Genomic DNA, 114,937 nt, shown 5'->3' with positions numbered 1-114,937 from the left:
GAGCCACCGAGGCTCTTTTGAAGCATTGGGATGAGATGCCCAAGGCTTTCCCGAGCAGGATCATGCGAGTACAGGCAGAAGATGTGACCCCGAGGGCTCTGCACAAAGGAAAGACACGCACCTCGGCCGTGCTTTGCACCCTGACCTTCATGACACAGGAAGGCTTGGACATTCTTGCCAAACAAGCCGTGGACTGCTGTGGCCCTCCTGAGCTGTGGCAGGGCTGGAAGAAGGTCATGCTGAGGGCCATGGCCGCTGGGGCCCCCTGGAGCTGTGTCTGGGCGCAGCCCAGGGCTCGGACACAGAGTCATAGAATCACAGAATTGTTTCATCTGGAAGATACCTCTGAGTTAGATCATTGAGTCCAGCCTTTGTCACAGCCCTGTTCACCACTAGACCATTTTCCTAAGTGCAACATCCAAGCTGGAACAGGGCCGGAGCTGCCCTGGCTGCAGGGGAAACCAGACCTTCAGAGGACACGGGCTGCAGAGAGCACTCTCCTGACTTGACCGTCACGCCAGAAGGCTGACACATAGCCCATCCAAAGCTCGAGTGTGAGTCCCCGTGGGCAGGGAGAGGCTGTCCCAGGCCGTTTGCCTACTACAGGCATTCCCTGGCTGTCGTGGGATACGTCCCAGCTGCACGTCCATGTGTGCAGGGCAGGCAAGTGCGTCACCTCCTTGGAGTACTGTGTGAGCTGGTTTGGAGCCAGGGCCTTTCTGAGCACACCCCCTCCCTGAGCAGCCTCAGGCACATGGCACAGCAGGGCCCTGCCAGCCCCCATGTAGTGGGGAGCCGGGGGGAGTTTCTTGGCCTGTGCTGCAGCGATGGGTTTTTCTGCAGTCTGCGGATGCCTTTAGGGCGTTGGAAACGAGACCCACCAACCCTAATGCTAAAACCAGCCGTATTCCCTGGGACCGGGGGTGAGCCCCTGCCTGAAAAATGGTGAGGCCTCTCATGCCAGCACATGAAAGGAGCCTGCATTGCAGAGCAAGCGTGGCACAAACGAGGAAATGAAATGGCAGCAGTGATGGAAACCACAAAACAACCTGAGCCATTAGGACGGGCATTTTGCTCTGGAGGTGACTCTGCTGGATAATTACTGCCCGTGTGCAGTGGCCGTGGGCCTGGGGCAGCGCAGGAGCAGTATAAAAGTGAGCCCTTCTGCTCACTCTCTCATCTACTCCTTTCACCTCCATCTCCTTGTGAGCAAGGTAGGTCTGAAGGTCTTTATGCTCCTTCTTCTGTGTCTCCTCCTGTGGGATTTCTCAGCACACGGCTGCACCACGGTCCTACGCTTGTGTTTGGGGCTGCTTGTGTCAGGAGAGACAAGGAGGTAGAATGCGTGACCTGGAGGTGTCTCCTTAGCTGTGGGTCAGGAGGAATCTCCCTGGGCTTTGTTACTCTCTGCAGGGCTCTTTTGGAAGGAGGGGAAGCAGAAGCCAGTGTGCTTCCCTACAGCACCTACCGCTCTTATCACCGTCTCGTGGCTTTTCTCCATTCTGATGGGCTGCAGAAGTGCTCGGTACTGACCCTTTGGTCTCTGCTTCCCCCTGCCTTGTTTCCCAGGTCACCTCCGTCCCGCAGCCATGTCCTGCTACAGCTCGTGCCAGCCCTGCGGCCCGACCCCGCTGGCCAACAGCTGCAATGAGCCCTGTTTCAGGCAGTGCCAGGACTCCAACGTGGTCATCCAGCCCTCCGCTGTGGTGGTGACCCTGCCCGGCCCCATCCTCAGCTCCTTCCCTCAGAACACCGTTGTGGGCTCCTCCACCTCCGCCGCCGCTGGCAGCATCCTCAGCAGCCAGGGAGTGCCCATCTCCTCCGGGGGCTTTGGCCTCTCCGCCTTTGGCAGCGGCCTCTGCGGCAGGAGGAGCCTCCCCTGCTAAAGCTGCTCCTGCACTGGGGCCTCCACTCACAGAAACCTCCTTCCCTTCCTCTCCTTTGGCTCATTAAAGTTTTGCTGCATCCCAGTCCCTGTCTCGGCGTCATCCTTTCTCCTGCCGGTGCTCTCCGCAGCTGCCCAGGCGGAGAGATGTTGCTCAGGGATGCTTTAGAGTGGGGATTGTTCCGGATGGTTGTGCAGCGAGCGGGAGCAGGGTTGTAATCAGTCTGCCTGGTTGGGCGGGGGTAGGTCTCACTGTATTAGCCCTCGTACTGCTTCGTTCTGGTGGTAGCTAGGCTGGTGTTGAGAATACATTCACGTTCTGGGTTTTGCCTGGCAGTGCCTGTGCAGCAGCCCAACTGGGGACACGGCCTGGATGGCTGACCCAGACTGACCAAAAGCTTCTTACATACAGTATGACATCAGGATCAGCAGGAGTTGCTCCGGGAAAGGAGGAGGAGGGGGCCTGTGGGGCATTCCTTATGGAGCCGTTTGTCGTGCAAAGGACCTGTAACAGGTCCTGTGACTCTGCTTCCCAGGAGGGGACAGTCATGGGCTGCTGGTGGGAAGCAGAGAAGAAATCTGTGCGCTTTGCTTCAGCATGCTTTGCTTTCTTGTCCTCATTACACTGTTTACCACTGTTGAGCCACGAGGCTGTCAGCTTCTTTCTTCTCCTCTTTCACGCTGAGGAGGGGTAGTGGCAGAGTGTCCGGGTGGGCCCCTGGCAGGCAGCAAACGTCAGCCCAGCTCAGCCTTTGCGGTGTTGTCCGAGTGCTGAGCTGCTGACCCAGCGTGCAGCTCGCGCAGGGTCACCCTCTCAGCAGAGACGTCGCTGACGGATTCAGGTTGGCGCCGTCCGGAGTGCTCGGTGGTAGCTGCACAACTCAAACACACCTGACACGGGTTTCCGCGCCGTGTTTCCACACAGGTCGTACGCTGCCATGGCTAATGATTGGTTAGTAATTTGCCTGCTGTCCTTGTGCTGCTGTGTCACTGCAAATGTCTGCGGTGCGTGCTGTCAGAGGGTCTTTGGTGGCTGCTGGTGGGCCCGCATGCGTCGGTGCTCCCCCTTTCCCCTGCTGCAGTTACCTGCAGCTGACTTCTCCATCGTTTGGCAGAGCCGGGCGCTTGGTCGCAGGCTCTTGCCTCTGCTTCCCGTTAGTGCTGCCCAGGTTTCTGCCTCTGACGTGCCTGTGCGACAGGGGGTTGTTTGGAGTGTAATCGTTCTTCCTGTGCTCCTAACAAAGTTGTCCTCGTTCTCGTGAGCTATTGATATGCGTGGGGCTGGAGACATGGGCGGTTTTGAAGTGAGCACGCAGGGGCTGTAGCAGTTATTTGCTAGCAGGTGTCTGTGCAGGTCAGGGGCTCTGTTTGCTGAACTGCTTCTCTCTGTGTCTGCTCTTGTGAAGGTGTTAATGGAAACAATGGCTCCACGCTTAGGCCTGGCGTTGCCGTCTGTACTGCGCTGTGGGGGCTGTCTCGTGGAGGGGATCCGGGAACACACCTTCCTCTTCCCGACTGGGACTCTGGTGTGATGCTGGCCTGCGAGGAGGTGGCTTTGGGTGCTGTGACAGTGAGGCATGGCCTGAGGTGGCCAGAGCCTGGGTGGCAGGTGCTTGCAAATCATGCTTGGTCAGGGCTGGTTCTGGGGGGTGCTGCAGGGGAAGGTTTTTCGAGTTGCCCAGAGAGTGGTGGGATGCCCCATCATTGCAACTGCTAAAGATGAGATTTGCCAGCGGTTTGAGCACCGTGATCTGGTGACTGATAGCCCTGCCTCTGGCAGGAGGGTTGGATGAGATGATCCTTAAAGGTCTCTGCCGACCCAAAGCATTGCAGGAGTGTGTGATAACAGTGTTCTGTGCTGAGGCAGCCGATTGCACTGGCTGTGTCCCGAGAATGCTGTGGTTGGGATGGGTTGTCCTGGCCTCTCCTTGGAAGCAAGTGCCTGTGTCTTGTTCATAACACATTTGGTCCCCCTACTGCCCTTGTTCAAATGTTGAGCTTACTGAGAAGAAAGCGAAGGTTTCCACAGCCAAGGAGCTGGCAGTCACTGACCTGTGTCGGGTGACTCGGAACCGACCCAACCAGGCAGCAAATGAGAGAAACTAGAGGATCACTGGGTGCACAACTGAGCTTGTTCAGTGCAAGCGTGTGCTGACAGTCACGACACGAACGTTCTCGAGAACCCCCTCCCAAAGCAGCCCTGAGCAGCATGTCTTTGTGTGGGCAGCTGGGGAGAGCGTGTTGAAAGAGACAGGAGTACACAGAGGCATTGGGTGCAACGCAGCAGAACTTTAATGAGCTGAAGGAGAGGAAGGGAAGGAGGTTTCTGTGAGCGGAGGCCCCAGTGCAGGAGCAGCTTTAGCAGGGGAGGCTCCTCCTGCCGCAGAGGCCGCTGCCAAAGGCGGAGAGGCCAAAGCCCCCGGAGGAGATGGGCACTCCCTGGCTGCTGAGGATGCTGCCAGCGGCGGCGGAGGTGGAGGAGCCCACAACGGTGTTCTGAGGGAAGGAGCTGAGGATGGGGCCGGGCAGGGTCACCACCACAGCGGAGGGCTGGATGACCACGTTGGAGTCCTGGCACTGCCTGAAACAGGGCTCATTGCAGCTGTTGGCCAGCGGGGTCGGGCCGCAGGGCTGGCACGAGCTGTAGCAGGACATGGCTGCGGGATGGAGGTGACCTGGGAGAGAACGGGGCGGGGGGAAAAGAAAGCACGTGGGGTGGTTAAGAGAAGCGTGTCAGCCTCCTTAAGGAAGACCCATTCCCACAGCTCGAAAGAGCGTGGCCGAGACCAGCCATGGCCACAGAGCTCCCAGCCCAGTCCCATAGTTCAGCAGACAGCTCAGACCAGCCAAAACCTCTCCATGCTGCACGTTCCCTCTGCCGTGGCCAGCAGCCTCAGACCCGACAGAGGGGGAAAAGGCAGTTGTGTGCTGGGAAGTGCCAGAGGAGGCAGGACAGGCAGGAGGAGGAAGACAGGCAAGGGGATCACACTCACCTTGTTCCCAAGGAGAAGGAGGCAAGAGGAGTGGATGAGAGAGTGAGCAGAAGGGCCCACTTTTATACTGCTGCAGACGCCCCAGGCCCACAGTGACTGCACACGGGCGGTAATTATCCAGCAGAGTCACCTCCAGAGCAAAATGCCCTTCCTAATGGCTCAGCTTGTGTTTTGGTTTCCCTCAATGCTGCCATTTCATTTCCTCGTTTGTGCCGGGACCGTGGAGCCACCGAGGCTCTTTTGAAGCATTGGGATGAGATGCCCAAGGCTTTCCCGAGCAGGATCATGCGAGTACAGGCAGAAGATGTGACCCCGAGGGCTCTGCACAAAGGAAAGACACGCACCTCGGCCGTGCTTTGCACCCTGACCTTCATGACACAGGAAGGCTTGGACATTCTTGCCAAACAAGCCGTGGACTGCTGTGGCCCTCCTGAGCTGTGGCAGGGCTGGAAGAAGGTCATGCTGAGGGCCATGGCCGCTGGGGCCCCCTGGAGCTGTGTCTGGGCGCAGCCCAGGGCTCGGACACAGAGTCATAGAATCACAGAATTGTTTCATCTGGAAGATACCTCTGAGTTAGATCATTGAGTCCAGCCTTTGTCACAGCCCTGTTCACCACTAGACCATTTTCCTAAGTGCAACATCCAAGCTGGAACAGGGCCGGAGCTGCCCTGGCTGCAGGGGAAACCAGACCTTCAGAGGACACGGGCTGCAGAGAGCACTCTCCTGACTTGACCGTCACGCCAGAAGGCTGACACATAGCCCATCCAAAGCTCGAGTGTGAGTCCCCGTGGGCAGGGAGAGGCTGTCCCAGGCCGTTTGCCTACTACAGGCATTCCCTGGCTGTCGTGGGATACGTCCCAGCTGCACGTCCATGTGTGCAGGGCAGGCAAGTGCGTCACCTCCTTGGAGTACTGTGTGAGCTGGTTTGGAGCCAGGGCCTTTCTGAGCACACCCCCTCCCTGAGCAGCCTCAGGCACATGGCACAGCAGGGCCCTGCCAGCCCCCATGTAGTGGGGAGCCGGGGGGAGTTTCTTGGCCTGTGCTGCAGCGATGGGTTTTTCTGCAGTCTGCGGATGCCTTTAGGGCGTTGGAAACGAGACCCACCAACCCTAATGCTAAAACCAGCCGTATTCCCTGGGACCGGGGGTGAGCCCCTGCCTGAAAAATGGTGAGGCCTCTCATGCCAGCACATGAAAGGAGCCTGCATTGCAGAGCAAGCGTGGCACAAACGAGGAAATGAAATGGCAGCAGTGATGGAAACCACAAAACAACCTGAGCCATTAGGACGGGCATTTTGCTCTGGAGGTGACTCTGCTGGATAATTACTGCCCGTGTGCAGTGGCCGTGGGCCTGGGGCAGCGCAGGAGCAGTATAAAAGTGAGCCCTTCTGCTCACTCTCTCATCTACTCCTTTCACCTCCATCTCCTTGTGAGCAAGGTAGGTCTGAAGGTCTTTATGCTCCTTCTTCTGTGTCTCCTCCTGTGGGATTTCTCAGCACACGGCTGCACCACGGTCCTACGCTTGTGTTTGGGGCTGCTTGTGTCAGGAGAGACAAGGAGGTAGAATGCGTGACCTGGAGGTGTCTCCTTAGCTGTGGGTCAGGAGGAATCTCCCTGGGCTTTGTTACTCTCTGCAGGGCTCTTTTGGAAGGAGGGGAAGCAGAAGCCAGTGTGCTTCCCTACAGCACCTACCGCTCTTATCACCGTCTCGTGGCTTTTCTCCATTCTGATGGGCTGCAGAAGTGCTCGGTACTGACCCTTTGGTCTCTGCTTCCCCCTGCCTTGTTTCCCAGGTCACCTCCGTCCCGCAGCCATGTCCTGCTACAGCTCGTGCCAGCCCTGCGGCCCGACCCCGCTGGCCAACAGCTGCAATGAGCCCTGTTTCAGGCAGTGCCAGGACTCCAACGTGGTCATCCAGCCCTCCGCTGTGGTGGTGACCCTGCCCGGCCCCATCCTCAGCTCCTTCCCTCAGAACACCGTTGTGGGCTCCTCCACCTCCGCCGCCGCTGGCAGCATCCTCAGCAGCCAGGGAGTGCCCATCTCCTCCGGGGGCTTTGGCCTCTCCGCCTTTGGCAGCGGCCTCTGTGGCAGGAGGAGCCTCCCCTGCTAAAGCTGCTGCCGATGTCCCCGGTAAAGGCCTCAGGGAGCCGCTGGATGGTCCCTGCTTGGGATGTAGCAACCTCTTGTTTCTTATAGCATTGCTTAGCCACCCCAGCAGCCCTTGCTAAAGGACGGGGCCAGCCTGGGCTCTCACAGAGCACGGCCTGTGCCTGCCTTTACCTTCATCCCTGCTCTTCTTTCCATCCCGTGCCTTTGTTCTCTTCTGCCACCCTGTTCTGTAAGCCCCACAAAGCCAGTCTAGGGAAGGGCTGCTGGTGCTGCTCTCTATCTGGGGTAGCCAGAGTGACACTGGCTGGGATCTCTGCCACGGCAGTGGGGGACAGACTCCTGTCTGTCACTGGTTGTTCCCTGCAGTGGGACCCTAACGCATAGCAACCTCATTTCTCTTTTTGACTCATTAAAGTTCTGCTGCAATCCAGCCTATGCTCATGTGTCAGTCTTTTGCATGCAGATTCTCTCCCAGTATGTCCAGGGAGAGAGATGTTGCTCAAGGCTGGTTATGGGAGGAGGTGTTGGGGATGATTGTGCTGTGAATGTCAACATAGACTGTCATAGGTTGTGCTTAGTCATGCATTATGATACTCTCTGCCTTATAAATTTCTCTGCACTTTCCAAAACCAACAAGCTGACAATATTACAGCTGCAAAAGGTATTTTATTAGGAATCATCAACTCTTAAACCCATTATCTCTTGTAGTATGGCCTGACAGTGGAGCTGTGATGTGCTCCTGCTCCAGATTCCTGCTCTGCCACTCGGGGAACTCTCTGTAGTCATAAAATCATTGAATCATAGAATGGTAGGGTTGGAAGGGACCTTTAGAGATCATCCAGTCCAACTCCTCCTGCTAAAGCAAGTCCACCTAGATCAGGTCACACTGGAACGTGTCCAGGTGGGTTTCGAAGGCCTCCAGAGCAGGAGCCTCCACACCCTCCCTGGGCAGCCTGGGCCAGGGCTCCCTCACTGAAACAGGGAAAGAGTTTTTCCTTATGGTTAAATGGAAATTTTTACGTTCCAACTTTTTTTCATCACCCGTTTTCCTGTCACTGGATACAACACAAAAAGTGATGCCCCAGCCTCCTGACACCCACCATATCCAGATATTTGTAAGTATGAATGAGCTTCCCCCTCAGTCTCCTCCTCTCCAGACTAAACAGCCCCAGGCCCTGCAGCCTTTCCTTATCAGGAAGATGCTCCAGTGCTCTGATCATCTTGGTGTCCCTGCACTGGCCTCTATCCAGCAGTTCCCTGTCCCTCTGGAGCTGGTGAGCCCAGAACTGGACACAGGACTCTAGATGAGGCCTCAACAGGGCAGAGCAGAGGGAGAGCAGAACCTCCCTTGACTTGCTGGCCACACTCTTCTTGAGTCCTATCCTATGGGTGGAATCGCGTCCCCTGGACCAAAGCATATCTCTTTTGCCCCCTTAGTTGGAGAGGTCACCATTCTGTTTAACACCATAGTACACGTGTTCACAAGATGCACGTAGCCCAGTGTGGTGGCTGTGCTGCCCCAGAGAGCAGCTTCCCCTCAGAAGGGGTTGGCCAGTCTGATGCTTCCCCAGGCTGCTTCTCTCGAGTGCTTCGCCTTGGATGGGGTTAGAGAGTGTCACCCAATGCCATCCTGGCTTGCAGCAGATATAGCGTGACCAGGTGGCCCAGTGCAGTGATTGTCCCCCTGTGCTGGGCCCTGGGGAGGCTGCAGCTCCAGGGCTGTGTTCAGTGCTGGGCCCCTCACTCACTACCAGAGGGACACTGAGGGGCTGCAGCGTGGCCAGAGCTGGGCACAGAGCTGGGGAAGGGGCTGGAGCACAAGGGGCTGGGGAGGGGCTGAGGGAATGGGGATGTTGAGCCTGGAGAAGAGGAGGCTGAGGGGAGACAGCAGCACTCTGCAGCTCCCTGACAGGGAGTTACAGTGAGCTGAGGGTTGATCTCTCCAGTAATGAATGAGATAGGACATGAGGAAATGAGTTCAAGTTGCCCCAGAGGAGATTTAGGTTGGAGATTAGGAAGAACTTTCACCAAGGGGTTGTTCAGCACTGGAATGGGCTGCCCGGGTAGGTGGTGGAGTCCCCATCCCTGGAGACATTTAAAACATGCACAGATGAGGTGCTGAGGGACATGCCTTAGTTTGGTGATGGGCTCGGTAGCATTGTTAGTGTTTGGATTTGCTCTTAAAGGTCTTGTCCAACCAAAATGATTCCATGATTTTATGACCAGGACAGCCCATGATGCACACTGTCCATAAAGAAACTGTTGAACTTTGCAAGTTTCACAAGAAGTAATTACACAAATGCTGCCAGTTGTAGGGAAGCAAAGTCACCTTACCAGAGCCTTGGTGAAATTCGGCTGTAGAAATGAGGCAGATGCAGCTGACAAGTGTTGGAATCTTTTGTGTTATCTGTGTGGAAGCTGGGGGTGGTGGGACCCTGCCCAGCCCAGCTTGCTGTGAGGATCTCTGTTTCTCAGTGCCATCAACTCAGCTCCAACGATCTGTAAAGTGTGAAGTCGTGGCTCAAATGATCACAATCCTGCACCTATTCCAGTACGCAGATTTCTTGGGATCCCAAGGGACCACAAAGTGCAGCTCATAAGGTTCCTGGGTGGCCACCTAGAGTATTAGCACTGGGTAGTCGTGGGTTTGGTTTGGAATTATTGGTGCAGCCAGAGAAATGACTTTGAATGGCCAAGTTCAAACTCAGGGAATATTGTCTAATATTGTCTCTGGTCTTTCCCATGAATTGCCAGGAAGTAGTTTGGGCAACACTGGGATTCAGCTTGTGGTTTCTGGAAGAGTGTGTGGCTTTGTGATTGTGTCTGGAGAGACTATTCGCAGTACTGACTGCACACTCCATGACATTTGGAAGGACTCTCTGCTCCCTCCTGCCAAGGTTCTACCTGTCCTGTTGTTTTTCAGTAGGACAAGACTCCAAATCTCTAGTGGAAAGCTCAAGCTGGGAATGTACCAACAGGCAGATGTAGGGAGCTGCTCATCAGAAGGAGAATCCTAGCAAAGGATGTCACATAACTGCAGACTTAACCTCTGCTCTGAAGGCTTAGGATGGGCTGAGGTCTCTGGCTGAGCTTAGCAAACAGCAAATTGCTTGTTGTGGGAAAGTATTTTCCAAAGCTGTAGATCTGGCCTGCAGCATCTTCCATCTGGCACTTTTCATTGACAGAATGTGTAGCACATGTAAGACCCAGTGACAGTGAGAGCACAGTGCGGAGGCCAGAGCCACCTGCCAGGGAGCGCTGATGGAGCTGTGGGCGCAGCAGCAGTTCCCAGGGCCACCCCCAGCACAGATAGGAAGCTGACACCTCACTCTCCAGTGCTTCTCTCCTCATGTTGAAACCCATTTTCCCTGCTGCCTGCCTGATATGATCACTGCTGTTTCTTTTTTCTTGCCTAGGGTTACAAAACACTTTGTTCCTAATCATCCAGAGTCTTAACTCCAATCTTACCTCTCACATGTTTACAGATGCTGTCTTTACCAGTGCAACGTCCCCCCTTTGAGCCTTCCTAAATTCGGTTTCTGGGAGTCTCACTTCAACTGGGTAATGTTGATCATAGTTTTCACTTCCAGGTTTCAAGATACAAAAGTCACAGTCAGTGAGACGACTCCCATAAAGAGTTGTCTGACCCATGACAAGTTTGGGTTAAGGCCAGTAAGTTAGCCAGGACCAGTGAGGTCCCTCCTCTCTTTTAACATTTTTGTGGCCAAATGATGTAGCTGGCTGATTTTAACACATTCCTTTGAATTCTTCACACCCATGTTAGTTTATTCTTTGACTTTGGTTGCATTTGAACCCTTACAAGAGCCAGAGAAAGGGCCTCTGGCCACTTTAAAGATGTTTCTTGACATCTCTTCCTGATTTGTCGTTTTAGAGTTTGATTCACTCTTTCTACTGCTCCACTGGATTGTGGCCTCCATGGGGGTGTGTAAATCTTATTCAGTACCCAGGACTTTCCTTAGTTGTTGGATTATATCTGCAACAACATGCGGGCCCCGGTCTGATGACATTCCTATTGGCATCCCAAATCTTGGTAGTATCTCTTTGGTCATCTCCTTAAGTTTGGTCTTCTCCATGGGGCTCTTTCAGTTTAGAGAGCCTCTCTGTCTGCTTTGTAAGCACTGGAAGAATGTGATAAGCCCCCCTCTCTGAGCATTCTGTTCTAACAAGAGAAAAGACCAAACTGACCAAACTCCTTCAGTCTGTTCAGCAGCAGACACACCTGGGTGAAGCTGACAACAAACCCAACGCTCCCAGCCTGGCTGGAGCCAGTGGAAGCCTTTGTCCATGTGATAAAAAGACTGGAAAAGCAGTGGCAGAAGGAAGGAGGACTTGGAGGCCCAGGCTTGGATGCAGCACGACTTTAATGGGTCCAAAGATGAGAAGGGGGTGTCTCAGAGAGAGCACCAGAGGCAGCCAGCAAGAGCTGGCCTTGGGAGAAGGGGAAAGTCAACAGCAAAGGAAAGAGAGAGAGGAGAGCAGAGCCCTGAAGCTCAGTCTCGTGCCCGGCACCATGTTGCGAGGCCTTGAAGGTTCTTGGCCAAGGAGGGTGCCGACAGCTTTAGCAGGGGCATCTGCTGCCACAGTAGCGGCTGGTGATGCAGGAGAGGTCAAAGCCCCCGGAGGAGATGGGCACTCCCTGGCTGCTGAGGATGCTGCCAGCGGCGGCGGAGGTGGAGGAGCCCACAACGGTGTTCTGAGGGAAGGAGCTGAGGATGGGGCCGGGCAGGGTCACCACCACAGCGGAGGGCTGGATGATGATGTTGGAGTCCTGGCACTGCCTGCAGCAGGGCTCAGTGCAGCTGTTGGCCAGTGGGGTCGGGCCGCAGGGCTGGCAGGGGCTGCAGCAGGACATGGCTTCGGGATGGAGGTGACCTGGGAGAGAACGGGGCGGGGGGAAGCAGAGGCCGGGGCCACGTGAGAAGCAGCACTGCACCCAGCCACAGTGGAGACAAGGCACCTCCTGGCCCAGCACACGCTGCCCAGCTCAGAGCCCCTCTGAGCAGCCACCTCAACTGAGTCCCAGCCTGTGTCTGCAGAAGCCCCTCTGTCCCCTTCCCTCCCTGCTGAGAAGCGGCTGCCAGCCCCAGGCTCGCACAGCCCCTCTCACAGCAGCCGTGCCCGAGGAAAGCCCTGATGGTGGAGGAGGAGGACAAGAGGCTTCACACTCACCTGGATCCCAAGGAGCAGGAGGCGAGAGAAGTGGATGAGAGAGCAGAGAGCTGGGCTGCCTTTTATAGCAGCCCGGCCCTGCCTCGGGCCCAGAGGCACGCTTTCCGGAGCAGTAATTTCCTGACAAGCTCATGAGCAACGCAAACCATCTCCGCTAATGGCCTGGGCAGCGTCCTGGTTTCCTGCACTGCTGCCTTTTCATTTCCTGGCTTGTGCCACGTGCTTCCCATCGGAAGGCTTCTGTCAGTGCCGGGAGGAGAGGCCCGAGGATTGCCGAGGCACACGGACGTCAGTGCGGCACAAGACTCAGCCCAGGCACTGAAGGCTCAGTGTGGAGGCAGCACCTCGGCCGTTCCTGTAGACTCGTTTGTGGCAGAGCTGTCGGGCCGTGGCACCGCTCTCACGTTTCTGCTCTGCGTGCCCAAGGAATGACACCTGAGAGGACATCCCACGTCCTTTGCTCTTGCTCCCGGCTTCTGTCTGTGCACTCGCCGTGGTGAGCAGTGTGACCTGTCACGCATTCCCCTCTGCTGCCTTGCGGGGAGGAGGCAGAAAACCAGCAAGAAGCAGGAGGTGGGGGCAGGCGTTTTGAGTTTTGGGTTTTTTTTCACAATACCTGACTCTGTTCTGATCGCTGGGAGTTCTCCCAAACTCATTCTGCCCAAGCTAGTCTGCTTTGCCCAAGATGGCAATTGCTGAGCCATCTACTTGGTCCTTCTCTAACCCCACGAGCATTTCGTCGTGTTTGTCTCTCCCCTTCCCTGTTCAGGAGGGGCAGCAACAGAGAGGCTTTGGTGGGCACCTGGTACCCAGCCAGGGCCGAACCTCCACACGCCCAGAGGTTGCTCTGCTGTCAGATGTTGGAGTGAGGCAACTCCGTGGAGCTGAGTCTTGTGCCGCACTGACGTCCGTGTGCCTCGGCAATCCTCGGGCCTCTCCTCCCGGCACTGACAGAAGCCTTCCGATGGGAAGCACGTGGCACAAGCCAGGAAATGAAAAGGCAGCAGTGCAGGAAACCAGGACGCTGCCCAGGCCATTAGCGGAGATGGTTTGCGTTGCTCATGAGCTTGTCAGGAAATTACTGCTCCGGAAAGCGTGCCTCTGGGCCCGAGGCAGGGCCGGGCTGCTATAAAAGGCAGCCCAGCTCTCTGCTCTCTCATCCACTTCTCTCGCCTCCTGCTCCTTGGGATCCAGGTGAGCGTGAAGCCTCTTGTCCTCCTCCTCCACCATCAGGGCTTTCCTCGGGCACGGCTGCTGTGAGAGGGGCTGTGCGAGCCTGGGGCTGGCAGCCGCTTCTCAGCAGGGAGGGAAGGGGACAGAGGGGCTTCTGCAGACACAGGCTGGGACTCAGTTGAGGTGGCTGCTCAGAGGGGCTCTGAGCTGGGCAGCGTGTGCTGGGCCAGGAGGTGCCTTGTCTCCACTGTGGCTGGGTGCAGTGCTGCTTCTCACGTGGCCCCGGCCTCTGCTTCCCCCCGCCCCATTCTCTCCCAGGTCACCTCCATCCCAAAGCCATGTCCTGCTGCAGCCCCTGCCAGCCCTGCGGCCCGACCCCGCTGGCCAACAGCTGCACTGAGCCCTGCTGCAGGCAGTGCCAGGACTCCAACATCATCATCCAGCCCTCCGCTGTGGTGGTGACCCTGCCCGGCCCCATCCTCAGCTCCTTCCCTCAGAACACCGTTGTGGGCTCCTCCACCTCCGCCGCCGCTGGCAGCATCCTCAGCAGCCAGGGAGTGCCCATCTCCTCCGGGGGCTTTGACCTCTCCTGCATCACCAGCCGCTACTGTGGCAGCAGATGCCCCTGCTAAAGCTGCCGGCACCCTCCTTGGCCAAGAACCTTCAAGGCCTCGCAACATGGTGCCGGGCACGAGACTGAGCTTCAGGGCTCTGCTCTCCTCTCTCTCTTTCCTTTGCTGTTGACTTTCCCCTTCTCCCAAGGCCAGCTCTTGCTGGCTGCCTCTGGTGCTCTCTCTGAGACACCCCCTTCTCTTCTTTGGACCCATTAAAGTCGTGCTGCATCCAAGCCTGGGCCTCCGAGTCCTCTTTCCTTACAAGGTGGTTCTTCCACTCTGCTCAGCGAAAAGCTCTAGGAGGGGGAGCATGGGAAGCCTTGCACTGGTTTTTGCTTGGTGTCCTTTCCCTTGGAGGTGACAAAGCCCTCCCACAGCCCAGGTTCATCGGTGGGCACGTGGCTCCAAGGGCTGGCAGGTGTGGGGATGCGAAACAACGGTGTCTGGGGACAGCCCCCAGCCTCAGCTCCACCTTCTCCCCTGCATTACCTGCTCAAGGGTCCATGGCCAGCACACATGGGCACAGGTCGTAAAGGTACCTCAAGCAGTCCTTCAGTGCCTGGCTGGGCCCAGCTGCTGTCCACACATGCAGGGCTGAGGGAATTCACATGTTAGGACTTGTATAAGTCACCAAACAGAGTCCCCACTCACTCTGAACCCAACAGCCCACTGTTGGGTTCAGCCCACTGTTGGGTCCCAGTGAGGCCCCAGGAGAGTATCCAGTGCTCAAAACCCATGGCTGCTCTGTGACACTTTGTCCTCCAAGCTTGGGCAGCTTTTATGGGCCTCTAAGGCTGCACCACGACCACAGCCTGTCTTTGCCCTGGAAAGGCTCTGTGCAAGAGCAGCCAGCCCTCCATCACCCATGGGCCACTTTGATAACGTACTGAGGAAGGGGAGCTGCTGACCTCCTTGCAGGAGGTTGGTTGGCATGCTGACTTGCACCCACCCAAAGCCTGCTCAGGGATCCCAGCAGCAGGGACTAAACCTTTCCCTTAGCTCAGCACACCTTCCAACCCCTCACAAGCAAAGACAGAGACAGGAGAAAGGAAAACCTGCTGAGAGGGAAGGAAATGTGTTAGGACAGAACCAAAAGGACATGCTCCTTGTGCAGACAAAAAGTGTCCACCTGCTAATTAGCATGTTGACTAGAGCGTGTTTGCCAGTAACCGATGCTGGAAGGAAGTTCATCAGCTCAGCTTCCCTTCTTCTTCCTCACCTCGGCATTTACAGCTTGCGTTGAGCTTGTCCCAGCGTCACAGCCCAGTGCTGTGCATGACTCCCTGCACAGGAGCTCTGGCTGGCTCCACAGCCCCCCTTTTCCATAAGCAGTGTACAGGCACCAGGGAGATGCAAGGTTTCACGTGTTCATTTCTTTGTCGCTGTATTTGTAGTGAGCACCCAAGTTTGTCAAGCCGGCTCGTTCCACCTGTCATGTTTTTCCTCACGTGTAGATAGGGGCAGGCGGAATGCGTTGAACTGACCTGTGAGCTTCAACTCCAAAGCAGTCTTTTTCTTTCCTTTAGGAGGGAACAAGCCCCTAAACCTGTCAAAACACCTTAGTCAAGAGCAGCCAGGCAGGGCTCTTTTCACTTTGTAACAGTGGGGATTTGGGAAGGGAAGGGAAGGGAAGGGAAGGGAAGGGAAGGGAAGGGAAGGGAAGGGAAGGGAAGGGAAGGGAAGGGAAGGGAAAGCAGTAAGAGACAAGGCAATAAGAAGCAAGGCCAGGCAAGGGAAAAAACCTGAATGCCAAGCCAGATGGAGGGCACGGGAAGGTGTAGAGCTCTTTGGTGAATGGTGCTCTTGGATTGTTCTCCACACACAAGCATCACTTTGCTTTTCTTTACACAGTGCCCATAGGTAATGACTATGGGTGCAATTCCTCTGCCATCAAAGCGCTACAGAAACAACAGCTTGCAGTGGGAGTCACAGAGGGAAGTGCACAAGTAACAGCCCCACTCCCTTCCTCGGCTGAGGGACCAGGTCTGGTGTCCAGAGGAGCACCTGGGAGAGATGTCAGGGAGGAGCACAGCGGGTGTGAGCAGCGACCTCTCATCCACCCGCCACCGCTCCCACGACAGGGACAGGGACAGGTACCCTTCTGAGGCCAGAGCCGCCTGCCAGGGAGGGCTGATGGAGCACTGGGCCGCAGCAGCAGCTGCCAGGGCCACCGCCAGCGCAGATGGGCAGCCGGCACCTCGCTCTGCTGCCCGGCACCTGCGGGGCTGCTGGAAGGCTGAGCTGGGCGTCTGCGTGCAGGGGGCAGCCGCGCAGGCCCTGACGGCTGCTGAGGGACATCTTGCTGAGCTGCAAGGGACGGTGTCTCGGCAGCAGCACACTGCCCGTGTCTCGCCCTGCCCTGCCCTTGCTGCAGGAGTGCCCACAGCTCTGCTGTGGCATGCGAGGTCTCCGTGGGGGGACACCTTTCCCGCTGGCAGCCGGGCAGAGCGTCCGCAGGGAGAAGGAGCACGCAGAGGCCCAGACTGCGATGCAGCAGAACTTTAATGAGTTGCAAGAGAGAAAGGAGGCCCTCTGAGTGGGGCCTGCAGTGCGGGAAACAGAAGGCATAGCTAGGAGTCTTTGCCCCTGGGCCGGGTGATGGGCATCGGCTCGCCTGCCGCTGAGAGGCCCTTAGCAGGCGATCACAGCCCAGGGGAGCAGAAGACAAGAGAGAAAAGAGAGAGAAGGAGGAGAAACAGGCAAGTTAGACAGGGGCCATGTTCCCAGAGAGCCCAGGCGCTCCTCTTCTGCCTTCCTTTGCAGGTGGAGCCACGGATGCTCAGTCCCTCTGAAAGCCATGGCCAGGATCTCCGTGTTCCGTTCAGTACCGTCTTTGGAGTTCAGGGAGTCCGTGTGTGGGGCCACCAGCATCGGTTTTAGCAGGGGCATCTGCTGCCACAGTAGCGGCTGGTGATGCAGGAGAGGTCAAAGCCCCCGGAGGAGATGGGCACTCCCTGGCAGCTGAGGATGCTGCCAGCAGCAGCAGAGGTGGAGGAGCCCACAACAGTGTTCTGAGAGAAGGAGCTGAGGATGGGGCCGGGCAGGGTCAGCACCACAGCAGAGGGCTGGATGATGATGTTGGAGTCCTGGCACTGCCTGCAGCAGGGCTCAGTGCAGCTGTTGGCCAGCGGGGTCGGGCCGCAGGGCTGGCAGGACTGGCACTGGTCACAGCAGGACATGGCTGGGGCTGGAGGTGCAGCTGGGAGAGAATGGGGCAGAGAGGAGCACGGAGCTGTGTGAGGAGCAGCCTGTCCGCCCAGCACAAGGCAGACAAGGCATGTGCTGGCTGGGCATTGGCAAATGTGCAAGGAGGCCCACGTGCCTCTTTGCCTGTCCGTCTGGGCAGCGAGCACAGAGAGACAGACTCTGAAATGCTCTTTCCTAGCCACGAGCCCAAGAGTCCCCCCAGCCCAGTCCCAGCCCCTCTCCACGCCAAACCTCCCCCACGCTTCCCGGCAGCTCCAAGCCCCTGGACAGGACGGAGCGTGCAACTCACTTGCTTCCAAAGGAGAGGAAGGAGACTGAAGTGGCTGAGAGAGGAAAGACCTACGATGGCTTTTATCCTGCTCCAGCACTGCCCCAGGTCCAGAGGAAACCTTTTGGGAAGCAATAATTTCCTGAGCAGCTCCTCAGCAATGCAAAGCATCCCAGATAATGATATGGCCTGTGATTTTGGTTCATTTTTTTTCTCTTATCTTGCCTTCTTTTTTTTTTTTTGCCTTACAGGCCAGGAAGATCTCTGTGCAGACCTGCTGGTAGAGCAAGAGCCAGGCTACAGAGCTGCGAGTGCAGCTTCTCTTCTGTACAGATTTGATGTCGGTGCCATCTTGAGAACCACAACCCACAGGTTCCAATCACCAGCGCCCAGAATCCCAGATTCGGTGAGGTTGGCAGCTGCCTCTGGAGATGGTCCAGTCCAACTGTCCTGCTCGGAGCAGAGTCAACCAGAGCTGGTTGATGATGAAGGAAATGAAAAGGCAGCAGTGCAGGAAACCAGGACGCTGCCCAGGCCATTAGCAGAGATGGTTTGCGTTGCTCATGAGCTTGTCAGGAAATTACTGCTCCGGAAAGCGTGCCTCTGGGCCCGAGGCAGGGCCGGGCTGCTATAAAAGGCAGCCCAGCTCTCTGCTTTCTCATCCACTTCTCTCGCCTCCTGCTCCTTGGGATCCAGGTGAGTGTGAAGCCTCTTGTCCTCCTCCTCCACCATCAGGGCTTTCCTCGGGCACGGCTGCTGTGAGAGGGGCTGTGCGAGCCTGGGGCTGGCAGCCGCTTCTCAGCAGGGAGGGAAGGGGACAGAGGGGCTTCTGCAGACACAGGCTGGGACTCAGTTGAGGTGGCTGCTCAGAGGGGCTCTGAGCTGGGCAGCGTGTGCTGGGCCAGGAGGTGCCTTGTCTCCACTGTGGCTGGGTGCAGTGCTGCTTCTCACGTGGCCCCGGCCTCTGCTTCCCCCCGCCCCGTTCTCTCCCAGGTCACCTCCATCCCAAAGCCATGTCCTGCTGCAGCCCCTGCCAGCCCTGCGGCCCGACCCCACTGGCCAACAGCTGCACTGAGCCCTGCTGCAGGCAGTGCCAGGACTCCAACATCATCATCCAGCCCTCCGCTGTGGTGGTGACCCTGCCCGGCCCCATCCTCAGCTCCTTCCCTCAGAACACCGTTGTGGGCTCCTCCACCTCCGCCGCCGCTGGCAGCATCCTCAGCAGCCAGGGAGTGCCCATCTCCTCCGGGGGCTTTGACCTCTCCTGCATCACCAGCCGCTACTGTGGCAGCAGATGCCCCTGCTAAAGCTGCCGGCACCCTCCTTGGCCAAGAACCTTCAAGGCCTCGCAACATGGTGCCGGGCACGAGACTGAGCTTCAGGGCTCTGCTCTCCTCTCTCTCTTTCCTTTGCTGTTGACTTTCCCCTTCTCCCAAGGCCAGCTCTTGCTGGCTGCCTCTGGTGCTCTCTCTGAGACACCCCCTTCTCATCTTTGGACCCATTAAAGTCGTGCTGCATCCAAGCCTGGGCCTCCAAGTCCTCCTTCCTTCTGCCACTGCTTTTCCAGTCTTTTTATCACATGGACAAAGGCTTCCACTGGCTCCAGCCAGGCTGGGAGCGTTGGGTTTGTTGTCAGCTTCACCCAGGTGTGTCTGCTGCTGAACAGACTGAAGGAGTTTGGTCAGTTTGGTCTTTTCTCTTGTTAGAACAGAATGCTCAGAGAGGGGGGCTCATCACATTCTTCCAGTGCTTACAAAGCAGACAGAGAGGCTCTCTAAACTGAAAGAGCCCCATGGAGAAGACCAAACTTAAGGAGATGACCAAAGAGATACTACCAAGATTTGGGATGCCAATAGGAATGTCATCAGACCGGGGCCCGCATGTTGTTGCAGATATAATCCAACAACTAAGGAAAGTCCTGGGTACTGAGTAAGATTTACACACCCCCATGGAGGCCACAATCCAGTGGAGCAGTAGAAAGAGTGAATCAAACTCTAAAACGACAAATCAGGAAGAGATGTCAAGAAACATCTTTAAAGTGGCCAGAGGCCCTTTCTCTGGCTCTTGTAAGGGTTCAAATGCAACCAAAGTCAAAGAATAAACTAACATGGGTGTGAAGAATTCAAAGGAATGTGTTAAAATCAGCCAGCTACATCATTTGGCCACAAAAATGTTAAAAGAGAGGAGGGACCTCACTGGTCCTGGCTAACTTACTGGCCTTAACCCAAACTTGTCATGGGTCAGACAACTCTTTATGGGAGTCGTCTCACTGACTGTGACTTTTGTATCTTGAAACCTGGAAGTGAAAACTATGATCAACATTACCCAGTTGAAGTGAGACTCCCAGAAACCGAATTTAGGAAGGCTCAAAGGGGGGACGTTGCACTGGTAAAGACAGCATCTGTAAACATGTGAGAGGTAAGATTGGAGTTAAGACTCTGGATGATTAGGAACAAAGTGTTTTGTAACCCTAGGCAAGAAAAAAGAAACAGCAGTGACCATATCAGGCAGGCAGCAGGGAAAATGGGTTTCAACATGAGGAGAGAAGCAGTGGAGTTGAACAGCCATGTTGCCCTCTATAGAAGGCAGAAAACTTTAACGTTCACCAAGAGATCAACTGAGAAGCGAGCACCAAGGGTCTTTGGAGACCACCAGGACCACTGACCCAATAAAGCGAGCGTGTGTAAAGCGGCCGATCCCGGTGGTAAGTTCCAGGAAACAGAACCAATGTGTAAACCATTCCAGAAGTGTGTTGCAGGTGTGTGTCACAGGTAACCCAAACTGATCTGACAGAGCAGCCAGCACGCACGCCGGCTGGAGTGCTGCCCCATGCAGGAACGCTGCTTCTCATTGCCACGGCGGCAGTAATGACTGTATCCCCAGTTTTGGTGACACTGTTGAAACAGGCTTTGCTTAAAAGTTTGTCCCTAACTCTCTTAAGGCTCCCTTCAAGTACTGAAAAAGCCTGCAATAAGGTGTCCCTGGAGCCTTCTCTTCTACAGGCTGAACAGCCCCAAGTCTCTTTCCATATAGGAGAAGTGCTCCATCCCTGTGATCCTTTGGACCCAGTCCAACAGGTAAGTTTATTTTCTCTTTTGAGGATTCCAGGGCTGGATGCAGTACTCTAGGGTTGCTCTTACCAGAGCAGAATAGAGGGGCTCTTGAGCTGCTGGTCATAATTCTTTTCATACAGCCAAGGATACGCTTCACTTTATGTAATGTGAGTGGACATTCACAGCTCAAAACCAGCTCATCGTGCACCAGTAACCTCCAGTCCTTCCCTGCAAGGCTGGTCTCAATCCCTTCATCCTCCAGCCTGTATTGATATTGGAGGTTCCCCCAGCCCAGGTGCTGGACTTTGCACTTGACCTTGTTAACAGTGAACCTTGTGAGGTTCACATGGGCCCACTTCTCTGGGTTGTCCAGCTCCCTCTGGATGGTATCCTGTCCCTCAGGTGTGTCAATCGCAACACTCAGCTTGGTGTCATCTGCAAACTTGCTGAAGGTGCACTGAGTCCCAATATGTTGTTCATGAAGATATGAAACAGTACTGGTCTGAATACACAGCCCTGAGAGAAACCACTTGTAACTGGTCTCCATCTGGCTATTGACACATTGACCACTATTCTCTGATCATCGGAGTAATTCCTTATCCACTAAACAGTCCACCCATCAAATCCATCTCTCTCCAGTTTAAAGAGAAGGATGTTATGAGGGAGAGTTTCAAAGACCTGGTGCCAAACTGCAAGGCCTGATTTCCACTGACTCAGGAGGAGCAGAGAATGTCTTCCTCAGCTCAAAAACGCACTGACTGGAAGGGACCCACTGCCCTGTGTCCCATCTTCCCTTTCCTCTACGAATCATGATAGGTCTGCTTATACCCCCCCCTTACTCCTGCCACGCAAGACACTCTTCCTTCCTTGACAGCTCAACAAAAAGGACTAAGTGGAGGCAGAGGCTAGAATAGAAAACTGTAATGCTGCTAAAGAAGGAAACGAGAACAATTATAGAGGAGGGAAATGAGAACAGGGAGAGCAGCAGCAGCTGCAGAAAGTCTGTGCTCATCACCCACCTGGGATCCCTCATCCTCACTGACGGAGCTGTCAGCGGCGGCCGCGCAGGGCCGTGCCGTGCCGTGCCGTGCCGGGAGGGGAGGGGAGGGGAGGGGAGGGGAGAGAAGGGGGCGTTGTGGAGGAGGCGGCGGGGCCGGAGCCCAGGGCCGGGGCTGGCTGGGCACAGCGAGGCGCGGGCGGCGGAGCGGCGGGATGCGGCGGGGCCGGGGCGCGGGGCTGGCCGGGCTGGCCGCGCTGCTGCTGGGTGCGCGGGGCTGCGGGGGGCCGGGGCTGAGCCTGGGGGTCCCCGCGGCTCCCTCGGCGCTTCCTCACCGACCTCTATCCCGAAGCGGCCTCCCGTCTTTCCCTCCCTCTGCTGCAGCCCCCACAGAACCCAGCGCTCGCTTCTGTGTCCGGCGCTCGCTCTTTCCTGCCTTTCCCCGGGCTCCTGCCGGATCGCCCATCAGTCGTTGCTTCCCGCTCGCCGCGTCCTCCCTCTTTTGCCTTTGCTTCCCTTTCCTTCCTCAACACGTCCAGCCTTCCCCCGGCGTTCTCGCACTCGGCTCTCCCACAGCAATTAAGGGCCACTTCCATCGGGGCACCTGCTGACAGCCTGTGCAAACTCCTCTCCTCATCACGTCGGGACGCTGCTGGCGGCGGCTGCGGGCTTAGTGCGGGCAGCAGCAGGCAGAGCTGGGCAGAGCAGCTTTGGAGCGCTTTTCCTTCTTTTCTCTCGGCAGTGGCTGCGGGCAGAGCCCAGGTGCAGCAGGAGCCGCGGGCAGAGACCAGCGAGGAGATCGGCATCACCATCAATTGCTCTCACCCCAACATCAAGTTAAACGAGTTCATCAACTGGTACCGTCAGTTCCCGGGCCGAGGTCCCGAATTCCTCGTGCGAGGCCTTCGAGCGTCCCAGGAGCTGCGGTCGCCGCCGGGGCGGCTGTCGGTGTCGGCAGACCGGCGGTCCAGCGGGCTGCGGCTCTCCCGGCCCCGGCGCGGGGACGCGGCCGTGTACTGGTGCGCCGTGGGAGACACGGGGAGAGGAGCCGGGGCTGCGGCCGGGCACGAACCGCCGCGGGCGGCACGGCGGGGCCGACAGGGGGCGCTGCCGCCCGCCGCTCCGGCAGCACCGGGACAGCGACAGCGGCACCGACACAGAGACACAGGCGTAGGGATACGGACACAGGGACACGGACACACAGACACAGACACACGGACACAGGCACATGGACACACAGACACAGGACACAGGCGTAGAGATTCGGACACACGGACACACAGGGACACGGACACACAGACACAGGACACAGGCGTAGAGATACGGACACAGGGACACGGACACACAGACACAGAACACAGGCGTAGAGATACGGACACACGGACACACAGACACAGACACACGGACACACAGGGACACGGACACACAGACACAGGACACAGGCGTAGAGAGATACGGACACAGGGACAGGGACACACAGACACAGGACACAGGCGTAGAGATAAGGACACAGGGACACACTGACACAGGGACACAGACACAGACACACGGACACAGAGACTTAGAGATACGGGCTCAGAGACATAGGGACACGGATGTGGGGACATGGACACGGGAACAGTGACACCCTCCAGCTACAGGGTTTCACGGGGCTTTCCAAATGTTCCCGAGAGTGTTATAAAGTCACGCCACATCCACAGCCAGAGGAGAAGGGGATGTGGAGGTCACAGGCACTGCCACTCGCTCACTACAGCTGCCCGGGGTTGTCAGAACCAGCTTGTTTGTTTGGACTCGGCACCTTTGGAGTTGAGGCCCGGGAGACAGGCAAAAGCTCTGGGCTGGACACCCTGACCATAACCTCAGGAGTTGCCAGGTTCCTACTCCGTGAGTGAGTCCAACACGGATTTGCTGAGTTGCCCCAAGGGGCTGGGGGTCTGAGGTGAGTGAGAGCTGTCAGGAGGCCTCTGGCAAGAGACTGTGGGCTCCAGTCAGTCCCCAGCCAGTGGCTCAAGGAGCTGACAGAGCTGTTCAAGACCCCTGGTCACACGCTTCTGAGGCACAGAGTGAAGGATCACCCTGCACTCTGTCCCGTCTGGACTTGATAACTGTGTTTCCAGGGAACAACTGACACAGGGGCAAACAAGGCAGAGCAACTGCCTTGGCCAGGCAAGCACATGGATCAGCCCCATGCTCACATGTGGTCTGCCCCTCTGCTTCCTCTCTCCACTTGTCTCCCAGCATCTGTTTCTGATGTCCAGCAGCTCCTGACTTGAAGGGATGGCAGAAGCCCAGCAGTAGCCTGACTGCCCAGAGAAGAGCCCTCCCAGTGCTAAACAACCTCTCCTTGGCCCTTGCACACCTGATACACAGGGAAGGTTGAAGTCTGGGGGTTTTCCCTTGTGCTGAGCATTTCACCAACAGTAATTTCACCCCTACAGAGCTTCCTCATAGCAGAGGTGTGCAGTCCCAAGCACCGCAGACTCAGAAGTCTCTCCTTTTCCTTCCCTCCCATTACACCCATTCCAAGCTGCCCCTCCAGCCTTCTCTTCCCCAGGCTGAACACCAACAGCCCTCGCAGCCCATCCTCCCAGGAAAGATGCTCCGGTCCCTGCCCCGTCTTGCTGGCCTCGCTGCATTAACCATCATGAAGAAGGAGGATCGGGTGCCTTGTGCTGCTGGCCATGCTCTTCCCACTGCAGCCCAGGGTGCTCTTGGCCTTCCTTGCCACGAGGGTTCATTGCCCCAGCAGGCTCGGGAACAGCCACGAGCCGCCAAAACGGAGCGGGACACAGCAGCGAGCGCTCAGGAGAAGTGTCCCCACTGCCTGTGCAGCTCGGACTCTTCCCTCAGCACTCACCAGCCGCCGCTGTTGGAGGAGGGGGCTCTTGTTATGCTGAGTCTGTATTGCACAGCCCCTTTTGGCCCTGCTCAGGGGAAGCTGTGTGGGAAGCTGTCGGCAGCAGCCACGCTGGCAGCCGGCAGGGACTGATGTCAGCTCAGGAGCCACGGTAGCAACTGAGGGCCCCGAGGCCTTCAGGGGTGCCAAAGAAAACTCAGGCTGTGTTCCTGTCCAACCGTGTCTCTGTGAGGTACTGGAAGGGGCTGAGAAGCCCCTTGGGCACCCAAATGGGTAAGCAAGCTGTGGATTGGATCCCCCCCCCCCAGCAGGGCTGTTCAGCTGTGTGCTCATCCTCAGCTGCACTCCACCAGCTCTGAGGCTGCATTCAGGATCTGGCAGGGAATAATGCAGGACACCTGGGAGGGCCAAGACTGCCAAGTGATATCTGCAGCTCAGCAGCAGCCAGGCCCCAGCTCCTGTATGGGAGAGAGATGTTGGTTCCCAGGGGACTGAGGAAAGAAACAGGAGATGAGGGAAACAGAAGAGCCTCCTGTTCCCAGAAGATCCCAGAATCTGAGGCCTCCTGAGGGAAGGTGGGTACCCTGGGTGGGCAGAAAGCCTCTGAGCTGCCCCTTGTCCCAGCAGTGGCTGTGCAGCAGAGCAGGCGCCTGGAGCTGGGGAGGTGAGGGCTGCCCTGTGAGCTGAGCAGGAACAGCCCCTTCCCAGCACCGGCATCCCTGGGGTCCTCCCTGGGGAGATGCTGATGCTGCCTTTGGCTGAGGCAGCCACAGGGCTGGCTGCTGCAGGAGGGAAAAGCCCAGAAGGAGCCTTGCAGGCACAGCAAGGACAGAGCTCTGCTCTTCTTCCTTTGCTCCCCCAGCAGAGTGGTTTCCTGCAGCTCTGTCATCTCGGGGCTGGGAGCTGCTTTGCGCACTCTCTCACACAGCAAACAGGCAGCTTGGTCTCAGCATGCACCTGGGATCCCTCGTCCTCACTGTCCTTCTGGGGACACTGCTGGGTAAGTCCTGCCTTTTTTTCCTCAGCACCTACTTCTTCTTCTGGCAAAACCCTCAGCAGCTTCATCAGACCATATGGGGAAATACTCTTGAAAGCCAGGAAAGCTGTGATAAATGTCAGCTGGCATTTGTGGCTCTGCCCTGCTTCTCTCAAGGTGCTCTTGCTGTTGGTAGGCAGAAAGCAGAGATACTTCAGAAACCTTCTCTGTCTCCTAGGGGGGGAGAGGCCCTTTGAACCCTCTCTCTGCCTCTCTCTTCTGATCCATCTGCTCTGTGCTTTCTTCCAGGCACCATGGGGCAGGTCACCGTCACCCAGCCACAAAGAGAAGTCACACTGCAGCAGGGGGACTCCTTCAAAACTACCTGCACATACCAGAGTTCTGGCTTCTATGGCTTGTTCTGGTACCAGCAGAAGAAAGGCCAAGCTCCCCAGCTGCTCTCGTATCAAGCAAGATCTGACCAGAAGGTCACTGGCCGTTTCAGGACTGTGCTGAACACCACAGGGAAATACAGCCTCCTGCAGCTGGAGGAAGTCGAGGTCTCTGACAGTGCCTTGTACCTCTGTGCTGTGCAAGACACCGCGGTGCAGGGAGCTTCCTTGGCTGTGCAACAACCCAGGGCAGGGAGGGGATGTTCTTGCTCAGCTGCTGGAGACAGTGGCTGCAAGGGCCCCACTGCCCCATGTGGCAGCTCCTCATTGCTCTGGCACTGATCGAAGCCCAGCTTGTGCCCCCACCTTGTCCCTGCCACCCAAGGCCCTGCCTTTGCTCCTTGGCAACACGAGGCAGTGCCCACCAGGAAAAGGATTATTCAGAGGCAGAGGCTGGGATGCAGAAAACTTTAATGACTCTGAGGTGGGAAATCTCTAGAGGAGGCTCCCAGAGCAGGAAGAGCAGCAGCAGCAGCAGCTGCAGAAAGTCTGTGCCCATCACCCACAGGGGAGATCCCACAGGGCATCCAGCTGCCTGCCCCACGCAGGGATGGGGGCCAGCTGATGCCCCAGCTTGGCTCGGGGGCTCCCACAGCCCAGCAGAACAGGAGACAGGAGATGGGAGAGGGAATAAGGCAGGGAAGCGAGACGTTGGCTCTGGTTTCAGAGAGCCCCAGGTGCCCTCCTGTGCAAGGGCAGCCCTGGCTGCTCAGCCTCTGCCAAAGCGATGGCCGTGAGCTGTGTCCTCAGTCCAGCATCTCGGCTGGATTCCTGGAGGTCCTCGTCCGGGCTGGCAGCAGCGGCTTTAGCAGGGGGAGGATCTCCTGCCACAGTAGCGGCTGGTGATGCTGGAGAGGTCAAAGCCCCCGGAGGAGATGGGCACTCCCTGGCTGCTGAGGATGCTGCCAGCGGCGGCGGAGGTGGAGGAGCCCACAACGGTGTTCTGAGGGAAAGAGCTGAGGATGGGGCCGGGCAGGGTCAGCACCACAGCAGGAGGCTCGATGACCACGTTGGAGCTCTGGCACTGCCTGACACAGGGCTCAGTGCAGCTGTTGGCCAGCGGGGTCGGGCCGCAGGGCTGGCACGAGCTGTAGCAGGACATGGCTGGCGCTGGCGTTTCACCTGGGACACAACAAGGAGGGAGCAGAGCACACGCTGGCTGAGGAGCAGCCTGGGGACACTGGCACGAGGCGGCCACGGGCACGACCGAGTGGGGAGCTGGAAGCTGTGCCAGCAGCCACACGCTCTGCATCGCTCTCCACAGAGCAGCCTGCACGTGGGAAGCTCCCTCCAAGTTCCCAAACCGAGTCAGACCTCTCCCTTCTTTCCATTGGCACGAGAAGAAGAACCAGAGCCCAGGACAGGACGGAGCACTCTCAGCAGAGAGGTTTCTGGAGGAGAGATCCCTCTTTGGAAGGGGAAGAGAAGGGGCTTCAGACTCACCTGTTCCCGAGGAGGAGAAGGAGGCAGGAGAAGCGGATGAGAGAGCAGGGACTTGGGCTGCCTTTTATAGCTGCCCTTCGTGGCTGCAGGACCTGAGGCAGCCTTTGCAGAGGTAACAATTTGCTGACGCACTCGCCTGAAATGCAAACCGTGGCAGCTAATGATATGGGCTGTGCTTTCATTTCCAACGCTGCTGCCTTTTCATTTCCAGCTCTGGGCCATGCCCACTCCCCAGTGAAGGCTGCTTCTGAGCTCTGGGATGAAAGGCCCCAGCGTTTCCAAGGCAGGAATGCAGCAGTGCGGGCAGCAGACTCAGCTCAAGTGCTGGAGGGGTCCAGCGCAGGCAGTTGGTGTCAGCCTGGGCCACTCCGGAGGGGCCGTCGGAAGCGTCATTCTCAGGAGGAGGATGCAGCCCTCCTCAGCTGGCTGTCCCAGAGCTGCCAAGCTTGAGCATGGGCCATGTCCAGCTCTTTCCCTCCTTCAGAGGCTCAGCCTGAGGGGCACTCGTTGTTGCCTCCATAGCTGTTGTGGGGTGTCTCGTTGGCTTTGCCCCCCTCCTCCCTAACATGGACCTCAGGAAAAGCATCTGGCCTGTTTTCCCTCGTCTCTTTTGTGTGCTGCCTGAGAGCTCACAAAGAACGGCGTGGGCATGGCTGGGGCTTTTCTCTGCCCAGAATGCCTGAGCCCTGATGCAGTTGTCCCCGTCTGCCCTCAGCAGAGTCCACACTCTGCTCTGGTCCTTGTGTGTGTTTTTGAGCAGCTGCGTTTGTGTGAACGTCGGGGGTTTGTGTCTGGGGTAGAAGTAAGACCTTGCAGCCAGACGTGCTGGGGAGTCCCTGTGTGGGAAGCAGATGCCCAGAGAAGGATGTTGGGGTTGAGGAGACAGTGAGGTGAGCATAAGCAAGAGACGTTCCCCTGCAGCAAAGAGCAAGGGCATGGTGAGCTGTGCTGGAACAAGCGCTGTCAGCAGGGGCAGGAAAGTGTCCGTGACTGTGTGTCCCCTGTGGGACCACGTCTGGAGTTCTGCGTCCAGACTGGAGCTCCCTGGGCCAGGGAGGACGCGGACGTCCTGAGCAGGGTCCCACCAAGGCCTCGCAGGGTGCGGGGGCCCTGTCACAGCTGAGCTGGGCTGGGAGTGCAGAGAGGCAGCTGAAGGGAGGCTGTCGGCAGAGCCCCGGAGCCGTGTGAGGCCGGGCGAGGGGCCGCTGGGGGCTGAGCCCCGGGGCGGAGCTGTCAGCGGCGGCCGCGCAGGGCCGGGCCGGGCCGGGCCGGGAGGGGAGGGGAGGGGAGGGGAGAGAAGGGGGCGTTGTGGAGGAGGCGGCGGGGCCGGAGCCCAGGGCCGGGGCTGGCTGGGCACAGCGAGGCGCGGGCGGCGGAGCGGCGGGATGCGGCGGGGCCGGGGCGCGGGGCTGGCCGGGCTGGCCGCGCTGCTGCTGGGTGCGCGGGGCTGCGGGGGGCCGGGGCTGAGCCTGGGGGTCCCCGCAGCTCCCTCGGCGCTTCCTCACCGACCTCTATCCCGAAGCGGCCTCCCGTCTTTCCCTCCCTCTGCTGCAGCCCCCACAGAACCCAGCGCTCGCTTCTGTGTCCGGCGCTCGCTCTTTCCTGCCTTTCCCCGGGCTCCTGCCGGATCGCCCATCAGTCGTTGCTTCCCGCTCGCCGCGTCCTCCCTCTTTTGCCTTTGCTTCCCTTTCCTTCCTCAACACGTCCAGCCTTCCCCCGGCGTTCTCGCACTCGGCTCTCCCACAGCAATTAAGGGCCACTTCCATCGGGGCACCTGCTGACAGCCTGTGCAAACTCTTCTCCTCATCACGTCGGGACGCTGCTGGCGGCGGCTGCGGGGTTAGTGCGGGCAGCAGCAGGCAGAGCTGGGCAGAGCAGCTTTGGAGCGCTTTTCCTTCTTTTCTCTCGGCAGTGGCTGCGGGCAGAGCCCAGGTGCAGCAGGAGCCGCGGGCAGAGACCAGCGAGGAGATCGGCATCACCATCAATTGCTCTCACCCCAGCATCAACTCCTATGACTATATCCACTGGTACCGTCAGTTCCCGGGCCGAGGTCCCGAGTGGCTCGTGAGCGCTCTCCGAGGGTCCCAGGAGCTGCGGTCGCCGCCGGGGCGGCTGTCGGTGTCGGCAGACCGGCGGTCCAGCGGGCTGCGGCTCTCCCGGCCCCGGCGCGGGGACGCGGCCGTGTACTGGTGCGCCGTGGGAGACACGGGGAGAGGAGCCGGGGCTGCGGCCGGGCACGAACCGCCGCGGGCGGCACGGCGGGGCCGACAGGGGGCGCTGCCGCCCGCCGCTCCGGCAGCACCGGGACAGCGACAGCGGCACCGACACAGAGACACAGGCGTAGGGATACGGACACAGGGACACGGACACACAGACACAGGACACAGGCGTAGAGATACGGACACAGGGACACGGACACACAGACACAGGACACAGAGACACAGGCGTAGAGATACGGACACAGGGACACGGACACACAGACACAGGACACAGGCGTAGAGATACGGACACAGGGACACGGACACACAGACACAGGGACACGGACACAGAGACTTAGAGATACGGGCTCAGAGACATAGGGACACGGATGTGGGGACATGGACACGGGAACCGTGACACCCTCCAGCTACAGGGTTTCACGGGGCTTTCCAAATGTTCCCGAGAGTGTTATAAAGTCACGCCACATCCACAGCCAGAGGAGAAGGGGATGTGGAGGTCACAGGCACTGGCCACTCGCTCACTACAGCTGCCCGGGGTTGTCAGAACCAGCTTGTTTGTTTGGACTCGGCACCTTTGGAGTTGAGGCCCGGGAGACAGGCAAAAGCTCTGGGCTGGACACCCTGACCATAACCTCAGGAGTTGCCAGGTTCCTACTCCGTGAGTGAGTCCAACACGGATTTGCTGAGTTGCCCCAAGGGGCTGGGGGTCTGAGGTGAGTGAGAGCTGTCAGGAGGCCTCTGGCAAGAGACTGTGGGCTCCAGTCAGTCCCCAGCCAGTGGCTCAAGGAGCTGACAGAGCTGTTCAAGACCCCTGGTCACACGCTTCTGAGGCACAGAGTGAAGGATCACCCTGCACTCTGTCCCGTCTGGACTTGATAACTGTGTTTCCAGGGAACAACTGACACAGGGGCAAACAAGGCAGAGCAACTGCCTTGGCCAGGCAAGCACATGGATCAGCCCCATGCTCACATGTGGTCTGCCCCTCTGCTTCCTCTCTCCACTTGTCTCCCAGCATCTGTTTCTGATGTCCAGCAGCTCCTGACTTGAAGGGATGGCAGAAGCCCAGCAGTAGCCTGACTGCCCAGAGAAGAGCCCTCCCAGTGCTAAACAACCTCTCCTTGGCCCTTGCACACCTGATACACAGGGAAGGTTGAAGTCTGGGGGTTTTCCCTTGTGCTGAGCATTTCACCAACAGTAATTTCACCCCTACAGAGCTTCCTCATAGCAGAGGTGTGCAGTCCCAAGCACAGCAGACTCAGAAGTCTCTCCTTTTCCTTCCCTCCCATTACACCCATTCCAAGCTGCCCCTCCAGCCTTCTCTTCCCCAGGCTGAACACCAACAGCCCTCGCAGCCCATCCTCCCAGGAAAGATGCTCCGGTCCCTGCCCCGTCTTGCTGGCCTCGCTGCATTAACCATCATGAGGAAGGAGGATCGGGTGCCTTGTGCTGCTGGCCATGCTCTTCCCACTGCAGCCCAGGGTGCTCTTGGCCTTCCTTGCCACGAGGGTTCATTGCCCCAGCAGGCTCGGGAACAGCCACGAGCCGCCAAAACGGAGCGGGACAGAGCAGCGAGCGCTCAGGAGAAGTGTCCCCACTGCCTGTGCAGCTCGGACTCTTCCCTCAGCACTCACCAGCCGCCGCTGTTGGAGGAGGGGGCTCTTGTTATGCTGAGTCTGTATTGCACAGCCCCTTTTGGCCCTGCTCAGGGGAAGCTGTGTGGGAAGCTGTCGGCAGCAGCCACGCTGGCAGCCGGCAGGGACTGATGTCAGCTCAGGAGCCACGGTAGCAACTGAGGGCCCCGAGGCCTTCAGGGGTGCCAAAGAAAACTCAGGCTGTGTTCCTGTCCAACCGTGTCTCTGTGAGGTACTGGAAGGGGCTGAGAAGCCCCTTGGGCACCCAAATGGGTAAGCAAGCTGTGGATTGGATCCCCCCCCCCCAGCAGGGCTGTTCAGCTGTGTGCTCATCCTCAGCTGCACTCCACCAGCTCTGAGGCTGCATTCAGGATCTGGCAGGGAATAATGCAGGACACCTGGGAGGGCCAAGACTGCCAAGTGATATCTGCAGCTCAGCAGCAGCCAGGCCCCAGCTCCTGTATGGGAGAGAGATGTTGGTTCCCAGGGGACTGAGGAAAGAAACAGGAGATGAGGGAAACAGAAGAGCCTCCTGTTCCCAGAAGATCCCAGAATCTGAGGCCTCCTGAGGGAAGGTGGGTACCCTGGGTGGGCAGAAAGCCTCTGAGCTGCCCCTTGTCCCAGCAGTGGCTGTGCAGCAGAGCAGGCGCCTGGAGCTGGGGAGGTGAGGGCTGCCCTGTGAGCTGAGCAGGAACAGCCCCTTCCCAGCACCGGCATCCCTGGGGTCCTCCCTGGGGAGATGCTGATGCTGCCTTTGGCTGAGGCAGCCACAGGGCTGGCTGCTGCAGGAGGGAAAAGCCCAGAAGGAGCCTTGCAGGCACAGCAAGGACAGAGCTCTGCTCTTCTTCCTTTGCTCCCCCAGCAGAGTGGTTTCCTGCAGCTCTGTCATCTCGGGGCTGGGAGCTGCTTTGCGCACTCTCTCACACAGCAAACAGGCAGCTTGGTCTCAGCATGCACCTGGGATCCCTCGTCCTCACTGTCCTTCTGGGGACACTGCTGGGTAAGTCCTGCCTTTTTTTCCTCAGCACCTACTTCTTCTTCTGGCAAAACCCTCAGCAGCTTCATCAGACCATGTGGGGAAATACTCTTGAAAGCCAGGAAAGCTGTGATAAATGTCAGCTGGCATTTGTGGCTCTGCCCTGCTTCTCTCAAGGTGCTCTTGCTGTTGGTAGGCAGAAAGCAGAGATACTTCAGAAACCTTCTCTGTCTCCTAGGGGGGGAGAGGCCCTTTGAACCCTCTCTCTGCCTCTCTCTTCTGATCCATCTGCTCTGTGCTTTCTTCCAGGCACCATGGGGCAGGTCACCGTCACCCAGCCACAAAGAGAAGTCACACTGCAGCAGGGGGACTCCTTCAAAACTACCTGCACATACCAGAGTTCTGGCTTCTATGGCTTGTTCTGGTACCAGCAGAAGAAAGGCCAAGCTCCCCAGCTGCTCTCGTATCAAGCAAGATCTGACCAGAAGGTCACTGGCCGTTTCAGGACTGTGCTGAACACCACAGGGAAATACAGCCTCCTGCAGCTGGAGGAAGTCGAGGTCTCTGACAGTGCCTTGTACCTCTGTGCTGTGCAAGACACCGCGGTGCAGGGAGCTTCCTTGGCTGTGCAACAACCCAGGGCAGGGAGGGGATGTTCTTGCTCAGCTGCTGGAGACAGTGGCTGCAAGGGCCCCACTGCCCCATGTGGCAGCTCCTCATTGCTCTGGCACTGATCGAAGCCCAGCTTGTGCCCCCACCTTGTCCCTGCCACCCAAGGCCCTGCCTTTGCTCCTTGGCAACACGAGGCAGTGCCCACCAGGAAAAGGATTATTCAGAGGCAGAGGCTGGGATGCAGAAAACTTTAATGACTCTGAGGTGGGAAATCTCTAGAGGAGGCTCCCAGAGCAGGAAGAGCAGCAGCAGCAGCAGCTGCAGAAAGTCTGTGCCCATCACCCACAGGGGAGATCCCACAGGGCATCCAGCTGCCTGCCCCACGCAGGGATGGGGGCCAGCTGATGCCCCAGCTTGGCTCGGGGGCTCCCACAGCCCAGCAGAACAGGAGACAGGAGATGGGAGAGGGAATAAGGCAGGGAAGCGAGACGTTGGCTCTGGTTTCAGAGAGCCCCAGGTGCCCTCCTGTGCAAGGGCAGCCCTGGCTGCTCAGCCTCTGCCAAAGCGATGGCCGTGAGCTGTGTCCTCAGTCCAGCATCTCGGCTGGATTCCTGGAGGTCCTCGTCCGGGCTGGCAGCAGCGGCTTTAGCAGGGGGAGGATCTCCTGCCACAGTAGCGGCTGGTGATGCTGGAGAGGTCAAAGCCCCCGGAGGAGATGGGCACTCCCTGGCTGCTGAGGATGCTGCCAGCGGCGGCGGAGGTGGAGGAGCCCACAACGGTGTTCTGAGGGAAAGAGCTGAGGATGGGGCCGGGCAGGGTCAGCACCACAGCAGGAGGCTCGATGACCACGTTGGAGCTCTGGCACTGCCTGACACAGGGCTCAGTGCAGCTGTTGGCCAGCGGGGTCGGGCCGCAGGGCTGGCACGAGCTGTAGCAGGACATGGCTGGCGCTGGCGTTTCACCTGGGACACAACAAGGAGGGAGCAGAGCACACGCTGGCTGAGGAGCAGCCTGGGGACACTGGCACGAGGCGGCCACGGGCACGACCGAGTGGGGAGCTGGAAGCTGTGCCAGCAGCCACACGCTCTGCATCGCTCTCCACAGAGCAGCCTGCACGTGGGAAGCTCCCTCCAAGTTCCCAAACCGAGTCAGACCTCTCCCTTCTTTCCATTGGCACGAGAAGAAGAACCAGAGCCCAGGACAGGACGGAGCACTCTCAGCAGAGAGGTTTCTGGAGGAGAGATCCCTCTTTGGAAGGGGAAGAGAAGGGGCTTCAGACTCACCTGTTCCCGAGGAGGAGAAGGAGGCAGGAGAAGCGGATGAGAGAGCAGGGACTTGGGCTGCCTTTTATAGCTGCCCTTCGTGGCTGCAGGACCTGAGGCAGCCTTTGCAGAGGTAACAATTTGCTGACGCACTCGCCTGAAATGCAAACCGTGGCAGCTAATGATATGGGCTGTGCTTTCATTTCCAGCGCTGCTGCCTTTTCATTTCCAGCTCTGGGCCATGCCCACTCCCCAGTGAAGGCTGCTTCTGAGCTCTGGGATGAAAGGCCCCAGCGTTTCCAAGGCAGGAATGCAGCAGTGCGGGCAGCAGACTCAGCTCAAGTGCTGGAGGGGTCCAGCGCAGGCAGTTGGTGTCAGCCTGGGCCACTCCGGAGGGGCCGTCGGAAGCGTCATTCTCAGGAGGAGGATGCAGCCCTCCTCAGCTGGCTGTCCCAGAGCTGCCAAGCTTGAGCATGGGCCATGTCCAGCTCTTTCCCTCCTTCAGAGGCTCAGCCTGAGGGGCACTCGTTGTTGCCTCCATAGCTGTTGTGGGGTGTCTCGTTGGCTTTGCCCCCCTCCTCCCTAACATGGACCTCAGGAAAAGCATCTGGCCTGTTTTCCCTCGTCTCTTTTGTGTGCTGCCTGAGAGCTCACAAAGAACGGCGTGGGCATGGCTGGGGCTTTTCTCTGCCCAGAATGCCTGAGCCCTGATGCAGTTGTCCCCGTCTGCCCTCAGCAGAGTCCACACTCTGCTCTGGTCCTTGTGTGTGTTTTTGAGCAGCTGCGTTTGTGTGAACGTCGGGGGTTTGTGTCTGGGGTAGAAGTAAGACCTTGCAGCCAGACGTGCTGGGGAGTCCCTGTGTGGGAAGCAGATGCCCAGAGAAGGATGTTGGGGTTGAGGAGACAGTGAGGTGAGCATAAGCAAGAGACGTTCCCCTGCAGCAAAGAGCAAGGGCATGGTGAGCTGTGCTGGAACAAGCGCTGTCAGCAGGGGCAGGAAAGTGTCCGTGACTGTGTGTCCCCTGTGGGACCACGTCTGGAGTTCTGCGTCCAGACTGGAGCTCCCTGGGCCAGGGAGGACGCGGACGTCCTGAGCAGGGTCCCACCAAGGCCTCGCAGGGTGCGGGGGCCCTGTCACAGCTGAGCTGGGCTGGGAGTGCAGAGAGGCAGCTGAAGGGAGGCTGTCGGCAGAGCCCCGGAGCCGTGTGAGGCCGGGCGAGGGGCCGCTGGGGGCTGAGCCCCGGGGCGGAGCTGTCAGCGGCGGCCGCGCAGGGCCGTGCCGTGCCGGGAGGGGAGGGGAGGGGAGGGGAGGGGAGGGGAGGGGAGGGGAGAGAAGGGGGCGTTGTGGAGGAGGCGGCGGGGCCGGAGCCCAGGGCCGGGGCTGGCTGGGCACAGCGAGGCGCGAGCGGCGGGATGCGGCGGGGCCGGGGCGCGGGGCTGGCCGGGCTGGCCGCGCTGCTGCTGGGTGCGCGGGGCTGCGGGGGGCCGGGGCTGAGCCTGGGGGTCCCCGCGGCTCCCTCGGCGCTTCCTCACCGACCTCTATCCCGAAGCGGCCTCCCGTCTTTCCCTCCCTCTGCTGCAGCCCCCACAGAACCCAGCGCTCGCTTCTGTGTCCGGCGCTCGCTCTTTCCTGCCTTTCCCCGGGCTCCTGCCGGATCGCCCATCAGTCGTTGCTTCCCGCTCGCCGCGTCCTCCCTCTTTTGCCTTTGCTTCCCTTTCCTTCCTCAACACGTCCAGCCTTCCCCCGGCGTTCTCGCACTCGGCTCTCCCACAGCAATTAAGGGCCACTTCCATCGGGGCACCTGCTGACAGCCTGTGCAAACTCCTCTCCTCATCACGTCGGGACGCTGCTGGCGGCGGCTGCGGGGTTAGTGCGGGCAGCAGCAGGCAGAGCTGGGCAGAGCAGCTTTGGAGCGCTTTTCCTTCTTTTCTCTCGGCAGTGGCTGCGGGCAGAGCCCAGGTGCAGCAGGAGCCGCGGGCAGAGACCAGCGAGGAGATCGGCATCACCATCAATTGCTCTCACCCCAACATCAAGTTAAACGAGTTCATCCACTGGTACCGTCAGTTCCCGGGCCGAGGTCCCGAGTGGCTCGTGAGCGCTCTCCGAGGGTCCCAGGAGCTGCGGTCGCCGTCGGGGCGGCTGTCGGTGTCGGCAGACCGGCGGTCCAGCGGGCTGCGGCTCTCCCGGCCCCGGCGCGGGGACGCGGCCGTGTACTGGTGCGCCGTGGGAGACACGGGGAGAGGAGCCGGGGCTGCGGCCGGGCACGAACCGCCGCGGGCGGCACGGCGGGGCCGACAGGGGGCGCTGCCGCCCGCCGCTCCGGCAGCACCGGGACAGCGACAGCGGCACCGACACAGAGACACAGGCGTAGGGATACGGACACAGGGACACGGACACACAGACACAGACACACGGACACAGGCACATGGACACACAGACACAGGACACAGGCGTAGAGATTCGGACACACGGACACACAGACACAGGGACACGGACACACAGGGACACGGACACAGAGACTTAGAGATACGGGCTCAGAGACATAGGGACACGGATGTGGGGACATGGACACGGGAACAGTGACACCCTCCAGCTACAGGGTTTCACGGGGCTTTCCAAATGTTCCCGAGAGTGTTATAAAGTCACGCCACATCCACAGCCAGAGGAGAAGGGGATGTGGAGGTCACAGGCACTGCCACTCGCTCACTACAGCTGCCCGGGGTTGTCAGAACCAGCTTGTTTGTTTGGACTCGGCACCTTTGGAGTTGAGGCCCGGGAGACAGGCAAAAGCTCTGGGCTGGACACCCTGACCATAACCTCAGGAGTTGCCAGGTTCCTACTCCGTGAGTGAGTCCAACACGGATTTGCTGAGTTGCCCCAAGGGGCTGGGGGTCTGAGGTGAGTGAGAGCTGTCAGGAGGCCTCTGGCAAGAGACTGTGGGCTCCAGTCAGTCCCCAGCCAGTGGCTCAAGGAGCTGACAGAGCTGTTCAAGACCCCTGGTCACACGCTTCTGAGGCACAGAGTGAAGGATCACCCTGCACTCTGTCCCGTCTGGACTTGATAACTGTGTTTCCAGGGAACAACTGACACAGGGGCAAACAAGGCAGAGCAACTGCCTTGGCCAGGCAAGCACATGGATCAGCCCCATGCTCACATGTGGTCTGCCCCTCTGCTTCCTCTCTCCACTTGTCTCCCAGCATCTGTTTCTGATGTCCAGCAGCTCCTGACTTGAAGGGATGGCAGAAGCCCAGCAGTAGCCTGACTGCCCAGAGAAGAGCCCTCCCAGTGCTAAACAACCTCTCCTTGGCCCTTGCACACCTGATACACAGGGAAGGTTGAAGTCTGGGGGTTTTCCCTTGTGCTGAGCATTTCACCAACAGTAATTTCACCCCTACAGAGCTTCCTCATAGCAGAGGTGTGCAGTCCCAAGCACCGCAGACTCAGAAGTCTCTCCTTTTCCTTCCCTCCCATTACACCCATTCCAAGCTGCCCCTCCAGCCTTCTCTTCCCCAGGCTGAACACCAACAGCCCTCGCAGCCCATCCTCCCAGGAAAGATGCTCCGGTCCCTGCCCCGTCTTGCTGGCCTCGCTGCATTAACCATCATGAAGAAGGAGGATCGGGTGCCTTGTGCTGCTGGCCATGCTCTTCCCACTGCAGCCCAGGGTGCTCTTGGCCTTCCTTGCCACGAGGGTTCATTGCCCCAGCAGGCTCGGGAACAGCCACGAGCCGCCAAAACGGAGCGGGACACAGCAGCGAGCGCTCAGGAGAAGTGTCCCCACTGCCTGTGCAGCTCGGACTCTTCCCTCAGCACTCACCAGCCGCCGCTGTTGGAGGAGGGGGCTCTTGTTATGCTGAGTCTGTATTGCACAGCCCCTTTTGGCCCTGCTCAGGGGAAGCTGTGTGGGAAGCTGTCGGCAGCAGCCACGCTGGCAGCCGGCAGGGACTGATGTCAGCTCAGGAGCCACGGTAGCAACTGAGGGCCCCGAGGCCTTCAGGGGTGCCAAAGAAAACTCAGGCTGTGTTCCTGTCCAACCGTGTCTCTGTGAGGTACTGGAAGGGGCTGAGAAGCCCCTTGGGCACCCAAATGGGTAAGCAAGCTGTGGATTGGATCCCCCCCCCCCAGCAGGGCTGTTCAGCTGTGTGCTCATCCTCAGCTGCACTCCACCAGCTCTGAGGCTGCATTCAGGATCTGGCAGGGAATAATGCAGGACACCTGGGAGGGCCAAGACTGCCAAGTGATATCTGCAGCTCAGCAGCAGCCAGGCCCCAGCTCCTGTATGGGAGAGAGATGTTGGTTCCCAGGGGACTGAGGAAAGAAACAGGAGATGAGGGAAACAGAAGAGCCTCCTGTTCCCAGAAGATCCCAGAATCTGAGGCCTCCTGAGGGAAGGTGGGTACCCTGGGTGGGCAGAAAGCCTCTGAGCTGCCCCTTGTCCCAGCAGTGGCTGTGCAGCAGAGCAGGCGCCTGGAGCTGGGGAGGTGAGGGCTGCCCTGTGAGCTGAGCAGGAACAGCCCCTTCCCAGCACCGGCATCCCTGGGGTCCTCCCTGGGGAGATGCTGATGCTGCCTTTGGCTGAGGCAGCCACAGGGCTGGCTGCTGCAGGAGGGAAAAGCCCAGAAGGAGCCTTGCAGGCACAGCAAGGACAGAGCTCTGCTCTTCTTCCTTTGCTCCCCCAGCAGAGTGGTTTCCTGCAGCTCTGTCATCTCGGGGCTGGGAGCTGCTTTGCGCACTCTCTCACACAGCAAACAGGCAGCTTGGTCTCAGCATGCACCTGGGATCCCTCGTCCTCACTGTCCTTCTGGGGACACTGCTGGGTAAGTCCTGCCTTTTTTTCCTCAGCACCTACTTCTTCTTCTTCTGGCAAAACCCTCAGCAGCTTCATCAGACCATGTGGGGAAATACTCTTGAAAGCCAGGAAAGCTGTGATAAATGTCAGCTGGCATTTGTGGCTCTGCCCTGCTTCTCTCAAGGTGCTCTTGCTGTTGGTAGGCAGAAAGCAGAGATACTTCAGAAACCTTCTCTGTCTCCTAGGGGGGGAGAGGCCCTTTGAACCCTCTCTCTGCCTCTCTCTTCTGATCCATCTGCTCTGTGCTTTCTTCCAGGCACCATGGGGCAGGTCACCGTCACCCAGCCACAAAGAGAAGTCACACTGCAGCAGGGGGACTCCTTCAAAACTACCTGCACATACCAGAGCTCTGGCTTCGATGTCTTGCTCTGGTACCAGCAGAAGAAAGGCCAAGCTCCCCAGCTGCTCTCGTATCAAGCAAGATCTGACCAGAAGGTCACTGGCCGTTTCAGGACTGTGCTGAACACCACGGGGAAATACAGCCTCCTGCAGCTGGAGGAAGTCGAGGTCTCTGACAGTGCCTTGTACCTCTGTGCTGTGCAAGACACCGCGGTGCAGGGAGCTTCCTTGGCTGTGCAACAACCCAGGGCAGGGAGGGGATGTTCTTGCTCAGCTGCTGGAGACAGTGGCTGCAAGGGCCCCACTGCCCCATGTGGCAGCTCCTCATTGCTCTGGCACTGATCGAAGCCCAGCTTGTGCCCCCACCTTGTCCCTGCCACCCAAGGCCCTGCCTTTGCTCCTTGGCAACACGAGGCAGTGCCCACCAGGAAAAGGATTATTCAGAGGCAGAGGCTGGGATGCAGAAAACTTTAATGACTCTGAGGTGGGAAATCTCTAGAGGAGGCTCCCAGAGCAGGAAGAGCAGCAGCAGCAGCAACTGCAGAAAGTCTGTGCCCATCACCCACAGGGGAGATCCCACAGGGCATCCAGCTGCCTGCACCACGCAGGGACGGGGGCCAGCTGATGCCCCAGCTTGGCTCGGGGGCTCCCACAGCCCAGCAGAACAGGAGACAGGAGATGGGAGAGAGAATAAGGCAGGGAAGCGAGACGTTGGCCCTGGTTTCAGAGAGCCCCAGGTGCCCTCCTGTGCAAGGGCAGCCCTGGCTGCTCAGCCTCTGCCAAAGCGATGGCCGTGAGCTGTGTCCTCAGTCCAGCATCTCGGCTGGATTCCTGGAGGTCCTCGTCCGGGCTGGCAGCAGCGGCTTTAGCAGGGGGAGGATCTCCTGCCACAGTAGCGGCTGGTGATGCTGGAGAGGTCAAAGCCCCCGGAGGAGATGGGCACTCCCTGGCTGCTGAGGATGCTGCCAGCGGCGGCGGAGGTGGAGGAGCCCACAACGGTGTTCTGAGGGAAAGAGCTGAGGATGGGGCCGGGCAGGGTCAGCACCACAGCAGGAGGCTCGATGACCACGTTGGAGCTCTGGCACTGCCTGACACAGGGCTCAGTGCAGCTGTTGGCCAGCGGGGTCGGGCCGCAGGGCTGGCACGAGCTGTAGCAGGACATGGCTGGCGCTGGCGTTTCACCTGGGACACAACAAGGAGGGAGCAGAGCACACGCTGGCTGAGGAGCAGCCTGGGGACACTGGCACGAGGCGGCCACGGGCACGACCGAGTGGGGAGCTGGAAGCTGTGCCAGCAGCCACACGCTCTGCATCGCTCTCCACAGAGCAGCCTGCACGTGGGAAGCTCCCTCCAAGTTCCCAAACCGAGTCAGACCTCTCCCTTCTTTCCATTGGCACGAGAAGAAGAACCAGAGCCCAGGACAGGACGGAGCACTCTCAGCAGAGAGGTTTCTGGAGGAGAGATCCCTCTTTGGAAGGGGAAGAGAAGGGGCTTCAGACTCACCTGTTCCCGAGGAGGAGAAGGAGGCAGGAGAAGCGGATGAGAGAGCAGGGACTTGGGCTGCCTTTTATAGCTGCCCTTCGTGGCTGCAGGACCTGAGGCAGCCTTTGCAGAGGTAACAATTTGCTGACGCACTCGCCTGAAATGCAAACCGTGGCAGCTAATGATATGGGCTGTGCTTTCATTTCCAACGCTGCTGCCTTTTCATTTCCAGCTCTGGGCCATGCCCACTCCCCAGTGAAGGCTGCTTCTGAGCTCTGGGATGAAAGGCCCCAGCGTTTCCAAGGCAGGAATGCAGCAGTGCGGGCAGCAGACTCAGCTCAAGTGCTGGAGGGGTCCAGCGCAGGCAGTTGGTGTCAGCCTGGGCCACTCCGGAGGGGCCGTCGGAAGCGTCATTCTCAGGAGGAGGATGCAGCCCTCCTCAGCTGGCTGTCCCAGAGCTGCCAAGCTTGAGCATGGGCCATGTCCAGCTCTTTCCCTCCTTCAGAGGCTCAGCCTGAGGGGCACTCGTTGTTGCCTCCATAGCTGTTGTGGGGTGTCTCGTTGGCTTTGCCCCCCTCCTCCCTAACATGGACCTCAGGAAAAGCATCTGGCCTGTTTTCCCTCGTCTCTTTTGTGTGCTGCCTGAGAGCTCACAAAGAACGGCGTGGGCATGGCTGGGGCTTTTCTCTGCCCAGAATGCCTGAGCCCTGATGCAGTTGTCCCCGTCTGCCCTCAGCAGAGTCCACACTCTGCTCTGGTCCTTGTGTGTGTTTTTGAGCAGCTGCGTTTGTGTGAACGTCGGGGGTTTGTGTCTGGGGTAGAAGTAAGACCTTGCAGCCAGACGTGCTGGGGAGTCCCTGTGTGGGAAGCAGATGCCCAGAGAAGGATGTTGGGGTTGAGGAGACAGTGAGGTGAGCATAAGCAAGAGACGTTCCCCTGCAGCAAAGAGCAAGGGCATGGTGAGCTGTGCTGGAACAAGCGCTGTCAGCAGGGGCAGGAAAGTGTCCGTGACTGTGTGTCCCCTGTGGGACCACGTCTGGAGTTCTGCGTCCAGACTGGAGCTCCCTGGGCCAGGGAGGACGCGGACGTCCTGAGCAGGGTCCCACCAAGGCCTCGCAGGGTGCGGGGGCCCTGTCACAGCTGAGCTGGGCTGGGAGTGCAGAGAGGCAGCTGAAGGGAGGCTGTCGGCAGAGCCCCGGAGCCGTGTGAGGCCGGGCGAGGGGCCGCTGGGGGCTGAGCCCCGGGGCGGAGCTGTCAGCGGCGGCCGCGCAGGGCCGGGCCGGGCCGGGCCGGGAGGGGAGGGGAGGGGAGGGGAGGGGAGGGGAGGGGAGGGGAGGGGAGAGAAGGGGGCGTTGTGGAGGAGGCGGCGGGGCCGGAGCCCAGGGCCGGGGCTGGCTGGGCACAGCGAGGCGCGGGCGGCGGAGCGGCGGGATGCGGCGGGGCCGGGGCGCGGGGCTGGCCGGGCTGGCCGCGCTGCTGCTGGGTGCGCGGGGCTGCGGGGGGCCGGGGCTGAGCCTGGGGGTCCCCGCGGCTCCCTCGGCGCTTCCTCACCGACCTCTATCCCGAAGCGGCCTCCCGTCTTTCCCTCCCTCTGCTGCAGCCCCCACAGAACCCAGCGCTCGCTTCTGTGTCCGGCGCTCGCTCTTTCCTGCCTTTCCCCGGGCTCCTGCCGGATCGCCCATCAGTCGTTGCTTCCCGCTCGCCGCGTCCTCCCTCTTTTGCCTTTGCTTCCCTTTCCTTCCTCAACACGTCCAGCCTTCCCCCGGCGTTCTCGCACTCGGCTCTCCCACAGCAATTAAGGGCCACTTCCATCGGGGCACCTGCTGACAGCCTGTGCAAACTCCTCTCCTCATCACGTCGGGACGCTGCTGGCGGCGGCTGCGGGGTTAGTGCGGGCAGCAGCAGGCAGAGCTGGGCAGAGCAGCTTTGGAGCGCTTTTCCTTCTTTTCTCTCGGCAGTGGCTGCGGGCAGAGCCCAGGTGCAGCAGGAGCCGCGGGCAGAGACCAGCGAGGAGATCGGCATCACCATCAATTGCTCTCACCCCAACATCAAGTTAAACGAGTTCATCCACTGGTACCGTCAGTTCCCGGGCCGAGGTCCCGAGTGGCTCGTGAGCGCTCTCCGAGGGTCCCAGGAGCTGCGGTCGCCGTCGGGGCGGCTGTCGGTGTCGGCAGACCGGCGGTCCAGCGGGCTGCGGCTCTCCCGGCCCCGGCGCGGGGACGCGGCCGTGTACTGGTGCGCCGTGGGAGACACGGGGAGAGGAGCCGGGGCTGCGGCCGGGCACGAACCGCCGCGGGCGGCACGGCGGGGCCGACAGGGGGCGCTGCCGCCCGCCGCTCCGGCAGCACCGGGACAGCGACAGCGGCACCGACACAGAGACACAGGCGTAGGGATACGGACACAGGGACACGGAAACACAGACACAGGACACAGGCGTAGAGATTCGGACACACGGACACACAGACACAGGGACACGGACACACAGGGACACGGACACAGAGACTTAGAGATACGGGCTCAGAGACATAGGGACACGGATGTGGGGACATGGACACGGGAACAGTGACACCCTCCAGCTACAGGGTTTCACGGGGCTTTCCAAATGTTCCCGAGAGTGTTATAAAGTCACGCCACATCCACAGCCAGAGGAGAAGGGGATGTGGAGGTCACAGGCACTGCCACTCGCTCACTACAGCTGCCCGGGGTTGTCAGAACCAGCTTGTTTGTTTGGACTCGGCACCTTTGGAGTTGAGGCCCGGGAGACAGGCAAAAGCTCTGGGCTGGACACCCTGACCATAACCTCAGGAGTTGCCAGGTTCCTACTCCGTGAGTGAGTCCAACACGGATTTGCTGAGTTGCCCCAAGGGGCTGGGGGTCTGAGGTGAGTGAGAGCTGTCAGGAGGCCTCTGGCAAGAGACTGTGGGCTCCAGTCAGTCCCCAGCCAGTGGCTCAAGGAGCTGACAGAGCTGTTCAAGACCCCTGGTCACACGCTTCTGAGGCACAGAGTGAAGGATCACCCTGCACTCTGTCCCGTCTGGACTTGATAACTGTGTTTCCAGGGAACAACTGACACAGGGGCAAACAAGGCAGAGCAACTGCCTTGGCCAGGCAAGCACATGGATCAGCCCCATGCTCACATGTGGTCTGCCCCTCTGCTTCCTCTCTCCACTTGTCTCCCAGCATCTGTTTCTGATGTCCAGCAGCTCCTGACTTGAAGGGATGGCAGAAGCCCAGCAGTAGCCTGACTGCCCAGAGAAGAGCCCTCCCAGTGCTAAACAACCTCTCCTTGGCCCTTGCACACCTGATACACAGGGAAGGTTGAAGTCTGGGGGTTTTCCCTTGTGCTGAGCATTTCACCAACAGTAATTTCACCCCTACAGAGCTTCCTCATAGCAGAGGTGTGCAGTCCCAAGCACAGCAGACTCAGAAGTCTCTCCTTTTCCTTCCCTCCCATTACACCCATTCCAAGCTGCCCCTCCAGCCTTCTCTTCCCCAGGCTGAACACCAACAGCCCTCGCAGCCCATCCTCCCAGGAAAGATGCTCCGGTCCCTGCCCCGTCTTGCTGGCCTCGCTGCATTAACCATCATGAGGAAGGAGGATCGGGTGCCTTGTGCTGCTGGCCATGCTCTTCCCACTGCAGCCCAGGGTGCTCTTGGCCTTCCTTGCCACGAGGGTTCATTGCCCCAGCAGGCTCGGGAACAGCCACGAGCCGCCAAAACGGAGCGGGACACAGCAGCGAGCGCTCAGGAGAAGTGTCCCCACTGCCTGTGCAGCTCGGACTCTTCCCTCAGCACTCACCAGCCGCCGCTGTTGGAGGAGGGGGCTCTTGTTATGCTGAGTCTGTATTGCACAGCCCCTTTTGGCCCTGCTCAGGGGAAGCTGTGTGGGAAGCTGTCGGCAGCAGCCACGCTGGCAGCCGGCAGGGACTGATGTCAGCTCAGGAGCCACGGTAGCAACTGAGGGCCCCGAGGCCTTCAGGGGTGCCAAAGAAAACTCAGGCTGTGTTCCTGTCCAACCGTGTCTCTGTGAGGTACTGGAAGGGGCTGAGAAGCCCCTTGGGCACCCAAATGGGTAAGCAAGCTGTGGATTGGATCCTCCCCCCCCTCCCCCCCCAGCAGGGCAGTTCAGCTGTGTGCTCATCCTCAGCTGCACTCCACCAGCTCTGAGGGGGCATTCAGGATCTGGCAGGGAATGCAGGACACCTGGGAGGGCCAAGACTGCCAAGTGATATCTGCAGCTCAGCAGCAGCCAGGCCCCAGCTCCTGTATGGGAGAGAGATGTTGGTTCCCAGGGGACTGAGGAAAGAAACAGGAGATGAGGGAAACAGAAGAGCCTCCTGTTCCCAGAAGATCCCAGAATCTGAGGCCTCCTGAGGGAAGGTGGGTACCCTGGGTGGGCAGAAAGCCTCTGAGCTGCCCCTTGTCCCAGCAGTGGCTGTGCAGCAGAGCAGGCGCCTGGAGCTGGGGAGGTGAGGGCTGCCCTGTGAGCTGAGCAGGAACAGCCCCTTCCCAGCACCGGCATCCCTGGGGTCCTCCCTGGGGAGATGCTGATGCTGCCTTTGGCTGAGGCAGCCACAGGGCTGGCTGCTGCAGGAGGGAAAAGCCCAGAAGGAGCCTTGCAGGCACAGCAAGGACAGAGCTCTGCTCTTCTTCCTTTGCTCCCCCAGCAGAGTGGTTTCCTGCAGCTCTGTCATCTCGGGGCTGGGAGCTGCTTTGCGCACTCTCTCACACAGCAAACAGGCAGCTTGGTCTCAGCATGCACCTGGGATCCCTCGTCCTCACTGTCCTTCTGGGGACACTGCTGGGTAAGTCCTGCCTTTTTTTCCTCAGCACCTACTTCTTCTTCTGGCAAAACCCTCAGCAGCTTCATCAGACCATGTGGGGAAATACTCTTGAAAGCCAGGAAAGCTGTGATAAATGTCAGCTGGCATTTGTGGCTCTGCCCTGCTTCTCTCAAGGTGCTCTTGCTGTTGGTAGGCAGAAAGCAGAGATACTTCAGAAACCTTCTCTGTCTCCTAGGGGGGGAGAGGCCCTTTGAACCCTCTCTCTGCCTCTCTCTTCTGATCCATCTGCTCTGTGCTTTCTTCCAGGCACCATGGGGCAGGTCACCGTCACCCAGCCACAAAGAGAAGTCACACTGCAGCAGGGGGACTCCTTCAAAACTACCTGCACATACCAGAGCTCTGGCTTCGATGTCTTGCTCTGGTACCAGCAGAAGAAAGGCCAAGCTCCCCAGCTGCTCTCGTATCAAGCAAGATCTGACCAGAAGGTCACTGGCCGTTTCAGGACTGTGCTGAACACCACGGGGAAATACAGCCTCCTGCAGCTGGAGGAAGTCGAGGTCTCTGACAGTGCCTTGTACCTCTGTGCTGTGCAAGACACCGCGGTGCAGGGAGCTTCCTTGGCTGTGCAACAACCCAGGGCAGGGAGGGGATGTTCTTGCTCAGCTGCTGGAGACAGTGGCTGCAAGGGCCCCACTGCCCCATGTGGCAGCTCCTCATTGCTCTGGCACTGATCGAAGCCCAGCTTGTGCCCCCACCTTGTCCCTGCCACCCAAGGCCCTGCCTTTGCTCCTTGGCAACACGAGGCAGTGCCCACCAGGAAAAGGATTATTCAGAGGCAGAGGCTGGGATGCAGAAAACTTTAATGACTCTGAGGTGGGAAATCTCTAGAGGAGGCTCCCAGAGCAGGAAGAGCAGCAGCAGCAGCAACTGCAGAAAGTCTGTGCCCATCACCCACAGGGGAGATCCCACAGGGCATCCAGCTGCCTGCACCACGCAGGGACGGGGGCCAGCTGATGCCCCAGCTTGGCTCGGGGGCTCCCACAGCCCAGCAGAACAGGAGACAGGAGATGGGAGAGAGAATAAGGCAGGGAAGCGAGACGTTGGCCCTGGTTTCAGAGAGCCCCAGGTGCCCTCCTGTGCAAGGGCAGCCCTGGCTGCTCAGCCTCTGCCAAAGCGATGGCCGTGAGCTGTGTCCTCAGTCCAGCATCTCGGCTGGATTCCTGGAGGTCCTCGTCCGGGCTGGCAGCAGCGGCTTTAGCAGGGGGAGGATCTCCTGCCACAGTAGCGGCTGGTGATGCTGGAGAGGTCAAAGCCCCCGGAGGAGATGGGCACTCCCTGGCTGCTGAGGATGCTGCCAGCGGCGGCGGAGGTGGAGGAGCCCACAACGGTGTTCTGAGGGAAAGAGCTGAGGATGGGGCCGGGCAGGGTCAGCACCACAGCAGGAGGCTCGATGACCACGTTGGAGCTCTGGCACTGCCTGACACAGGGCTCAGTGCAGCTGTTGGCCAGCGGGGTCGGGCCGCAGGGCTGGCACGAGCTGTAGCAGGACATGGCTGGCGCTGGCGTTTCACCTGGGACACAACAAGGAGGGAGCAGAGCACACGCTGGCTGAGGAGCAGCCTGGGGACACTGGCACGAGGCGGCCACGGGCACGACCGAGTGGGGAGCTGGAAGCTGTGCCAGCAGCCACACGCTCTGCATCGCTCTCCACAGAGCAGCCTGCACGTGGGAAGCTCCCTCCAAGTTCCCAAACCGAGTCAGACCTCTCCCTTCTTTCCATTGGCACGAGAAGAAGAACCAGAGCCCAGGACAGGACGGAGCACTCTCAGCAGAGAGGTTTCTGGAGGAGAGATCCCTCTTTGGAAGGGGAAGAGAAGGGGCTTCAGACTCACCTGTTCCCGAGGAGGAGAAGGAGGCAGGAGAAGCGGATGAGAGAGCAGGGACTTGGGCTGCCTTTTATAGCTGCCCTTCGTGGCTGCAGGACCTGAGGCAGCCTTTGCAGAGGTAACAATTTGCTGACGCACTCGCCTGAAATGCAAACCGTGGCAGCTAATGATATGGGCTGTGCTTTCATTTCCAACGCTGCTGCCTTTTCATTTCCAGCTCTGGGCCATGCCCACTCCCCAGTGAAGGCTGCTTCTGAGCTCTGGGATGAAAGGCCCCAGCGTTTCCAAGGCAGGAATGCAGCAGTGCGGGCAGCAGACTCAGCTCAAGTGCTGGAGGGGTCCAGCGCAGGCAGTTGGTGTCAGCCTGGGCCACTCCGGAGGGGCCGTCGGAAGCGTCATTCTCAGGAGGAGGATGCAGCCCTCCTCAGCTGGCTGTCCCAGAGCTGCCAAGCTTGAGCATGGGCCATGTCCAGCTCTTTCCCTCCTTCAGAGGCTCAGCCTGAGGGGCACTCGTTGTTGCCTCCATAGCTGTTGTGGGGTGTCTTGTTGGCTTTGCCCCCCTCCTCCCTAACATGGACCTCAGGAAAAGCATCTGGCCTGTTTTCCCTCGTCTCTTTTGTGTGCTGCCTGAGAGCTCACAAAGAACGGCGTGGGCATGGCTGGGGCTTTTCTCTGCCCAGAATGCCTGAGCCCTGATGCAGTTGTCCCCGTCTGCCCTCAGCAGAGTCCACACTCTGCTCTGGTCCTTGTGTGTGTTTTTGAGCAGCTGCGTTTGTGTGAACGTCGGGGGTTTGTGTCTGGGGTAGAAGTAAGACCTTGCAGCCAGACGTGCTGGGGAGTCCCTGTGTGGGAAGCAGATGCCCAGAGAAGGATGTTGGGGTTGAGGAGACAGTGAGGTGAGCATAAGCAAGAGACGTTCCCCTGCAGCAAAGAGCAAGGGCATGGTGAGCTGTGCTGGAACAAGCGCTGTCAGCAGGGGCAGGAAAGTGTCCGTGACTGTGTGTCCCCTGTGGGACCACGTCTGGAGTTCTGCGTCCAGACTGGAGCTCCCTGGGCCAGGGAGGACGCGGACGTCCTGAGCAGGGTCCCACCAAGGCCTCGCAGGGTGCGGGGGCCCTGTCACAGCTGAGCTGGGCTGGGAGTGCAGAGAGGCAGCTGAAGGGAGGCTGTCGGCAGAGCCCCGGAGCCGTGTGAGGCCGGGCGAGGGGCCGCTGGGGGCTGAGCCCCGGGGCGGAGCTGTCAGCGGCGGCCGCGCAGGGCCGGGCCGGGCCGGGCCGGGAGGGGAGGGGAGGGGAGGGGAGGGGAGGGGAGGGGAGAGAAGGGGGCGTTGTGGAGGAGGCGGCGGGGCCGGAGCCCAGGGCCGGGGCTGGCTGGGCACAGCGAGGCGCGGGCGGCGGAGCGGCGGGATGCGGCGGGGCCGGGGCGCGGGGCTGGCCGGGCTGGCCGCGCTGCTGCTGGGTGCGCGGGGCTGCGGGGGGCCGGGGCTGAGCCTGGGGGTCCCCGCGGCTCCCTCGGCGCTTCCTCACCGACCTCTATCCCGAAGCGGCCTCCCGTCTTTCCCTCCCTCTGCTGCAGCCCCCACAGAACCCAGCGCTCGCTTCTGTGTCCGGCGCTCGCTCTTTCCTGCCTTTCCCCGGGCTCCTGCCGGATCGCCCATCAGTCGTTGCTTCCCGCTCGCCGCGTCCTCCCTCTTTTGCCTTTGCTTCCCTTTCCTTCCTCAACACGTCCAGCCTTCCCCCGGCGTTCTCGCACTCGGCTCTCCCACAGCAATTAAGGGCCACTTCCATCGGGGCACCTGCTGACAGCCTGTGCAAACTCTTCTCCTCATCACGTCGGGACGCTGCTGGCGGCGGCTGCGGGGTTAGTGCGGGCAGCAGCAGGCAGAGCTGGGCAGAGCAGCTTTGGAGCGCTTTTCCTTCTTTTCTCTCGGCAGTGGCTGCGGGCAGAGCCCAGGTGCAGCAGGAGCCGCGGGCAGAGACCAGCGAGGAGATCGGCATCACCATCAATTGCTCTCACCCCAGCATCAACTCCTATGACTATATCCACTGGTACCGTCAGTTCCCGGGCCGAGGTCCCGAGTGGCTCGTGAGCGCTCTCCGAGGGTCCCAGGAGCTGCGGTCGCCGTCGGGGCGGCTGTCGGTGTCGGCAGACCGGCGGTCCAGCGGGCTGCGGCTCTCCCGGCCCCGGCGCGGGGACGCGGCCGTGTACTGGTGCGCCGTGGGAGACACGGGGAGAGGAGCCGGGGCTGCGGCCGGGCACGAACCGCCGCGGGCGGCACGGCGGGGCCGACAGGGGGCGCTGCCGCCCGCCGCTCCGGGTCCTGCCGGCCGCGTTCTGTCCCGCTGCGCCGGAGTCGCGGCGCTCTGTGGGAGGCGGGAGCCGAGCGGGGTTCCGTCTGGGTGCCTTCCGCGCGGCTCGGAGCGCTCTGGATCCCATTGCACTCCTTGGCCATCCCTACGTCCTGGCAGCACTGGCTCCGTCGTGCGTGGTGGAGGGCAGAGATGTTCAGCCAGCCCGTGCCATGCTGCGTCTTGTCCCTCTCCTTTTGCCAAGGATGCTCAGCTTTTGTTGCCCTTTACAAAGTTTATAGCCCTGCGTCCTTTACATGACGATTTTCAGAGGGATTTCGTGGTATTGTGAACAAACGTCCCAAATGACCCAGGGTGATGCTCAGCTCAGTGGGTGTCCCTTTGCAGCTTCACTCACTGCTGGTACCAAACTAGGAAGTTCTATGGAGTCTCCTGTGGGACAAGGAGCTCTACAGGGGATAGGTTGGATCACTGGGCAATGATCTCTAAAGGTCCCTTCCAACCCCCACCATTCTGTGATTCTATGGTTCTGTTTCTGAGCAGAATTACAGAGGGCAAGGACTGATGGCCGCTGCCTGTCAAGTGACCTGGGATGTCTTCCTCAGTTCCAGGAGGTCTGAAAATGAATCAATGCCGTGTGTCCCACTCTCCAAGGCTTCTGCCAGTGGTGAAGGGCTCCTTTGCGCTCTCACCTCCCACAAAGCAATGCTCTTCTCCCTCAGCATTCAGGATGTGGATGAAAGACAATCTCAGGGACACATACATGGTTGCAGCATTTTATTAATGTCTAAAGAGGGAAACAAGGTCACGCCAAGCGGAGATCTCCAGAGCCAGGGGGAGCAGGAACAGACAGGAATCTGTGCCCCTTTACCCATCAGCCTGCCCCAGCATAGAAGACAGGCTGGCAGGATACTGGCTGGAATCCTCCCAGCAGACTTTTGGGGGAGCACAAGACAACAGCAAAGAAAAGAGAGAAAAGGGTGAGTGAAGACAGGAGAGAGACATTGGTGGTGTTTTCACAGAGCCCAGGCTGATACCTTCCAATCTTGCCCTTGCAGGACACACCAGAGATGACCAGCTAGTCAGAAAATAGCAGCATGAACTCCAATCCTCTGTATAGCATCATGTTCTGAGTTCCTGGGAGTCCTTGTCTGAGGCTGTTGGTGGCAGCTTTAGCAGGGACATCTGCTGCCACAGTAGCGGCTGGTGATGCAGGAGAGGTCAAAGCCCCCGGAGGAGATGGGCACTCCCTGGCTGCTGAGGATGCTGCCAGCAGCAGCAGAGGTGGAGGAGCCCACAACGGTGTTCTGAGGGAAGGAGCTGAGGATGGGGCCGGGCAGGGTCACCACCACAGCAGAGGGCTGGATGATGATGTTGGAGTCCTGGCACTGCCTGCAGCAGGGCTCAGTGCAGCTGTTGGCCAGCGGGGTCGGGCCGCAGGGCTGGCAGGACTGGCACTGGTCACAGCAGGACATGGCTGAGGCTGGAGGTGACCTAGGAGACAGAGCAGGGAGGAAGCAGAGCATGAATGAGAAGCAGCCTGTCACCACATCATGAGAGAGGCAAAGAACATGCAGAGTTTGGATGTGGAGGCTGTGCTAAGACATATGAAGGCTTCTTGGCCTCATCCTACCATGGCCCAGAAAGAGCCACCAGCAGTTAGTGCTGAGTCCAGAGGCTACCTCGGTACAGTTCCACCTTCCCTCCATCTCCAGCCCTCTCCCCAGTTCCCTTTGCCGTGACATGCAGCCCTCACATGTAGTGCAGAAGACAGGTGGTGACAGCTGAGAGGTCTACCGAAGTGAGACCTCCTTTTTGAGAAAGCAGAGAAGGAGAAGGGTCTTGAGACTCACCTGACTCCTGAGGAAAAGGAGGCAAGAGAAGTGGATGAAGGAGCGAGGAGCTGGGCTGGCTTTTATCGTGGACCTTCCCTGCCCCAGGCTGCCAAAGGCTTCCTTTGCAGAGGTGATGATTTTCTGACAAGGTCATCCTGAATGCAAAGCATCCCAGGTGATGCTATGGGCTATGTTTTGGCTGCCTGAATTACTATCTTGGCATTTCCTGCTTTCTGCCAGGCACATTCCCCAGTGGAGGTATCTTTCGCCTGACAGGATGAGAGACCTGATCATTTCTGGTGCAAAACACATCAGTGTGGGCAGTAACTCAATTAATATGCTGCAGGAGTTCAGTAAATTGTATCAGCCTGGGTCACACCTTTGAGTCTCTGTCTCTATCCCTCTTGGTAAGTGACCTGTCTGTACTAGGTTGGACCCAATTCTACTTAAGAGTGCTCTCAGAGAAATTCTTCTGGCCCTTTTTGCCTCTTCCTGTTTTACAGCAGGGAGGGAGGCTTTGGGAGAGAAGTGTTATGAGCTCCTCTCCAGATCTCAGAAAGGCAGACCTGACAACAAATGTGTGACAAAATGTCTGGTTTTAAGATCCTGATCATTGATAAAGATGCCAATCAGAACAGACCCTACCACTGAGCCCTGGGGAACACCACAGGTGACTGGCATCCAGTGGGACCTCACTGCATTCCCACCTCTCTCAGAGCCTGGCCATCCAGAGAGTTCTCTCTCCATTTCTCCATTTAGTGGCTCCAAACACCACAGTTTTGCCTGTCCCACCCTGTCACAGTCTCAGTCCCCTTCGTCTCCACTGTGCCAGCAGCATGTGGGGAGCCCCAAGCCCTGTCCATATGCCTTGCACAGGTGTAGAGCTGTGCTGGGGGTGGGGCTGCAGGCCCCTCCATTCCTGCTCTGCCCCAGCCAGCACTGAACCAATCCATCAGTTTTAGGTTGCCATCCCCCTATCCTAGGAATTCATATGTTCACACATTAAAATATTTTTCTTTATCTTTTATCAACTTTCTCCCCCTCTCCAAGTCGTTATGCATGGAGATATGCTGAACAGCTGCTTCCAAAATGATGGGCTAAACTAAGAGATACCTGAAACTTAGACCTGTGTTTCCCTGAGCCCTGAACATTATGAGAAGCTGTTGTGCTTTCAAAAGCCCTCGCACCAACAAAGAGCACACAAAAGCAGATACACTCTACAGTGGGGGAGGGATGTTCCCTTATAGAGAACAGCTTACAAAGGGAGAGGAAACCCACAAAAAAGTGCAGAAAGCCACTGAGACTGTTGCTCTCTGCTGTGAAGACAAGTAAAGGGTGAACGGCCTTGTTTTTGCCCTCCTCACCCCAGAGGTGTGACTGTCACACATGCTCTGGCACCCTGTGCAGCCTCTTCATTGTGCTGCTGAGAGTCTCCCCAGGAACCGGCATTTTGGAGCCAGGAAAAATGACCTTCACCATGACTGTGCCAGTGTGTGTCCTGCTAATCCAGTCAGGTTGGTATATTTGTGCATTTCCTATTGTCTCTCACAGTTTCTAGTAGGCTACACAGAGGTCTGGGCTGACAAGGTGGAGAAGGGGCAAGGGAGAAATGCAAGAGGGGTCATGGAGGCAGATACTTGAACTTTACTTTCCTTTGGAAAGACAGAAAGGTTTGAGGCAAACACGGCCTAAAAGACAGATAAAGTGAGAGAAGGAAGCAAGCTGCTCTGCAGACATTTCTGCCTGTGTTGCAGGTCTTGTTGGAGGTGATCCCCCAAAGCAATTCTCCTCTGAGGTGTCAGCCACAGTTAGGCAGTGCGTGGTTCTGCCCTGCCAGTCCTGCAGCGAGGACAGGGACAGCAATTTGAATGTCTTCTGGTGCCAGCAGCTCGCATGGCAAACACTGACATTTATCCTGCAGGCATTCAGATCTCAAGGGAATGACAAGTTCCATGGGGGCCAGTTCTCCATGGTGGTCTATGAAAACAAAACATCCCCTTAGAAATACTGATTCTGTCCATTGGGGGCACTGGGGTTTAGCACTGTGCTCTGAAACACCACGTTAAGATGAGCCCCATTTCCACTCGTGCAAAATCTGCATTGCCAAGAACGTCACAGGAAGGGTGAGGAACAGGAAGGTGAAGACAAAAGCAAAGATGAAGATGATGATGAAGTTACCCTGTGGTTGTGATTATTGTTTGATGGCACTGAGAACCCAAAGGTAATTTGGTTTGGACAGCCCAAGGACTCAGCTTGGCTTGTTCTATGGGGAAAACAGAGAGCCTCCTGCAGCCATGTCATGTCTTATGCAAGACATTTTCCCACCAGCACCATATGAACTGCAGTGCACAGGGCATCACCACACTGGATCGGGACAGCTGCTTGTGTCCTGGCAGGAATGACAGGAAAAGATACTCAAGGGTGCCCTGGCAATTCCAACGACTTTCTCTTTACCACCTCAGCTTTTGGGTTGGCCCAGGCCAAGGAGCAACAGGAGTGTACGCACTGTGCCTCGGTCCCCGCGGGCAGGGGATGGGAGCTGGTCAGGGCGAGGTGTGGCTGCGGGGCACGGGGAGAGACCCGCGAGGGGCCGCTGCGGGCCGGCAGCCCGTCCCTTGAGCGGGGCCGTTCGGGGCGACCAGCGGGCACGGCGCCGGGCGCCGCGCTCGTGCTGTGCCGCCGGCCTGGCCCCGTGTCCCGCCCCGCGCCGCCCCTGCCTCTGCGCCCGGGGGACCGGGCGGCGCCGGCGCGGCCGCGGCGAGGGGCCGGGGCGACGGGGCGGGCGGCAGCGCGCCCGAGCGCGGCTCCGCTCGGCTCGTGTGCGGCCCCGCCGGGCCCTTGGTTCACTGATGGCGGCCGGGCTGGGGCCGTGGCTGCTGGCCTTGGCCTTGGCCGCGGGGCCGGCAGGTGAGAGGCGGCGGGCGGGGCGGGCAGCGAGCCCGGGGCGGGGGCAGCCGCAACGGGAGGGGGAGGAGAGGGAGAGGGATGGGTAGAGAGAAGCCGGGAGAGGTCGAGGGAGAGGAAGAACGAGAGGGCGAGGGAAGCTTTCGGTGCCTGGCTTGCCCTTGCTCTGTCTCTAAGTGCCCTGCGGCCACAGGACTCTGCCGGCCACTTCTGTGCAACGCGCACGGGGACAGAAAATCCATCTGAGCTCTAACAGAAACCTGCCAGCGTCACAGCACAAGGTGCAGGAGGTTTGGAGATGGTGAATGCTCAGGTGGCTTGACACTCTTCCAAAGGAGAGGGAGAGAGGAGCCATCACTGCACACCACAGGTGGTTTTGGCTGTTTTACAAGAGCTTCTTTACTGGTACTGCCAATTTCCAGGCAGGCACCAACCTGCCACTCATCTGGTGCTGTGCACTGGGGCTGGACACTGCTCGTGGGGCACTGCAGCCCATCTTGAAAGAACAGGTTTAGCAACGGCAGGGTAGGGGGCAAGTCCCATGTGCTTGTGAGAGGTCCTTGTCCCTGCTGTGCTTATTCAGAGCCATTCTAGGGACAGGAGAGTGAATCCTTCACCATTCCTGGTGGGGAAAGACAAAGGGCTTTGTCCTCCAGATGCAAAATATTCCCTCTCTGAACAGGAAAATCAGGAAAAGCTCTTTGTCTGACTGAGAAAAGGAGGGAGGGGACCATGGTGTCTCCTTCCTTGTAAGCCCTGATTTCCTGGTGCCAGCTCTACTTCTCAGCCCATAGTTGTCAGCTGGGCTCAAAGAGGATTTAGTCCTGCTCCTGATGCAGTGCCACTGCAGTGTCCCCCCTAGCATCGCTCTGACCTTTGCTGAACGTTGCAATGACCATGGCTTGTTGTTTCTTACTGTAGCTGTCACTGGCCAGGTGGTCTTGAAGCAAGACATGAGGAGCCTGGCTGTGCAAGAGGGAGAAGCTGCCACCTTCCGCTGCAGCATGAGTGGGGACAGTATGAGCAGTTACTTCACGTTCTGCTACTGGCAGGAGCCACATGGCACCCTGGACTGGATTTACAAAGACGGTAATGCCTATGGAGAAGGTTTCCAGTATGGCTTTAATGTCTCAGTGGTGAGCTCTGAGAACAGATGCACCCTGCAGATCCAGGCAGCAAAGCAATGGGATGAAGCAGTGTATTACTGTGGTGCTAGTCTCACCCTGGTGTAGCTCTGCAGCAGCATGGACCAAAAACTGACTGCCACAGGAGACAGACTGCTCAGCATTTCTTTCCAGCAGCTGCCAAGCAGAGGATGGTGTCACACAATGGCAGGTGCAGGAAGCAGATTTTCGGCTTGCTTGTAGTGAAAAGTGGTGAGCAGAGATGTGGGTGAAGATCTGAGACCGTTTATGATGCGGGAAGATGTATTCTAGGAACTTGAGAGGCTGAATGGTGAAGTGCAAGTTAGTGCACTCTGTCTTTACCCTCAGCCATATATAATCCCTACAAAACCTAACAGTTTGTGTACATTGTCTCTTGTCTTGTGACTGAGCTCTACATAAAAGAGCTCAGGCCTGTTTCCCTGCACCCTCCCTTCATACATTTCTGTATATCATTGAGATTTCCCCCTAAGCTTTCTCTTCTCCAGGGGAAAGAGTCCCAGCTCTCTCAGCCTTGCTTCATGTCAGAGGTGGTCCAGTCCCATTATCAGTTCCTTGGCCTTTACTGGTCTCTCTCCTGTATGCCCAAGCGTCTCCTGTCCTGGGGAGCCATGAAGTGGACCAGGGACTCCAGGAGTAACCTCACCAGTGCTGAGCACACACAGACACTGAATCCCAGAATGGTGGGGGTTGGAAGGGCCCTCCAGATCTCACACAGCCCAGCCTCCTGCTAAAGCAGGTTCCCCTCGCTCAGGGGGCACAGGAATGTGTCCAGGTGGGTTTGGAAACCTCCTGAGAAGGAGCCTCCACACCCTCCCTGGGCAGCCTGGGCCAGGGCTCCCTCACCTCAGCACCAAAGGAGTTTCTCTCCTGTGCCAGGGGTACTGCCTGTGTTCCAGCCTGTGCCCGTTGCCCCTTGTCCTCACATTGGCCACCACACAACAAATACTGGCACCATTCTCTGAACACCTGACCTTTGGGTATTTAGAAGTGTTGATAAGGCTGATGGGAAGCATCATGTCAGATTGATTAATGTTGACTAACCAGGTGGGCTTTGCTAAATGTGTATCCCAGTGTTTGAAGGTCCCACCCCCATTGCTCCCAGTGTGGTCTTTAACAGTATTGTTTGATTTTCCTGCATGCTGGTGCATGGCAGGTGATGTGACAGACCTACTCAGTGCTGTGCTCTTTGACCCAGGTATCCATGAAGTTGTTCCAGAAATCAGCTCTGTGGTTTGACTCAGTCTTTTCTGGGGTGCCGTGTCTCCATAAGGCTTGTTTTTCAAGGCCCAGGATAGTGTTCTGGGCAATGGACATGGCATGGGATATCTTTCCAGCCATTGGGCTATTACCTCAACCATTGTAAGCATATAGAATTGTAGAATCATTTTGGTTAGAGAACACTTTTAAGATCTGACCCAACCACTAAACTGACAGGAGTTTAGGACCATTAAACCATGACCCTAAGCACTTAATCTACACATCTTTTAAACACCTCCAAGGATAGTGATTCCACCACATCCTTGGGCAGCCTGTTCAAAAGCTTGACAGTCCTTTCAATGAAGAATTTGTTCCAATGTTTAATCTAAACCTCTATTGGTGCAACCTGAGGCCATTTCCTCTTGTCATGTCACTTATTACTTAGGAGAAGAGACCATCTCCCACCTGGCTACAACTTCCTGTCAAGCAGTTGCAGAGAATGAGAAGGTTCCTTCTCACCCTTCTTCAGGCTAAGCAGCCCCAGCCCCTCCCCAGCACCCTTGTGCTCCAGCCCCTTCCCCAGCTCCGCTGGCTGGCTCTGGCCATGCTGCAGCCCCTCAGCGTCCCTCTGGCAGTGACACTCAACACAGCCCTGGAGCTGCAGCCTCACCAGTGCCCAGTATAGGAGGACAAACACTGCAGTGGTTCTGCTAGCCACACTCTTTCTGATACAAGCCTGGATGCTATTGTTGCTTTTGGCCACTTGGGCACACTGCTGGCTCCTGTTCAGCTGCTGTCAATTAACACCCTCATGTCTTTTCCCTCTGGGCAGCTTTCCAGCCTCTTTGCCCCTGTCTGTAGCACTGCCTGGGGTGAGTGTAGTGACTGAGGCTCAAGGAGAGAAGATGTAGGCAGAGCTGGTCTGTAAGTAGAGAGAAACTGCAGAGAGGTGAGAGCAAGTGGCTCTGGCCCTGTGGGCTGCTCTGTCCGTGGCATTGTTCCCCGTCACAGGTAAGTGAAAGGAAGGGGTGATGCCTCCTGGAACCTGAGCTTGCTGCTGTGCTCTGCAGGGCTCTGTGGAGCTATGCTGGCTGCTGCTCTTCTTTGTGGGAGGGATGAGGGAATAAGGAGGAAAAAACTCTTTGACACAATAAAGGAAACAGCAGATGAACATGCTGATGTTAACAATGGGAAATACAGCAGCAATGGTACTAAAAACAGTAGTTAAAAATGAGAAATACACCTTTGTACTTGGTAACAAGAGTAATGCAAATGAACTCATTGAGTAACACCGTGGAACCATGCAGATTTGTGAGTAGGATGAAATAATGCTCTTTCCTTTTGTGTCTAAGAACTCAATTTGAGGATGCAGAACCCACTCCATGAACAAAGTAAGAAGCCAACTTTAGTCAGTCATAACTAGATATTCCCTCTCTCCAAACCCAGCCAGAGGCGTAAATAATCAAAAGCCCAAAGGATAGCTGACATTGTGGTCAAAAGCAAAGAAACTGCGGGGGGGAGAAAGGTGCATATAATCAGGAAAAGAATTTCAAAACCCTTATAAAAATAAACAAGAAGCAATAAGAGTCAAATACCTGAGTACATAAGCAACTTTAGCCCATCCAGGCAGAATCCCTTAAACCTCTATCAGCTAATCCAAAAGAACCTTAACAATTCATAAATGTTTTTTTTTCTTTATTTAACATGAAAACAGATTTTGAGAACATAAATACTTGAAGGCCAGGAAGAATTAGGAAATTTAGAATGAAGCTAAATAGAAGATGTGTAAGATTGGGGCAGCTGGTCTGCAGATAATTTTAAATTCTTTAAAATATTTCACCCTAACTCTCTGGAAGTTTGTTATGTCTCTGCAGCGCTAACCACTCAAAAGGAATAATATTCTTTTTTTGATAAGTATGGGCAATGTTTCAGTGAGAGTTTGATACTGCCATATTTGCCAAAAAAAAGAGCAATGCTGATAGTGTTATTTTTAGGGTATAGCAACCTCTCTGGAGCAGTATTAGAGTAGCAGAAGTACCAGAAGTAGAATAAATGTAGAGGAAGACAAAAATAGCATCCAGCTCTTCAAAGGACATGAAAGAGGAGACATCAGCTGGCACTGAAAAAAGTGTTTTTGTAGAACTGCCTGTGTAGACTACAAACCACAGTGACTGCAAATGACTGAAACACTGCACACAAATTGTCTCACTCACTGACTTGACTTCAAGGCAGAAATGTGGTGCCCTGTGTAGCCTTCTTTTCCTCAGACAGCTGTGCACATACGCAAATTTAGTTCCCAGATTAACTAGAACAGCAGGAAGACCTTTCTATGCCAGTGCAGTTTCTTCATTCCACATTATATATTGGATCTCACAAGCATAATACTTGTACAGCAGCTCAAGTTGAGCAAAGGGGAAATATTCTACTGTATTTAAATGTTTCCATTTAAGCTTAGAGTTATGTTCTTCTCTGTCTTAAAGCACAGACGAGGTAAGATATACTCTCTCTTTTTTGACAAGATCCTTTTAGCTTTGTATCCAACAGTAGCCAATAGCAGATGTATAAATAATAAGAACTGGAGACGGGAAAGGACACTTCCCACCAGTGATCTCTCAGCTACTACACATCAGAAAGAGGATTTTTGAGTCACAAACTGTTCCCTTTGCCGTTTATTAGTTTATTCGTTATCATTTTTGCGTTCTGCCACCTTTTCTTCGCTTACTGCATTGTAAAGATGAAACATTCTTGAGCTTGGAGGAGTTAATCTCTGAAAATCAAGCAGCTCTAGAACCCTCTTCTGTCCAAGGCCATAACCTATGGGATTCTTTCAAGCTGGAGAGCCCAAATTCTACCCTCCTGAAGACCAGGGTTCCAGACCTGCTTTTTTTGCATTACTTTCTCCTCTCTGGATCCTGAACTCAAACACTGCACAGTCAGTCTTTGTGTATGAACAATCATTTTACCTACTTCCTCATCTTAAAACAGAATAAAGACTTTCTAAGGCACCAAAGGACCCTCAGACAACTACTCTTAGAGCGTAAGTAAGGCACATTCCTCACGCTCCTGAGAACTGAAACCAGATTTGAGGTGAAGCAGATTGACATAAATGCTTTGAGATAGCACTAGTAGTACCGATTTTTCGTGTTTCTTCACTGTTTACTGGTGTCATGTTTTTTTTATGTGGTGTGCACAGTCAGAAACCGCTCAAGAAGTCACGTGACTCTCTTATCCAAATTCTACTTAGTGAAGAAGCAGGAACAGACTGTTTTTACAACGAAATATCTCACTGTGAGGGCCAATGTAGCACAGTGGTATAAACAGCATAGGGTCCTGTACAAAAACCTGGAGGAAGAAAAAAGGCAACATATTTTGGTGAAAAAAAAAGATGGGTGGGTGAAATGATTAAGGAGACAAATGCAACATTCTTTTAATATTTCAATTTATCCTGGGGATTTAGAGCTCAAAGGGTTTCTAAAAGATGGAAGAAAGGGAGAACTTGGAATTTCTGTACTCACTTTGAAATCGTTGAACTATTTACTTATTGTTTTTCCCTTTCCAGTTTTGGAAGAAAACTTGGCTCTGGAAAGCCTCCTGGGGTTGCGCCTGTGGATGATTAGGACATGTATCAGGCTTTTCAACTTCCGTTTTTACAACATTTTTGCATACCACAAGGAGAGAGTGATTTATTGCAATGAGTACTACCCGTGTGAGACAAGCTGATCTTTGGAAACAGGACGACTCTCACGGTTGAACCAAGTAAGTGTCATTATGTTATTTGTAAATATTTTGTTAGTGTGGGGGAGGAATCTAATGGTTTGGGTTCACTGTAAGATTTTTCTGCTGCAATAATCTCTCTGTTTAGGAAGGCTGCCTCTATATATTGTTACTGCTCCATCATCCCCAGGCACTGGATGTGCAATACTTAATGTGTTGTATCTTATATCCCAGTCTGGATAGGACTCTGGCCCAAATTTACTGTGAAGGGTCTTATACCCCAGTGGGTTTTCACTGCCTCATTTTGAGCATGGTATTGCCATTTCAGACCTTCACAGAAATGATGGTGTGATGCTCTTGTTTCTCATGTAGAGTCCTGTATGTACATAAATCCCTTCCAAACACAAGGGGTTGTAGGAATTTGTGTATGCATTTTCAGATAATGCAAAATAGTGGGGCTCAGTTGAGGCTTCTGGGGTCTGATAAAGAAATAATTCTCTTTATCAACCACAGTTGCACTGTGTACATTTACTCCTGCTGAAGATGTTTCCCAGTGCATTATGCTAGAGGAGCAGCTTGCTAGTATATTGACTGTTTAAAAATACTGGAGAACAGAAACCACAAAAGGCCCCTTCTCAGATAACAAAGAAAGCACAGGACTAGCAGACTCTGGCAGAACCATGTTACAGCACCTGGAAAGGAAAGGTATGTGGGGGGGAATTGCAAGATGAGCCTTTTTTGATGTATGTGTTTAAACTGTGTATTATGACTCCACTTGTTTTTGGGAGCAGGACTGAACTGACCGTGGAGCCAAGTAGGTATTCTTTATGTATTAACCTTGTCTCAGTTGTTCTTGTTTGGATTTTTACTTTTATTCCTTTTCTTCCTCCTTAAGCTCAGCCAGTGACTCCCTAATGCTTTAAAGTAGCTACTTGGACTTTAGGCTATTTTTGTGTGAGGTTAGATGATTTAAGTATTAAAAAAGTAATGCTTGGGTGGAAATAACGTTTCTGTGTAGGCTGACATTTAAGTTCTTAAGAATGTCTATTATGTCAGAATTAGAAAGACAGCACTGAGACGAGAGAAGAATGATGTGCAATAGCATTGAATGGAATCTTATGGACGTTTCTGTACTAGTTTAATCTTACTAAATAATTCAGAGTTGGGGTTAAACAGAATGGGTCAAATGAATTCAGTGAATGTTTGATTCCTGTTTGGTATCTGCTTGCTGTAGGTGAAGCTGTGTCAGAGTACCACTTGGCTTTCACCTCAGTTCCTCAGTATTGGGATATGGGTGGCAAAGAGAGTAAAATCAGAACCCCTTGATGAAACCTTGAAAAAGCACCCGTATTCAGCAAAATGTTAGCCTTGAAGGATCTCTTGACCAGACTGCAAAGCAGATGCCATGCAAAATTTGAAGCCTAATGCACCTCTTTTTAGCAAAGAGATCCATCGGCATGCTCCTGACAAACTGGTCATGTAAATCTTTTCTTGTGTGTCTAATGAGCTTTCATAAGCTGAGCTCTTTTTTGCAAGGAAGCATGCTGGGTTATTCCCTTTAGTTTCTTGGTTTTATTAAAATTCATGTTGCTAATCTTTTCCTGATATTTGTATGTGGAACCACCTTGGATTCTCCATCTATGATCTGAGGACAAAGATATTTTATTTTTCAATAAATCATAATGATTTGTTGACTATTAAATTGTTTTGTGGCTGCCTGTTTCCTTGAAAGACATCCATTTCAAGTTTAAGAAATCATGTTTCATTACTTCTATGTCATAAGAAATTCCCAGAGAAGCCTGCTGCTGTATAGTTGAAATTAAAGCATTTGCAGTTGTGAAACCTTTATCATTCATGTATGTTGCTTGGAATTGAACTCTAAAATCCTTTCAAAAGTCAAAAAAATACGTATCTAAAAGTTTCAGAGTAACTGTCTGGAAAGATGCATGAGAGAACAAGGACTTCAAATACTCTGAAAGTTTGGAAGCATCTTTCAGATTCTTTCAAAATTCCAGTGCTAGGGCATGTTTGTCATGCCTTGGAGTTTGTTGGTATCTTAACCTTCAGAGGTAATCCTTTAGTGTTATTACACTAATCTAAGGACTCTGGTAAGAAGATTCATTGTCCGTGGACATCAAAAGTTCATTGGCCTCAGGTTGCTCTTCCCTTCGAATCAGCTTATTATACAAATTCTGCATTATACTCCTAACTGGCCCTGCAGCTGTGGGACAAGCAGTATGTCACAGCAGATGGATGAGAAAGGTCACACTTTTTGGAACAGTCACAAGAATTTTTGTTGAACCAGGTACTAGTATTAGTCTTTTTTTCATTGCCTCCTGAATGTGTTGGAATAAGTCACAGCACGTGCAATGTCTAATGAGGAAAACTTTCCCCACAACTGAAAGTTCTTGACCTTTTCAGAAACTCCTGGAGAAGGGGAGATACACAATTCACAGACTTCTGATTGCTTCTCTCCTACTTCCCCATCTTAGAGACAAAAATCCTTCTTGCATCTGAGCATTTGTTATTGAAAAGATCAACCTTGTCCCCAGTCCAGCAGCAGCACTTCATTTCTGCAAATAATGTCACTCGTTGGCGTAACCTTGCACAACAGTGAAGCAACAAACTGACTTATCTTTGTCCTATTACTCTTACTGTGGTTAAACCTTTTAGCCACATCAGAAGAAGATTTGGGGGAGGGGATGGAGAGTTAAGGAAAAACAGTTATTCTCTTGTGTCTCATGAATTTGCAAGACAGTCCTTGATCAAAATGGTATTTTAGGAGTTAAATTGTTGAGAAGGCAATGTGTATTGACTCTTGGAGTGTCATGCATAAAAGTTCTCATTTGCAAGTCCTTATAAAGTATTCACATGTAGGAATGAGCTTCGGAAAAAGGAGGCTGAGAATCCTGTGAAATTAAAGCTCCCATAAAACCCCCTACTCTCTGTCCTTGATCTGATCTTTTAGAAGCAGCAGCAAGAAATAATAAGGGAAAAAAAAGGCAGTTAGTCATTGATAATGTCAGGAACTAGCCACAGATGGAGTATATTTGAACTTTAAATGACAGCACTCAGACAAGTTGGCAATCAAAACAAATCATGCCCAAACAATGCTTTCTCTTTACAGACAGTGTAAGCCGTTCTGACCCACAAGTCATTGTGATGAAGTTAAAGAAACTGGAAGAAGATGGCAACACTGGGAAAGCAGCTTGTTTGGCCAGGAAGTTCTATACAAAGAATGTCACCTTGGAGGTGTCCTCTAATGAAGTCATATATGAGCTAAATACACCCCTTTTGACATCAGAAGGTTTGTACAATACTGTTAAGGTGGTCAAGGTGACAAAAGGCACAGAGTTGTCCTGCACAGCCAAATACGAAGGCAGAGATATTGCAGCCAAGGAAACATTGTCAGGTATTAGTTTTGTGGTATAGCTGCAACTTATCTCTGGAGGCAGCATCTTCTGATGCTTGCTGTTTCTCCTGCTAGTAAGCACTGTGCTGGGTAACCAATAGAAACGGGGACGACATGTAGTACTTAAGCAAGTAGAGATGAAAGATATTTAAAAGGATAAATGGTCTGAACTGTTTAACAACCTGGGGCTACTTTTCTGGGGAGTGGTCGTCTGAGCCTCAGACTGTACTGCCCATGCGTTCCTGTGGAAAGGGGCATATGAACATTGCTTAATCCTTTTAAAAATCTGAATATCGTTTGTAACACTTTTTCATTATCGTGCTACAGAAAAGCAGGCTGAAGAATCAGCAACACAGAACATTTGCAACACCACAGACACCTCTGCACAAGGTTAGTTGCCTAAGTAGATTGTGAAGTTACATTGGTTGGGGGTGAGTGCATGCGACTATATTTTTACAGGGGTAGGGGAATCAAAATACAACATATTCATCAAACACAACCTGCTTTTCCAAGGCAGCTGGTTTAGCAGCAGACAAGCAACATAAAGCAAAACCCAGTGTAGACAGACATCCTCATCCCATGTTGTTGCCACATGTCTCTCTCATCTTTTGATGACATTTCTTTCCCTGAATCTGTGGGGGTTTTTTTTCCCACTTTCTGATGATGTCACAATATCCAAATCTAGACCATGATCTCTCTCGTCTTTTCTCTATCACTGAGCAGATGCTGAAGGAGAGAAAACAAACGTGCTGTCTATGGCTGTGTTGGGCTTGAGAGTCCTACTGGCAAAAAGTATTGCCTTCAGTACACTCATGAGTATCAAGCTGTTCTTTTTCTGAGGTAAGGAAGCAAGTAGCTTGATCTGTAGAAATACTGGAAGCTCATTCCAGGAACGACCCCTTGACTTTTTGTACCTCTCATCATTATACCTCTTCACCTGCTACCTTTAAATAACTCCTGTAGGTTTCTCGAGAAAAGAACAACAATGCTTAATTAAACCTCATCCCCAACAACAAACAAAAAACCCATCTGAAAATCCTCCCATTGTCACTCCCAAACCACAATGAAAACAGCCCCTTTCGTATCCAAAGCTCAGTTCTTGCTCTCTGGTTCCCCAGATTTTCTTTGCGGCAAACTTTCTTTGCCAGAACAGCTCGAGTATTATCGGAAGTGCCTAAGAGAGATCTCATTAGCTATTTCAAGTGGTAGAGCACAAAGCCTGGAGAGAAATGAAGACAAATAAGGGGCTAAAAACAAGGCTCTGAAAACACTAACATGTGAAGCAGTGGGAGAAAAGAGGGGAGGGGGAAGGATTTTTAAATTAAGGTATCCAAAGAGGCACAAAAGATAGTCCAGGCTAAGTTTTGTGTCTATCTGTTTGATCTCACTATCAGACAATGGCATGTAGCCCCCAATATCATTAAATGTAGTTTAAATGCCACTTTTCCGGCTGGTGGGGAAGCAAGGCAGCAGCACTCTGAAGAGCAACTGGAGAGAGCAGGTCCCAGCAGCACAATGGGTCAAACAGCCAATGTCAAATCTGCTGACAACAACCATCCAGAACACAACACAGCACCCTCCCCTTCAGATATTCTATATTGCTGAGTCCTGTCCAGCTAGTGTATTTGATTTTAAGACTTGTAGCTGTTTTTGCCATTTCTTTTTCCTCTGTGAACTGAGGAGACCGCATTTTTCCCTATCCCCCTGCTAAGTAGAAATTGATTACCCCACTGTTCTAGCCTCTGCATAGAAGCATCGAGCTTGCTTCAATAGCTCTGAAAAATATCATGTCCTCACAACCCTTTTAAAACAACATTTGCAGGCATGTTGCATTACTGATGTATTACTGCTGAGAGAATTCAGGCAGAGTAGATGCTATTTATAGCTTCAATTTTTTTTCAGATGGCTTTAACACCAACAATTTTGTAATGTAGATGAGAAGACCTGTGTTGGAACTGAAGTGATACAGTTCAGTCAGATAATGTTCAGTCTTGGAAGCATTTATTTATTAAACCCGCATTTCTTCTGCAAAATGTGTGGCAAATAGCATTTTAGGTTACAGAAGTAGTGACCAAAATAAAGTTTTACTAAGCCTACATGCTGTGGTTTGTTCTGTGCTTTTTCTTATGAACTTGGGATGGAGATTGCTGAAACACAACTGTCCTGATGACCAGTCAGAATAGACATTCAAATGAGATCTAGTCTTTCAGATGCATCTTTCTTTTGCATTGTGAGACACATGTCTAAGGAGCAACCAATTAAAAGTTTGAGATGAGGGTGAGGAAGGAAAATGCACATTTCAGAAAAAGCATGCTGTTTTTTTACACTCATTGGTACTAGGAACAGGCCAAGAAGAATTAATGAAAGGTGGTGTGATGGAAAGATATTTTACATAGCAACTTGGTTATTATTCAAAAAGGCCCCAACACACACATCCCCCAACACCTCTTTCTCTCACAGGCAACAGACAGGATGCTGTGGTCAACATTATGACTAAGTTACAACACACGAGCCTAGATCCCCCTTGTTTTGAAAGACAAGTTAACCACATCCTGAAGGGGAAATAAGGCTTTTCATATATTGACTGATCTACTATTGATGGCTTTGAGGCAGCTTCTACAGAATGCCTAAGTAAGGTCGGTTTAATTAAGCTTTGTCAGGTTAGTCAGTCCCTGCACACACCTAGATGACTCTCACTATATGAAGATGATGAGTGAAATTTGCATGGCAAATACAAAACCAGCATAATACTTTAGTGCATTCTACAATCATAATGTGTATCAGGGGAAGCCATTCACTAGCTAGTTTTTTGATCATGGTTTTCTGATGTCTCCCTGAATCTTTTTGTCTTGCACTCCACACTTCTTTGCAATCTCTCAGGGAAGACTCAGACTGGGAGTGCCATTTCTGCGTCTCTGTGCAAACTATGGAATGACATTTTGCTGGATATTCCTCAGAACTCCAAACAAGATGTGGAGAGATGATAGAGCAGGTGAGTCACAGCATCTCTGGGAAACTGGGCTTTTAGCTTTACAGCTGCTGTTGCAGGACTGCCATCAATGTCAAATGACAAAGACATGTAGGGCCTATATCATGTTTGGCATCTTGGAGGAGGATTCCTTCTGTGTACATTGTTGATCCTAGATATTTATCTATAAGACATGAAAAGGAGAGACAAGCTTAGGATGTCCAGAAATCTGTTGCAGCGGGGCAGATGAAGTTCCTGGTAGCTTCTAAGTTCAAGATCCTTGCATCCTCAGGGAGTTCAGTGTCAGAATTAGTGCAAAAACTTTTGAGAATACTTGGCGCAATCTGTACAGAAATTCACCTCTTTAAAGCATTCCAGTGTCAGTCAAGCTGTTCGAGACAGAGAGAGCACATTATACACCTTTCCCTACTAAGTATGTGGAAGAAAATATGGCTATTTTTAGTAACACAAAGTGTCATTGCTTTAGTTTTTCTGAGTATTTCTGTGTCTTTGTACATCTACTGCAATAAAATTGCATTTTGAAGAGAGAGCTTAAGGCACCAATTTCACCATCAGCACTTTTACACAAAATGGCAATATTTACAATCCTTAATCAAATTGTGACATGTGACAGCTTTCTGCAAGGTCAAGTAATTTTGTTGCAGGCTTCAAATAGTGTAGTAGACTTGGATTTTATTCTTTATTATGTCTGAAAGACATCTAAATATCATTATTCATTTTCATCTAAATATCATCATGGTCATTTATCTGCTAGATTTAATTTAACTGTACAGTAACTTCTGTAGCCAAGCTGCTCAGAAAGTTACTTTGCTTTCCTGTGGAAGGGTCCATTATAATGATGATATCTAGATTTCAAGTAAAAATCTAAACTACTTTGCTAACTCCTGAATAATCTTCATTTGGGCAATGCACAAAGAGAACATCATATTTTAGGTAAGTCGAGCTGTTTTACGTTCCTCTCAATAGCATTTCAAGTACTGTTCAATTTTGTCAACATCAGGAAATTTTTAAGTTGTGTTTCTGCTTATTGCAATTTTATGGCTGTTCTGCTCTTCTCTATTTTAATTACCTTTTTTGGCATTGTTTTCTAATTTTAACTTATTAAGATATGTATGGTGTACTTAGCCATTTTTTTTTTTACCCATTGGTGGTCACATCCCGGGTCGGGAAGGCTTCAGACCTTTTTGAGCTGGATGAAGCATTAAATCCTTATCACTGACAATGTCTTCTCATGGTTGAAGTGTGCATTTGTTTTCTGAATGCTACTGAGCCTCATGGACATTTTCTGCCAAAAGTTTACAGCTCGTTGTATCAAAATGTTCTTGTTACTACTCTAAGCAATGCCAAACTGCATGAGGATCATAACGAATAAACAGCTTTCTGTACAGCTGAATCCTTCTGTTTCCTCGTGCAGCATAAAAAAATGTAATATGATAAAGATACTCCTGCATTCTACTGGGCATAATATGAGCTGCCTGTTGTGTTTCCCCAAAATACAGAAAAGTTCCTGGTAAAATTAGATACATTGATTTGAACTGAGTTTCCTGGTCTCTCCTGCTGCCTAGTGGTCAAAGTGTTTATTGTTCTCAGAACATTTTCAGTTTGATGAAATCCAGTAAATAGGTCAAATGGGGAAAAAAAAAAAAAACCTACAAAACCAACCAAAAACCAAACCCCCAAACCTCATAATAAGTGTTGTCGCTGCACCTGCCACAAATGAAACTGCGCACTTCATTTGCATTCTTGCCTTGTCAGCTGGTGCAGATGAAAACCCTTGCTATGCAATGTAAAAGCTTTAGAACACCCAGTGCCAGAAACGCATAAGTGAAAGAAGATGAACAGCAGAACTGAGATCCAAAGAAGCTTTATTCCAAGATACCAGCTAAACCAGTTCTAGAGGTGTGACTTGTAACAGAAGAAATGGAGTAGAAGATGGGAAACACCTGCAGCACTGCTCCTGAAATTTATTAGTGTTTCTGAGAGAGCTCAAAGCTGTAAGCCATTGAAGAAACTCGGTGCCAGAATGCACTTAGGATGGAGAAAAGATGTCTTGCTGGATTAAGGGATATGTTTGTGCCCTGAAAAGCTGTTACATCTGAAGCAGGATAGAGTTTTCTAAGGGCAGGGATGGAGGATGCCTGAAATGGGAAGGAATGCAGTCCAAACTTCCTCCTTGCAGGCTTCAGGCAGTGAAGAGGCTGATATGGAGATAGATGGATTCAAGTGCCAAAGTGTCTGATGCCCTGTGGTAAAGAAGTTATAGGGCAAGCTGATGCATTTAGGAAGGCTACAGAGGAGATGTGCTCTTCGGGTGAGGCTCTCTGCTCCTTCGAACTTCGAGGGTTTCTGCAGATACTTCTGACTGTGGAAGGACCAGTCCACGTTAGTTCTGTCCATGGACTTGGCTGTTTCTGGAAACAGGTAAGTCTGTTTTCTGATGGCTGGGAATTTTGCATGCCACACACCTGTGTATATAATGCTGCTTTAATGTCATCAAACTGGAAATTCAGATGTGCTGCAGTCACAATAGTGGTTATACTGAGGGCTGTGCTTTTGAGCAGATGTAACCAGGTGTAGTGGGATGATCAAAGGGTGGGCAGATGTTAAAGGATTGGCCTTAGAGATGGTCACTTGCTGTAGGACTCTGGTAAAAAGAATATGTCCAATATGTGTGAAACAAGAGAGAGAAATTAAATTCCTTGAAACCTCTAATGCAGAGGTCTGACTGACTTAGAAATACAGAATGGGTCTGTTCTTGCTTTGAATTCTGTTCCATTTATATGTTTGATAGTAGCATCAGGGAGAGAGTTTCTGTTTGGGAACAAGTTAGTGTATCTGGAGCTCTGGGTGAGGTGTTTAAAACTGTTCAATGATTTAATCTGCTGCTTCTCACCCTGTGATGAACTGGGCAGTTTTTCCTCCTCACATCTCTGCCAGGATTTAGTTGAAAACCTCTGACTTCTCATAGGGATTGCACACACAGAGCAGCTTGGAAAGCTGATGATTTTATATATAAATCATTTTTTGCATGGATGGAATCAAAAGTTTCCCACAACTAAACTGAAAATTTGAACAGCAATAATCACTCCCTTCTTTACTTCTTTGCCTCCATCCTTTCCTCTTCCTTCACTGTGTTGTGCAATATCTCTGAAACCTGTGAAAGGCAATAGAAGTAAAATTCCAAATAACACTGTGGCTGACACAGATAACGTTGATCTGCATGTGGTAACAAGGGATATTTGAGTTTGGTTTATTTTAGTGAGGTGGTGTTACACAGTGATGCCAGGAACTGGAAGGGAACTGCTGTACAGAAACCACATACACTCTTTAATTCAGCCACTATAACTCAGAGTGAAAAATAATCCTTGCTGTGTTTCTACCCAAGTGAAAATCTGATGAGCTGCTGGTTCTACTATTTTTATTCTTTCCTTTTCTGTGAGTAAATTTGCTTGAGACTGTTTGACTGAAGTGGAACTGGTTGGCTAGGCTATACTGGAATATAACATTCTTTAAATAGAGGCCCAGGTATTTTTTTCAGCTGAGTCTGAATATCCATTAAAAATGTTTTTCTTCTCTATGGAGCATGACACAGAAAGAAAGATTGTGTTAATGATAAAAGTAAAACCTTTAGAATAAATATTCCTTTTATTCTAAAGAATATCTGCACATGTTTTAGAAGAGTTACAGCAAAATTGTTTATTTCATCACAATTATGTCAGTTACCTTTTCTCAGTGGTTAAAAATGTGGCTGCTTTTTGAGGTGCTGTTCATTTTAATGTTTGGGTTTTTTCATGACTTTGAATATTTAATCCCTGTCAGGTTGACTTAAAATTAAAATTACCAATATTTCTATGTGACAGTTAAAATCCATAAGGTGTGATAAAAACACCTAAAATTTCAGGAGGAGAGGGAAGTCGTATTTTTGTAAAGGGCAGAGCTGCTGTGAGCCTAAACAGTGATTTGTGGGTGGAATATATCTAAGAGTGCATTCAGGTAAGGTGCTTGTTTTCAACTAGAGAAATATGAGGAAAGAATCTCCAAGTGCCTTGCTCCCATTTAAAATTCCCAATCATAAAAAAAAAAAAAAACAGACAGAAGCACAAATTACTTCACTGCCAACTATAGAAGCCAATTTTGTGAAGTAAAAGGAAGATAATCAGTAAAATCCTGCTTGCAGTAGGTTCTTTGAAAGCTATTATCTAATATAGTGATAAGGCAACTTCCCAGAGGCAACATTCAAAACAGAAAGTGCAGCCAGATATGAAAGATGGGTGGGAAAAAACACAGCAATAATTATGTCACTGTTCAGTGAATGGGGAAGCTTAAAACAAAAGCAAACAAAAAGCCCCCAAACAAGAAACCTGAGGTGAAGAAATGTCATTGTTGTGTTTAGGCTGTACTGGATGATGATTTTTAGACAAATTTGAGGTGAGGGGCCTCAGTCTTACAGACTGGTGTAAACTGGGATAACATAAGCACTAAATAAGGTGGATGGAGGAAGTGCTCCTGTCGTGCTTTTTCTTACCCATCTTTATGGTTACATTTAATTATTCTGGCTCCTATACTTGCTGTTAGCATAGAAGGATGTGACTACAGTCCCTCCTGTGATAGGTATGAGATGGGCTGGTGAGGTAGGATCTCACAGCAGTGGTATTCACCATAGCAAAATGTAATGCGAATTTTTCCTAGAGTTTTGATCTAGGGAGCCTGATAAGAAACATCCTGGGAGATCCATGAAAGTTAAAATTAAAAATTTTAAAAACTTCTTTACAAAAAAAAAAAAAAAAAAAGTTTAAAGAACTCAGAGAGAAGTTCAAAGTTAAAAAATTCTTTTGAGTTCAAGCTTTTTGGTAAAGGTCTTTATCACGATAAAGCTCCATAGATGCCTACTGAAAGCTGGCTTCTGTAAAGGGGACAAGGCTGTCTGCTCATCCAGGTGAGTGTCAGAAATAAGCACCTCAAAAACTGAATTTCATGATGCTGTCAGGAGCTTTAGCATTTAGGGATTTACAGGTAATTTCTTACCCTAGTGAGAAACTTTCCACTGTCTGTGTTTCCACAGTTAGTGGCTGTGCCATATTTTGCATAAAGAGTAAGAGAATGTTCATCTTGAAATTGTCAGACTTGTGAGCCCAGGCTTACTCCCTTTGACACAAAGCATTCAAGGTGAAATCTGCTAGCCCAAGGTGGCTTTGCTTCTGTCTCTCTCACTGTTTTTTGAAGGTTTTTTTCTAGATTTAAGAGCTTCAAGATGAGAATTGTGCTTGAAAATTGCTTGTGCTTTTCTACTGATTATAGAGGGAACTAGGACATCTGTACTAAGTTTCGGTAGCTCACATGTTTAGGATATGTTTCTGTACTGTCTTGAGACATCTAATTCCCTTGAACATGTAGCGCACCCAGAGTGTCAATTTCTTTGCACCATGTGAAGGGAAAAAAACAAAAGATTTTTGTCTCAGCAGACAATCAGACCTCTGATAGGAGCAGGGAAGAATTTAGTGTTTTCCAGAAGAAACCGCTTTCATATATTTCCAGATGACTTCTAAAAGTCAGACAAAAAGCAGGTTTCATTTGACTCATAGGAGCTCAATATTTTGTATTAGACTCTTCCTGCCTGTATGATTGGATATGACACAATCTTTAAACAGGAGTGGAAGCAACTTGCTGCAGCCTGTTCTGTTTTGGCAATGTTCACAGGAAGCAGTTATCTCTGCATTTTAAGCCAGAACTGACCATGTGTTTGCCAGAAAATAAAGTATCAGTAGAAACTAAGTTCACTAAAGTTTTTGTTACTGCCTATACCATTGCTCTGAGTTCTCTGCAACTGGTTATTCACCTTCAGGAACGGAAATAAACTCATGGTACAATCAGTTGTTTTGAGGACTTTTTCCCCCTAGTGGTGAATTGCCTTTCAAACATTTTTACAATTGAAAGTAGATGTGTAGGTGATGTGTAGTGATGTTTACTCCTTGGTAAAATAAATGAGTTTCGAATTTAAAGTGGAAAGAAAGGAAGAGGCACATACAATTACATCTTAGCAGGTTAAGGGTGAAGTTTTCAGTTATGAATCTCCTTCAGTAATAAACGATGGATATAATAATTTAATACTCACGACTGTGTGTAGTTAACTTCTCAACTAGGAGAGGAGGAGTTACAAAGACAAACGCATTTCTGTATGTGATTTTTGTAAAGCACTTGCTGGCTGTGTCAATGCAGGAAATGTTGGGAGATTAACATTTGGTCAAGGAACAAGAATTGTTATAAATCCAAGTAAGTGAGAAGTGAAGAATTTCATGACCTTCTGCTTCCAAAGTTCAGGTTCTCATATCAACCCCGTTTTACTAATGATACTTTTGTGTGCTTTTCTTTTTCTTTTTCTTTTTTTTTAAATAAGTGTATTTAATTTGCTTGAAAGTTTAGGAAATCTTGTCTCTGTTCTGGTGAGGATCCATAAGACTGAAAAACCTTTCAATATTGATTTTATTTTCTTTTTATGCCAACTCTCCATCCTCCCAAATATTCTGTGTTACAAGGCCAGTGGTGTGGAATGATCAAAGCTTGTTTATTCTTTTAAAACGAGTGTGTTGGCATAATAATGGTTTCAGAGAAGTGTTGTGATGATGAATACTATCCTCTTTTTGTATCCATGCTTCATCAGCTTAAATGGAAGAAAAGCCCTAGTGAAATGTAAAACCTGTGTGCTTTTACAGACGGGGAAATATGTACTAACAAGGACAGGAAAGTGTTACTTGTTGCCATTTGTGATAAGATTTGGTTTAGCAAACATTTAACCAACATAAGTAAATTTCTGTGGGTACAGTCATCAGGACAGAAAGACATTTTGCTTTATACTGGCTCCTAAAGGTTTTGGAAAGGTGTAATCCAGCGGTGATGTGGAATCTGTTACATTCTTCCTGTCATGATTTACGTAAAGCCCCTTGTCACAGTGTGGCTGCTGGTTATGGAAAGTTCACTTTTGGTGGAGGAACTTGCCTGTTTGTGCTTCCCAGTAAGTCTTCCAGTAAAAGCTGTGGTCTCAGACCATAGTGTGCACATCTTGAATCCAGTGAGAGTCCATTCAGTGCAAGCCCTTTGTCCTCAGCAGAGTTGCATGTAGAAGTGTGCTTTGGTCACAGAGGTGTTCTCCCAGAGCATGTACACACTCATCAGATGAATTTGGATTCATTCTAGAAGTGTGCAACAGGATAAATCAGACAAGCTAACTTCAAAGATCAGTTAAATTCTGTTCTGCCCTTGCAATTTCAGTGAGGTATTTTATAATGGAGATAGTTTTGTATTCAAACCGTTCAGAGTTTTAATTTCTGGGCATTGGAATAAAGTGCATAGACTTTTCCAGGGGCTGTGAGACAAGCAGCTACTTATTTCTGATCTACTTTGAGACAATAGCAGTGCCAGATCAAAACTGCTGCATTGTCTGTGCAAGATGAGCAATTAACAAGTAATTGGAAGTTTAATGGGCTTCATTTTTAGGCTTAGATACTCAAGCTACTTAAGATATTATCTTGTTCTATTAGACTAATTTACATGATTTTCTACTGCATGCCTGTGATAAAATGATTGTTTGTGATGCTGTCGAGAGCCGAGAGAGGAACAGAAATTAGTGAAGTAAAATGAACTTTCTTTTCACTCGGTAGTGAAATGACATTTTGGTTTGCAGTTTTACTTTAAAGGAAATATCTGAGGAGAGAAGGAAGAAAAACAGTTCAGACAACATTTCCCATAATATATTTTTTCTGTATTTGACTGTTTGGGTTTTTTTTTTGTTTTTTCCCCAATTTTATACTATCAAAAGCACAACAGATAATGAGACACTGGGATGCTTCAAGGTTGATTTTTGTACCAGGAGGTAAAAAGCAGTTATTTGCACTGAGGAGAGACAGTTAGTTGTAACACCAAATAAGTGTAGTCTGGTTAACTCAGCTTTTTAAACTATTTGTCTTCATGCTGTCGAAGATGTGAGGTTCTGTCTGGATTTGAAGATCAAGTGTGTGTGTGTGAGAGAGAGAGAGAAATTGCAGAATACTTCAGGAGCTTTTATTTCTTTTTCTAGAAGCTAGTTGATGGCCAGAGGACCTGGATTCAGTGGGGCAGGTGATAAAATTTACTGAAGCATATGAAAACACAGTTTGAAGGGCCAGTTTAATTTCCTCTGACTTGAAGCAAAAGGTATCTGAAGTTCTTTCAAAGCTGTTTTGGAAATATACCCAGATCAAGTTATTGGTCCATAATGGCAATCTGTACAGTGCCATTCTTCTTCTGCTGTGACGATGTCAAGTACTGCAGGAATCTTACACTCAATTTTCCTACCCGTGTTATGTAGAGGTCAGACTAAATAATCTTAGTAAGTTGTGATTTGTGACAAGAAAGGTATTTCTGTCAGATTCATAGAGGCGGAAAAATGTGGTTCTACTGAATTCTCTGGCAAGTATTTCCGTTTTCCAAAGGACAGCAAATACTTTGGGAGTGAGGAGACAGGAAAATGAGAAAATTGGTAATGAAAAGTGGTATGTAGGAAATGATGGGAGTAAACCCAAAGTTTTCTAAGTTGACACCATAATGTGTAGGTTAGTTCAGCCACAAACTTGACTTGTTCGGGATCCCATTCAAAATGTAGTGAATGATTCATACCCTGGTGAGGTGCAAAAAGGAGGACTGCATGGGGATGAATTAATGATGTCTTCATTATTGCATTTCTAAAAACCTAACATAAACAAGTCATTGCCTAAATATGCGTGGGGCTGCACAGTGTATGCAGTGAACAGCTGAAATATGCATATCTGTCACAGAAGTTCATTAGGAGTATGGTTAGTTATTTGACCTCAAGGGCAGGTTTTCTTTCTCTCCCTTACATTTTAGTCTGCATATAAGATCTGAACTTCCAGTGAGGAAAAAAGCCTTCTAGTTAGGGTGCAAAAATTTTCCTGTCCAAGTAGATTACAGGATGGGAAAGTTTTGACGAGATTTCATGTATATGCCTAGATTGTCTTTTCTGTTGAGTAAGTCTGGGATGGGATCATCTGGGTTCATTCCTGTTCAGAAATCACCACAGATCAGATGTTTGCCTGATTTGTTTTTGCAAAGGAGTTAAATGATGTGTGGCTTCAGGAAGCAGTTACAATAAGTGGCAGTTTGGCAAAGGAACAAGGCTCAGTGTTAAACCAAGTAAGTACATCACAGCACAAAAATATCTTGAGAAATGTTGTAGAACCTGGTGCTGGTAACTGGTAGTACATAATAGTCTTGGGAATGGAATATCCTTCCATTTCTACTGTGCTGGGGGAGGGAGGGATGTTAATACTGCATTTACACAAAACATGTAGTACCAATTGTTATTCCATGTAGCAGTCTCTGGCAAGTGAATGAATAGGCAATCATTGCCCTCTGCCAGGGCAGTGGGTTCCATCCTTGTCTGTCATGCATTATTCATTACACCATAAATCTGTTGCTAATGATCATTCTACCTGAGGCTTGTTTGACTCTGGAGGTGGTTTTTAAGGTGGTTCAGTTAATGACCTTATTTCTCTCTGCCAAGTTGGCCCATTCTTTCTAACTTCAAAGTATCTGCCATCTGGAGCTAATACAGATTACTTCGTGTCTATCTGCTCTGATCTTTTTATCTAGTACAAAATAAGTAGGGACTAGATTTCCAGCAAAAACAGTGTAAATCAGTATGGAGTGCCAGAGAACTGTGCCAAATCTTTCCCCAGACTACTTAATTGTCTCATTTCTCAAGCTGCTTTGAGCTTCATGTTGTTCCTTGGTAGAAAGAGCCATTGCAGATAGTATAAAAGGATGGACTTGTGCTTTTTACAGTTATTTGTTTTGAAGAGTACTTCAGGGGCTACCCATGTGTGGAATTACATAAGCAAGAAACAGAGAGAGAAGAGGATGTCTCTTCAGAGACTCTGGAAGTACTCATCCTGTTAAAAATAAGATATTTAGATTTAATACACATTAACAGAGTCAGAGGGGCCTGGGTGAGTTCTGTTGCTATTAAATAGTGTACCAGATGTCCTAGCCATATATTCTGACTAGTCAGTTACATCTTCCTCTGCAAAAGTGTTCAGGACCAGGGAGTGAAGTTCTTCTGGTGATGTTTCTCTCTCTTTACCAAGACACAGCTTTGAAAAGAAATATTAAACATGATTTCTGTAGAGAGGTTCTTAAAATACTCCTGGCTATGCAAAAGCAGCTCATGTTCAGGGCACTTCATCTTTCTTGACCTGTGAGATATATTGATATGAAGCCTGCTAGGAGACAGAGAAGAGAGAAACCAGCCTCCATTTTATGGGGATATTTTATAGGCATTTGCACACACAGTTTTATTTCAATGACATGAGTCCTCTGCCACGGAAACTGAAATGTACAGAATGACACAGGAGTTTTTGTAAGAGAGCTTTGGGCTGTGTGTATTCAGGAAATACAGGCAGACTCATCTTTGGAAGAGGAACCACGCTGCTGATTAAACCCAGTAGGTATCTCTTTACCAATATGATTAGGAAAGACAGAGTATTTTAGGTCTTTTTTCAAGTCTCTTTTAAAATACAGAGGGAAGAATTTCTAGAACTTCTGTAAAATAAGAAGGAAAGAGAGCCTGGGGAAGAAGGGCACATTCTGAGCAATTTGCTTCTAACTTCTCTGTCTTGTTGATGTGAGTGGAACAGATCAGGAATTGCTATTGTTTTGCTAAAGTCAATGAATGACCTTTGTGTTGTGCAGGCACTTTGAAAGTCAGGATGAATCATACAGGGCAATATATTTGAGATTAGAGCTCATGAGTAACCTTTGCTTGTTAAAAGGTTAGCTGATTACTTCCTCTTTTGGGACTTAGATTTTGATCTCTTACTGAGTTCATTGTCAACTGAAAACGTTGTCAACAAGAAAAATTGGAGCCTTAAATTGGTTTTCTCTGGGAGTTCCCTTCTGTTTATGTTTTCTTTGCCTCTTTATCTTATGGATCTGGCTCCTTGCTTAGCTTCTGAGACCGACTGTCTGATCTGTCTGAACTCTTTCTTTAGACCATAAGAAATTTTAGAAACAAACATGTTAATGTTTAAAATACTGGTGGAAATTTCATCCCACTTTGATATGTCTAACAGTGTCTTCTGTCTTTTAAAGGCTGAGCATTCTCTTCTTTACAAGTTCTATATAGAGGCTTATTAGTGTGAGACAACCGAGCCTTCCTGGAAACTCAGCTTTGAGAGAGGCACAAAACTGATTATGAAATCCGGGATATCTTAAAACAGATAGTTGTTTTACATTATCAATTCAAAGCTGAGGTTCTTCTGTCCTCCTAAATATGGCAAAAAGTGTTCTGCCTAAAACTGTCCAGAAAGCTTCAAATGAGTTGTGCTAACAGGGTAATGGGCTTGATTTTCTACTTCAAGAATTTCAAAACTCTTTCTGTTTGCATTTCTGTTGAAAGATCAGAGGCGTGCAACTAGCAAGGTGTTCTAATTTGAAGTCAAGGGTGGCATCTGTTTTTCTTCTTGATCTCTTTTGAAAATGCATATACTTGTCTGCATCAAAAGTTTAGTGTAGTTTTTGTTAGTGGATATGTCACTGTGTGAATCATCATCCAACTGGAAATACACCTTTGGAAGTGGGACACAACTGATAGTGAAAGCAGGTAGGTGGAAATCCTGAAGGAGTAAGACTTGTAAAGCCTAATTCCCCTTTTTCTACAACACCTATGAAAGTTCCATTGTAGTTCTCCTTCCACATGAGGCAAAGCTACCCAGTGGGCTTTCCACCAATTCTCCTTCTGGGCTAGCAGCTCTGCAGCTGTGGGATTACATGCAGCTTATTCCCTCCAAGACAGGTAACAGTCTTCCCAAATAGAATTAGTATCCATAGGTCTAGCAGTGTTCCTGAAGCCACAGACAGATCACAGGGGTCTTCCCTTCAGCATACAGCTGACTGTGAATAATAACTAGCAATGTCTGGTCAGGATTGGGGAGCTCTGCCAATAATCTGGAAAGGTTTTTGTTAAGAGAGAAAATGCTGTGTGAACACAGGAAATGCTGTATATGCACCTGTCTTTGGCTCTGGAACAAGACTCACTGTCAGTCCACGTAAGTCCAACCCAGCTCCTGTGCTTTCTGCGTGATTTGGGGTCTTTCCTGGGGTGCTGGAGAGCAGCAGCGTGGCTGGATGTTTGGTCATTTCTGTGTGACCATATGTGGTGATGGGCTTTGCTTTAAGGGAATGTGCCAACTTGATCCAAACCAGCCTTTATTGCTCTTATTTTGACTGGGATGGACAGAGTGGCCACACATCTTGTCCCAAAAGTCCCAGCTTCCCTGTAGGAGGCTGTCCTATGGCAGAGGATGCCAGCAGGGTTTGTTCTGCAGTGGGAAGCACTGTCAGTGTTGTGGTGTCCCTCCAAGCCAGGACGTGGCTAGTCAAAGTCTTGGGGAGAGGTGCTGCTTCTGAAGGGGCTTGCTGGGCTTTTTGTTATGGAAGGAAATGCTGTGTGATTATGGTTTTGCCAATGACAAGTTGACGTTTGGCTCTGGGACCAGACTGTCCATCCAGCCCAGTGAGTGTGCGGCTTTCTTGTGTGTCCTTTGTCAAAAATCCTTGAGCATCCACCAGACTGGTATGTAAATGTACTTGTTATATCCATGTCACCTTTCATAGGGAAAGGAGATTATAGGTGCCACCTCAAGGTGCACTCATGCTTAAAAGTGTTTCCTGGTGGAGGATTTCTGCTGTTTAGAGACATACTCTGAACATTGTGATCTGGATAAAGGCTGGACAGTGAAATGAGGAACCTAGAAATGGAAGTACCGGGAAAATGTGAATCAAATGAAATTGCCCATCACTGACCTGCTCTGCAGAAGTGCTGCAGGTTTCAGTTCAGAGCGAGCATCCTGCTTGCCCAGATGTAGGTGACGAGGCTGCCAGAATAACCCAGCTGGTGGTGTAGCCTGCTAGGAGCTAATCCTCTGGGGTTCTGTCAAGTGCTCTGCTGATGTGACAGTAGCCTCAAAGTCACCTTTGGCTCAGGGACTAAAGTCACAGTCCAGCCAAGTAAACAAGTTAGTGTCTGTGTGTTGTAATTTCACCCAGCAATTTCTCAAAAGCTGTGCAGAAGCACACAGGAGAGGAAAAGTCAACAGAGCTCTCAGAAGAAGATTATGCTGCTGCTAAACTAGAAAACTGAAGGACAAATGTGCTTTTTTCTGTTTTCAACAAGAAGCCAAGACAAAGCTATTTTGTTGCTCTGTCCTGCAAAGTCTCAGTGCCAATGAATGACTGGTATTCTCCAAGCAGCCTGAGAAAGCCATCCCTGAGGTGCTGTCTTTCCTCCTTTCAGTATTGCAATTCCCAAGGGAAAGATCATCTCTGGTCCATAGAATTCATTTGTTTCCTCTCTAAAGGAGACCACAGGAGGTAGCAGAGCAGACTAAGCCTGGAGTTCTTGTTAGGGTGTGTAGCACTGTGTGAATGTCAACACAGGAAAACTCCAGTTTGGGCCAGGGACGAAGCTAAATGTCCTGCCAAGTATGTTTTCTTCCCCTGCTTCTCCTCTTCATGCTGTCTCCTGTGACATTCCTACTTTTAGCCAGATAAAACCAAAAAGAGAAGTCAGAGGCTTAGGAGAAACACAGAGAATTTGTGTTTCCTGAGCCTTGTCACTGCTGGGCAGAGGTTTGGGGAGAGGTGCTGCTTCTGAAGAGGCTTGCTGGACTTTTTGTTGTGGAAGGAAATGCTGTGTGAATACGACTACAAGCTGATATTTGGCTCTGGGACCAGACTGTCTGTCCAGCCCAGTGAGTGTGCAGCTTGCCTTTGGTCTTCTGCATGTTTTTCTTGCAATAGGAGTGTTTTTATGTTCAGCCTTTAATTTTGCCTTTGCACACCTGAGATGCCTTCTTTCCCGTCACAGGCCTTCACTGTGGTCTTTAGTGAGGCTGTGGTCAGACAGAGGACATCTCAACTTGAGGTCTGCGTGACTTTTTGAACAGTGTCCCCTGTGCCTTGCTGGAAAGGGCCACTTTTTAGGGCTGAGTGAGGAGCTGTGATCATAATCGTGCTTCTTTTTTCTGCATGAAACAAGGAGGCACTCGGGTCATCTCTGTCAGAGCTGAAAGGGGTGACCAGATGCAGCTTCTGTAACTGAAGTGCCAGCCAGCAGTGCCCAACTTTGGGAGGAAGAAGCCAGTGCAAGGAAGATGTGAATGACAGGGTTTTTGTAGTGAAGGCAAACACTGTGTGACTAATTATGGCAACCAACTCATTTTTGGAGGTGGAACTCAGCTCAGGATACATCCCAGTAAGTTTTAAAGCCTTTTTCTGCTGCACTTGGTGGGGCAGGTTTGTGGTCATGAGGAGCATATCTGGAGTTGGACTGGTTCAGTCTGTGGGGCTCTGTGCTCTCCTTGCTCTGGTAGCAGTAGTGCCGTTGATTCAACAAGGCTGTGAAGTTGTCTCTTCCACTTGCTCCAGCCAGCTTCTGCACTCCACCTGTCACATAAGCAGCACACGCTCCTGAACCCTCTTGCTCAGGAACAGCTCCTTTGTGCCATGGCCATCCATGGTGCCTGTGAACACTGGGGTGAGTTACTGTTGGCTGTGTCCAGCAGAGCCTTGGGCAGCTGTTCTTTGCTCTGCTCAAGGAAGATCAGGTTAATAATATTCTTGCTTGCACTAGAATCCTAGCTGTCATCTCTCCTGTAGAAGAGATCCTCAGATTCCTTATTGAGGCTACAGTCACTCCAGCTTCAATTGCCTGGTGTTGGTGGGGAGGAGCAGATCTCTTGCAGATGAGTTGTGTAACTGGGAAGAGAGCTGATGGTTTTTGACAGGGTGTGTAGGACTGTGTGAACACAGGGAACTACCAACTGACAATGGGGACAGGGACACGGCTGTCTGTGAAGCCCAGTGAGTACAACTACTGCCTTGCTTGGGGGTATTTCTTGCTACTCCAAACCTCCCTTTCCACCCCCCGAGCACCTGCCTTTATCTGGTGGGATCAGGGGGCTCCCAGCCCAGAGGGCAGTGGGCTTTCCTGCATCTCTCCTCTGGGTACTGTGGCTCCTGAGCCATGGGGTTACGTGCTGCCTGCTTTCCTATGGGACAGGAGAAGTGTCCTTCTTCTCCTCTTGCTTCTCCTCTTGCTCAGGAGAAGCCCTGGTCCTCAGAAATGGATGTGGCACTCATAGGTCTAAAGATGAGAGTGCCAGGTTGATCCAGTGACCTGTATTGCTCTCAGTCAGCCTGGGATGGACAAAGTGCCCCCACAGCTGCCCCCAGGTGTCCTAACTGCCCTGTGGGGAGACTGTCCTATGGCACTGGATCCCATTGGCTTTGTGCTGTTGTGGGAAGCACAATCACCCTTCTGCTGCCCTTCCTAGCCTTGTCATGACTGGGCAGAGGCTTGGGGAGAGGTGCTGCTTCTGAAGGGGCTTGCTGGGCTTTTTGTTATGGAAGGAAATGCTGTGTGATTATAGCACAAGCTATGGCAAGCCGACATTTGGCTCCGGGACCAGACTGTCTGTCCAGCCCAGTGAGTGTGCAGCTTTCCTGTCTCTTGTTTTTCAAAAGCCCACATTAACTGGAGCTCCCTGTACATGTTCTTGTTTTGTGGCTCATGTTACAGATGGGAAGGGGATCACAGGCACTATTTCACGATGCTCTTGTACCTGGAAGTGTTTTCAGGTGGAAGACTTTTGCTATTTAGAGAAACCTGCTATGGACAGAGTGCCCTGGGGTGCTGTTAGTCCAGGAGTGAGCCGGACGAGAGATGTTGTTTTGTGCAATGGTTTGTACACAAAATGTTTTTTTACAATGGTTTGTACAAGGGGCTGCCAGTACAGCCCAGCTGGTGGTGTAGCCTGCTGGGAGCTAAACCTCTGGGTTTCTGTCAAGTGCTCTGCTGATGTGACAGTAGCCTCAAAGTCACCTTTGGCTCAGGGACTAAAGTCACAGTCCAGCCAAGTAAACAAGTTAGTGTCTGTGTGTTGTAATCTCACCCAGCAATTTCTCAAAAGCTGTGCTCCAGCAAGGGCTCAGGAGAAGCACACAGGAGAGGAAAAGTAAACAGAGCTCTCAGAGAAAGTTTATGCTGTTGCTAAATAAGAAAACCGAATGAGAACTGAGGAGAAACATAGCACAGACTGTTCAGAATAAATTAGAAAACTGATGGCCAGAGTGTGCTTTTCCTGTTTTGCATAAGAAGCCAAGACAAAGCTATTTTGTTGCTCTGTCCTGCAGAGTCTCAGTGCTAGTGAGTGGCTGGTATTCTCCAAGCAGCCTGAGAAAGCCATCCCTGAGATGCTGTCTTTGCTCCTCTCAGTGTTGCAGTTCACAAGGCAAATTCTGTCTCCTGTCCATGGGATTCATCCCCCTCCTGACAAAAGGAGACTGGAGAGGATGACCCAGGGCTGAGCCTGAGGTTCTTGTAGTAGTATATGGCACTGTGTGACTGTTTACACAGGAAATCTCCAGTTTGGCTCAGGGACGAAGCTACGTGTTCTGCCAAGTACGTTTTATCCTGCTTCTCCACTTTATGCTGTCTCCTCCTGCTGCATTTCTACTTTTAGGTAGATAAAAACCAAAAGGAAAGATCAGAGGCTCAGGACAAAGACCCAGAGGATTTGTGTTTCCTGAGCCTTGTCATGGCTGGGCAGAGGTTTGGGGAGAGGTGCTGCTTCTGAAGGGGCTTGCTGGGCTTTTTGTTATGGGAGGAAACGCTGTGTGACACTGGTGCTGGCTATGGCAAGCTGACGTTTGGCTCCGGGACCAGACTGTCCATCCAGCCCAGTGAGTGTGCAACTTTCTTGTGTGTCCTTTGTCAAAAGTCCTTAAGTGTCCACCCTTGTGCCCTGTTAGAGATTTTGTATCTGGGTCATGTTACAGATAGGAATGGAAGACAAAAGCTTTTTCATTCAGTGCAGACAATGTGATGCGTCAGGGGAGTTTCTGAGATGGTGAACATGCAGAAAGTCTACTTGGGTGAGAAGCTCTATCTGAAACAGTTTCAGGGACAGATTTCCCCACATCCTGGGCAGCAGCACTGCCTTTGAGCCTGTTGCACCAGAGAGCTTTGCCTAAGTGTGTTTCACAAGGCCATTGGCAGGGCTGAGTGGGACATTTTTGTCATTACATGTGTCAGAATGTGTATGAGGTGAAGAAGGTCACTTTTGGAAAGGGAACTGTGCATTCAGTTGGCAGCCTGTAAGTAGCCAATTGCCCTGGAAACTGGGACTGCTTCACTTTTCTCTTCTTCCTTACTGTTTAGCTCGGAAATCTTGGAACTGAACAGTCAAACACAGACATTCCTTGTTTTCTTCCAGGCAACTCCATGTCAAGACTCCAGTTATTCCTGTCTTTAATCAGTGGCTGGTCTGGCATTGAGGTGTGATGGTCTCACATCAGCCTTTGAAACCCACAGACACCCACACCTGATGAACTTCCACGGGTTCTGTGCACGTCAGCAGGCTTTTCAGATGCATAGTCTTCCTGATTCTGGACAAGCGTTACCGTGGGTGGGAGTTGTCACTCGTGGGTCTTAAAAATCAGGAAAGGCACAGGGAAACACTTCTCTGAAACGTGCAGGTGTGCTGGACACTCTTTAGCTTGGTGACCAGACTTTCCATCCAGCCCAGTGAGTGTGCAGTTTTCCTACGTCCTTTGCCAAAAGTCCCTGAGTGTCCAGCACCACTTTGTAGATGTTCTTACCATATCCAGGTCACCTTTCATAGGGGAGGGAGAATGTGGGCACTGTGTCATTCAAGGCAGATGATGAAGGGGAGCCTCTGAGACGTTGAAGTGACATGAAATCCCCTCTGGTGTGACCCAGGGCAGAGGCTACAGTCCTTCAACATAGGGTTTGTACCCATAGGTCCAACAGAATCCCACAGACAGATCATGGGGGGGTCTTCCCTTCAGCATACAGCTGACTGTGAGTGACAGTCAATAATATCTGGTTGGGATGTGGATGTCCATCTTTGCTGAGGGTTTGGGAAGGTTTTTGTTAAAAGAGAAAATGCTGTGTGAATGTAGGAGCCAGTGCATATGCACCTGTCTTTGGCTCTGGAACAAGACTCACTGTCAGTCCATGTAAGTCCAACCCAGCTCCTGTGCTTTCTGCGTGATTTGGGGTCTTTCCTGGGGTGCTGGAGAGCAGCAGCGTGGCTGGGTGTTTGGTCATTTCTGTGTGACCATATGTGGTGATGGGCTTTGCTTTAAGGGAATGTGCCAACTTGATCCAAACCAGCCTTTATTGCTCTTATTTTGACTGGGATGGACAGAGTGGCCACACATCTTGTCCCAAAAGTCCCAGCTTCCCTGTAGGAGGCTGTCCTATGGCAGAGGATGCCAGCAGGGTTTGTTCTGCAGTGGGAAGCACTGTCAGTGTTGTGGTGTCCCTCCAAGCCAGGACGTGGCTAGTCAAAGTCTTGGGGAGAGGTGCTGCTTCTGAAGGGGCTTGCTGGGCTTTTTGTTACGGAAGGAAATGCTGTGTGATGTTGGCATTGGCTACAACCAGTTGACGTTTGGCTCTGGGACCAGACTGTCCATCCAGCCCAGTGAGTGTGCAGCTTTCTTGTGTGTCCTTTGTCAAAAGCCTAAGAAGACCAAAGCCACCATCCAGATGAGTAGGTGGGTTAATGCCTGTATGTTGTAATCTCACACAGCAGTAATGTCCTAAGGCTGTGCTGTGACTTGACAAAAAAAGGGATTGTCTAGCTGAAGTGCATAGCAAGCATTTAAATATTGTAATACTTCTTCAATTGTGAAAATACCCACTTGTAGATGGAAATCTGGACTGATAGGAAAGTGGACTTCATTGTTTACTGTGACCCTAGACTGGGTTCATGTTGCTATTCCCATCCCTTTTTGACATTGCATTGCAAAAATGCTTTGGAGCAGAGATCATAAAGTGTTCCGTGCTAAGGCGTAAGATCTTCCTACCTCTGATACCTGAGCTGACTGTAATCAAATCTAGTTATTCTCATGCATTTGAATGTGAAAAACATATTTGGTCTGGAAATCTGGATGACTGTCAGATCCATGATTTAATATACCCAAGCCCTCTAACACCCATTGGGGTGTCAGAATGAAGAGCCCATTTTGTAAAGACCTGTCACACACTGATGATACTGGAGAATGGGGAAAACTCATAATGGGGAGTGGAACCAAACTTCTTGTTACCCCAGGTGAGCTGTTTGTTCTCTGAATCAAAGTGCACTGAGTGTAGACAGTATTATGCTGTAGCTTCAGAAATAACCATATAGTGGCCCTATGGAACAATTTGGGACCATTTTAGTATTCCCTGGAAAGGAGTGTTAGTCTTGCTATTTAACCAATGTACACCAGAAAAGTGTCAATCCTGGGGAAAGGAAGAAAGCGAAAAGTCAAAGCAAGTAAGGGAGCTAGAGGAGGAGAGATGTGACAAAAATCTAATGGTCTTCAGTGAGTGGAGCTGGTCTGAATTTGTGAAAGGTGGAGGTGGAAAGGGAATTGCCCTGTGGCTCTTCTTTCTGGTGCAGGGAGGAAGGAGCAGCAGCAGTGGACATGGAGGGAGGATGCCATGCACTGTGAGTGGGTGTGTGGGCAAGGGTGGGATTTCACCGAGGAATGTTATTCAGGGGGATTGGGGTGCCCAGCAATGCACAAAGGTTTTTGCTATGGCAAAAACCACTGTGTCTGTGAATATCAACCAGCTGACGTTTGGACCTGGAACCAGGCTTGTGGTCAAACCAAGTAAGTTTTGTGAGGTTTGGGCCACTGAGTTCTTTGGTGGAAAGATTCAGCCCCCTCAAAGCCAAGGTGAATGTTTGCTGAGAGAGTAGTAAAAGGCAGTTGAGAAGCAGCTGCTGCCCAAAAGCAATCAGAGTGCTCTCTGGGTTGCTGTAGAATCTGCTGGATGTTGTAGAACAGGAGAGATGGTCCACAGAGCAGTGATGTAATTTTACAGGCTTGGAGCACTTCTGTGGAACAAGTATTTAAAAACTGTGAATGAAGAGGATGGAGTGGCACTTATTAAAAATTGACCAGAAGGATGGAAAGGCTGAGAGAGTTGGAGTTGTTTAACCTGGAGAAGGTTCTGGGGAGACCTTATTGCAGCCTTCCAATACTTAAAGGAAGCTATGAGAAAGACGTGGACAGACTTTTTAGTAGGGTCGCTAGTGACAGTACAAAGGGTAATGGTTTTAAACTAAAAGGGAGCATAATCAGACTAGATTCAAGAAAGAAGCTTTTTACAATGAGGGCAGTGAAGCACTGGAACTGGTTGTCCGGAGAGTTTGTAGATGCCTTGTCCCTGGGCACATTCAAGGCCAAGGTTGGACAGGACTCTGAGAAATATGATCGACATGAAGATGTCCCTACTTACTACTGAGGAGTTGCACTAGATGGTCTTTAAAAATCCCTCCCGATCCAAATCATTCTATGATTCCCTGACTTAGAAAACATGCACTGATGGTGATTATCATCATTTTTAGCTGGTCTTTGCTTGTAGCACAATCCCACCAAGGAACAGAGTATTTATAGCCTTTGTAATATTAGTATTGGTTTGTCTGATGTACAGATACTGCATTATCCACAAGTATTGCAAGTGGATTCTGTTCACAACTGGGACTCAAATCCAGATTTGCTGAGCTGTTGCAGCTGCAAGGCTGTGCTTAATGCTTAGTCCTGCTATTGCATAGCTAAGTAACAGTACAGGAATCCTGAAGGAATAAACCTTGAATAGAGTTGGATTCTCTTTGCCTGTGAAGCTTTAAGATCCAGATAGAGTCACAATGTGCTACTGAAACCTGTAACTGAGGTCAAAGGGGTTCTTGCGAAGTTTTCCTGGGCTGTGTGAATTATGGGGTAGAGGAGGGCACAAGCTGACATTAGGAAAAGGAACCTTTCTGGTCATCAAGCCAAGTGGGTGGTAAACGGTGAAACATTCAGGGATGGCCCCAACTGCATGGCACAGTGAACAAGGATTCTGGATGATGTTACAGACAGAAAAGCAGACTGTTCCTAGTACTACCCCAGAAGGTGTAAAACATGATTGTGAACAGTGAATGGATGAACATGTCAACATTTGATCTCCCTGTTTCTGCAGTTTTCTAGTAGATTTCTTTGGTACTTCAATTATGACTTAAACCAGTGTGTTTCATTGTTGTTCCCTTGTTTCATCATTCTACTCTGGAATGTCTGTGATCTGGTTCTCAGTGTGCACTGAGAAAACCTGTCTACCTTTTTGTAGAGGTTGACACCAGTGTGATAATCAGGGATATGGGGAACTCACATTTGGAACTGGAACTCAACTTCTTGTTACTCCAAGTAAGTTTGAGCTTTTTGTTTCATATTAACCCCAGACTGGCAACTCATTTGTTCATTGGGTAGATGGACTAGGGACTTCCATGGAAGCGTGTTCCAACTTCATTTTTGTCTCTCTAGACCAAAACTCAGTTGAAATACAGATGCTGTCTTGGAGTTCGGAGAATGCTTGTCTATGGTGTGGCAGTTACCCACTGCAGGCAGGAACAGCTAGAGGAGATGCTATCGTCCACACAACTTCAATAGCCATGGAATGGTGCAGTGGCACAAACAATGCTAAAAGCAGTTCACACACAGCTGAGTATAAGATACAAGAGTGTAGCACTTTTGTAGTTTCTGGCTATGAGAGGTTTCAGACTTGATTTTTGCATCTTCAAAAGACTATCTAGAGGTTACTGTGAGTAACGGCTTAGAGATTAGAATTTCTAACTCAGCCTAGAAGAGTAAGTCATGCTTTTTTGTTTTTAAAATCCAAAGCTAAAGTTCCCACTCCATAGCAGTCAGGAACTAGAAAAAACTGTATTTGGAAGGAATTGTTTTTGTTTTGGTACTAGACAACTATTTAGTCCATTGGATACTTGATTTCTCCTCACATACTGGGTATTTTCCTTTGTTAGAAGGAAGTTAGTTAGGAGTTTTGGTTCAGCTGGAAATCTTCCCCTTTAAATGTTTGTGAGAAAGATCTCGGATGCATTTGGTAGTTTGAGTTTTCTAAGTGTAATTACAGAGGCAATGACAAACACTTTTTTGGGATGGTGACCAGAATTATGCCTGAACCCCGTAAGTGAAGCAGCATACTCATGTTTGCAAACACCAAGTCTCTGCACGGAAACTTTGTCCTTTAGATAACTTGGCCGATCCTGGAGTAGGACCTGGCTTCTTTTATCTGAGCATCTCCAGACAGGAGCACTGGAGGTCTGGAAAAGGGTTCAGGTACTAGATGTGGACATCTAGTCTTGCTCTAGACATTCCGGCACTCATGCAGGGCTGGTAGATTTCACAAAAGACCTGTGGTAGACCTTTTGGAACTTCCATTGCAGGACAGCCAGTAATCATCACTAAAGTTCTTGTTAGGTCACCAGAGTTGCTTCCATGGGGTCAAGATTAGCCTGTGTGAGTGTGTGGGGGGTGTGCATTTCCTCTGAGTTGAGCACTAGCTTCAGACTGACTCGAGCTGTGGAATATGGTTTAGGGATATGGTTTAGTTTAGTGATGGGCTTGGCAGTGTGAGGTGAGTGGTTGGACTCATTGATCTTAAAGGTCTTTTCCAACCACTATGATTATATGATAACATAATGTCTCAGGCTGAAGAATGGCAAGAGGATTGAATACCTCTATTACACTAATTCCAGTCTGACCAGAGGTTGGAAGAGTTTGCTTTGGACAGCATTCTGTATAATATAAACTGTGTTAAACTAGTTCAGAATTTCTACTGTACATTGTCTTGTGGAGGGGGAAAAAGGCACAGGTCTGTTAGAACAGGCTTCTGCTGTACCCTCTCTGAAATCAACCTCTAGAAATGGCTTTCTCTGTAGTCTGGTCAGCAATAGCATCCAATAGCTCCTATTCTTCCACCTTGAAGATATCCTTCAGTAGAAATGAAATTGATCAGGGTAGACAGTATCATATTTTTACTTCTCAATCTCTCCTGCAAATACACATTCTAAATATCAATACAGCACCACCAGCTCATTAAGACAGAATAACAGGAAACATAGGTCACAGTGCTGTGGTTATCATAGCTGGTATTTTACCAAGGCTGCTATCTGCAGACTTTCATAACAGTATGTAAATGTGCAAAGGAGCTTATCAGGAAAGACTCCAGTACCAGACCACTGCTCTGAGCAAGAGTGAGAAATTAGTGTTGTGCAAAGCAGCTGCTGCTGAAGCTGCCTGCAAAAAACCAAACAGACTTATTTTTTTTCTGCTCAAGATGAAGGCATTGCACAGATTGAAAAGGAGAAAAACACCCTGATTGGGAGAGAGGTAGATATGTAGCTCTTCAGAAAGCATAGTACTCACTATGAGAAGCAGAACAGCTTGATCAATTCCTCCTCCTCTCTTTCATGTCCATGTACTCCATGACACTGATATACCCTAGTTCATTTGTTCTTTACACAGAGATCTACCATCAAGCCTTTTATCTGCTCTCGTCTTCCCCTCTCAGAAACAATCCCTGGAACCTATTTCCAAAAACTAGGAGTATGGGGAATGGGGTCAAGGGAGTCAGAACACACATCAGATCATATCTTTATTGTTGGGAAAGAGACTCTTATCAAAGCCAGGGCAAAGCTGGAGAAGATGAACTGACATCCAGAAGGGCCAGAGAACGAATCATTAGGCATTATGGATTAGTATTTTCTGAGATCATACTAATAAATAGGAAAAGAGCAGTTTCTCTAAGGTGCTGAGAATTAGCAATTGGACAGATTATCTCAGTGCTAGAACTACAGTTCTACATTTGCATAAGATTTTGGGAGAGCTTCTAAAAGACAAGATTTAGTCCAAACTTCCCCCATAGGAAGAAACTAAAACTCCTTCATCTGGGAGCTAAGTTGTCTTCAGTGTTTCTACAATTTTTATCAGTGTGGTGCAAGAATAGGAACAAAGCAAATATTAATCTAAACTCTCAATCCTACACAATAACACTTTGCCAGTTCAGAAATGTTGAACCAAAGCTCCAGTTCAAACCAGCAATTGTGAAGTCCAGTGGAAAACGCAGCCAGAGAGCCCCAGATCTGCATCTGGGCTACAATGTATGTTTAGTGATATTTCATCTGGTCATTATGAGAGTACTGCAATGCCCATAACAGTTTACCATTACGTATGAAAAGATTAATTCAAAGAATCAGGCTTCAGGAGCTGGAAAATATGAAATGTGTGCTTAGAGCACAAGCTTACACAGATAAACGTCAAAAAAAAATAGTTTAACCACAGGTAGCATTTTTATGTGTAGAAAATCCTCATGTGACTGCCTTGCTAGCAGAATTTGAAGCAAGAAAACAGAAATAAACCCCAGGTGTTTTATATCTGCAGCTTTTAGTTCTCTGAACCCCTATGAAGGGGTGAAATTTGGTTAAAAAAATCTTGAATTGCTCTGTGAGGTGGTGGAACATAATGAAACAGTAATCTATTTCATCTTCATTTCTTGAATGCAACTGTGTATTCCTACTTTGCAGTGTGTTTCCTACCTTTCTCCCATAGAAACACAATTATCTGGAATGGGGATAAATGTGGATTTGACTCGGCAGTTATTTTGCTGATCCTCAGAACAGGCAGAGGAACTGGGATTTTGAGTGTCAGCGGTGGATTTGACTACACAATTTGCAGAAAAGAGAGTGTCCTCAGTTCTCTCCAGACGCATCTTGTAGCAGTGAAGCAAGAAGAGAGTGCTCCCCAGCCTGTTGAGCACATTCCTGAGCACCCAGGCCAAGATCCAAAACGAAGCCCAGGCTGACAGGCAGAGTTGAATGAGTGGTTACAGAGGAATGACATCTAGGGTGTGGATGCTGACATTGAGTATCTTTTGAGATGTTCTAGGGATCCTGCCTGACCACTCTCTGTGTCTCCCACAAAACATAAGTCAACATGTCACGTAGTTCCAGCACTGTCTGCTTTGGATGCCTTGGTTCTCTAAAGTTGTCTTAGTACAAGATCCTTGTGATGAGGCAACTTCCTGCTGGAATAACAGAAAAACTGCTATACCTAAGCACCTGCATATTGAGACAGACGGAGCTATGACTGTCCACTCTTATCTAATGTCTCTCTTTTTTATTTACAGATGTTACTCCATCTCCTTCAGCCTACAGGCTGGTCTCTGAAGATGATGAGGAATTGGAAATGTGCCTTATCACAGATTACGCTCCTGGAGAGATTGTCTTTGACTCAGATAAGCAGACAAATGCTATTGTGGAGGTGACAACACCAGACAATGAGCAAGAAGCAAGCTATCTATCAACCTACTGGGCCAAGAAAGATGAAATGCAATGTAGTGCAAGTCTCACAAGCTTTGAAAAGCTGCAAGGCGAGGATCCTGAAAGTGGTAATGGCGTTGTTGGATGATTTTAGAGGGCTAGAGGTACTCTGTTCTCTGTTCATTTAGAATAAGTAGGATTTGTTCACATCTCCCAACCCTACAAGGCATGATAAATTATGCTCCCAGACTCCAGAGTAACGTTGCCTTGTTGCCTCCGTTTTCTTTTGCCTTCCTACTTGATGGAAACGTGATCAAGGGTCAGTAAACTGGTGCAGTCACAGCAGAGAGACCTTAAGATCACACTGTGGGGGATATAAATCTTGAAATTTCTTTTTCCATGGTGACACTACAGTTTAGTCAATTCATATTTTATGCTTGTCCTGAAAACAGCAGAGAATGAGTATTTATGGGAGGGTTTACTGGCCAGAAACTCTAATCCAGCCCTTATAAGTAGAGATCTTGGTGAATTTCTGAAGTAGTACATTTCTGTTAATTAGGTTTATTGTTACTATCTGCAGGTGCCAGCCTTGTCTGTATTACAGGGATGTCTCTACACTTCAGGACAGGTATGTACACAGCATATTGGGAGTGAAGCTTGGCCTGATTAAAGGAAGTATCTTCCCAAGTTTTTGCTAAAGTTCCAACAACAGAATTCCTGATGGAAAAAGAAGCTCAGGCTGGAGGTTTCCAGAGGGCCCAGAGGCTTTAAGCATCAGGGCTGAAAGTCATTGGGTTGATGCAGTCTTCTATATCTAAGCTGATAATTTTATGTGACCAGTGTAGACAGTGCCTACATGCTCTTGTTTGGAGCAGTGAAATAACTACTCCCCATCACATGATGATTTAAGATACTCATATGAGTCACCCTTACTGGATGTTTGTCCACATTTCAGACTTCAAAAGGGCTGTTTTTCATTTCTGTGTGCACAAACACCTAGTGATCCAAAAGATAAGCTGGTGGTTTCTGTGCTCAGAAGCAGGGTTGCACTAAAGATACAGTGCATCTGAGTAAGCTTTGCTGCAGCTCAGGGCTGTGGGAGTACACCAGCCAGTGCTGGAGCCCAAGCAGCTGCAGCTCCTGCTCATTCAAAGGAGCTGAGCCCGCCTCTGCACTTGCCGTGTTTGCAGGGTATCTGCACTTTGGCAAACATGCAGCCTTGCTGAAAATTAGAGTTAAACAGGTGTTTCCAAAACACCATCTCAGAAAAACTGTCTTCAGTAAACTTGACTGATTTGATCAGTCATTTCAGAGACAGATTTTCAAAGTTAAACATAATATGACTTTTTGATGACAGCTCCCTGCTTCCCCAATACACATGTATCCATTTCAAATGAAAATGGTTTCTAAGTTAAGATTACTACAAAATCCAAATAGACTTTGTGTTTTTTCTATAAAATGTAACTTGTTTTCCCTCTGCCTATATTAAAGAATTCTAGAGAGAGGAAGGAGAGACACCTCCAGCATCCTGGGTTCAGGATACACTGTATTTAAAAGTAGCTAGAAGATTGTCAGACATATATTGGATAATTGTTATCGAATGAAAACTCAACCCTTGAACATCAACTGGAAGAAATGAGTTTCTCAGTGAAACGGTCCTGCCCACTGTCTCATTAGCTGCCCTACCTGCTAACTCAATCTCACAGACTTCATTAACAGTTGGTTTTGGGTCTATTTGGAAGTGAGAATGTCTCAGTGCTCTTGTGACTTTTGTTCTCTATTACCTTTACAGATGAAAACCTGAACATGCTGTCATTATCACAGCTGTGCCTGAAAATCATTTTAATGAAAGTAATAATTTTTAATGTGGTGATGACAATGCTCATGTGGAAAAAAAAGTGAGTATGCATGGGAGGTGGTAAGGCCTCTGACAGAAAACTTCTGCATCACTCATTAGCTATATCTGTTCCCTCTCTCTGTAATTACTGTTTGTTCAATCTGTCCATATAACGTTTGTCTAAAATCTCTCTGTTCCTTTGGCCACATCATTGTTTTTGGCCACTCCTCCAATCTATTTACTATTCCTTGTCTACATGCAAATTAAGTTGTTTTTTTTAAAATTCTTTCTAGACATCTCTCCCTTGTATATCTACATCCATCCTTCCCTTGTCTGTGTGTTTATCCATCAAGTTCCTCTCCTGACCAGTCCCCAGCTGAGAAAGTTTGATGCTTATTGACTTTTAAGATCTCAGACTTGATCTATTAGTTTTTGCCCAGCATCTCTCTCTCCTCTTTCTATTGCCTGGACACTTCAGGTCTACAATTGAGCAGCTGTGACTGTGTTCCAAATAACAATTCAACATCTCCCTTTTTTTTTTTTTTTTTTTTTTTGAATAGAAATGAAAGTTACCAGATGCTGCAGTCTTGAAGTGCCAAAAAAATCTGCTGAGGACTCTTTAGCAGAGCATCATGTGCAAGAGGGAACACAGGCATTCCTGCTGCAAGGGATATCACTTGCTCTTTCTGTGTTTTATGCCAGCAGTTAGTCTGAATTGCTTTATTTGCATTGTTACATAGATACTTAAAAATACACTTAAAACTTTCATGGTTCTTCCAACCTATACGCCTGATTCATTTAGCATGACAGTGCCTGTTTTTTTGCACGAGCCATACTTTGCTACAAATTGCCAAACGCCACTATTGCTTGCATTAAAATGACACACAATTTCTGCTTGAGGCAGTGTTGTTTGTTGAAACCCGCAAGTGAAATATCAGTGTGATTTGTTCATATTTGGAAGCTTTTAGGTATGCACATCTCGGTGTCTGTGGGAGGGCATTCTATTTCCCTGATGAACTTACTCAGGGTGCTGGGCATCATGTCTTGCTACCTTTTGCTAAATCAGAGCAAGCTATCTCTTCTTTTTTTCCCTTCTAAAAGAAGTCCTGAATTCAGCGACCTTCTCATTAACACAGAAGAAAGTCTTCCAGTATTTTTATTAAAGTCAGTCTGGCCTTAACATTTTCTGAGTTTAAACCAGCTTAAGATTTGGCTTTGCAATTAGTCAAAATACAAATCACTTCTTTTTGCTCAGTTCTAACAATGTTAGATCTCCCAATTTCTTTTTAAAATCAGTGCATAAAATAATACTGAAATATTCCCCTGTCCCCGTGTGTGCTACTTGCACCTGACACTTGCATGCTGCTAACTCTTGAATGGGACTGGCAACAACACTGATATCTTGGCATTTCTTTGGGTCTTTGGCCACTATTAAACAATGATTCCTGATAAAAAAGAGGAAACTTGTCTTTTATAAAACAGTAAAATACATCTGGTTCACAGTGAGAAGAGCAGTAAGTGCCTGGGTTCCTGAAGATGGATGTCTACTGCTATGGGGAACAGAGGCACCTGAAGGGTCCTGCCTCTGAATATCCCAACACCCAAGCGTCGCAGGAGAACAAGGTACCTGCTGTGTATTATGACAGCAGCCAACTGGCCTGTGCCTCCAGGTTCAGTCTGTCACTGGCAAAGCTGGAAAGGAAATTTTCTCCTTTTGGCCCTGCTTCTGCAGGGTTGAACTGGATGATCTCTGAAGGTCCCTTCCAACTCCTACCATTCTATGATTTCTATGATTTCTCCATCTTCTGAAGCACCAGAGATTCCCCTTGAGGGAGAAATGAGAAGGGTGCTCTCGAAGAAAGACACCCTCCCTGCAAAGCTTGAACCTTGCTTGAGCCTTACACCAGTGCCTCAGGTGTCAGACTGGATGACCTCACCAGACTGGATGGTTTCCCCTTACGGGTTATTTCTCATCCTGATGGATTCATGGCCATTCCTAGAACTCTTGAGTTGGGAAAGACTCAAGCTTGAAATGCTTTTAGCCAAAAGCCTTGGTGCTTCATGTGGGAGAGGGCCCCTGTGTGCAGACCATGCCAGCATCCCTGCCACAGGGTCTGACTCTATGGCGCTGAGCAGCAGCACAAGAAACATTCCCTAGTGTGCTGCCATGGGTGACAGTGTTACTGACCTCTGCTGCCAAGGAGCAACTTGAAGCTTTATGGGTCTATTAACCTGATTATTTTATAGCACAGATGTTCAGGGTCTCATTCACTTGTCTCTTGCTTGACACAGAGGTCACTCTCATTTTTCTCCAGCTGTAGACAGCTTGTGCTAGGTTCCAGGCAGCTCGTGGAGCTTGTGTTTTGCTTACACTGAGATCTGCCATGTCACAGGGAAGCAGCTTGATGAAGCTGCCTAAACCAGATTTGGATTACAAAGCAAGTCACTGCATTTCAGAGATTTCCAACCGACTTCAGTGATGTGGAAGAACAGTTGCCATGCTCATTTACCTTCAGCACCCTGTTTTAAAATTAATATCCATCTTAATTTTTTCTGTTGGATTCACACTCACTCCCAGCTGTATGGGCAAGGAGGCAAGACAGTGTGCTACCTCTGTTTCCACATCACAATTTCTTCTCTTCCAGGCTAAGCAACCCCAGTGATAAGATTTGCTGAGTTGAGGGGATAAGTGTACAGATAAAGTTCAATGTTTTGACTAAAGTGATATGTTTGCGTGCGACACACAAAACACTGAAGTTGTAGCTCTAGTTCAAAGATACTTTCAGATACTGGGCTTTCATTCTCCCATCACCACAATGTGCCCTTCACTCTCATCACCACTTTGTGCTTCCTTGTTTATTTTGAGAAAGAAAAACCACAGTGCAGAGCAAAGGCAGGAAATAACACAGTAGGGCAGGATGTGGAAGGGGTCTCATAGCTCAGGCAAGGAAGGGGACGCACCATCAGTTCCATGACACCACAATCGAGATCTGGGTCACCTTTTGATGCTCCTCCACAGCTTACCACGGAACCCACTTCCTCTGGAAAGTGGAGCACCAAACAAGGGCTGGGGGCAGTGGGGTTGCTGTGGCACACAGCAGGAGGAGGAGGTGTGTGTGGAAAAGAAGGGCAGCCGTTAGACCACAAGCCAAATTCAAATGAGGTCAAGGGATCCTCCCTTCCTGCCCCCTCACCTCAGCCAGCCCTTGGGTCTGGGGGAAGTTGTTTTGGGTACAGCAGGAAGGATCGAGATATAAAATGTGAGCAAGGGAAAGGAGGGGAGAAAACACATTATAAAGTGTGGTGAGTGGCTGGGGAGAGATCACACAAGTGTGTAAGATTTCTGACTGCTGATAGATCTCTGTGCTCTGTTATACAGGTACTGAATCCACACAGAAAAATCTCAAGAGACAAGGGAGGAAGGTGGGGTGGTTCAGAGAGTCTTCTCACAGTGGCCAGCACCCCCATGCCAGCTCCTGCCCCCTAATACCTACCTATGGATAGGAGATTAATTTGCATCTTTTCTAGGGGTTTAAGGGGCTTTGTTGCAGAAAACACCCTGCTCAATGTTTGTCACCTCCCATTAAACATGACTCTGTACACAAAACAACCTCTCTCCTGCCCTCTTCTACAGTGTGAACATAGATCCAAGCAGTTTTTATAAGAAGCAGAACTTGAAGAAATGTACAAGTCTATTGAAGCTTATTCAGATCCACAGAATCATCTGGATGGAAAAGCCCTTTCAGCTCCTGGAGTCCCAGCCCTGCCCTCACAGTGCGAAGCCCATCACTAACCCACGGCCCTCAGCACCTCAGCTCCACGCCTTTGGGATCTCTCCAGGACTGGGCACTCCCCCAGCTCCCTGGGTAGCCTGGCACAGGGGCTGATAACTCTCTCAGGGGTGAATTTCTCCCTCAGCTCCCATCTCAACCTCCCCTGGGGCAACTTGAGGATGTTTCCTCTTGTTGTATCATTCTTTACTGGAGAAAAAAAAGACTGGCCTCCACCTCACTACAACCTCTGAATTCCAGTGCTGAGTTTATGCCAACAAGAGGCACTGCAGCTGATAACAGGTAGGAAAAGACCACTGCCCCAACAGGAAACACACAGCTCGCTCTTTTCCACTCCCCTCCAGTTCTCAGAAGCAGCCACAGGAGTGTCTCAGCCTGGAACCCTCTGTAAAGCCAAACTGCTGAGATTGAGGCAGGCAGCCCCACGAGGAGACACCCGCAGCTCAGGTAGCAGCGTGGGAGCAAAGAGGAGACCTGGTGCTGCTCCTCCACCTCTAAAACTCCGTCTCCCTCTGCCACGGACCTGGCTCAGACAGGGCCCTCCTTATGGGAAGGAAGAGCTCATTGGCTCATTTAATCCCTGTGAGCTGTTGATTCCTTCACTACAAAGCCAGTACCACTGTAACCCAGTTTAACGCCTGGGGCTGGTGGTGCTGCCTGGGGCAGCAGCTCTGTTCCTACCATGGACCCAAGCAGCATCCTATAAGACAGTACAGACCCTGCTCCCTCATACTTAACTTTTCAGAGGCTCAGTTAGCAAAAGGCTTGGGAGCAGCAGGTTTCACATCTCCATGGGTTTAATGGCTGCAGCACAGCTGGAAATGCAAAAGGAAAAAGGTGGCAAAGAGGAGCCAGGATCCAATGCCATCAGACTCAAGAACCAGCAGACAAGCACTTCTGTTACACATCTCCAACACACATTTTACCTATCCAGTGTTTCACCTGCACAACAACCCAGTCAAGCATGAAGCAGCATCAATACAAGGATGGAGCCTTATGCCTGAAGGTAACCTGGGTAAATTCTGCAGCCAAAGGTATAGGAGAGGCTGGCTGGGGTTAGTATCTCGTCCTGTGCCCATAATCAGATCACCATAGGGCTCTATGTCAGGACAAAGTAGCATTAGGACACAACACAGGAGCACATCAGACTGAAGGAAAGCCAACATTGTGGTCATGTGGCTGCATCACTGCCCAGCCTTAGTGAGCCTGGGACATCCAGCTGTACCCCATGGGCCTGTGGGAAGACAGGTACACCTGAGGATGTACTTCTGCTCGTGACTGCTAATCACAGCCTAACCCAGGTCTTCCACAGCTTTGAAGCCTGGGGGTACACTGGCAATGCAATTTCCATATGATAAAGGTACAGGAACCAGGGCGATGAAAAGGGTAGCTGACAAGTGAGTTTCCATGATTCCTTGTTTCCTGCTTCCTTCTGAAAGTGGGGCACAGAAAAAAAACCTGCTAGAGAAGGAGGGGGAAAAAACAGGGAGTCATGCCTCAGAAAACAATTGGGTATCAGAAGAACCTCTGTATTTGTCAGCAACAGGGAAAAGACTGCAGTATGGTAGAGGGTTTTATTGACAGAAAGGATTACAGTAACTGTAACAAGGCAGCAGACCCCTCCATAGGACAGTTTGTGAGGAAAAACCTTGAGCTCTGCCCTACACCAAGAAGACACATCAGAGTCTGCTGGTGAACCACACTTCCCGATGCCAGGCTTTGGCAGCAGAGCTCAGGAGCAATTCGAGACCTGGAAGGAGAGGAAGGCAACATGAGCAATGTTTTCTGCAAAGGGAGAGGAAATACCCCACAGGCTCCAATGATCTTGAAGCCTCTGGCAACAGTAACAATGGGGCCTGTCTTCCACCTTCCTCACCAAACTCTCCCTGTCCTAAACTCCTTCCTCTAACCTGCTGAGAGACTCCAGACTTGGACACCAGCAATGCCATGTGGCCTCAAACAGGACAACTCTGAGAATCTGGGAGTTCCAGCTCCTAAAGCCCTTTGAATGAGGCATTTCTCTCAGAAGAGAGAAACACAAGTAGGTTTCTGTAACACTCAAACTGCTTTTTAAATAACAAGAGCCAAAAAATACGTGCAGAAAAACAGAAAGTAATAAATCCTAACCCTGCATCAGCCCAGAGGACAACAGCTTAACTGTACTTGGCCAAGATGAAGCTGGGAGCACTGTCTCTCTAGTTCTCTCCCAACTCTACAGAAGTACCAAAGCTGTGTGAACCGTGGTTGCCCCTTTTGTGACCTCAGGGATCAGTACCTCGCAGTCTCTTCTAGAGCTCAGCCAACAAAATTGGTGACAACGAGATGGAGGATGGTGTTGGCAAAGAGAAAATCAGCAAACGCCTGCTCCAGTGAAATGCTCTGGAACTTGCCCTTGTTCTGGGGGTTGATCTGGATCTGGAGGCAAACTGCATGGCAGAGAAAGAACGACAGGTCAGCAATCACAGAAGGAAGATACGGTGGCAAGCACAGTCTTCCCGGGGCGGTTCAGCCCATTCTGGGTCACTGTTCCATCAGGGCACAGGAACAGTAACTCTGTCTTTAGTGTAAGGTGAGCTGGCAGGCGACTCATACGGGACTTTTATGCAATCAGTTCTCCCACAGTACTACACTATAGGGTATGACAAGTGAGTCCTGACAGGAACAGGCTTATAACTGGATGGGACTTGCATAGAAATGCACATTTCTGTGTCTTCCACCGTGTGTGTTGGGCAGGGCTGCACTGCAAGGTGCATGCGCCGGGTGGGGTGGCGCGTGCCTCCGGCTGGTGCATGCGCAGAGCGCTCCACCGAGACCAAGCCCACGAAGCTTTCCAGTAGCCAATGGGAGCGCAGCGGCCGCTGTTGCCCATTAAGGAGCGGCTCCCGCAGGCCGTGTGGTCGCTCCGTCAGTCGACGGCGGGTCTCGGCGCCAGCCGCCCGTAAGGCCCCCAGGGCCCGGAGCTCGGCCGGCAGGGCTCTGCCTTCGGGACAAAGAGATTATCGAGGCGCTGTGAGCCTGGTGGGCCGTAGGCAAGTTGATGGGAGAGCTGGGGGACGTGAGCCGTGCAGAGAAGCGCGGGGACGAGGCGGGATGGGAGGTGGGGTGCATCTGCCCCGTGTGAGGGAGTCAGAGCCAGGCCCCTCAGTAGCGCGCCGTGAGGGGATAAGGGCTGTGGATCGCGGTGTAAGCGTGTAAATCTCCCTTGGCCACAAGAAAACTGCAGTGAAAATGGTGCAGTGCGAGGCAGCACTGAGGGAAGCAGTGGGACGCCCATGCTTGGAGATCCGTCTGTGCAGGCCTAGGGAGGAGGCTGCGAGCAGCCGTGTCCAGCGCCTCAGCCAGCACATCTCCAGAGGCCTTGCACAGTCTTGTCTCCATGGTTTTATAATGTTCTTACTGTCACCATGTGCAAGAAGGTGAACTGGTGGCACAGAAGGACTGTCCTGGCTGAACAGGGAGCTTCAGCTGGAGCGCAGGAGGAAAAAGAGAGTTTATGACCTTTGGTAGAAAGCTCAGGCAGCCCAAAAGGACTACAAAGGATGTTGTGAGGTTGCACAAAAGAAAATTAGAAGGGCCAAGGCACAGTTAGAACTTAATCTGGGCACTGCTGTGAAAGACAATAGGAAAAGTTTCCACAAATATATCAGCAACAAAAGGAGGCTCGAGAGGAATCTTCATCCTTTAATGGACGTAATGGATGCAGAGGAAAGCCTTGTGATAATGGATGAGGAATGGACTGAGGTACTTGAAGCTATTGTCACCTCAGTCTTCAAGGGTAAAACCATCTGTCCTCCCGCAGCATCATCCTGGAGAGACATGACTGCCTGTGGCTTGGATGGACCCATTTTACATTGGATGGAAAACTCTTCGTGGAAAAGCTCACGGCGTGACGGTAAGTGGAGTTAAATTCAGTTGTTGGTCATTCACCAGTGGTGTTCCCCAGGACTCGGTGCTGGGGCTTGTTCTGTTTAATGTCTTTATCAATGACTTCAATGAGGGAATTGAGTGCACTGTATACTGATGATGTGAAGCTGGGCAGGAGCATAGATGTGTCTGAGGAAGGCTCTTCAGAGGGCCCTGACCAGGCTGGAGTGATGGCCCGAGGGCAACGGGATGAGGCTTAACAAGGTCAAGGGCTGGGTCCTGATTTTGGGCCACAACAACCCCAAGCAGTGCAGCAGGCTGGGGCAGAGGGGCTGGAAAGCTGATGGAGGGAAAGGGCCTGAGGGGATTGATCAAGAGTGGCTGAGCATGAGGTAGCAGCATGCTCAGGTGGCCAAGAAGGCTAGTGACATCCTGGATTGTGTTAGAAAGAGTGTGGCCAGCAGGACCAAGGTCTTGATTCTTCTCCTGTACTTGGCACTGGTGTGTTCAGTGTTGTGCCCCTCATTACAAAAGAGTCGTTGAGGGGCTGAAGTGTGTCCAGAGCTGGGCACCAGATCTGGTGAAGGGTCTGGAGTACAATGTAGTCTGATGGGAGGCAGCTGAGGTAACTGGGACTACTTAGCCTGGAGAAGGCTGAGAAGAGACATGATGACGCTGTACAGCTCTCTGGAAAGGACTTGTGGTGAGGTGGGTGGTCAGTTTCTTCTCTCTAGTAATGATTAACGAGATAAGAGGAAACAGCCTCAAGTTGCCCCAGGGAAGGTTTAAATTGGAACTGAGGAAGAACTTTTTGCCTGAGAAAGTTGTCAGTCCCTGTCCCAGGCTGTCCAGGGAGACGGGGTAGTCCCCAGCCATGGAGCTATTGCAAAGCTGTGGAGCTGAAGTGCTGAGTGGTGGGCTTGGGAGTGTGAAGGGTTGGACTCAGGAGCTTAAAGGTCTTTTTCAATCAAAATGATTCTGTCATTCTAACTGGCAACTATTTGGACCATTTCTTAGAGTTTGAGTGTGATTTTTTGAGAGAGGGAAAGATGGAAGGGACAATGGCTTGGCAAACTGAACTTTAATTCTTCAAACAAAAGTAAAAGCTTTTGATTGTTACTGAGGGATTTTATAGTTTTAAGGAACTGCTAGTTCTCAGCTTCCAGATAATATCTGTCCATCTGTGGTGTTAAAAAATGTGTTCAGTGTTTTGTGTTCTGGGAAAGGGAAATTATTTTGTTTTTGTGATTTTTTTAAATTTTTTTTTGAGAAACGAGTGTGAGATGCTAATGATGATAAAACATTGTATTTTGCTGGGAAAAAAATGTATTAAAGGGAAAAGTTTTTATGGGAATAGTGTGATAAGAGGAGCTGTAACATGAGCATCCTGGCTCGGAAAAATAACTCTGGCCATACTTATGGTAGAGTTCTGCATGTATTTTGATCTATCTCCCCCGACTCCGACCCCCATCTCCCCCATCTGCAGCAGCAGCAGCTCTAGCAGTCAGTGCTCCGGTCTCCGGAGATCGTGCCTGCAGCACACAGGCTACTGCTTCCATCTGCTGCCCATCAGCAGTCATTGCAACTCACTTGTGGGTCAGAAAGCAGGAACAGCAGAAAGCAGCAACCAGAAATATTCTTCCCCCAGCCCTGTCACACCAGGGTTACCCAGAACATATTACACAACTGAGGAATGAGACAAGGCCTGTGACAAAACACATGGGAAGAGCAAACAGCAGTACAGGATGAGTAAGGCAGAGGAGAGCTGTGTGTTGATCAACATGATCAGGGAAGTCAGTTGCATCTCAAAGGCCAGCCTGGGAGAGTTGTTTATTGTAAATTCTCTGAATATGCTGAGTTGAATCTTGCAGCCTCCTGCAGTCAAATTCATCAAAGATCCCTTGCACCAGCTGTCTTCCCAGGCAAATCTGGAGATACTTTCAAGTGTGATATACTCATAAAGCTGCAGTAGGACACTAGAGCAAAAGATTCGGGGCTTGAGTTACTGGAATATTGGTGTGTATCAAACCAGAATGATTGGGTTCAAAACTCTGGGCTGCTGTTGGCTTGGGACACAGGTGAGGTTTATCTGTAAATGCCATGTAAGGTCACTAATTGCTTTCAGATGGCAGTCTGACCAGTTTGATGGGGCCTAGACTGGAAGTTGTAGCCTAGAAGAAGGGCTTGGCCTGGCCTGGCCTGGTCCTGCCTGCCATGCAGAGGCATGTTGTGCCAGGGCAGCACTTCAGGACATGCAAAGAGGAAGGTGTCTAATTCAGAAAGGTATGGTCTGATCCCCTCTCACTCGGAGGCTCTCTCATAATGTTTACTTGTAGATTCCGGTGTTTAAAAAAAACTTGGGTAAGCATGAAGGCCTGGGTAAGACTTTGTGAAACTGTAATGCCTAAGGATGGATGCACTCAGCATCTTGGAAAGAACCTTCATTGTCTTAGGAAGAAGGGACAAGAAACAAGGGATGTAAGCAAAGGTGGATCTTCCCCTCTGGGAGATGGAGAAACTGAAAGACAGCGTCAGATTCAGGATATTTTCAAATCTGTGGAGTGTAAAGAGATCACTGGTTACTGTGCTTTTCTGGCCAAGTCCTGAGTCTAATCACAAGTATGTTGTATTTAAATTTGTTCCTAATTATTTTCTTGAATGACAGTGGCTTCTATTTTGAGGTGTTTGACACTAGTGAGCTGCAGTAGCTAGGAAATAGGTGAATATATCTGGGAACCAGGTACACCACAGGCCTTGAGGATAAATATTGGAGAGACAGAGTCTTGAGAGCCTGCTGCTAGGGAAATCCCAGTCCTGTCCCAGCTGACCGTTGGTCTTTGTGTGCATATGGTGTTGGAAGGTTGTAAGCAATAAGCAGAGGCCTAAACACACTGTACAGTAGGTACTAAGGCCTGACTGATTGGAAACAAGCTCTGCAGGGAAGGGCCTGAGGTACCTGGGCAACAACAAGCTGACCATGAGCCAGCAATATACCCTCACAGCAAAAAAGACCAGCATAGAATATATATACTTCTGACTAGAATACAATAGAAATTTTAGTTGGAAGAGACCCACAAGGATCATGTAGTCCCACTGTCTGACCACTTCAGGAGTGACCAAATGTTAAAAGCATATAATTAAAGGCATTGTCTAAATGCCTCTTCAACACTGAAGTGCACAGTCATTTGATACTGTCCCATGTGACATCCATGCCCCTAAATGGGAGAGGCACGGATTTGACAGATGGGCCACTCAGTGGATAAGGAATTGGCTGGATTGTTGCATTCAAAGAATTGCAATCCATGGCTAAATGTGCAGGTGGAAACCTGTGACAAGTGACATTCTTAAGGAGTCAGTATTGGGACTGATGCTGTACTGACTTGTCACTAGCAGGGACAGTTGTATCAAAGCTACAATGTTTTCAAGTTCTCAGAATAATGACACTGAATTAAAGCAGATCATAGTGACTGCCAGGTTTGTAAATGAGAAGTACAAAGCACTGGGATTAGAGATGACTTTTGTGGTACAAGTCAGGCCATGGGATAGGAAGAGACTGTTCAGGGACTTGTGCTTCACACAAGGACTAAGATACAGCAGCTAACTTACTTGGCTGCTGAGTGGCGTTTCCTTCCGTGCAAGCCATGGCACAATATCTTCGCCACCCTCTTGATATACCCCTTCAGGAGAGACAACCCTTCAGGGACACTAAGAGATGGGGAGCGGGGGACACTAGTAATTTTTCATACCTGTCCCAGGTCTTTGGTTGTGCAACAGGACAAGGAGTTTTGGCTCTGTCTCATGTGCATGCATTGGGCTCCCATGATCTGGACACAGTCTTTGATAAGATGAATACCAGAGTTTCCTCTTGGAGACAATTTCCAGCCCAGGGTCATCTCCCTTCTGATCTCTCTCTGTCTCTCCTCTGATCCGAGATGGGTGGAGGTCCCTGTTGCCTCTGGATGCAGCAGATGCTTGAAGGGACTATGGTGTGCTTCCAAGGACAATAGGGGTGTTTGGTTGCGCCCAAGGGTTACATGAATCCTTCTCCAGCCTTCCTCACCTATGTTTTCTAGGTCCCTACTGCCTCCCCTGGGACTGTGGGGTCGTCCTTTCTCTGTGGGTATCTGCATGCAACGCTCCCTTCGAGTAACACCACCTTAATTGTTCTCTCTTTGTGGGGTTCCTGTCCCTGCCCATCCCAAGGACATGTGGTCCCTGGACATCACTAGGCTTTCTTGGCAGCTCCAGGCTTCTCTCCTTGAGGAAATCAGCCCAAGCTTCACATGGCACACATGGGGCTAGCCCCACAGCCCAGGCCCATGGCCCTTCCCCCTAAATGTCCAAAGACTCATTTTAAGGATCCAAAGTATAATTTTGAGGACCTAGCTGATCATATTTAGGTTCCACACCATATCTTGAGTTTCCAAACAAACATTTTTAGTCTAAACCCCTCTTTTGGAGCTCCTTTTGGTCCAAGCCACACTGCTTTTTGTGGTTGGTGGGTCCTCAGGGTAGCTCTCTGCCTGCACACACTGCAGCCTCCACCTCCCTCTGTTACCCAGTGGGAAACTGCTTCAGGCACAGGCTGTAGCTGCTGCTGTTGGCTCCAGGTCTTGGGGTGCTGGGATGCACAGGATCACTGCTGTAGAGTGAGGGGCAGCTCCTGTTGTCAGAGGGACTCACAAAGCTCCAGGGAAATCTCTGAGGAAAGAATCTACTGAGGCCCCTGCCACAGCTGTGGTGCTGGGTGGGTGCAGAGACCCGGCTGCACATGGGAGCTGCGGGCAAGGGGAGCTCTGTGCAGAAACTGGAATGCTCTGTGTGCCTCAGCTGGGGCTCCTCTTGCCCACCCAGGGCTCGATCCCTGTCAACCTTGATCTGCATGTGCTGGGAAGGGACCCGACCCAGGCACATTGAGGGGACCAAAAGCGAGCATAGTACTGTGGGGCCAGGAGAGCCTCCCATTCTCCTCTGCATGTCTGGCAAAGACCAGCACTCGCTGCTCCCGCCTGTCCCCGATCAGAAAAGCTGACAACCTCAGCTTCCTCTCTGGTGAAGCGTGCTTTATTCTCCCTTCAGAGTACCTCTCCTAAGAGGTGTGTGCCCTTGCACAGACAAACCCACATGCTGGCAGTGCTGGGCTGCAGAAGGGACACACTGACTCTCTCCAAAGCAGGGCAGAGAGCTGGGAAGGTTCCTCACCATGGCCTGAGCTGCTGGGGCACCTTGGCCAAGGTGAATGTCTTGGATTTATACCATCACCTAATGACCTGGTTGCTGCTGGGAGGTTCCCCGGTAGGGAGATGTCACCATGGCAATTCTCACTTTCTGTGGCCAAGTCAGCCCTTGCTGGCTTTACTTTCTGATGTTGCTCTGCCTAGACTTGTCTCTACCTTCCTGGTGCAAGAGCCCTTCTCCGGGATGAGAACTGTGTGGTGGCTGCCAGGGAAGCGGCCATCCAACAGAGCAGCTGCTGTTGTCCCGTGCCCCAGGAGAAGCGAGTGTCTGCTGGGAAAGCTCTGAAGAACCCTGGGCTGCCAACGGTAGGTCCTGCTCCCGCATCCCCTGGGATGGGGATCCTCTTTCATCTCAGGGCTTATCACACAGGCTCTTCCTTAACTTTGCATTTCTCCTTTTCTTCTGCTTTTCTGTTTTTATCCTTTTCTGCTTTTCTCCTTTACTTTTCCTTTGCTCTTTTTCTACTGCTTTTCTGCCTCGCTTCTCTTCTACTGCTTTTCTCCTTTGCCTCACTTCTGCATCTTTTCTCCAGTGCTGTCTTTCTGCTGCCTTTCTGCTTTGCGCCTTCTCTGATGCTTTTTTGCCTTGCTGCTTTTCTCCTGTGATCCTCTTTTTCTGCTGCCTTTGTGCCATGCTCCTTTTCTGCTGCCTTTTTGCCTGTGCTCCTTTTCTGCTACTTTTCTACTCTGCTGCTGCCTTTCGTGTTTGGCTCGTTGTCTGCTGCTTTTCTACTTCTCTGCTCTTCTGATTTTCCGACTTTCTCCTTTTCTTATGGTTCTCTCCTTTGCTGACGGCGGAGATGACACACAAACGAGCGCCTCTGCCCCGGTGTGGCTCCCCGGCTGCAATACCGCCTGTCACCATCGGGAGGCAGGCAGTGACTGTCTGCTGGTAAAGCCCTGCTGATACCCTGGGCAGGCAATGGTAGGTACTGCTCCCCCATCCCCTGAGATGGGGATCCTCTTTCATATCAAGGCTTAACACACAGGCTCTTTTTTACTTTTGCATTTCTCCTTTTCTTCTGCTTTTCTGTTTTTCTCCTTTTTTTGCTTTTCTCCTTTACTTCAGCTTCTGCTGCCTTTCTGCCTTGTTCCTTTGCTGCTGCCTTCCGCTTCTCATTGCTCCTCTTGTGCTACTTTTCGGCCTTGCTCCTCTTGTGTAACTTTTCTGCCTTACTCCTCTTGTGCTGCTTTTCTCTTTTGCTCCTTTTTCTGCTGGTTTTCTGCCTTGTTCTTTTTCTGCTGCTATTCTGCCTTGCTCCTTTGCGGTGCATTTCTCCTTTTCTGCTCCTCTTTTCCTTTGCTCCTTTTCTTTCTTTGTTCATCACCGCTCCTTTCACTCCTCTCATTTCTACTCTTGTAACACAAGTGGGTGGGTTTTTTTATTTCTTGTCTTTTTCATTTTTCTGTTCTTTTCAGTGCTTCAGGATAGCCGCGCTTCTCTTAATTGACTGGAGGCAGCGTCTCTGTTCGCTGCAGGCCCACATGGGCAGTGGTGCCGTTATCCTTGCCGAATCTCCACCTATTGCATTGGAACTGCCCGTGCATGGCTGCAGCGTGTGTGAGGGGCCCGCGGAGTGCAGGGAGGATTGGTGTGGAGCCACCTGCCCTCAGGAGAGACGAATGGCAGAAACCATCAGGAATTGACTGACTGAAACCCCCATTCCCTGCCTCCCCTGGGCTGTTCAGCTGGGGAGGAAATAAAAGACACTGGGATTAGGGCTCTGAGCTCAGGAAGAGGGGAAGGGTGGGGAGGAGGTGGTCTTAAAGGGCTGGTTGTACTTGTACCACTCCATGTTGTTTTGTGTTGGTTATGTTTTGAGGTTTTGTGGTTATGTTTTAGTTGGTGTTGGATTAAATTATTTTCTGTTTTCTTCCCCAAGCCCAGTAGCCTGGTCTTTTTTGTCTTGGACCATAAATGGCAATTAAGCCCTCCCTGCCCTTTGGCAATTCTCAGATCTTTGGTACTTGAGGCTCATCGTGGTTCTTTGTCCCCTGATGGGCCTAAACTATGATAGTTGGTCTGGAATGGGGTAAATGTCACCCCATATCCCACACATTGCTCAGGGTACAGGAGGAAGCTGAGTGTGAAGTTTCCCCAGTCTGTGTCTTCTGGGGATTGAAGATGAAAACATTTTTCTTATCTGGTCCCCCTAATCTTTATCCTCTTTCTCAGGATTCCCCTCCCCCTCCCTGCTGGGTGGGAGGACATGGCCAGTAGCTGAGTGGCTCTTTGAAAACACGACAACAGTATGATAGGGGGTTTTTCCATAAATTGAAAGTAGGGTTGTTTTATTCTTAACACAGGGTAGGTTTTTTTTACTGTAAGATGAAATTGTTTGCCTTAAAAGGAGTTTTTTGCCCCTAGAAAATACGGCTGCGTTTTTGTGCCATAGTATGGTTTGTAGCCAATCTGAATTAGTCCTGATTTTGTACAACTCCATCTGGTATTTTACAGAATTATTTTAATGCCTGAAATAATCAGAAACAATGAAAGAAAGTAATGACAGAGTAAAATGTTTGCAGAGAAAGTCAAAGCAGTGAGTACACTGAGAGAAGGAATATTGGAAAGGTGTCAAAGGGAAGAAAGTAAGTGTAAAAAGAGGGTTTTAAAAGCAAGGGGGATGAGGAAATGGATAAAAAACTCCAAAGAAACCCAAAAGAGGGACAGCAAGTTCAAAGTCAGACCTCACCCCTCCCCTGCTCAAATGTGGGTGGTAAATGCCAGGTGCAACCAGGGGTATATGAGCCACAGCTGCTCTACTGGGAGTTCATTCTGCTCCTGAGACTGTCCTGAGTGTGTGCTCTGATGATTTGGAGGTTTCTGAGTTGCGTATGCAGAATATTCTGAGCTCCAGTGAAGGCTGAGGTAAGAGCGCATACCGAGCAATGTGGTGAGACACGATTGGGCAGAGGTTCTGATGTGCTTTATAGGGAAGATTCAAGCTAGATGGTTCTTTTGTTCTGGGAGATTCTGACTTGTGAGGCAGTTGGAGTTGGGCTTTGGGGAGAATGAGGATGCAGAAGGCCGGAGCGTCCCATGGGGGCTCAGTCAAAGGCTGGAAAAATCCATGGGTGTGAAGGCAGGGTTGGCATCACTCTGCTCTCCTGTTTTCCTAGCTGTCCTGTTAGACTTCTCTTGGGATTTTTTTGTGTCTTGCATATTTACATTTTTGAAATATTTATGAATATGTTTAACTTGTGTAATAAGGGACCAGTTGATTAGAGTGATGTAATGTGTAAAAGTAACAACCCATCAAGGTAAAGGGTAAATTTAATGAACAATTCTAAGTGGGCTTTTATGCAGAGTAATAAAGAACAAAAGAATGTTGGGGATAAATATTTATTCTAATGCCTTGTCAGCCACTCTTTGTGAGTGATCCCCTCTCTCCAGTGCACGTTGTCAAATAAAGGATGTCTCTACTTTCTGACTTTGTGTAGATAAGTTTTTCTTCCCCAGCAGATTCCATAGAATCATAGAATGGTAGGGTTGGAAGGGACCTTTACAGATCATCTAGTCCAACCCCCGTGCAGAAGCAGGTTCACCTAGATCAGGTCGCATAGGAACACATCCAGGTGGGGCCTTGAAGACCTCCAAGGAAGGAGACTCCACAACCCCTCTGGGCAGCCTGTGCCAGGGCTCCATCACCCTCACAGTGAAATAGTTTTTTCTTATGTTTCAGTGGAACTGTTTGTGTTCCAGCTTCATCCCATCAGCCCTTGTCCTGTTGCTAGATACAACAGAAAAAAGGCATGTCCCAACCTCCTGACACTCTGGATTTGCAACAAACAAACTGATCCGACAAACTGATTTGCAGCAGTTTCGGCGAGTCTGATAGAATACTGAGCTTAATTTATTGTGTACACATATCTTAAAGAATTTCTCTCTGAAAATTGGAGAACTGCTGAATTTAATGTGTGCACATATCTTAAAGTTACAGAATCTCTGTCATAATTGGAGAACTCTGTTGAATTATGTGCACAGAGTTATACAGCATTTCTGTCAGATAATTTGAGTAGTCTGCTGAATTTATTGTGTGCAGATATCTAAATCTTAAGAAATTTCTGTCTGATAGAGTATTCCTTTTAATGTATCATATGCACAGTTAGACATACAGCATTTCTGTTGTATGATTGGAGTACTCTTCTGAATTTATTGCAGATAGCTATCTGAAACTGAGAGGATTTGTCTGAAAATTGGAGAACTCTTGTTGAATTTACTGTGTGCACAGTTAAATATACAGAATTTTTGTCTGAGAATGGGAGTACTCTGCTGATTTTATTGCGTGCATGTATCTGAAGGAACTTATCTGATAGAGTATTCCTTTTAATATATTATGTGCACAGAGTTAAAGATGTCGCCTCAACAAGCGACAGTGCTCGAGATGTTATAAGACATGGGAGGAGTTGTTTTGCTGTCCTTGGCATTCCACAAGAGACAAAAACTGATAATGGCTCAGGACACATAGCCAGTATAACGTGTAAGTTTCTGAACTTAGGGTGCGTCAAACATACTACTGGAATCCCAGGCAATTCTACCGGCCAAACCGTTATTGAACGTACTCATCAAACTTTAAAAGGACTGCTAGAAAAACAAAAAACAGGGGAAGAGGGGGTGAGCCCTCAAGATAGACTTACGAAAGCCATGATTAAAATGAATCATCTAAGAATTGTCGCAAACCAGAATGAAGCACCGGAATTAACACATTTTGCCCAAATGTGTTGGGATTAATGGATTTTACTAAAAAACCAAAAGTTTGGTATAAGAATCCCACTACTGGAGAGTGGCAAGGACCTGCAAATCTGTTAACGTGGGGAAGAGGCTATGCTCAGTTGTTACAGATCAAGGTCCCTGGTGGATTCTGGCAAAGTGGATCAAGCCATATCAACCAAAAGGACTTAATGACTGTAAGACCAATGGAAAAAACAATCCCCTAAATGATCAGCCCTCAATCCATCACCCTATTAAAATGTAAAACCTGTCAATGGTGGTACCATGTATGTTGCCGTAAATTCCTCTGGCAGTCTGTATCTCATTAGAAGAATTGAAGAACTTAACAAGACGGCCAATGGAAACTTGAAAGCAAAAATGGTGTGTTTTTACAGATGAAGAGGTATTTCCAACTCACAGATAATGCTCACAGATAAGCATGCTAAAGAAGTTGAAGAAAAGTCCGAAACTGCATTCAGGAAACAGAAACATCGGTTGAAGTACACAGAACTCATCCCTTCTCACCAGTAGGCATCCCTCCTAGCAACAGATACCACATTATGTTTATTTTGAATTTATGGATTTCTGTGTTATATTGTTCAGTGATGTAGCTGTTATGACTTTTTGTTGTAAACTAATGGCCATGGGTAAAAATACTTATAGTTTCTTCATGTACCTTTAATTTTGAAATGTGTTGCTGAAGGCTGGCTGGTCCAAAAAGAAAAAAGGGGGGAATTGTAGGTACAAATATGACTTTGACCAGCCAGCTTGAATCAACATGGTAGGGACAAGTTAATGAAGCTGGCAAGCTACTTCCCATTATCAGAAACAGGTGCTGCAAGTTAATCAGTTTGTTTCTGAGTGATCACATAGGTGGAAGCAGCATATAAGTAAGTAGCTAGCAAACGCAGGGTGGCTTTGAGTCAACTCTGTTGGTTGCACTATGTTGTCTGCATACATCTCTGTATGTGCATTACCTAGCTTCTCTACATCTTTGAATGAATATTGCTTGCAACATTACAACACATACAGCATTTCTGTGGGATAATTGGAGTAGTCTGCTGAATTTGTTGTGTGCACACAGTTAAATGTACAGAAATTTTTGTCTGAGATTTGGAGTAACGTGCTGAATTTATTATGTGCACATACCTGAAACTTAACGTTCTGTGTGAAAATTGGAGCACTCTGTTGAATATATTTTGAGCAAATCTGAAACTTTTAAGACTTGTGCCTGATACAGGACTCCTTTGATATATTGTGTGTACAGAGTTAAACATGCTGCACTTCTGTCTGAAAATTGGAGCAGTCTGCTAACTTTCTTGTCTACATACATCTGGAACCTAAAGGATTCGTCTGATAATTGGAGGACTCTGTTGGGTTTAGTGTGTGCACACAGTTAAACATACAGAATTTTTGTTCAAGGATTGTAGCAATCTGCTGAAATTATTGTTTCCACGTATCTGAGAGTTTAAGATTTTCTTTTTCATATTTGGAGTATTCTGTTGGATTTATTGTGAGCACACATCTTAAACTTTGAAGAATTTCTGTCTCATAATTGGAGAACAGAATTTACTGTGAGCACATAGCTAAACATAGAGAATTTTTCCTGATAATTGGAGTACTCTTCTGAATATATTACAGGTAGATATCTAAAATTGAAAAGATTTGACTGATAATTGGAGGACTCTGTTGAATTTATTGTGTGCACAAAGATAATAATTCAGATTTTTGCCAGATAATTAGACTACTCTTCTTAATTTATTTCTGGTAGATATGTGAAACTGAAAGGATTTGACAGATAATTTGAGGACTCGGTTGAATTTATTGTGTGCTTACAGTTAAATATACAGCCTTTCTGTCAGATAATTAGGGTAGACTTTTGTATTAATTGTGTTCAGGTATCTCAAAGGTATTCTCTCTGAAATGAATATATGAATATATATAAATGAATATATTTTGAACACACCTGAAACTTATATAACTTCTATCTGATAGGTTACTCCCTTTAATATAGAGTGTGCACACAGATAAAGATACAGAATATCAGTCTGAGAATTTGTCTGCTGAATTTATGGAGTGCAAGCATCTAAAATGTCGAGATTTTCTGTCTGAAAAATGGAGCGATCTGTAGAATTTGTTTTCAGCACACATTTGAAACTTACAAGAATGTATGTCAGATCGAGTACTCCTTTTAGTTTATTGTGTGCAAAGATTTAAATATACAGCAAATTTGTCTGATAATTGCAGTAGTCCGGTAAATTTAAACATGTAGAATTTTTGCCTGAGTATTGTAGTACTCTACTTAATTTGTTGTAGTAATGAAAATGAGACAATTTAATGATAATTGGAGGACTCAGTTGAATTTATTGTATGCACACATTTAAACATACAGAATTTTTGCCTGAGAGTTGGAGTAGTCTACTGAACTTATTGCAGATAGTTATCTGAAACTGAAAGGATTCGACTGAAAATTGGAAGTTATAGTTGGTATCTATCTGAAACTGATAGAATGTGACTGAGAATTTGAGGACTCTGTTGAATGTATTGTGTGCTGAGAGTAAAACATGCAGGATTTTTGGCTGATAATTGGAAAAATCTTCCGAAGATAATGCTGGTAGTTGTCTGAAACTGAAAGAATTTGACTGATAATTGGAGGATTCAGTTGAATTTACTGTGTACACACATTAAAAAATACAGAATTTTTGCCTGATAATTAGAAATATGTGGAGGAATGGTTAAGGGAGCATGGACATGGATCCCGGGGTATAATGTTAGGCCTGATGGGGCAAGGCAATCTGAGTTCTAGTTATATGAATTTAATGCACAATCAAGACCAGAGTCAGAGCCATGGTTAAAGTAGTTGCTGTCACATAGTCAGCGAAGACAGCAGGCTGCTATCTGCTCCTTCAAGGCCGGGCTGTTTTCAGCTAACGAGCTAATAGCTCAAGGTGAAAAACAACTTCGGGGGAAAACAAGATGGGAAAATGTGAGGGAGCTTGCTTATCGCAGAAACCGCAAGTAGGATGAACATAAGAATGTAATCTATTAGCTGCTGTTGCTGAGCTAGCTTTGAAGCTGCTGTGTATATAAGTTAGAGCCTGCTCTCAATAAAGAGAAGATTTCTGCTATCACTCACATTGAGTAGGACTGATTTCTTCCCACCCAGCTGAGAATCGGACCCTGGGATGATCGCCGCATGAAGTAGGCTTGGAGCTGGTTTTTCAGGCTTCGAACCTGGGTTTTCCAGGCTTCGAGCCTGGTTTCAGGCCTTGAGCCTGGGTTTCTCAGACTTAGAGTCTGGTTTGCAGACTTCGAGTCTGGTTTTTCAGGCGAAGAGCCGAAAACTTCGTGGCAGAAATATCTTCTGAATTTATTACAGGTGGCTTTCTGAAACTGAAAGGATTTGACTGATAATTGGAGGACATGGTTGAATTTACTGTGTGCACACATTAAAACATACAGAATTGTAGACTGATAATTAGACATGTCTTCTGG

At 50.9% G+C, this 114,937-nt stretch overlaps 10 protein-coding genes, 2 pseudogenes and 3 gene segments (V, D, J or C); 8 read left to right on the top strand and 7 right to left on the bottom strand.

The window, feature by feature from the left end:
* Positions 1-11,358: 11,358 nt before the first annotated feature.
* On the bottom strand, positions 11,359-12,397 carry LOC133628799 (feather keratin Cos2-2-like). Its single transcript, XM_062018238.1, has 2 exons — positions 12,177-12,397; positions 11,359-11,879 (listed from the first exon to the last, which is right to left on the bottom strand). Exons 1-2 carry the CDS (start codon positions 12,307-12,309, stop codon positions 11,566-11,568), a joined length of 447 nt encoding a protein of 148 aa, XP_061874222.1. The 5' UTR covers positions 12,310-12,397; the 3' UTR covers positions 11,359-11,565.
* A 752-nt stretch (positions 12,398-13,149) lies between these two features.
* Positions 13,150-14,184, top strand: LOC133628769 (feather keratin Cos2-2-like). The gene is made up of 2 exons (XM_062017799.1): positions 13,150-13,370; positions 13,668-14,184. Exons 1-2 carry the CDS (start codon positions 13,238-13,240, stop codon positions 13,979-13,981), a joined length of 447 nt encoding a protein of 148 aa, XP_061873783.1. The 5' UTR covers positions 13,150-13,237; the 3' UTR covers positions 13,982-14,184.
* Positions 14,185-16,839: 2,655 nt separating this feature from the next.
* On the bottom strand, positions 16,840-17,142 carry LOC133628868 (feather keratin Cos1-2-like). Its single transcript, XM_062018751.1, has one exon. It carries the CDS (start codon positions 17,140-17,142, stop codon positions 16,840-16,842), a length of 303 nt encoding a protein of 100 aa, XP_061874735.1.
* A 601-nt stretch (positions 17,143-17,743) lies between these two features.
* Positions 17,744-18,952, top strand: LOC133628770 (feather keratin Cos2-2-like). Its single transcript, XM_062017800.1, has 2 exons — positions 17,744-18,134; positions 18,432-18,952. Exons 1-2 carry the CDS (start codon positions 18,002-18,004, stop codon positions 18,743-18,745), a joined length of 447 nt encoding a protein of 148 aa, XP_061873784.1. The 5' UTR covers positions 17,744-18,001; the 3' UTR covers positions 18,746-18,952.
* A 5,880-nt stretch (positions 18,953-24,832) lies between these two features.
* LOC133628724 (T cell receptor alpha variable 1-1-like) lies at positions 24,833-26,055 on the top strand. The segment is given in 2 exon segments: positions 24,833-25,345; positions 25,631-26,055. Coding segments are annotated over 2 exon segments (474 nt in total).
* A 126-nt stretch (positions 26,056-26,181) lies between these two features.
* On the bottom strand, positions 26,182-26,892 carry LOC133628813 (feather keratin Cos2-3-like). The gene has a single exon (XM_062018365.1). It carries the CDS (start codon positions 26,873-26,875, stop codon positions 26,579-26,581), a length of 297 nt encoding a protein of 98 aa, XP_061874349.1. The 5' UTR covers positions 26,876-26,892; the 3' UTR covers positions 26,182-26,578.
* A 4,661-nt stretch (positions 26,893-31,553) lies between these two features.
* LOC133628723 (T cell receptor alpha variable 1-1-like) lies at positions 31,554-32,776 on the top strand. The segment is given in 2 exon segments: positions 31,554-32,066; positions 32,352-32,776. Coding segments are annotated over 2 exon segments (474 nt in total).
* A 126-nt stretch (positions 32,777-32,902) lies between these two features.
* LOC133628815 (feather keratin Cos2-3-like) lies at positions 32,903-33,613 on the bottom strand. The gene has a single exon (XM_062018369.1). The coding sequence runs from the start codon at positions 33,594-33,596 to the stop codon at positions 33,300-33,302; it is 297 nt and encodes a 98-aa protein (XP_061874353.1). The 5' UTR covers positions 33,597-33,613; the 3' UTR covers positions 32,903-33,299.
* Positions 33,614-35,329: 1,716 nt separating this feature from the next.
* Positions 35,330-36,351, top strand: LOC133628814 (T cell receptor alpha variable 26-2-like; annotated as a pseudogene).
* A 1,869-nt stretch (positions 36,352-38,220) lies between these two features.
* Positions 38,221-39,446, top strand: LOC133628722 (T cell receptor alpha variable 1-1-like). The segment is given in 2 exon segments: positions 38,221-38,733; positions 39,022-39,446. Coding segments are annotated over 2 exon segments (474 nt in total).
* Positions 39,447-39,720: 274 nt separating this feature from the next.
* Positions 39,721-40,283, bottom strand: LOC133628925 (feather keratin Cos2-3-like). Its single transcript, XM_062019054.1, has one exon. It carries the CDS (start codon positions 40,264-40,266, stop codon positions 39,970-39,972), a length of 297 nt encoding a protein of 98 aa, XP_061875038.1. The 5' UTR covers positions 40,267-40,283; the 3' UTR covers positions 39,721-39,969.
* Positions 40,284-42,017: 1,734 nt separating this feature from the next.
* Positions 42,018-42,986, top strand: LOC133628923 (T cell receptor alpha variable 26-2-like; annotated as a pseudogene).
* Positions 42,987-44,878: 1,892 nt separating this feature from the next.
* Positions 44,879-95,295, top strand: LOC104557688 (M1-specific T cell receptor alpha chain-like). The gene is made up of 7 exons (XM_062019051.1): positions 44,879-45,391; positions 45,677-45,957; positions 83,498-83,573; positions 91,870-92,130; positions 92,583-92,630; positions 93,795-93,900; positions 94,400-95,295. The coding sequence occupies exons 1-7, from the start codon at positions 45,343-45,345 to the stop codon at positions 94,428-94,430; spliced, it is 852 nt and encodes a 283-aa protein (XP_061875035.1). The 5' UTR covers positions 44,879-45,342; the 3' UTR covers positions 94,431-95,295.
* LOC133628926 (feather keratin Cos2-3-like) lies at positions 46,376-46,938 on the bottom strand. The gene has a single exon (XM_062019055.1). It carries the CDS (start codon positions 46,919-46,921, stop codon positions 46,625-46,627), a length of 297 nt encoding a protein of 98 aa, XP_061875039.1. The 5' UTR covers positions 46,922-46,938; the 3' UTR covers positions 46,376-46,624.
* On the bottom strand, positions 50,738-51,040 carry LOC133628924 (feather keratin Cos1-2-like). Its single transcript, XM_062019053.1, has one exon. The coding sequence runs from the start codon at positions 51,038-51,040 to the stop codon at positions 50,738-50,740; it is 303 nt and encodes a 100-aa protein (XP_061875037.1).
* Positions 95,296-114,937: the final 19,642 nt, after the last annotated feature.

Source organism: Colius striatus, chromosome Z (genome assembly GCF_028858725.1).
Source record: "Colius striatus isolate bColStr4 chromosome Z, bColStr4.1.hap1, whole genome shotgun sequence".
Lineage (NCBI taxonomy): Eukaryota > Metazoa > Chordata > Aves > Coliiformes > Coliidae > Colius > Colius striatus.
The sequence above is the reverse complement of the archived record's forward strand: the minus strand, read 5'-3'. Positions and strand labels throughout refer to the sequence as shown.

What these genes read in the sequence shown, in the direction of transcription:
- LOC133628799 (XM_062018238.1), bottom strand. Translation starts at nt 12,309, where the DNA reads ATGAGCTTGTCAGGAAATTACTGCTCCGGAAAGCGTGCCTCTGGGCCC. An exon ending in TCCTGCTCCTTGGGATCCAG is followed by an intron (nt 11,880 to 12,176) that starts GTGAGTGTGAAG and finishes GTTCTCTCCCAG; the next exon opens with GTCACCTCCATCCCGAAGCC.
- LOC133628769 (XM_062017799.1), top strand. Translation starts at nt 13,238, where the DNA reads ATGAGCTTGTCAGGAAATTACTGCTCCGGAAAGCGTGCCTCTGGGCCC. An exon ending in TCCTGCTCCTTGGGATCCAG is followed by an intron (nt 13,371 to 13,667) that starts GTGAGCGTGAAG and finishes ATTCTCTCCCAG; the next exon opens with GTCACCTCCATCCCAAAGCC.
- LOC133628868 (XM_062018751.1), bottom strand. Translation starts at nt 17,142, where the DNA reads ATGTCCTGCTGTGACCAGTGCCAGTCCTGCCAGCCCTGCGGCCCGACC.
- LOC133628770 (XM_062017800.1), top strand. Translation starts at nt 18,002, where the DNA reads ATGAGCTTGTCAGGAAATTACTGCTCCGGAAAGCGTGCCTCTGGGCCC. An exon ending in TCCTGCTCCTTGGGATCCAG is followed by an intron (nt 18,135 to 18,431) that starts GTGAGTGTGAAG and finishes GTTCTCTCCCAG; the next exon opens with GTCACCTCCATCCCAAAGCC.
- LOC133628813 (XM_062018365.1), bottom strand. Translation starts at nt 26,875, where the DNA reads ATGTCCTGCTACAGCTCGTGCCAGCCCTGCGGCCCGACCCCGCTGGCC.
- LOC133628815 (XM_062018369.1), bottom strand. Translation starts at nt 33,596, where the DNA reads ATGTCCTGCTACAGCTCGTGCCAGCCCTGCGGCCCGACCCCGCTGGCC.
- LOC133628925 (XM_062019054.1), bottom strand. Translation starts at nt 40,266, where the DNA reads ATGTCCTGCTACAGCTCGTGCCAGCCCTGCGGCCCGACCCCGCTGGCC.
- LOC104557688 (XM_062019051.1), top strand. Translation starts at nt 45,343, where the DNA reads ATGCACCTGGGATCCCTCGTCCTCACTGTCCTTCTGGGGACACTGCTG. An exon ending in CCTTCTGGGGACACTGCTGG is followed by an intron (nt 45,392 to 45,676) that starts GTAAGTCCTGCC and finishes GCTTTCTTCCAG; the next exon opens with GCACCATGGGGCAGGTCACC. An exon ending in AGGCGAGGATCCTGAAAGTG is followed by an intron (nt 92,131 to 92,582) that starts GTAATGGCGTTG and finishes TACTATCTGCAG; the next exon opens with GTGCCAGCCTTGTCTGTATT.
- LOC133628926 (XM_062019055.1), bottom strand. Translation starts at nt 46,921, where the DNA reads ATGTCCTGCTACAGCTCGTGCCAGCCCTGCGGCCCGACCCCGCTGGCC.
- LOC133628924 (XM_062019053.1), bottom strand. Translation starts at nt 51,040, where the DNA reads ATGTCCTGCTGTGACCAGTGCCAGTCCTGCCAGCCCTGCGGCCCGACC.